At 38.4% G+C, this 122,501-nt stretch overlaps 4 protein-coding genes across 4 annotated transcripts; 1 reads left to right on the forward strand and 3 right to left on the reverse strand.

Moving 5' to 3' along the window:
- Nucleotides 1-2,428: 2,428 nt before the first annotated feature.
- LOC308606761 (ATPase family AAA domain-containing protein 5-like) lies at nt 2,429-9,699 on the reverse strand. The gene is made up of 3 exons (XM_081218060.1): nt 9,327-9,699; nt 8,527-8,623; nt 2,429-4,077 (listed from the first exon to the last, which is right to left on the reverse strand). Exon 3 carries the CDS (start codon nt 3,832-3,834, stop codon nt 2,557-2,559), a length of 1,278 nt encoding a protein of 425 aa, XP_081074186.1. The 5' UTR covers nt 3,835-4,077; nt 8,527-8,623; nt 9,327-9,699; the 3' UTR covers nt 2,429-2,556.
- On the reverse strand, nt 9,699-21,777 carry LOC308606760 (ATPase family AAA domain-containing protein 5-like). Its single transcript, XM_081218059.1, has 5 exons — nt 21,409-21,777; nt 20,624-21,153; nt 16,477-18,383; nt 15,677-15,773; nt 9,699-11,229 (listed from the first exon to the last, which is right to left on the reverse strand). The coding sequence occupies exons 2-5, from the start codon at nt 20,687-20,689 to the stop codon at nt 9,709-9,711; spliced, it is 3,591 nt and encodes a 1,196-aa protein (XP_081074185.1). The 5' UTR covers nt 20,690-21,153; nt 21,409-21,777; the 3' UTR covers nt 9,699-9,708.
- Nucleotides 21,778-28,138: 6,361 nt separating this feature from the next.
- CRLF3 (cytokine receptor like factor 3) lies at nt 28,139-64,962 on the forward strand. The gene is made up of 8 exons (XM_081220544.1): nt 28,139-28,324; nt 40,703-40,910; nt 44,072-44,159; nt 45,070-45,247; nt 47,135-47,357; nt 48,049-48,181; nt 62,463-62,575; nt 63,452-64,962. Exons 1-8 carry the CDS (start codon nt 28,208-28,210, stop codon nt 63,706-63,708), a joined length of 1,317 nt encoding a protein of 438 aa, XP_081076670.1. The 5' UTR covers nt 28,139-28,207; the 3' UTR covers nt 63,709-64,962.
- A 5,832-nt stretch (nt 64,963-70,794) lies between these two features.
- SUZ12 (SUZ12 polycomb repressive complex 2 subunit) lies at nt 70,795-111,410 on the reverse strand. The gene is made up of 16 exons (XM_081220543.1): nt 110,879-111,410; nt 108,516-108,562; nt 108,367-108,431; nt 103,530-103,598; nt 93,914-93,963; nt 90,398-90,483; nt 88,410-88,641; nt 87,196-87,289; nt 82,379-82,484; nt 78,781-78,958; nt 77,190-77,281; nt 76,823-76,966; nt 76,184-76,341; nt 75,603-75,801; nt 74,815-74,894; nt 70,795-73,184 (listed from the first exon to the last, which is right to left on the reverse strand). Exons 1-16 carry the CDS (start codon nt 111,150-111,152, stop codon nt 72,839-72,841), a joined length of 2,220 nt encoding a protein of 739 aa, XP_081076669.1. The 5' UTR covers nt 111,153-111,410; the 3' UTR covers nt 70,795-72,838.
- Between the last annotated feature and the right edge of the window lie 11,091 nt (nt 111,411-122,501).

Here is a 122,501-nt window from a genome sequence, read left to right on the forward strand (position 1 = left end):
GATAAGTTAGAATTCAAAATAATCCAGCTAAATTTAAATTAACGACTCAATCATTGAAACAGTTAAGAAAGACATGTTTTAGTGAATGTGTGAAAAAAACATCCACATGCATTTTGGCATGCAGTTCTGCTATTACCTGAAATCTGGTTTTTTTTTCCTAATAGTTATTTTTCTGATAAAAGTTTTAAAAAGTTCATGTTTATAGAAAAACAAAAAACAGAAAAATGAAGAAAATCAAAATCAACCATAATCCTATCATCTCAAAAACCAGTCATTTCCAACACCCTCCTTTCTGACCTAGCTGCCTGTCCTCCCAGCTCACACTTGGTTACTCCTGACTAAAACAGGAACTTCCGTCCTGACAGCTCTCTACTTTCTCCTTATTTATCAGCCCCTGGTATCCCTTTTCCCCATCCCCAGCTTAAATTCCATCATATATCATGTCAACTCTCAAAAATGTTTTCACCTCCTTTGGCGCCACTGTCCTTCAAAACAGGGTTAAATATTTACTTTATGAGATTAATGATAAGAGTACCAAGCATAGTACCTAGAGTGAGATAAGAAGCACCCCCCCAGGCGGAAAAAAAAGAGAGTTGTTAAATAAAAACAAAAGAGATACCAACTTTCTGTGGCAGTGGCTTTCACCCAAGGATTCCATCAGAACCACCCTGGTGGCTTTTTCAACACACACACACACACACACACACACACACACACGTGTACCTACTCACCCAGGAGAGAATCCAATTCTCTCATCATGAGGGATAAGCAGTTTACTCTACAAAATCAGCTAAACGATTCTTGTATATACAACCTCTCCCTTTAGGACAGTGGTTTTCAACTGGGGGTGATTTTTCCCTCCAGGGGATATTTAGCAATGACGGGAGGTAGTTTGGTTGTCATAGCTAGGGCAGTTGGGGTGCCACTGGCATCTCACGGGTAGAGGCCACGATTACTGCTAAACATCCTGTCATGTACAAGACAGTTCCCCACAACAAAGAAGTATCCAGCACACAATGCCAACAGTACCAGGGTTGAGAGACCCCACTTGTTAATGTATAGAAAAAATTCAGTCACACCTATTTCCATAAGCAGCCTTAGGGAAAAAGACTGGAATATAACTGTCACTAAGAAAACTTTTTCTAGGTAAACGATACTGTCTTTATCAATTGCTTTCATCTCACAATAAGATATGTTGAGCTCTTAATAAGCTAACGAGAGGAATGAAATAGCAAAAAATAATACAGGGTTATAGTTAACATAACCAATCTATGAAGTATGTGCATCTTCTTTTGGCGTATCACTTCCAATAGTAATAGTTATCGTTTTACAGAACAGAATACTACTTACAGGACACCCTAATATTTCAATTACCTTGCTAGTCGGAGACTCAAAATCTTCATCAGCTGCTTCAGATTCCTTAGACCTTTTCTTAGATTTTTTGGGAGTACTAATTCTGGTGAATTTCACTCTGAAAAAATACCAAAAAGGTATTCACAAACATTCATATGATTATAACGTGTAAGAATTTCAATTAAATACAGAAAGGAACCAGCTAAGGCTCTAATTTCTCGACCGCTCTGAAACAGAAAACGAGAAAAGACACCCCCCATTAGTTTCAAATTACTGATTCAAAAGTAAGCCAAACTCATTGTTAAACTCTTAGAAAATATAAAGTTTCATTTTATAAATCATAAGCTTTCTAGAAAATTAGCCCCTAAGAGTAGCCAGAACCAACATGCAAGTATATGTTGAGTTGGCCAAAAAGTTCATTCGGGTTTCCCGTAGCATCTTATGGAAAAACCTGAACAAACTTTCTGGCCAAACCTCACAGTATATGGCTCAACTTACCTAAAAAAGCTCTATGATTTATTTTTAATCTTATGTTTGTTAAATGCACAGAATTCATATTTGGAGGATATTTCTCCAGGAATTAACAACTATGATAAATAAGAGTTTAAAACTCATCTAAAATACATCTACAATTCCTCTGAAATCATGCCTGACTTTAAATTAAATATGGAAAATAAGCAACATTTTTGAAACCCTGTTTTCTTTTTCTTATAAATCAGCTGTGTTCTAGAAAAAACATTCTTCAGTGCTTGACATATTTTCCTTCACATCTAATAATACATGCAGAATATTTACAACTTGAGAACAAAACAAAACTTTACCTAATAGGACTCTCTGAATCAGAGGATACTGTTATTAATTCCGCCGTATATAAGCTACGCTTCCCTGATAAGTTCGCTGCTTTTGGAGTGGAAGCTTTTACTGGACTATCGTCTTGTGCGTCTTCAGAATCAGTACCTCTAACGATGACTGTAGCAGGTGTGCTGCTGCTTTGTTTCCGTGTAGAAACATACACCGAGCTGTCTTCAGTCTCAGCTTTAGAGTGTATAACCTTATCCTTAACTGGTATGCCAGTTTTTCTTGGAGACTCATTGCTACACGGAGAGGAAATTTTTGGAGGGTCATCATCGGCTGCACCTTCACAAACAAGGTTTTTGCTGTTAAGTAATGTGCCGTTTTTGAAAACGTCTGTTTTCTTTTGTCTTAAACTCCTTCTAAGCCTTTTTTGATTTTGTTTCTCTTTAAAGGAAAAAGTTGATTCTTTCTCTTGACTATTTCTCTATTTTCACCTGGAATAGCACCAGTATCTAAGATTTTTTTATTCTTTTTCTTCAGCTTTTTACTTTTCTCCTTAGGAAAACCTCCTTTATCAGCATGTGTCTGTGATTTGCCATTATTTGAAAGCATTTGGATATTAGGATTTTCCATGATGTTTTTAGAATTATTGTCTCTTCCTTCCTCATTTAAAGATTTTTCATTGAGCTCTTTCTGCTTATCAGAAGACTTTTTGACTCCATGTTTAAGTGCATCTGATGTTGGCTGCCTAAATGCTTTCATAAACTGCTGTCTTTCTTCTAGAGTGCATCTTGGTTTCACAGCTTCAGAACCTCCAGCTTCCAACACTGCCAATTCTAGTTCTTCCTCATATATAACGACATTACATCTTCTTTTCTGAATCGTCTGTTCATTCTTAGGATGAGACAGACTATTTTCCATTTCCACCTGCTTTTGTTTCAAGAAAGTTGAGGGTATTTTCCCTGTCTTTTCTTGGGGGATGGGGTGAACTTGTGCAACAACAGTGACTGTCTTAAAGCGGACCTGTTGGGAAATCTCATAGGTTTCTGGGTCAGTCATACAACCACTTTTGGCTGCATCGTCAACAGTTTCAGAAGGAATACAAATAGACACTGTAGAGTCTGGTGCCTGTTCTACTTTACTTTCGTTGTGACTTTTTAAAAATTCCTCATATGAGACAGTTATTGTACTATCATTTAACTGGGCTGTTTTAGTTATATTATCTCTAGATTCTGCATCATTTGCAGTATTTTCAATTTCATTAGTTAGGGAAGGCATTATCTGTTTACTATCATTACCATCTCTTTTAAGGAGATTTAGTTCCTCTGCTAAGGGTAAACTTTCAGATAGATCTATTATCTCTCTGTGCTTCCTTTTCCTCAGTTTTCTGCGATCAGTTTTTGAGGGCTCTTGTTTAGGACTTACTTTCTTAGAACTTTCTTTGGAGGTCATAGTGCTTGATTGTTTTTTGGTATCTTGAATACTTCCTGCAAGTACCTCGACATGTTTCTTATAGAGTAAAGCAGAAGTACTACTTTCCACAGAATTGTTACTTAAACTGGAGTCTTCCTTGCTATCATCACTGTTGATTTCAATTGCAGATTCATTTTCAGTTTTAATATGACTTAGTTGATGAGATAAATTAAGTCTCTTTCCTCTCTTCTTATTCTCTGTATTTGAGGACATTTCCAAAGCTGTTTTACAGTCTTTGTCACTGTCAGCAGGCAATGGTGTGGATGACTTTATCTTGTACTTTTTTGCTGTCTGAGGTTTCTCATTTGTGGGTAAAGTCTTTCTAAAATAATCCAGAATATTACTGGATTTTGGTGGAGAGAAAACCCTGTCTCCAGTCTTCCCCGTTGGTGATAAATATTTGGTGATTGTTTTGCAAGAAGTCCTGTCATCGACTGTCCTTCGCTTCTTGCTTGCCTATCAATTTAAAAGAAGAAAGCAAGCACTTATTTCAAGCAACATAAATTCTAAACATGGATCTATTATTTTATGTAATGCGATAAAAAAAGGAAGGCTCCCTTAGTTGATAAACATTACATATTAGGAAGAAAAAGAGCTTTAAAGTTAAACCTACATTCAAATCTCAATGTCACATCAAGTTATACAATTATAATTTGTGTACTTTATATATTATGCGTCAATAAAAAGTTTCAAGGCCCCCTATGCTTGTGTACAAATGTGTTAATTACTGTTGGCCTCTGTTTACTCTATAACCTTTGAATAGTACCACCCACCCCACAGAATTTGTAATGAACATATTACACACAAACGTGAAGTCTGATGCATGCTCAGAACTCTATAAATATTATTTCCATTCCCTTTATCCTGTTTTAGTTAAAAATAAAGAAATTATTCTAACTATTTCCAAGAAACAGGTACGTGGTGAACAAGCCTAGGATCCCAAAATTTACTAATTAAGTAAAAATTATAGTGGACATTTACTACAAATAAAACAAATAAGACTTTTCAGTGTTTTAGTGTGCTATTAAGAGTTACTCGGGTTCGTGCCCCTGTCTGGGAAGATCCCACATGCCGCGGAGCGGCTGGGCCCGTGAGCCATTGCCGCTGAGCCTGCACATCCGGAGCCTGTGCTCCACAACGGGAGAGGCCACAACAGTGAGAGGCCCGCGTACCGCAAAAAAACAAACAAAGAAACAAAAAAAACAAGAGTTACCGCCTGCCTCTTATACTATTTAGTACCCTTAAAAAAAAGCTCCATCAACTTTATTTTTAACTTCCTCAGTTCATCTGTTAGAAAAAACTTGCCAGAACAACAAGAAAACCTTTTCTTTTGAAGATAAGTAGCAAAGGAATTATACGTCTAGAAAATTAAAATGGATTATAAGGCTATCGTGATTAAAAGCATAGCACTGATGCATGAATAGGCAGGCAACTTAATAGAACCGATTAGAAAACCAGAAAGAGACATAAGTGTGTATTTAAGAATTTGGTATATGGTAATAGTAGCACTCAAGTTAGTGGGCAAAGAAGTAGTTAATAAATAGTACTGGGACAAATTCTAACCCTCTGGATAAATATGAGACAAAATAAATTACAGACAGATTAAAATTTTACATCTTAAAATGAAATGATAAATGTACTAGAAGAAAATGTTAATGAGTTGTTAGTATTATTATCATGAGCTCGTATCAGAGGCACAATAGCCAAAACAAACAAACAAACAAATAGATGTCTGTACAGATTAGAATTATTGGCTATTTCCCCATTATCTTCATGGCATCTATTCTTTGATTTTAGTCACTTTTAGGCTGAATCCTTTGGAGAGAGGCTGAAAAGGTAGTAGGTATGGAAAAGAGCACTGATAAGAATAAAGTCTGGCCTTCAGGCCTGGCTCTACCACTGATGTACTAAGGGATCTTGTGCATTTAAATATTATCTTCCAGATAATGTATTTGCCATATTCTGAGTTCTACAGGTTTTTACATTTGGATTAAAAACACATAGCAAGCAAGCTGCAAAAGAGTTCACATTATATGATCCCTTTTAAAAATGACATATAAATATTTAAGGAGAGGAAAGTCTGGACAAATGAACTTGTAACTATTAAAAGAGGGTTCCCCCTGGGGACCTCCCTGGTGGCACAGTGCTTAAGAATCCACCTGCTAATGCAGGGGACACGGGTTCAATCTCTGGTACGGGAAGATCCCACATGCCATGGAGCAACTAAGCCCATGCGCCGCAACTACTGAGCCTGTGCTCTAGAGCCTGTGTGCCACAAAATTACTGAAGCTGGAACACCTAGAGCCTGTGCTCTGCAACAAGAGAAGCCACCGCAATGAGAAGCCCGCACACTGCAATGAAGAGTAGACCCCGCTCGCCACAACTAGAGAAAGCCCATGCACAGCAATGAAGACCCAAGGCAGTCAAATAAGCAAACAAACAAACAAACAAAATTAAATCCAAATACATAAATAATATAAGCAGCATTTAAAAGTTCAGTAGAATCTTTCTAAAAAGTAAGAGATAGCAATTAAGAAAAAAAAGTGGGTTCCCCCTAAACAGGAAAGAGAAACTTTTAAAAGTTTTCACTTTTAAATTTATATACTACTGTGTCTTTTTTTTGTTTGTTTGCGGTACGCAGGCCTCTCACTGTTGTGGCCTCTCCCGTTGCGGAGCACAGGCTCCGGACGCGCAGGCTCAGCGGCCATGGCTCACGGGCCCAGCCGCTCCAGGCATGTGGGATCTTCCCGGACCGGGGCACAAACCCGTGTCCCCTGCATCGGCAGGTGGACTCTCAACCACTGCGCCACCAGGGAAGCCCTACTACTGTGTCTTTTAAACAAATGTTTGCTGTTTTTAAAAACTTAAAAAAAAATTTTTTTCGACTGCGCCTTGTGACACGCAGGATCTTAGTTCCCACACCAGGGATCGAACCTGTGCCCCCGCAGTGGAAGCGCGGAGTCCTAACCACTGGACCCGCAGGGAATTCCAAAAACTTTTTAAATGTTTTTTAAAAACATTAAAAAGAATAGGTACGGAAAAAATTTTTTTTTAATTAAAAATAAAAATAAAAACAAGAATAGGCATGGATATTCAGAACATACATAAGGAGGTTAGGAATGTTAAGGACCTGCTTTATAGTAGTAGAGTGACAGATTTTTGTTGTTGTGTTAGCAAAAATTTTTTTCTTTTTCATAAACTTATTTGATTGATTGATTTTGGGCTGGGTTGGATCTTCATTGCAGTGCGCGGGCTTCTCATTGTGGTGGCTTCCCTTGTTGCACAGCACAGGCTCTAGGTATGTGGTCTCAGTAGTTGGGGTGCGTGGGCTCAGTAGTTGTGGCTTGCGGGCTCTAGAGCGCAGGCTCTGTAGTTGTGGCGCACGGGCTTAGTTGCTCCGCGGCATGTGGGATCTTCCCGGACCAGGGCTCGAACCCGTGTCTCCTGCATTGGCAGGTGGATTCTTAACCACTGTGCCACCAGGGAAGTCCCCAGCAAAATTTCTGACAGGCTGATGAACCTTAGGATAAGTTAGAATTCAAAATAATCCAGCTAAATTTAAATTAACGACTCAATCATTGAAACAGTTAAGAAAGACATGTTTTAGTGAATGTGTGAAAAAAACATCCACATGCATTTTGGCATGCAGTTCTGCTATTACCTGAAATCTGGTTTTTTTTTCCTAATAGTTATTTTTCTGATAAAAGTTTTAAAAAGTTCATGTTTATAGAAAAACAAAAAACAGAAAAATGAAGAAAATCAAAATCAACCATAATCCTATCATCTCAAAAACCAGTCATTTCCAACACCCTCCTTTCTGACCTAGCTGCCTGTCCTCCCAGCTCACACTTGGTTACTCCTGACTAAAACAGGAACTTCCGTCCTGACAGCTCTCTACTTTCTCCTTATTTATCAGCCCCTGGTATCCCTTTTCCCCATCCCCAGCTTAAATTCCATCATATATCATGTCAACTCTCAAAAATGTTTTCACCTCCTTTGGCGCCACTGTCCTTCAAAACAGGGTTAAATATTTACTTTATGAGATTAATGATAAGAGTACCAAGCATAGTACCTAGAGTGAGATAAGAAGCACCCCCCCAGGCGGAAAAAAAAGAGAGTTGTTAAATAAAAACAAAAGAGATACCAACTTTCTGTGGCAGTGGCTTTCACCCAAGGATTCCATCGGAACCACCCTGGTGGCTTTTTCAACACACACACACACACACACACACACACACACACACACACGTGTACCTACTCACCCAGGAGAGAATCCAATTCTCTCATCATGAGGGATAAGCAGTTTACTCTACAAAATCAGCTAAACGATTCTTGTATATACAACCTCTCCCTTTAGGACAGTGGTTTTCAACTGGGGGTGATTTTTCCCTCCAGGGGATATTTAGCAATGACGGGAGGTAGTTTGGTTGTCATAGCTAGGGCAGTTGGGGTGCCACTGGCATCTCACGGGTAGAGGCCACGATTACTGCTAAACATCCTGTCATGTACAAGACAGTTCCCCACAACAAAGAAGTATCCAGCACACAATGCCAACAGTACCAGGGTTGAGAGACCCCACTTGTTAATGTATAGAAAAAATTCAGTCACACCTATTTCCATAAGCAGCCTTAGGGAAAAAGACTGGAATATAACTGTCACTAAGAAAACTTTTTCTAGGTAAACGATACTGTCTTTATCAATTGCTTTCATCTCACAATAAGATATGTTGAGCTCTTAATAAGCTAACGAGAGGAATGAAATAGCAAAAAATAATACAGGGTTATAGTTAACATAACCAATCTATGAAGTATGTGCATCTTCTTTTGGCGTATCACTTCCAATAGTAATAGTTATCGTTTTACAGAACAGAATACTACTTACAGGACACCCTAATATTTCAATTACCTTGCTAGTCGGAGACTCAAAATCTTCATCAGCTGCTTCAGATTCCTTAGACCTTTTCTTAGATTTTTTGGGAGTACTAATTCTGGTGAATTTCACTCTGAAAAAATACCAAAAAGGTATTCACAAACATTCATATGATTATAACGTGTAAGAATTTCAATTAAATACAGAAAGGAACCAGCTAAGGCTCTAATTTCTCGACCGCTCTGAAACAGAAAACGAGAAAAGACACCCCCCATTAGTTTCAAATTACTGATTCAAAAGTAAGCCAAACTCATTGTTAAACTCTTAGAAAATATAAAGTTTCATTTTATAAATCATAAGCTTTCTAGAAAATTAGCCCCTAAGAGTAGCCAGAACCAACATGCAAGTATATGTTGAGTTGGCCAAAAAGTTCATTCGGGTTTCCCGTAGCATCTTATGGAAAAACCTGAACAAACTTTCTGGCCAAACCTCACAGTATATGGCTCAACTTACCTAAAAAAGCTCTATGATTTATTTTTAATCTTATGTTTGTTAAATGCACAGAATTCATATTTGGAGGATATTTCTCCAGGAATTAACAACTATGATAAATAAGAGTTTAAAACTCATCTAAAATACATCTACAATTCCTCTGAAATCATGCCTGACTTTAAATTAAATATGGAAAATAAGCAACATTTTTGAAACCCTGTTTTCTTTTTCTTATAAATCAGCTGTGTTCTAGAAAAAACATTCTTCAGTGCTTGACATATTTTCCTTCACATCTAATAATACATGCAGAATATTTACAACTTGAGAACAAAACAAAACTTTACCTAATAGGACTCTCTGAATCAGAGGATACTGTTATTAATTCCGCCGTATATAAGCTACGCTTCCCTGATAAGTTCGCTGCTTTTGGAGTGGAAGCTTTTACTGGACTATCGTCTTGTGCGTCTTCAGAATCAGTACCTCTAACGATGACTGTAGCAGGTGTGCTGCTGCTTTGTTTCCGTGTAGAAACATACACCGAGCTGTCTTCAGTCTCAGCTTTAGAGTGTATAACCTTATCCTTAACTGGTATGCCAGTTTTTCTTGGAGACTCATTGCTACACGGAGAGGAAATTTTTGGAGGGTCATCATCGGCTGCACCTTCACAAACAAGGTTTTTGCTGTTAAGTAATGTGCCGTTTTTGAAAACGTCTGTTTTCTTTTGTCTTAAACTCCTTCTAAGCCTTTTTTGATTTTGTTTCTCTTTAAAGGAAAAAGTTGATTCTTTCTCTTGACTATTTCTCTATTTTCACCTGGAATAGCACCAGTATCTAAGATTTTTTTATTCTTTTTCTTCAGCTTTTTACTTTTCTCCTTAGGAAAACCTCCTTTATCAGCATGTGTCTGTGATTTGCCATTATTTGAAAGCATTTGGATATTAGGATTTTCCATGATGTTTTTAGAATTATTGTCTCTTCCTTCCTCATTTAAAGATTTTTCATTGAGCTCTTTCTGCTTATCAGAAGACTTTTTGACTCCATGTTTAAGTGCATCTGATGTTGGCTGCCTAAATGCTTTCATAAACTGCTGTCTTTCTTCTAGAGTGCATCTTGGTTTCACAGCTTCAGAACCTCCAGCTTCCAACACTGCCAATTCTAGTTCTTCCTCATATATAACGACATTACATCTTCTTTTCTGAATCGTCTGTTCATTCTTAGGATGAGACAGACTATTTTCCATTTCCACCTGCTTTTGTTTCAAGAAAGTTGAGGGTATTTTCCCTGTCTTTTCTTGGGGGATGGGGTGAACTTGTGCAACAACAGTGACTGTCTTAAAGCGGACCTGTTGGGAAATCTCATAGGTTTCTGGGTCAGTCATACAACCACTTTTGGCTGCATCGTCAACAGTTTCAGAAGGAATACAAATAGACACTGTAGAGTCTGGTGCCTGTTCTACTTTACTTTCGTTGTGACTTTTTAAAAATTCCTCATATGAGACAGTTATTGTACTATCATTTAACTGGGCTGTTTTAGTTATATTATCTCTAGATTCTGCATCATTTGCAGTATTTTCAATTTCATTAGTTAGGGAAGGCATTATCTGTTTACTATCATTACCATCTCTTTTAAGGAGATTTAGTTCCTCTGCTAAGGGTAAACTTTCAGATAGATCTATTATCTCTCTGTGCTTCCTTTTCCTCAGTTTTCTGCGATCAGTTTTTGAGGGCTCTTGTTTAGGACTTACTTTCTTAGAACTTTCTTTGGAGGTCATAGTGCTTGATTGTTTTTTGGTATCTTGAATACTTCCTGCAAGTACCTCGACATGTTTCTTATAGAGTAAAGCAGAAGTACTACTTTCCACAGAATTGTTACTTAAACTGGAGTCTTCCTTGCTATCATCACTGTTGATTTCAATTGCAGATTCATTTTCAGTTTTAATATGACTTAGTTGATGAGATAAATTAAGTCTCTTTCCTCTCTTCTTATTCTCTGTATTTGAGGACATTTCCAAAGCTGTTTTACAGTCTTTGTCACTGTCAGCAGGCAATGGTGTGGATGACTTTATCTTGTACTTTTTTGCTGTCTGAGGTTTCTCATTTGTGGGTAAAGTCTTTCTAAAATAATCCAGAATATTACTGGATTTTGGTGGAGAGAAAACCCTGTCTCCAGTCTTCCCCGTTGGTGATAAATATTTGGTGATTGTTTTGCAAGAAGTCCTGTCATCGACTGTCCTTCGCTTCTTGCTTGCCTATCAATTTAAAAGAAGAAAGCAAGCACTTATTTCAAGCAACATAAATTCTAAACATGGATCTATTATTTTATGTAATGCGATAAAAAAAGGAAGGCTCCCTTAGTTGATAAACATTACATATTAGGAAGAAAAAGAGCTTTAAAGTTAAACCTACATTCAAATCTCAATGTCACATCAAGTTATACAATTATAATTTGTGTACTTTATATATTATGCGTCAATAAAAAGTTTCAAGGCCCCCTATGCTTGTGTACAAATGTGTTAATTACTGTTGGCCTCTGTTTACTCTATAACCTTTGAATAGTACCACCCACCCCACAGAATTTGTAATGAACATATTACACACAAACGTGAAGTCTGATGCATGCTCAGAACTCTATAAATATTATTTCCATTCCCTTTATCCTGTTTTAGTTAAAAATAAAGAAATTATTCTAACTATTTCCAAGAAACAGGTACGTGGTGAACAAGCCTAGGATCCCAAAATTTACTAATTAAGTAAAAATTATAGTGGACATTTACTACAAATAAAACAAATAAGACTTTTCAGTGTTTTAGTGTGCTATTAAGAGTTACTCGGGTTCGTGCCCCTGTCTGGGAAGATCCCACATGCCGCGGAGCGGCTGGGCCCGTGAGCCATTGCCGCTGAGCCTGCACATCCGGAGCCTGTGCTCCACAACGGGAGAGGCCACAACAGTGAGAGGCCCGCGTACCGCAAAAAAACAAACAAAGAAACAAAAAAAACAAGAGTTACCGCCTGCCTCTTATACTATTTAGTACCCTTAAAAAAAAGCTCCATCAACTTTATTTTTAACTTCCTCAGTTCATCTGTTAGAAAAAACTTGCCAGAACAACAAGAAAACCTTTTCTTTTGAAGATAAGTAGCAAAGGAATTATACGTCTAGAAAATTAAAATGGATTATAAGGCTATCGTGATTAAAAGCATAGCACTGATGCATGAATAGGCAGGCAACTTAATAGAACCGATTAGAAAACCAGAAAGAGACATAAGTGTGTATTTAAGAATTTGGTATATGGTAATAGTAGCACTCAAGTTAGTGGGCAAAGAAGTAGTTAATAAATAGTACTGGGACAAATTCTAACCCTCTGGATAAATATGAGACAAAATAAATTACAGACAGATTAAAATTTTACATCTTAAAATGAAATGATAAATGTACTAGAAGAAAATGTTAATGAGTTGTTAGTATTATTATCGTGAGCTCGTATCAGAGGCACAATAGCCAAAACAAACAAACAAACAAATAGATGTCTGTACAGATTAGAATTATTGGCTATTTCCCCATTATCTTCATGGCATCTATTCTTTGATTTTAGTCACTTTTAGGCTGAATCCTTTGGAGAGAGGCTGAAAAGGTAGTAGGTATGGAAAAGAGCACTGATAAGAATAAAGTCTGGCCTTCAGGCCTGGCTCTACCACTGATGTACTAAGGGATCTTGTGCATTTAAATATTATCTTCCAGATAATGTATTTGCCATATTCTGAGTTCTACAGGTTTTTACATTTGGATTAAAAACACATAGCAAGCAAGCTGCAAAAGAGTTCACATTATATGATCCCTTTTAAAAATGACATATAAATATTTAAGGAGAGGAAAGTCTGGACAAATGAACTTGTAACTATTAAAAGAGGGTTCCCCCTGGGGACCTCCCTGGTGGCACAGTGCTTAAGAATCCACCTGCTAATGCAGGGGACACGGGTTCAATCTCTGGTACGGGAAGATCCCACATGCCATGGAGCAACTAAGCCCATGCGCCGCAACTACTGAGCCTGTGCTCTAGAGCCTGTGTGCCACAAAATTACTGAAGCTGGAACACCTAGAGCCTGTGCTCTGCAACAAGAGAAGCCACCGCAATGAGAAGCCCGCACACTGCAATGAAGAGTAGACCCCGCTCGCCACAACTAGAGAAAGCCCATGCACAGCAATGAAGACCCAAGGCAGTCAAATAAGCAAACAAACAAACAAACAAAATTAAATCCAAATACATAAATAATATAAGCAGCATTTAAAAGTTCAGTAGAATCTTTCTAAAAAGTAAGAGATAGCAATTAAGAAAAAAAAGTGGGTTCCCCCTAAACAGGAAAGAGAAACTTTTAAAAGTTTTCACTTTTAAATTTATATACTACTGTGTCTTTTTTTTGTTTGTTTGCGGTACGCAGGCCTCTCACTGTTGTGGCCTCTCCCGTTGCGGAGCACAGGCTCCGGACGCGCAGGCTCAGCGGCCATGGCTCACGGGCCCAGCCGCTCCAGGCATGTGGGATCTTCCCGGACCGGGGCACAAACCCGTGTCCCCTGCATCGGCAGGTGGACTCTCAACCACTGCGCCACCAGGGAAGCCCTACTACTGTGTCTTTTAAACAAATGTTTGCTGTTTTTAAAAACTTAAAAAAAAATTTTTTTCGACTGCGCCTTGTGACACGCAGGATCTTAGTTCCCACACCAGGGATCGAACCTGTGCCCCCGCAGTGGAAGCGCGGAGTCCTAACCACTGGACCCGCAGGGAATTCCAAAAACTTTTTAAATGTTTTTTAAAAACATTAAAAAGAATAGGTACGGAAAAAATTTTTTTTTAATTAAAAATAAAAATAAAAACAAGAATAGGCATGGATATTCAGAACATACATAAGGAGGTTAGGAATGTTAAGGACCTGCTTTATAGTAGTAGAGTGACAGATTTTTGTTGTTGTGTTAGCAAAAATTTTTTTCTTTTTCATAAACTTATTTGATTGATTGATTTTGGGCTGGGTTGGATCTTCATTGCAGTGCGCGGGCTTCTCATTGTGGTGGCTTCCCTTGTTGCACAGCACAGGCTCTAGGTATGTGGTCTCAGTAGTTGGGGTGCGTGGGCTCAGTAGTTGTGGCTTGCGGGCTCTAGAGCGCAGGCTCTGTAGTTGTGGCGCACGGGCTTAGTTGCTCCGCGGCATGTGGGATCTTCCCGGACCAGGGCTCGAACCCGTGTCTCCTGCATTGGCAGGTGGATTCTTAACCACTGTGCCACCAGGGAAGTCCCCAGCAAAATTTCTGACAGGCTGATGAACCTTAGGATAAGTTAGAATTCAAAATAATCCAGCTAAATTTAAATTAACGACTCAATCATTGAAACAGTTAAGAAAGACATGTTTTAGTGAATGTGTGAAAAAAACATCCACATGCATTTTGGCATGCAGTTCTGCTATTACCTGAAATCTGGTTTTTTTTTCCTAATAGTTATTTTTCTGATAAAAGTTTTAAAAAGTTCATGTTTATAGAAAAACAAAAAACAGAAAAATGAAGAAAATCAAAATCAACCATAATCCTATCATCTCAAAAACCAGTCATTTCCAACACCCTCCTTTCTGACCTAGCTGCCTGTCCTCCCAGCTCACACTTGGTTACTCCTGACTAAAACAGGAACTTCCGTCCTGACAGCTCTCTACTTTCTCCTTATTTATCAGCCCCTGGTATCCCTTTTCCCCATCCCCAGCTTAAATTCCATCATATATCATGTCAACTCTCAAAAATGTTTTCACCTCCTTTGGCGCCACTGTCCTTCAAAACAGGGTTAAATATTTACTTTATGAGATTAATGATAAGAGTACCAAGCATAGTACCTAGAGTGAGATAAGAAGCACCCCCCCAGGCGGAAAAAAAAGAGAGTTGTTAAATAAAAACAAAAGAGATACCAACTTTCTGTGGCAGTGGCTTTCACCCAAGGATTCCATCGGAACCACCCTGGTGGCTTTTTCAACACACACACACACACACACACACACACACACACACACGTGTACCTACTCACCCAGGAGAGAATCCAATTCTCTCATCATGAGGGATAAGCAGTTTACTCTACAAAATCAGCTAAACGATTCTTGTATATACAACCTCTCCCTTTAGGACAGTGGTTTTCAACTGGGGGTGATTTTTCCCTCCAGGGGATATTTAGCAATGACGGGAGGTAGTTTGGTTGTCATAGCTAGGGCAGTTGGGGTGCCACTGGCATCTCACGGGTAGAGGCCACGATTACTGCTAAACATCCTGTCATGTACAAGACAGTTCCCCACAACAAAGAAGTATCCAGCACACAATGCCAACAGTACCAGGGTTGAGAGACCCCACTTGTTAATGTATAGAAAAAATTCAGTCACACCTATTTCCATAAGCAGCCTTAGGGAAAAAGACTGGAATATAACTGTCACTAAGAAAACTTTTTCTAGGTAAACGATACTGTCTTTATCAATTGCTTTCATCTCACAATAAGATATGTTGAGCTCTTAATAAGCTAACGAGAGGAATGAAATAGCAAAAAATAATACAGGGTTATAGTTAACATAACCAATCTATGAAGTATGTGCATCTTCTTTTGGCGTATCACTTCCAATAGTAATAGTTATCGTTTTACAGAACAGAATACTACTTACAGGACACCCTAATATTTCAATTACCTTGCTAGTCGGAGACTCAAAATCTTCATCAGCTGCTTCAGATTCCTTAGACCTTTTCTTAGATTTTTTGGGAGTACTAATTCTGGTGAATTTCACTCTGAAAAAATACCAAAAAGGTATTCACAAACATTCATATGATTATAACGTGTAAGAATTTCAATTAAATACAGAAAGGAACCAGCTAAGGCTCTAATTTCTCGACCGCTCTGAAACAGAAAACGAGAAAAGACACCCCCCATTAGTTTCAAATTACTGATTCAAAAGTAAGCCAAACTCATTGTTAAACTCTTAGAAAATATAAAGTTTCATTTTATAAATCATAAGCTTTCTAGAAAATTAGCCCCTAAGAGTAGCCAGAACCAACATGCAAGTATATGTTGAGTTGGCCAAAAAGTTCATTCGGGTTTCCCGTAGCATCTTATGGAAAAACCTGAACAAACTTTCTGGCCAAACCTCACAGTATATGGCTCAACTTACCTAAAAAAGCTCTATGATTTATTTTTAATCTTATGTTTGTTAAATGCACAGAATTCATATTTGGAGGATATTTCTCCAGGAATTAACAACTATGATAAATAAGAGTTTAAAACTCATCTAAAATACATCTACAATTCCTCTGAAATCATGCCTGACTTTAAATTAAATATGGAAAATAAGCAACATTTTTGAAACCCTGTTTTCTTTTTCTTATAAATCAGCTGTGTTCTAGAAAAAACATTCTTCAGTGCTTGACATATTTTCCTTCACATCTAATAATACATGCAGAATATTTACAACTTGAGAACAAAACAAAACTTTACCTAATAGGACTCTCTGAATCAGAGGATACTGTTATTAATTCCGCCGTATATAAGCTACGCTTCCCTGATAAGTTCGCTGCTTTTGGAGTGGAAGCTTTTACTGGACTATCGTCTTGTGCGTCTTCAGAATCAGTACCTCTAACGATGACTGTAGCAGGTGTGCTGCTGCTTTGTTTCCGTGTAGAAACATACACCGAGCTGTCTTCAGTCTCAGCTTTAGAGTGTATAACCTTATCCTTAACTGGTATGCCAGTTTTTCTTGGAGACTCATTGCTACACGGAGAGGAAATTTTTGGAGGGTCATCATCGGCTGCACCTTCACAAACAAGGTTTTTGCTGTTAAGTAATGTGCCGTTTTTGAAAACGTCTGTTTTCATTGGTCTTAAAATCCTTCTAAGCCATTTTTGATTTTGTTTCTCTTTAAAGGAAAAAGTTGATTCTTTCTCTTGACTATTTCTCTCTCTATTTTCACCTGGAATAGCACCAGTATCTAAGATTTTTTTATTCTTTTTCTTCAGCTTTTTACTTCTCTCCTTAGGAAAACCTCCTTTATCAGCATGTGTCTGTGATTTGCCATTATTTGAAACCATTTGGAAATTAGGATTTTCCATGATGTTTTTAGAATTATTGTCTCTTCCTTCCTCATTTAAAGATTTTTCATTGAGCTCTTTCTGCTTATCAGAAGACTTTTTGACTCCATGTTTAAGTGCATCTGATGTTGGCTGCCTAAATGCTTTCATAAACTGCTGTCTTTCTTCTAGAGTGCATTTTGGTTTCACAGCTTCAGAACCTCCAGCTTCCAACACTGCCAATTCTAGTTCTTCCTCATATATAACGACATTAGATTTTCTTTTCTGAATCGTCTGTTCATTCTTAGGATGAGACAGACTATTTTCCATTTCCACCTGCTTTTGTTTCAAGAAAGTTGAGGGTATTTTCCCTGTCTTTTCTTGGGGGATGGGGTGAACTTGTGCAACAACAGTGACTGTCTTAAAGCGGACCTGTTGGGAAATCTCATAGGTTTCTGGGTCAGTCATACAACCACTTTTGGCTGCATCGTCAACAGTTTCAGAAGGAATACAAATAGACACTGTAGAGTCTGGTGCCTGTTCTACTTTACTTTCGTTGTGACTTTTTAAAAATTCCTCATATGAGACAGTTATTGTACTATCATTTAACTGGGCTGTTTTAGTTATATTATCTCTAGATTCTGCATCATTTGCAGTATTTTCAATTTCATTAGTTAGGGAAGGCATTATCTGTTTACTATCATTACCATCTCTTTTAAGGAGATTTAGTTCCTCTGCTAAGGGTAAACTTTCAGATAGATCTATTATCTCTCTGTGCTTCCTTTTCCTCAGTTTTCTGCGATCAGTTTTTGAGGGCTCTTGTTTAGGACTTACTTTCTTAGAACTTTCTTTGGAGGTCATAGTGCTTGATTGTTTTTTGGTATCTTGAATACTTTCTGCAAGTACCTCGACATGTTTCTTATAGAGTAAAGGAGAAGTACTACTTTCCACAAGATTGTTACTTAAACTGGAGTCTTCCTTGCTATCATCACTGTTAAGTTCAATTGCAGATTCATTTTCAGTTTTAATATGACTTAGTTGATGAGATAAATTAAGTCTCTTTCCTCTCTTCTTATTCTCTGTATTTGAGGACATTTCCAAAGCTGTTTTACAGTCTTTGTCACTGTCAGCAGGCAATGGTGTGGATGACTTTATCTTGTACTTTTTTGCTGTCTGAGGTTTCTCATTTGTGGGTAAAGTCTTTCTAAAATAATCCAGAATATTACTGGATTTTGGTGGAGAGAAAACCCTGTCTCCAGTCTTCCCCATTGGTGATAAATATTTGGGGATTGTTTTCCAAGAAGTCCTGTCATCGACTGTCCCTCGATTCTTGCTTGCCTATCAATTTAAAAGAAGAAAGCAAGCACTTATTTCAAGCAACATAAATTCTAAACATGGATCTATTATTTTATGTAATGCGATAAAAAAAGGAAGGCTCCCTTAGTTGATAAACATTACATATTAGGAAGAAAAAGAGCTTTAAAGTTAAACCTACATTCAAATCTCAATGTCACATCAAGTTATACAATTATAATTTGTGTACTTTATATATTATGCGTCAATAAGAAGTTTCAAGGCCCCCTATGCTTGTGTACAAATGTGTTAATTACTGTTGGCCTCTGTTTACTCTATAACCTTTGAATAGTACCACCCACCCCACAGAATTTGTAATGAACATATTACATACAAACATGTGAAGTCTGATGCATGCTCGGAACTCTATAAGTATTATTTCCATGCCCTTTATCCTGTTTTAGTTAAAAATAAAGAAATTATTCTAACTATTTCCAAGAAACAGGTACATGGTGAACAAGCCTAGGATCCCAAAATTTACTAATTAAGTAAAAATTATCGTGGACATTTACTACAAATAAAACAAATAAGACTTTTCAGTGTTTTAGTGTGCTATTAAGAGTTACCGCCTGCCTCTTATACTATTTAGTACCCTTAAAAAAAAGCTCCATCAACTTTATTTTTAACTTCCTCAGTTCATTTGTTAGAAAAAACTTGCCAGAACAACAAGAAAACCTTTTCTTTTGAAGATAAGTAGCAAAGGAATTATACGTCTAGAAAATTAAAATGGATTATAAGGCTATCGTGATTAAAAGCATAGCACTGATGCATGAATAGGCAGGCAACTTAATAGAACCGATTAGAAAACCAGAAAGAGACATAAGTGTGTATTTAAGAATTTGGTATATGGTAATAGTAGCACTCAAGTTAGTGGGCAAAGAAGTAGTTAATAAATAGTACTGGGACAAATTCTAACCCTCTGGATAAATATGAGACAAAATAAATTACAGACAGATTAAAATTTTACATCTTAAAATGAAACGATAAATGTACTAGAAGAAAATGTTAATGAGTTGTTAGTATTATTATCGTGAGCTCGTATCAGAGGCACAATACCATAGGCTCTGGAGTCAAGCAGATCTAAGTTCAAGTGCTGGCTCTGACATCTACTAGTGTGGGACCTTGAGCAAATTACTGTTAATTTTCTAACTTATTTTTCTAACCTAACTTACTTTTAATTACTTCTTAACCTTCTCTCTTCTGTAGAATACAGATAATAACACCTCATCACAGGGTTGATATTAAGTAAAATAATGTGTATAAGGTCCTTACCCTTAAAATACTAAACAGTAAGTATCATTACTGTGAAATAGCCCTCTAAGCAGGACACCAAAAGCAGAAAGTGTAATGAAAAGACTGGAAAACTGAGCAAACAAAAAGCAAGAACGGTGTAATTCAAGCATCAAAAGTCCTTCTTCACACCTGAGACAAGCAGAGCAACTGCCTTTTCAGCAAAGAAGTATCAGCATAACATCTATTAGCAAGCAGACAAAAGTACTCAATTCTAAAAAGTAAGAAAGAGTCCCAGCGAGATAAGTGAATATACATTTTGGCTCACTTCGAAGACATCTGTTTGCATACTTCAGTTAGGATGCGAGCTTGAAATGAAAAGGTGTAAAAATATAGCAACCGTCTACTTTTAGATGCTACTCCACTACTTCATGGCATTAGAATCTCTTAACAACAACTGCTTAGTACATTTCACTGAAACTTGATGAACACTGGAGAATAACAGCATGCCAAGCTGGGACTTCTAACTGCAGTATCTTAAGCCCTAGAACAATGAGATAGTGATTTTTAAATGACGTACCTTTTTTGATTCCTGTAGTGACAATCTAAGCGGTATTCCCAGAGCAGGCGATTCGGTGGACAGGTAGAACTTAAAGATTCTTTTCAACGCTAAAGTTCTATGATTCCTTATCATGAACCCCTGACTTGACCCTGGGATCCTCCATAACATTTCACAAGACTAAAACATCAAGTTCCAGAAACATTTCAGGATCTGGGAACTAGTCCTTTACTAGGCATCTTAAGGTCCCCGCAAACATCTCACAATCCCAATGTTTCTAGGAACCTATCACGTCTTTAAGCAACGACACACCCCAGCAATTGTTCCACACAATGTCAGACTCTGGGGCCTCACCAGATCCCTCCTTTCCCCTCACAGATCCTAAGTCGGGATCACCTTTCACCCACACCCAACATTCGGAGATATTCAAACTCACCTCATTCCCGTAGTCTTTCACCGGAGGGGGAGCAGCTGCCGCCGCCATGGCCAAGACCCCCACCATGCTCCCTGCTTCCCGGAATCCCGGTTCCTAGGACCTTCCGCGGCCCGGCCCGGCCTGTCGGGAGGCCATGGAGGCGGCCGGCTCCAGCAGGAGCGAGGAGCTGGGCCGCGGGGTCCGCCTCGGACTCCCCCGCGCCCACTGCCCGGGGTGGTCGCAGAGGCTGGGCCCAGCTCAGCCAAGAAGAACGCGGGAAGAGGCGGTGAGAAAGCGCGGGCAGCGAAGACCCTCGGGCTCGGTCGGTGAGCGCGGGGTGCCCCTGAGGCCGGCGCTCCAGTTCTGAGTGATCGGGACTGGGGCTCCCGTGGGGAAAGCAGGCCGAACACAGAACCTACCCGCGGGCTTCGGAAGGAGTTCTTGTCAATTGTGATTCCGCGCCGTCCAGAGTGCAGGGGGCGGAGTTTAGATTGCTTCCGGAGGCTGCGCGGACAGTGAGCCGAGAGGGCCAAAATGCTTCTTCGGCAAGCCTGCGGGAAGGCGGGATTGTTTTACCGTGAATCTAAAAGCAGCGGGGACTTCGGAGATTCAAACTTCTAAAGCCCAGTTTCACTGATGAGGATATGATTTGACTAAGTCCGTTGGTGGCAGAATTCAAACCCCATACTTTTGACGCCCCAGACTAGCCCCTATTTAAAAGTGGAAATTCGAAGAATACAGAAAAGGGAATAACAATTGATTACACTCCCACACGGAATAAAATGTTATTTTGCCAAGCGTCCTACCTAGAGATACGCCCACTTGGGGTCCGAGATTTCGACTTTTTACCCCTAATTGAGCTCAGGAGGCATTTCTTCCCGTGGATTTCGTCCTCGCGAGCAGCTAGGAGCCCAAGGTCGTCGCCTCAGCTGGCTGGCGTGTGTTCGAGTTGTTGCTGGGTACCAGTAGTTTGCTAGTTTGTAGTGAAGATAATCTCATACATCATTTGCATTGTTTTCATGGATATGTTTAGCTTTACTTTTTTTTTTACATTGCACTTGCAATATAGAGAGTGTGTTTATTTTGTCTGAGTGCTAGTTTTAACTACACGGTGTGGAAGAGCTGAAACAAGTCATGTAAATACACCTGTCAAATAGTAACGGGAAGCCACCTCGTTCGGTCGGGTTATGCAAACTGATACTAACTGTTGACGTAATAAAGATAGATCTTTATGGTATTTGCTATTGTCTGGACAACATAAAGGGTACAAGTTTCTCCAATGAAATTAGTGGTAATTACTTTCTCCTTGAAAATTATTAACCCCGGATAAGGTTTTTCAGGAAGGGAGACTGCACTTCTAAATATAAACTGTTTTGTTGTTTTGGTTTCGTTTGTATATAACTCACGTAGTGTAAGAACGCTGCGCAAGGAGAATGACGGCGAAGAGGAGGAGAAATCAATTAGAAGATTACAGAAAAAACTGAAAGTCTGTTTGACTTTCACCCCCTAACTCGGTCTCTTCCTCTTAGCCCCAAAGCCAGCCAGTATTACCTATTTGGTGGATAGCATTGCAGCCTTTCTTAATACTTTTACATACATATACGTATCCGTAGAAAAATCTTTAGCTTTGTTTTTCTTTACATAAAAGGTAACAATGTAAATATCACTCAGCAAATTGTTTCTTTCATCATTGTCTTCAAGAGCTATGCAGGTCGATCTGATTCGTTCCCTTTCATTCCTGAGCATTCCACCCGATTATGCACAACATTTTATTTATCCATTTCCTTAGTGATGATCATTTAAATTGTCTTCAATTTTCTGTTAGTCAAACAATGAGTCAGCGAACGTTCTTGTCTCCTTGAACACAAATGGTGCTTTTCCAGGATACACACCTAAACGTGGAATTGCTGGGTTGTAGGGTATGTCTCTAGTGCTTTTTATTCTTCTAAAAAGCTAAGCATTTAAAATGTGGTGGCGCAGTGGTTGAGAATCTGCCTGCCAATACAAGGGACACGGGTTCGACCCCTGGTCTTCTAGCACTATAAATATCTGCTTATCTTTAAATATTTCAATATCTTTACACAGCTATTTTTAAAAATAAATTTATTTATTTTATTTATTTAGTTTGGGCTGTGTTGGGTCTTCCTCGCTGCGCACCGGCTTCCTCTAATTGCGGGGAGCGGGGGCTACTCTTAGTTGCGGTGCGTGGGCTTCTCATTCTCGTGGCTTCTCTTATTGTGGAGCACTGGCTCTAGGCACGTGGGCTTCAGTAGTTGCAGCACGCGGGCTCAGTAGTTGTGGCTCCTGGGCTCTAGAGCACAGGCTCAGTAGTTGTGGTTCACGGGCTTAGTTGCTCCGCGGCATGTGGGATCTACCCGGACCAGGGCTTGAACCCGTGTCCCCTGCACTGGCAGGCGGATTCTCAACCACTGCTCCACCAGGGAAGCCCTAAACAGCTATTTCTTGATCTAACAATTTTAAACAGTATTCATTAAAGTCCTGTTATGGTGGTTCATTCTCTTGTAACACCGCCCTCCATACTTTCTCTCCTCCCACATTCCCAATATAGTTATATTATAAAGACTTGTACACTTGTACACAAATGTTGATAGCAGCTTTATTTGTAATAGTAAAAAACTTGGAACAACTTATCAACAGGTACATTAACAAACACATCCATACCATGGAATACTACTCAGCAATAAAAAGAAATGAACTATCAATACATGAAACAACATGGATGAAAAAAGAGTACATACTGCATGATTCCATTTATTTAAAATTTGAGAAAAATGCAAATTAATCTCTAATTACAGAAAGCAGATCATCATTGCCTGTGTTCAGGGGTTGAAGGAGGGATAGATTACAAAGGAATAGGTTACATGGAAACTTTGGGGAGTGATGGAAATGTTCATTATCTTGGTTATGGTGATGGTTCCACAGGTATCTACTGATGAATAAGTTCATCACGTCATATACTCTAAATATATGCAGTTTATTGCAAATCAGTTATACTCAATAAAGCTGTTTAAAAAATGGTTCAAGCTGATTGAAGGTTTTTAGCATAGGTGGGACTCACTCGTGGGTTCTACTGTAGGATCATCAGGAGATTTTCATTGGGGAACTTCCTAATGTTTATAGGTGGAGGTCTTTTCTCTGGACCTCTTGGTTTCTCCTCCAATCTATTCAGGGGCAGAGGTGTTTATAGCTCATGCAGTTTTGTGGAAGCAATAGGGAGGCGTCACCTAAATGCATGGAATAGGGCAAGGGACCTAAAATATCTAACTCTAATATTAACTGACGTCTCCCCTTTTCAGTCCCATGCCTCATTCTCATGTGCTGTGTTATTCATCCTTCCATCCATTCCATAAATACAAATGAATGCCTGACATGTGCCAGCTATGAACAAAACAGACAAAAATGCCTATCCTTTTAGAATTTATATTCTGGTTGGAAGAGACATGTAATAAAAATGATCCATAAGTGAAGTATATGGTAAGACAGGGCTAAATGCTGAGGAGAAAATAATGCAGGAAGTAGGATAAGGAAAGGAATGTCAGAATAGGGGTTGTGATTTTTTTTTAAGTGACTAAAATTTTTAAAAGGATATATACCATGAGTTTCTCAGGAGCCTTTGGGGAGAGTTAGCCCAATTCTGAATGGTTCATCCTCTTCAGTTTAGATCGTAACTTCCTGCAGTTTTCTTGGGCAATTACTACTACTCCACTTTCCATCTTCCAAAAATTTATGGAACTCTCTAGTGCTCTTTTGTGTTCTCTACTGTTCCATTTGTCCCTAATCCATTTGTTTTTCCTAATCCAGTTTTAAATCCCTTAATTGTTATTTTGATGGGGTTTTGGAAGGGAAAGGAGAAAAGCCTTAAGACTCAGTTTAGGGTTTACCTTGTTCAAGAAACTTTTCCTGATACCTTCTTCCTTCCACTTTACCTTAGGCTGGATTAGGTGGCCGTCTCTGTGCTTCTACTCATTGCACTCAATATATTAGAATATAAATTCCTGCTTATGTGTGAGTGATCCCCCTACTGGACTATGAAGGCAAGTCCTAGGTCTCATTCCTGATTTGATTCCCAGCATCTAAGCACAGAGCCAGACACATACCTTGTACTCTTTAAATATTTTGTAAGTAAATGTGTGCTTCTACCTGGCCATACTATTCAGCCTTTGCATGAGTCCTGTGAGGAAGACATTTACATTATTGTCGATTTAGAGAAATGTAGCTCACACGAGTTACAATGTTTAGCCAAGTCTCCAAACTTAAACTTCAGTGCTTTTTTTAAAATTTATTTATTTATTTATTTATTTTTGGCTGCGTTGGGTCTTTGTTGCTGCGTTCAGGCTTTCTTTAGTTGTGGTGAGTTGGGGCTACTCTTCGTTGCGGTGCGCAGGCTTCTCATTACGGTGGCTTCTCTTGCTGTGGAGCATGGGCTCTAGGTGCGCAGGCTTCGGTAGTTGTGGCACGTGGGCTCAGTAGTTGTGGCTCACGGGCTCTAGAGTGCAGGCTCAGGAGTTGTGGCGCACGGGCTTAGTTGCTCCGCAGCATGTGGGATCTTCCCGGACCAGGGCTCAAACCCGTGTCCCCTGCATTGGCAGGCGGATTCCCAACCACTGTACCACCAGGGAAGCCCGTCAATTATATTCTTATTGTAAATAAATCAATTATCAAGTCCTTTGTTTCTTGTAGCATGAGGAGTCTGTGCCTCTGAATCTGCTCACCTCTGGGTACTCTTGAAAAGTCAGTGTCAGACTAATGTGGTGACACAGAGATTAAAAACTCTGTAAAGCCCTGTCTGATGGCCTGCTGGCTTCTGTCATCACCACCTCTAGATCAATCTTCCTCTCTATTATTGACCAGAGCATTTATTTTTCAGAAACTTGTGCTCTAAAGTTAAAAAAAATAAAAAAATTTCGAGCCTGGGGGTGCAGTTTTACAGCTTTTCTTCAGTTTTCTTCATGTTATTTTTGTGGGTAGTGTGGATATATTAGATACACATTTTCTGCCTCCCATCAGTTAGTAGGTCAAGGAAATAAAATTGAATGGGACTAAGATTGGTAGCTTGTCTTTATGGAAGTTTTCCTTTTAATTTTTTTTAAAATTTCACTTAGTAAAGCTTTCTGGAGTGGGAGCCAATTCTGTTCAATTAGCTTTAGAGAGCACACAGAACATACCATGTTCAAGAACAATTAATAAATCCTGTTTTTTACTGACTCAATGTGTGTCCAAACTCTCCTGTTCCCTTGAACCATTTGCCTATCTTTCCCCCTGCTTTCACTGTCAAAACCCCATACAAGGGCTTCCCTGGTGGCACAGTGATTAAGAATCTGCCTGCCAATGCAGGGGACACGGGTTCGAGCCCTGGTCCGGGAAGATCCCACATGTCGCGGAGCAACTAAGCCCGTGCGCCACAACTACTGAGCCTGCGCTCTAGAGCCTGCAAGCCACAACTACTGAGCCCGCGTGCCACAACTACTGAAGCCCGGGTGCCTAGAGCCCGTGCTCCGCAACAAGAGAAGCCACCGCAATGAGAAGCCCATGCGCCGCAACGAAGAGTAGTCCGCACTCACTGCAACTAGAGAAAGCCGGCACGCAGCGACGAACTCAACACAGCCAAAAATAAATTAATTAAAAAAAAACAAAAACCCAAAACTCCGTAAAAGCCAACATCCTAATTCGTCTCCATCATATCATAACTAGACTAACGCCATTTAGTTTTGCCTATTTACTCCCCTCTAGTTATCTCATGCATATTCATTTCACTGAACAAATATTTATTGAGAATTTACAGTATGCCAGCCCCTGCCTTACCTTAAGACAAACCCAAGTCCCACCTCTCTATCATTTATCTTCCTAAAACATTGTTTTGCAAATGTCATGGCACATGCAAAAACCTTTAATGTCTATTCATTAAAGTCAAAGCTTCTTAACCTGAACTCCAGGGCCCTTACTTTTCTCTTAACTTCATCTCCCAATATATTATTCAGTCCTTCCTCTCCAGTCAGAGTGGTCTGATCCTCCTTCCTTATACAATCCATTTATATTCCTGTCTGCAAGTCCTTATACCCTTTCCTTAGTTTTATCTTACCTGGGATGCCTTTACTTACCCCTTTTTGTTTAGTTAATGCCTTGATTCATTCCACAGGTATTTGTTGAGAATCTACTGAGTGCCTTGCTACTTCAGGACAAAGATAATCTCCCATTTTCTCCAGAAGAGCCTTCATTTTCTAAACTTCTCTAATTTCAAGTGTCATTTACTTAGCACCAAACAATGTGGTAGAAGGAGCTTTAGTCTGGCCCAGGAAAACTGGAATCTAGCCTCTAGCACAGATTCATTGTGCAACCTTGAGACAATCACTGTTCTGTTTTTGTTACCTGGGGAGGCAACTGTACCATCCTCGGCCAGGGGTCAGCAAACTATGGCCAGAGGGGAGAAAGGGGGAGGCATAAACTGGGAGATTGGGATTGACATATACACACTACGATATATAAAACAGATAACTAGTAAGGACCTACTGGATAGCACAGGGAACTCTACTCAATACACTGTAATGGACTATATGGAAAAGAATCTAAAAAAGAGTGCATATAGGTATATGTATAACTGATTCACTTTGCTGTACACCTGAAACTAACACAACATTGTAAATCAACTATATTTCAGTAAAAACTTTAAAAAAACAAATAACAAAAAACTATGGCCAGGGCCACATCTGACCCACCACCTGTATGGCCCCTGAACGAAGAATGGTTTTCACCTTTTTAAGTGGTTGAAAAAAGATGCAAAGAATATTTTGTGACGTGTGACAATTATGTGACATTCAAATTTGTGTCCATAAGTTTTATTAGCAGACGGTCACGCCCATTTACTCACTATATTGCAACAGAGGCCTTATGGCCCGCCGAGCACCACATTTTCAATTACCTGGCCCACACGGGAAAGTTTGATAACATCCGCCTTGCAGTTCTACCAGGGTTGAGGTACCTACCGCTGGCCCACGCTTAGGCCTCTTTCTTGGCTCCCTTATTAGACTATGTGCTTCTGGGTGATGCGGCCTTTGTCTGATTCCTGTGAGCGTGGTGCCTGATTCACAGTAACCTCCTAAAACACTAGCCACTGCAGGGATGCTCGTTTACTAGGGAGGTAGGACAATGATGATTCAAGACCCATCCGGGTTAAAATCCCAACGGCTTGAAATCCCGACGGCTTGAGAAAGTTGATTCTCCTCTCTGTCCCCCAGTTTTCTCCTCTGTGGGATAGAGGTGCAAGGAGGCCCGGTAGTGAGGCCAGAATAAGGTGCGGGAAGCGCTTCGTGAGGTGTAGTCATTAATCTTTCCCTGGCTCCATGCGTGCCCCGAGGAAGCATCACTGGCAGGTGCTGCTTGGGAGCTGAGCTGAGACCAGCTGGGCCTGCAGCGCGGGAGGCGCAGGACCCGGACGCTTGTCGAGCGCTGCTGTCAATCAACGCCGCCGTGGGGCGGGGCGGGGCGGTGCTTCCGCCTGCGCGTGGCCGCTCGGGGCCGCTCGGCGGCACCCGGGACAGTCGGGAACCGCGCCCGCAGCCGCCGGCCGCGCGGCCGGACGAGGGGACGATGGAGCTGGAGCCCGAGCTGCTGCTGCAGGAGGCCCGCGAGAGCGTGGAAGCGGCGCAGAGCTACCGGCGGGAGCTAGGCCAGAGGCTGCAGGGGCTGCGGGAGGCGCGGAGGCAGGTCGGAGGGCCGCGCCCGCAGGGGCGCTGTGGGCCCCGGGGAGGGCGCGGGTGCCCGAAGATGGGCGAGGGCACGGAGGGCTGCGAGGGGCGGGAGTGTCCGGAAACTCTAAAGGGAGGAGGGAAGCGTCTCTGAAGGTTCGGGAGACCTGGCAGGGTCTGGGAATGGGGAGGTGGGTTCTGCGGGGCGGTGGGAGGTGGGGGAGGGGGACGGGGGTCTTAAGAGGAAGGGGCAAATTTGGGGGATCGAGGGAGAGTGTGAGGGGCGTTCCCTAAGCTGTGTGGGGCGGTGTCGGGGATGCGATGGGGTCCGAGGTTGGGGGGAGTGAGGGACCAGAGCAAAAACCGAGGGCGTCACAGAGGGTCGTGAAGATTGAGAGAGTTGGGGGAGGTGGAGATTCTTTGGAAAACCTACCTTGTGGATGGAGAGCGATTTTAGAGAGCGTGAGGAAAATGTGTAGCAGTGACTTGGGGAGAGCTCAAAGTGGAGGCGGAATGGACAGTGGAAGGGATGGACTAAGGAGAGACAGGAGCGCAGGAGTAGTAACGTTAACACTAAATGAATGGAATTGGTGTCCAAGTAGTACTTAGTATCTCATATGATCTTGAAAGCATTAAAAAATCACGTAGCGGGATCCCATTCTAGAGTTTGGATTTTAAGGTGAAGCTATGTTGGAAGGGCAAAAGGAGAAAAATGAAGCCCCTAGGGGATGGGATACAAAAGTGTAGGGAAATGGAAAAACAGATTTAAAGAGAGAAGTGTTGAAAGGAGAAGCTAAATATACTTTCAAGTCACGGCAGTTTTCTGCTCCATGGGGACCTGGTTATCAAAGATAGAGGAACGCCACATGGTTTCTCTACACCCTGGAACATATACCGAAAAAGATAGAACCCACTGCCAATGTGCAGGAGGACAGATAATCCTCAAGCTACTATTAATTCAGGTGCTTAGTTAGTGCTTTTTGAGTCAGTGGGATTCCGTCTGAGTGGAATCATTTGAGTGAGTGGGATTTTTCAACATCACATTTGTTATTAATATATATTGTCATCCTAGTAACTCCCATGCTGCATAGAATCTGAAAATTACAACTGGTAGAATAGTGCTGTGATAACAGTGCCTTTGGATATTCTCACCCTTAAGGATACTCAACATGCTTTAGGTTTTATGCATTTAAAAATTCTTGTAGATTTTAAATGTAGGCCAGGCATCTTGTGTAGTTTAGCAGCGAATCTGGGAGCAAGATCTAGATAGGGTGATCCTGATTTGACGAATGCTTTTTAAGGCCTTCCAATATATTCATTTTGATTTCCACTTGAAATCATCCACATTATTCCTTCTGCTGTTTTGAAATAGAGGTTCTAAATCTAGGGCATATTTAAAAAGATTAAAGTATCTCTTATTATATGATTAATGTTGCAGCCAATTAAGATGTCATATGTGAGTGAGACTATTGTTTAACTGCATCAAGGATTAAGAAACACAGGTGATACTAAATGAATGAGCTTAGCACCTGGGAGAAGTACTTATTACTTTTTCCTGTGATATTGAACACATTAAAACAATTTAGTATGATCTCATCCTGAATGGTTTAGTATTGTTTCCAAACCTACATTCTTTTAAATTCTATGTCCAAAAATTTAAAGACAGAACATACTGTCCTATAACCTAGTGGAGTTTGGTATGGGGTTTTGTTTTGTTTTTGAGGACCATTGTCTTGTGCTTGAAACAGAAGACACTAAGAGAACATCCATTAGCTTAGGTTCTTAATGACATTGCCTTCGGACTAGCCTGAGCAATGTCATACTGTTGTGAACTGAAACGTGTTTTGTGCCGGTGCCAGTTACAACAGCTTCTAGTTCTAAAAGCTTTAATTCTTCCTCAAAGCTAATTCCAGTGGGTTGTACACGTTTGGGTTTGTAGAATAAGTCCTCTGTCAACTTGCATTTTAAGGAAGGTCAGTGTTACAAAAATGTTATCAAAATAAGCAGCTGCTTTTGTTTAGTGGTTAGGATATTTTTAGGGTTCCAGTCATTTTCAGAATAACTACATAAAATATATGGCTTTTCAGTCAAAGATTTTGTATCAGGGAAGGATGAGAGAGCAGAGAGGAAAGATGCTCCCTCTGTGTATATTTTTTACTTGCCGATTTTGTTTCCTTTTTGCATAGGATTTTTTAAAAAATTGATATGTAATTTACATACCATAAAATTCATACCTTAAAGTGTACAATTCGGCAGTTTTAGTGTATTTTCAAAGTTGTGCAGCCATCACCACTAATTCCAGAACATTTTCATCACCCCAAAAGAAATCCCATACCTGTTAGCTGTCACTCTTCCAGCCCCTGATAACCACGAAACTACTTTCTGTCTCTATTTGGATTTGCCTATTTTGGACACATCATATAAATGGAACCATACTGTCTGTGGCCCCTTGTGGCTGGCTTCTTTGACTTAGGCATAATGTTTTCAAGGTTCATCCATGAGGTAGCATGTAGCTGTACTTTAGTCCTTTTTGTGGCTGCATAATATTTGTTGTGTGGATATACCACATTTTATTTATCCATTCATCAGCTGATAGATATTTGGGTTATTTTCACTTTTTGGCTCTTATGAATAATCTTGGTGTGAACATTCATGTACAAGTTTTCGTGTAGACATGTTTTCAGTTCTTTTAGTATATACTTAGGAATTGCTGGGTCGTGTGGTAACTCTTTGTTTAACCTTTTCAAGAACTCTTGGCATACTTTTTATCTTTGCTTTTGCTTCTTACCGTTTAAAAATCTTACCCTTTAAAAATTTGCCTCCTGTTAGGAAATCATGGCTACGAAAATTTAGAAGGAACAAGAGTAACAGTATTTTACTGTCAATCTTTTAGTGTGAAAAACAACTGCCAGCATGTAGCAGTTTCTCTTCTGTGGTTAAGTTTAAGCCCTACCCTCTGTCTTCAGAGAAAAGGAAGTTCTGTGTAGGAATGAAGGGTAGTCTGTAACACTCTTACTGTTTGAATAAGTTAAAGACTAGAGAGATGTTCGTTGTCTTCAGGAAATCAGATAATATTTACAGTCAGCCTGGAGTAACTGATGTTGAAATCATTAAGAATAGTTCTGTATAGCTCCCTGGAATCCTTGGTATTAAGAGGTAAATACCTCAAAGAAATTAACTTCAACCCTCCTTAAATACTCATGTGTTCATTTACTCAGTAGATATGCACTGGGTGCATTCTGTGGGTCGGAGATACTTCTAGGTCCTAGAAATACTGTGGGTAGGGAAACAGAGCATTGCTCTCACAGATATACTCTTTCCTTTGGTGGCTAGTCATTAGACTCTTCCGCCTAAAAACAAAACAAATAGGAAAAATCTAAATTCTTGTGTATTCATTTTTAGATTTCAGTTCCACTGTGTTGTTCACCCCTTGTTGATTTCTACAGGTTGACTTTCCTGCTTGTTGTAAGTAGAGATAGCTGATCAGGATGTCACATAGTGATGTCAGCTGGCCAGTCAGATATGCCTCAAAGAGTGACACTAGTTTGACGACATTGCCACTGCCCAGGACCTAGTCTTTAAGCTTTGCAGGTCCAGGAACTCCACGTTTGTACATTATCAAAGGGGGATTAGTTTGAGGTACTGGAGGTGCCAGCAGTGAGAAATACCAATATTCTAGTCTGTGTACAGTTATAATTTACTCTAAAATGAACGGTTGGCCTTCATGTGCCTTTAATTAGTGTGATTCAGTGTCTGTAGGGGCGTTGACAAGAGCAAGTCTCTGCCCTTTCAGAGTAAAGGGCCAGATCCTGGTGCCTAATTAAGACACTGGTGAGGACCCTGCCCAGCTCTGGGCAGTTGTGTCCCTTTGATCGTTGCTACTACAAGTAGCATCCTGACCTGAGAGCTTGTGAAGAATGCAGCAATCAGGCCCCCCTTAGACCTGGTGAATCATCATCAGGTGTGATGTGTATGCACATTAAAAATAGAGGCACAGTGCCTGGGAGGATACCATTAACTCTTCATCAGCTCTCTACCGATTTCTGTAGTTTATCCTGAACCATAGGTGTGTTGTTGTAAACGGCTGTGGTTTATCCTCAAGATTAAAACGCTGTTTGAAATAACATGGGTTTAGATAATTATGCAGTGACAGACAAGTGAATAATTGACGATCTCAAGCCAATACTTGTCCTAGCGTGTCTTAACATCCGTATTGTGACCATTTGTCTCTCATAGTATTTTTTTAAATTTATTTATTTTATTTATTTTTATTTGTGGCTGCGTTGAGTCTTTGTTGCTGCACCTGGGCTTTCTCTAGTTGCAGCGAGCGGGGGCTACCCTTCATTGCGGTGCGTGGGCTTCTCATTGTGGTGGCTCTCTTATTGCGGAGCACGGGCTCTAGGCACGCGGGCCTCAGTAGTTGTGGCTCGCAGGCTCTAGAGCGCAGGCTCAGTAGTTGTGGTACATGGGCTTAGTTGCTCTGCAGCATGTGGGATCTTCTCAGACCAGGGCTTGAACCCGTGTCCCCTGCCTTGGCAGGTGGATTCTCAACCACTGTGCCACCAGGGAAGCCCTCTCATAGTATTTTGTTTTTAATTTTTTAATAGATGATTTCAGACAATTTTTTGAAGATCTTATTAGGAACTTCGATATTCCTAACGTACAATACCAGGTTCTCCATAGATCATTATTCTCACAGGATTTGAAAACACGTAGCATACTAGTTAAAGACTGGAACAGATAGAGAACTCAGTGGGGGGAAAAAGTTATTTCAGAAAACCAGGGCAGGAAGTCTTAGTAGCTCAGCGAAGAAAAGAAAGCTGTTATTGCTTCTTTTATCTCCCACTTCCCCTTCTGTTACCCGTTTTCAAAACAGTCCAAAAAATCTGTTTGAAAATAATCTGTTACTGCAGTAGTACTTAAAATGCCCCTATTATAGTGTCCGAAGAAAAGGTTAAATCTGGAGCTGGGGAAAACCAAGAAAAGATGAAATAATCTGAAAATCACCCATAATTCTACTCCTTACAGACAACCACTGTTAACATTTTGGTGTATCCTTCTAGACATTTTATTTTGCCAAATTGAAGGACTGCTGTATATGCAACTTTATATTTGTTGTTTTCTTTTGGTTAGCATTATATCATAAGCATTATGAAAAATTTCCCACGTACAGTCTAATTTTTAATGCAAAGGTGAATAGTCTATTACATAGGTACTTATGGAGCATTTGTTGGTGGTAGGCTGAAAATGTATTGATTCAAATATGCCAAAATACTGGAAGCAAAGCTCTAGAAGCAACACTAAATAATCAACTACCAAGGGGAAAAAGAAGCTGCACATATATTTGTGTGCAAAAACCACATATTTACATTGGCTTTTCAGTCATCCTTTTTTAAGTCTTTTCACAAATTGTCTTTAAACACGACACTCTGAAAGCTGCTTGTTGAGTCCAAACCTCACTTGAAATGTAGGATATAAATGAGAATTTAAACAAGCATTCAGAGTCTGTAATGTTAACCTCAAAAAGTGCGTGTCACAGAGGAGTCCAGTTTCTCTCTGTGTAGAATTTTTTTTTAATATAGAGTGTAATGTAAATTTAAATTTGATAGAGAAGAACTGTTCTTATTACTAGAAACCTGGTAAATAATATGGCTAATTTGTGACCTAAAGCCAAACAAATGTAGGACAGACTTTTTTTTAATTTTTATTTTTAATTGTTTTTGGCCACACTGCCTGACTTGTGGGATCTTAGTTCCCCAACCAGGGATCAAACCCGGGCCCCTGGGCCCTGGCAGTGAAAATGCCGAGTCCTAACCACTGGACCACCAGGGAATTCCTGGGACAGGCTTTTATTTTTGAGGGGTATCCATGAATCATTTATATTTGCAGTTATTTTACTTTTTTTGCATTTGCCCTTACTAGGTGTGAGGCCTTGAGAAATTTAACTTTCCTGACGCCTCACTTCCCTATCTGTACAATGTAGATAAGGATAGTACCTACTTTACTTGGCCAGTGTGGGAATTAAAATGAGAAATGTATGTAAAACGTTTAGCACGATGCCTGGGACATATGAACTGCTTAATAAATATTAGCCATAGAAATCATACCACCAAATATTATTCTTATTCAAGGTGACCTCCCCTACTTCTCCAACTGGTAACTTATTCTTTACATGTCTCCACACTCTTTCCCGGCAGAATGACCTTTTTGAGCTCTGATGGCAGCTTGTGGCTCTCACGTACAGAAGGACTTAATACTTTTTACTATAGTTACGTGTGCATACAACTGTCTCCTTTACTAGAATGATAGTTTTTTGAGGTCAGGATCATGCCTTATTCATCTTTATAACCCCATTCCTGGCACGAGACCTCAATAAATATAGAATGGATGCCTTTATGAATGTCGTGGGTGTGATTTTGCAGACATTCTTTTTAGGTTGTTCGTAGTCTTGACTATAGGCACCCTATTCACTAATGCAGATAATCAAGAATTAAACATTTGTTTTATCATGATTTGGTTATTTGTCACTACATAATAAACTATGCCAAAGCATAATGGCTTAAAAGGCAACCATTTGCTTAGTATTCGGGGGATTAACCAGGGCTCAGTTGGGCAGTTCTGATTTTGCTGGCAGCTCTCATGTAATTGCAGTCAGATGGCAGCTGAGGCTGGATTGTTCAAGATAGAACATTTACTTACCTGTTCGGAGCCTTAAGTAGTAGCAGGACTCAGCTGGAATGCTGGCATGGCGGAGCCTGGATGCCAAGCTCTCTCTCTCCCTCCCACACTCTTCCTCCCACTCCTCTCACTCTCCTTCCCCTTCCACTTGTTCTCTCAAGAAAGATAGCCATGCTTCTTTTTTTTTTTTAGATTAATTAATTTACTTTTGGCTGTGTTGGGTCTTTGTTGCTGCGCGCGGGTTTTCTCTAGTTGTGTTGAGTGGGAGCTACTCTTCGTTGCGGTGCGCGGGCTTCTCGTTGCGGTGGCTTCTCTCGTGGCGGAGCATAGGCTCTAGGCACACGGGCTTCAGTAGTTGTGGCTCGCGGGCTCTAGAGCACAGGCTCAATACTTGTGGTGCACGGGCTTTGTTGCTCCACGGCATGTGGGATCTTCCTGGACCAGGGCTTGAACCCGTGTCCCCTGCATTGGCAGGCGGATTCTTAACCACTGCGCCACCAGGGAAGCCCCGATAGCCATGCTTCTTACGCAGTGGCTCAGGAACCCCCGCAGTGCAGAAGCAGAAGTTGCCAGGTAGTCTTGAGGCTGAGGCCTGGAGTTGGCACAGCTCAGTTCCACTCTATAACGATGCACATGTGACTGCATTGCTAGTCACCAGGCCAGCCTCCTGTCCAGGGGAGAGGTCTGCATGAGGATATGAGTACCACAAGGCATGGTTCCTGGTTCATTGGGGCCACTAATGTAACAGACTACCAACTGATATAATCAGGATTTTCTTTTTGAAAGTTTTAATAAGCATGTTTTAAAAAAACGTAACTGTAGGGACTTCCTTGGTGGTCCAGTGGTTAAGACTCCACGCTGCCAATGCAGGGGCCTGGTTTTGATCCCTGGTCAGGGAACTAGATCCTGCATACTGCAACTAAGACCCAGCACAGTCAAATAAATAAATGAATATTTTTTTTAAAAAACAAAAAGCCTAACTGTAAGAGACAAGAAGGAAATGTAGCAGCACATATGAGTCCATACACGAAGCAGACAGTTCAGATTTCCTGCCACTTGACTAGCTTTTCACTGGGTTGTGGTAGAATTTAAGTGAGACCATGGGTATAAGTACCTGGTACACAGTAGGTGTTCAGTAGGTGGGAGCTGCTGTTGTATTGTTATTATTGCCATTATTATTTTTAATGACTAATATCTTGGTGTCAGTGTGAAGACACATAGCTAATGCAGTACATTTCATATGAACTGAGAAGAAACATTTTGGTTAGCTTCTTCAATTTCAGTTGACTATTTTTTATCTTTGACTTTTATTTTTGATCCCTATGTTCTTGTTAGCTAATAGCGTTTAAAGCCAGTCTCTAATTTTAAAATAGTTTTAGTTTCCTGTAAGCAAAACAATTGGGAAAATAAATTCTGAGATTACACTTGGAGGATAAAAATTCTTTTCTTCTATAAAGTCATGAAAATGCATGTTTCAGAGGAGGTAGAGGAGATTCCAGTTACTTAATTTCCTGAAACACACACGTTATGTTGTGTTATATTATAGATAGAGCAACTGTATATTGCCAGTTAAGACCAGGTGTCTTAAATCAGATTCTAGGTAGGTTTTATGACATTTTAGTAGCTAAACTCTAGAGGAAAGTATCAGTCACTGTTGTCTTGGAGGGCTGTGAAGTATATATTTACTAGGCTTTTGCATGGCTTAGTATTGATGTATAAGCTTGATGACTTTTTGGCATTTTGAGAACTTATCCTAATGTTAAAACTTTAAAAATACAGTTGCTTTGGAATTAGAGTCAACTGCAGTAGAATCTTTGTAAATAAGATTTAATGGTCTGTTACAGGAGAGGTTTTAGTGGAAAATTCGTTCTGAATATTGTTAATCAACATAAACAGTGTATATTACAGTTTCCTTTTTGAGACCTTGAGTTGTGTATCATTTGTATTTTTCTTAAATTTACTTTGTTACAAACCATCACAGTTGTTTTGCCCTGAGTGGTTGTCTACTACATTTTTTTTTCAACATCTTTATTGGAGTATAATTGCTTTACAATGTTGTGTTAGTTTCTGCTATATAACAAAGTGTATCAGCTACATGTATACATATATCCCCATATTCCCTCCCTCTTGCATCTCCCTCCCTTGTACTGTTGGTGGGAATGTAAATTGATACAGCCACTATGGAGAGCAGTATGGAGGTTCCTTAAAAAACTAAAAATAGAACTACCATATGACCCAGCAGTCCCACTACTGGGCATATACCCTGAGAAAATTCATAATTCAGAAAGACACATGCACCCCAATGTTCACTGCAGCACTATTTACAATAGCCAAGACATGGAAGCAACCTAAGTGTCCATCGACAGATGAATGGATAAAGAAAATGTGGCACATATATACAATGGAATATTATTTAGCCATAAAAAGAAATGAAATTGAGTTATTTGTAGTGAGGTGGATGGTCCTAGAGTCTGTCATACAGAGTGAAGTAAGTCAGAAAGAAAGACAAATACCATACATATGCTGACACATATATATGGAATCTACCACATGATTCTTTATGCAAGGACAAGAAATACACGTTGCAGCAGGAAATGTCTTCAGCCAATACATAATTTACTGGTGTACAGGAATGCTTTAAAATGGGGTCTGTAAGCACTAACCAGCTTGGTGTAATGGACAGACCATGGTCCTTGGAGTCACACTGTTTCTGGCACTGGGAAGCCGTGGGGAAGTTATTTGACTTCCTTGAGCTTTACTTTCGTCAGCGTAGACAATACAGACCTACCTCTCAGAGTTGTTGGGAAGATTGAATGAGCTAACAGTGACCACACTGGACCATGGTACCACATCAAATATGAAGAAATTCACTCAGCAGCGAAGTTCGCATTTTATAATTAGTTTTATTAAAAGCCGAGCGAATGAACTTGATTAGTTACATGATTCGATTAAAGGTGGCTGTGGCTTTGAATTATGAACTATTTCAGGGAGAAGAAAATGATGCCAAGGTAGTGTCAAGCTTGAAACAGCAATGGTCGGAATCTATGAACAAAAAGGAGTCAAATTTACAATGAAATTGCGGGAGGTGGATTTGGAAATGGATTCTCCCTTCGCTGGCCCTCTCACTGCTTTGTGCTCACACACTTCCTTTTTTTCTGAGGTTCTGAAACAAAAACAAAACGTAGTGGAGCTCTGCAGCATTTGAAGGAGCTTTTGAATTCTTCCTAAAGAGGAAATTGACTTTACCTAACCAGTGCACTTCCTGTGTGTGCGGTGTCCGTTGAAGAGGGAGATAGGACCTCACTGGTACAGCGCTTGACTGCAGAATTTCCTCCCGGTGGTGAGGGTGCTCCAACACGTTGTCTTCATTTATTCTGGTATCTGTAAGGTCTGTATGAATCACCTGGGGATCTTGTTACCAATGCAGCTTCTGATCCAGTAATTCTGGGTGGGGCCTGAGATTTTGCATTTCTAACAATATTCCAGGTGAGATGTATCAGAATCATAAGGCATTCTTTTCCTGGTTCTTTTTAAAAGGTCTTAAAAACATACACGATTAATTTAATTTCATTGAACATTTATTTGCTAGGTGCTATGTATGTTAGGGCCTGATTCTCAAGGATCCTACAGTTGGTGATGCACCAACTCAAGGACATTTTGAATATACCCGCCCCCTGATTTTTTTAAACTTTGACTTGGGTTTAGAAGTTCTCTAGTAACTTTACAGAGATTAGTTAACAATTAAACTTAAATTAGGATTTCTCTTTTTCTTTATGATTTAAGAAATTCTTTCACTTACCGCACAAATACCATCATAACTTACATTAATGTCAAAAGGGGAAAAAATTGTTTCTGTGATCTCCTCACCCCAGCCAATCAAACCCATTTTTTTTTTCCTGTGTTTCTTTGTAGTCCTTAGACATGGGCATCTTTTGTTTTTACATGGTTGTGAACATTTTTGGACAACAGTTTTGTATTCTTTTTAATTTTAGTGTTAGAGAATAAATAGAAAGTTTTCTAAATTTCTCTATTAACTGTTGAAATATTGTACTTTATCCATATTTTGATATGTTCTTTTCTTGGTGTATTTTTCTTGGACGTCAAATGCTCTTGCTAAGATCAAGTTAGCAAAGGGTTAGGGTAGTAAACATAACATGTCTTAGGAAACTAATATGATAATATCTGCAAAGTAAAGTATGAGTTTGCTTTAATTCAACTGAGTGTTTGGCTTATAGTTTGAATTTTCCTGTTAAGTGAGAAAAAGTGAATTGTGTGTTATCTGTATTCTTAAAAAAAAAAAATCCGGTGTCTATATAGCCAACTGACTTGTTTTCAAAATATCTGTGAGATGTAAAGATTTTCCTGTCATATCTCCTCGAACAGCAGTTCTTAATCTGGGCTCTGTGGACCTAGGGTAGTGTTTCTCAAAATTTGGGCTGCAGAGTCACAGGTGTGCTTGTGAAAAAGAACTCTGCCCATACGCTCCCCCAGCCCCGTCTCCAAGCTGGTTCTGGGATGGAGCCCTGCCATCTAAACTATAACAGGATGCAATTGTATGATACGTGATTCTTCTGCAAAGCAAGTTTCAGAATTACTGCTCTGAGCAAGCCATGGTTGGGATCTGAGGGAATTGGTAATCTCTGAAATTGAATAAATTTCTTTTGGGTAGGGTTTATTCATTTTTCTGGGAAGAAGGCTTATAAACCTCTTATTGAGATTCACAAAGAGGACCATGACTCAAAAAGGGTGAAGTCATTGTCCCAGATGTGTGTTTTTCCTGAACATCTGTCTTCTGCCTCCTCTGAACCTTTTGGATTATGAATAAATTCTTAGTTTTCTTTTACCATAAGGAGGGCATGTTGTCCATGAAGTGATTTTTTTGTATTGTGTTTTTTTAAATAGCTATTCTTCTTTTTTCTAATATAAATTTATTTATTTATTTGGCTGTGTTCGGTGTGCAGTGTGCAGTCTTCTCATCGCGGTGGCTTCTCTAGTTGCAGAGCACAGGCTCTAGGCACGTGGGCTTCAGTAGCTGTGGTATGTGGGCTCAGTAGTTGTGGCTCGTGGGCTCTAGAGTGCAGGCTCACTAGCTGTGGTGCACGGGCTTAGTTGCTCCGCAGCATGTGGGATCTTCCTAGACCAGGGCTCGAACCTGTGTCCCCTGCTTTGGCAGGCAGATTCCTAACCCCTGCGCCACCAGGGAAGTCCCTGTATTGTGGTTTTTTAATCTACCGTTTCTTTATTGCTTTTCAGTAAAATGAATTTTAATCTCCTCTTAATTTAATTTTTTTTGGTACTGAAATGTATTATTTCCAAGAACTACTTTGTGCAGATAATATTTATTTCTAACGTTTATTTATTGAGAACAAGTGTGCCCATTATTTTACCAAGTGCGGTACATAGACTATTTTTATTTAATCCTTGCAGTAACTCCATGAAGCAAGCATTGTTATACTCATTTGATAAATAAGGGAATTGAGGCATGGTGTGTTTAATTAACTTAGCCAGATTGACATAGTTGCGAATGATGGGACCATTCTGTCTCACCTGAAGGCCAACTCTATGGAATTCTGCAGGTTTGCACAAATGAATCACATTTGGTTTATCATTGAATGGAAGGTGCTGGTTGTGTAGTGCCTTGAGATTATTAGGGGTGATGCCTGTGGATTAGCCTCTTCTAGAGATTCTGATTCTGAGTTTTTATGTTATTTCTTTTCAGATCAAAGAGAGTGCATCCCAGACGAGAGATGTCCTCAAACAGCATTTTAATGATTTGAAAGGAACCCTTGGGAAGCTCCTGGATGAGCGATTGGTGACCCTTTTGCAAGAGGTGGACACCATTGAACAGGAGACCATTAAACCACTAGATGACTGCCAGAAGCTGATAGAGCACGGAGTTAACACTGCAGCGGACTTAGTCCAAGAAGGTGGGGAGTCCAGGGAGCCCATTAAATGCAGCACATTCAGATTGACACTGCTGGTATCTCAGGGTTCTAGCAGGCTTCCTGCCATCTGTGGGGTGCTGAGGCTATTCGTACCTTGGGACAGTTTGTGATATAGGATGACAGGTGTACAGTGAGGTATCCCAGGGTAAGTGCAATTAATGTACTAATTATAATCATTTACAAAATAAGGACTAAATGATTTTTCTCATGGTTCTGTTAACACAGTGATTTTACCGTCATTTTGAGTCTGTTCACATATTTTTCAGAGTGTCAGTGGTTTATAGGATTTCCTGCCATCTTCCTTTTTAGAGATTAAGGAGTAGGATTGGCGTTTACTCCTGAAATGGCAGTGGTTCTATCCCTAACTTTAGTCCGTTATTTTGGTTAAAGCATGCTCGGGTCTTGCCTTGCTGCCTTCCTGTCTCCGCATCTACCTACCTCCCCTCCTTCCCTCCTGTAGGTCTTTGTCAGGTACATTCAATAAAAAGGCAATAAGTTCTGCCCTTTGGGGTTCACAGCCCAGTGAGAGAAGCACACACGATGAGAGAGATCTAAGACCTCACGGGAGCACAGAAGGGGAAACGCTTACCTCTGGAAGAGTGTAGGGTGGCTTTCTATAGGAGGAGTTCCACCGAGGCTTGAAGAAATTCGTCAAGCAGGCAAAGGAAGAAAAGGAGGTCACAGCACGATGGAAAGCAGAAGTAACGTCAAGAGTAAAGTGAATGGCATATCTGGGAGGTATTGAATGCGGTATTTTAGGCAGCAGAGTTACACAGTCAGATTTGCACTTTCAAAACACGACACCGCCCACCGTTTGGAGACTGCGTTCGAGGCTGTAAGGAAGTAAGAGTGACTGATGAGGCAGTCATGGCAGCAGTCAGATAGGTAGCGATGGAGACGGTGACAGGCGAAGATGAGGCGGGGCAGGGTTTAAGATGTTTCGGGGGGGCTTCCCCGGTGGCGCAGGGGTTAATCCGCCTGCCACCGCGGGGGACACGGGTTCCATCCCTGGTCCGGGAAGGTCCCACGTGCCGCGGAGCAATGAAGCCCGTGTGCCACAACGACTGAGCCTGCACTCTAGACCCCGTGAGCCACAACTACAGAGCCCACGCGCCCCAGCGACTGAAGCCCGTGCACCTAGAACCCGTGCTCTGCAACAAGAGAAGCCACCACAATGAGAAGCCTGTGCACTGCAATGAAGAGTAGCCCCTCATTCACCGCCACTAGAGAAAACCCACGCGCAGCCACAAAGACCCAACGCAGCCAAAAATGAATGAATGAATGAATAAATAAACATAAAATTAAAAAAAAAGATATTTTGGAGATAGAATTAATGGTGATCTTACTGAGCTGTAAGTGTTGATTATTGGTGATTGCCTGGTTATAGGATGAAGGAGAAAGAGAAGAATTTAGGATGACCCAACTCAGCGTGATTTTAAACGACCGGTAAATTGTGCCGTTGACTGACACAGAATATGAAGGGGGAGGGTGGGTAGTTAGACAGTTGGTTTGGGGTATGTTAGTTCAAGGTGCCAGAGATGCCAGGAGTTGGGAATGTGGGTGTGATGCTTAGGAGGGAGATCATACCTGGAGATGTCAATGTGGCAGTGAATGGTGTGTATGTCACCTCTGAATCCATGGGAATAAGTAAAACCATCAAGAGATAGTGTACAGTATGAAAAGAGAAGGCTACAGAAGGTGGGACTCTGAGGGACGTTGGTATTTAAAGGGCAGTTGAGGAAAAAGGATCCAGGGAAGGAGACTGAATACCATTGGTTCTTCGATGAGTGCTGTGAGTGGCATAGGATAAAAAGTGTGCTTGGCTGGCTCCCAGATCTGTCACTCCAGCTGGAAGTTAGTCTCCTTTTTGGTCACACTTAGAATATAGTACTATGTTATCTTTACACACTAATTACATTTTTGTCTTATCTTCAAGGAGAAGTGTTTATTTGCCACTGACAATATCAGTGCCTTTGAGAGAATTCTTTTTAGCAGGACTTCAGAATGTCTTTCCCTGGGCGCTTAGCATTTGGAAACAAACTCAGCAGCAGTTCAGCACAGGTCAGGAGTGTATACCAATCACCACGAGGCTTGACCAATGTTTTTATTTTAGAAAATAAATCCTTTGAGACACATACATGCTTGTTGCAGCATCTGATTTTTTTTTATATACTTCAGAAATGTTTTAAATTGCAAACTTTTTCCTCCCCTCCCTTCCCGAGGGATTAAAAACTTATTTATGAAATTTTTAGGATTTTGAGGCAGTGTTCAGCGTGTCTGTTTTCCTTTTGGTAAGGGTGGAAGGTCACCTCATACGGTCTCAAAACACTTGAGTAACTCCAGGGTGTACTGAGATGGAAAACAGTTCTAGTAGTGTTCTTTAGGGCTGTGGAAGGACAGAGATGTTGATCATTTTCTTATGACTTTATATAATACTTCCTTTATATGACCCTTCACCCTATTGCTGATGTCAGGATAATATTTGCACTGACTCCTATTGGAGTTGATAAAGATTCTGTAGGGGAGATGGGAAGAGGTCCCTGGGACTTATGCCTTGCATAAAATTGGTTGACAAACCAAGTTTCCATTTGTAGAGCAGAATCTTTCATCTCTGGCAGAATGTTGTCATTGTGTACCCCCTTCCTCTTGCGTTTAACCTTAAAGTCGTTTCTAAAATAGTTTCTTATTTATTTGTTTATTTTTTGCTGCACTGGGTCTTCGTTGCTGCGCGCGGGCTTTCTCTAGTTGCGACGAGTGAGGGCTACTCTTTGTTGTGGTGTGCAGGCCTCTCATTGCGGTGGCTTCTCTTTGTTGCGGAGCATGGACTCTAGGCGTGCGGGCACAGTAGTTGTGGCACGCAGGCTCAGTAGTTGTGCCTCACAGGCTTAGTTCCTCCACGACATGTGGGATCTTCCCAGGCAGGGGCTTGAACCCGTGTCCCCTGTATTGGTAGGCGGATTCTTAACCACTGCACCACCAGGGAAGTTCGTAAAATAGTTTCTACATTTACTTTTGGGGAATTTGTGACAACACTTAAGAATTGTTTTCAAGAGAACCAGAGACCCACTTAGACACGGGTTGTGTTGATTAGTTTATAATGTGACCATTTTCCCCTGTACTAGTTCTCTTATTCCTGATTGTAGGTGAGATCGCCATTCTGGGTGGTGTAGGAGAACAGAATGAAAAACTGTGGAGCTTTACCAAAAAGGCCTCACACATCCAGTTGGACAGGTAAAAGAGTTAGTGTCTCTTGGGCTTAAGCTGTCCGCTTTTCTTTTTTTCTTTTCCCCTGTTAAAAATTCTGATTCAGGGATATAGAAAATGTATTTCTCAAGTTTTCACTGCCCATTACCAGTTATTACTAGTATGAAATAGTTGTGATTGTAATCTCTGGTATAGAATTACTACCGATTTTCTGCAATCCTAATGTGTAAGAGAATTGTTAGTTTAAAAAAATCTGAACAAAGTCATAGCTCAGACAACAAAGTCCTACTGTATAGCACAGGGAACTATATTCAATATCCTGTGATAAACCATAATGGAAAAGAATATAAAAAAGAATGTATATGTATATAACTGAATTACTTTGCTGTACAGCAGAAATGAACACAACATTGTAAATCAACTACACTTCAATTAAAACAAACAAAACTGAGTCATAGCTCAGTAAACCAGATCTTTTGCTATAAACTTGACAGTTGTGATCCTACCCATTTTCTCTCGTTCCTTTTATTTATTTGGGAAGAGAATTTTAATGTAATATCTTGCAAAACCCCCACTGCCATTAGCATTATTTACTGGGGGCTTCTGCACTGTCACAGTATGTGACTGATCTACAGTATTTTTTGTTGGGGAATTCCGTGGTAGTCCAGTGGTTAGGACTCCACGCCTTCACTGCTGAGGGCCTGGGTTTGATCCCTGGTCTGAGAACTAAGATCCCACAAGTTGTGCAGTGCGGCCAAAAATAAATAAATAAAATATTCCTTGTTATTTTTTTAAAAATTGAGATATAGTTGATTTACAGTGTTGTATACATTTCAGGTGTACAGCATAGTGATTTGCAGTTTTTCAAGGCTATACTCCCTTGTATTTTTAACTCTCAGTTAAAAGCCTTATAAACACATGAGCTTTGTTTCCTCAGCTTACCAGAGGTGCCTTTACTGGTTGATGTGCCTTGCTTATCTGCTCAGTTGGATGACTCAATTCTTAACATAGTGAAAGACCATATTTTCAAGCATGGAACAGTAGCATCTCGCCCACCAGTACAGATAGAAGAATTGATAGAGAAACCCGGAGGCATCATCGTACGATGGTGTAAGGTACGTAATTCAGGATTGTAGAAATGGCTTCAGCATGATGGATTTGAGATTTGGGGGCCTTTACGATTTTTTTTTTATTAGTTGCCTTTGAATATTTTCTTCTCTTCATGAACAAAAGTGCCCTTTGCTTTACAACTAAGGTCACAGGGAACTTGAACTGAGGTAGCTCTTCCAGTTGGGATAAACAGTTTTGAAGGTACTTTATAAAATCTCTGTGTCGAAATGTTGTTTCCCATCATATATTTCCCAAACTTAACTCTTGGTGAGTTGAAGATCGCTCAGAATTAGAAAAGGCAGAAGGTGATAGTGAATATTGGGTGTTGGATATTTTTCTGTTCAACACTGAACTAATACCTCTGAAATAAAGTCTTAAAGTATCGTTTTTTCACACTCTCAGCATTGCCAAGAATTTTGTGTATTAAATCATATTATGCGTGTGAATTACCATATTTTAGATAAAAACCATGTCCAGATGAGTCATGATGTCTTGGCTGTTGACAGATAACATCATTCAGAGGTGGGTGGTCAGCTTCTGGAAACTATTTTCTTAAATGGGATTTTAATTTTTATTTTTTCCAATTTTTTGGTTTTTTAATTAATTTTTTGTTGTTTTTAATGTGATTTTAAAAATTGACAACTTTGTATAGAAGAAAGAAGTAGAGATGCTTTTGTTGGTTCTAAATAAAGACTCTTATTCCATTTCTATTCTTTTGCCTATCTGTGGACCTACAGTTTCCAGTTTTTTTGCTGTAACCATTATTATTCATATTTCCTTGTGTACACATTTAAGATTTTTTTCTGAAGCATATACCTAGCCATAAAATTATGAGGTCTTAAGAGTATTGGATCTATACTCTACTAGGAAATACCAAACTCTTTCCAAAGTGACTGTCCCAGAGTATACTTCTACCAGTAGTGTATGTGTTCCTCTTACTCTGCATCCTGACCAATACTTGGCATTGTCAGACTTTATATTTTTGCCAATATGGTATCTCATTGTGGGTTTTGATTGTATTTACCATACTACAAATTAGGTTAAATATTTTTATATATTTTTGGCTGCTTCCATTTCTTATTCTCTAGAATGCTTATTCATGTCTTTTGCCCATTTCCCTTATTGGGTGGTTTGTCTTCTATTAATTTTTTAAAAAATTTATTTATTTTACTGTTTTACTTTATTTATTTGGCTGCGTTGGGTCTTCATTGCTGTTTGCAGGCTCTTCTCTGGTTGCAGTGAGTGGGGGCTACTCTTCATTGCGGTGCACAGACTTCTCATTGTGGTGGCTTCTCTTGTTGCGGAGCACGGGCTCTAGGCTCATGGGCTTCAGTAGTTGTGGCATGTAGGCTCAGTAGTTGTGGTTTGTGGGCTCTAGAGTGCAGGCTCAGTAGTTGTGGCGCACAGGCTTCGTTGCTCCGCAGCATGTGGGATCTTCCCGGACCAGGGCTTGAACCTGTGTCCCTGCATTGGCAGGCAGATTCTTAACCACTGTGCCACCAGGGAAGCCCTGTCTTCTATTAATTTTAAGGAGTCCTTTATATATTTCAGATATGAGCTCTCTCTTGGTTATATGAATAATGTAGTTTTGGGATACTTGTCTTTGAATTTTGAATGTCTTATCTTTGGCATTAATTGTTTAAAAGACATGCCATTACTTCAGAGGAAGCAGATTTTTTTCATATCAGACTGGGGTTATAAAACACATGGTTCAATAAGGACAAGAAGGGAAATAATAATGGCACGTTTCCTCTGACCTTCCTGAGAAGAGCCCATATTGAGCATGTGGGCCTGTATGCTTGGCCCCAAATGCCCCCATTCAAAGTTCCTAGTAGTGATGCTGAGAGGAGTTATTCTCTGACTTTTACCTAACGTAAAGCCTTTCTCCTCAGGTGGATGACGACTTTACCGCCCAAGATTACAGGCTCCAGTTCCGTAAATGTACTTCCAGTCATTTTGAGGACGTGTATGTAGGCTCTGAAACTGAATTCATAGTATTGCACATAGACCCCAATGTTGATTATCAGTTCAGAGTCTGCGCCCGAGGAGATGGCCGACAGGAGTGGAGTCCTTGGAGTGTCCCCCAGATAGGTCATTCCACGCTGGTGCCTCATGGTATGCTGTTGCCTTCCCACTCCTGAAGCTTAGCTGTGCATGAGTACACGTATCCTGTGCTAAAGGCAGCACACTGACAACCCGTTTTCCTAAGGATAAACCCTGAATTGATGGAGAATAACATGGAATATGTCTTTTACTTCCTGCTCAAATTACTTCATGTGAATTTTGAGAAATTTTCATTTGTTCTTATCTCCAGAGTCCCCGAATAGTGCCAGGCAGGATTATAAGCATCCCTAAAACCAAAGATTTTAAATATTGCATTAGAAGACTGCAATATTTGACCCAAACCTTCAACATATATCTTGATAGAGGCTTTTTCTTAGAAGTCTTAGGATCCAAAATTGACCTCTCCTATATAACTTTTTTAAAAGATTTAGAAGAAAAAAAAAGATTTAGACTCGGTTAATTACTTCTTAATCAGGTTGGAATAAGCTCAAACGTGATTTTATTAGGTAAGAGGTAACACTTATTTGATCTTCCTTGCCAGAAATGTGTAGGAAGAGACTAAAATCTTTCTTGTGATTTGTAGAATTGACCATGACACCCTGTCACTGAATTTTTCCTTTCATTGAACTGCCCATGAACCCTAAGTAGCGTCTTCCACTTCCAAGTTTTATTTAATGTGTCTGTGTTGAAGATATTCCCCAAAAGATTCTAACAATTTACAATATCTTTGCTTTTTAAAAAGAGTGGACAGCTGGCTTTGAGGGGTACAGTCTGAGCAGTCGAAGAAACATAGCGCTTCGGAATGATGCTGAATCGTCCGGTGTTCTCTACTCCAGCGCTCCCACTTACTTCTGTGGGCAGACATTAACATTCAGGCAAGTGGATATTAAAAGATCTGTCTGTCATGCCTTAGGCAGTAAGTGAAGTGCACAGAGCATCCATGAGCTTCGGATCAAAACAGTCCTGAGTTTATTCCGTCATTTCTAGGTAGTGTTACTTTGGAGCAATTTCCTTATTTCTCTTTGCTTCACTTTTCTCGTATGTATTCACAGGGTTATTATGAGCATGAACTGAGATAATGGGTATAAAATGCCTTGCTTCCGCCTGATACATAGTGTGTGTTCACTGTGTTTACATCTTCTTTCTTCTTGGTAAATAGAATACCTCTCAAAAATCAATCTTAAGCGTTCAGAGGTCCCCAGTTTTTTTTTTTTTTCTTTGTAAATCAGTAAGAGCAAGTATCTGTGAGAGACAACCTATCAGAGTAAATATACTATATATATAGTCTCTATAAAATAAAGTTGAAAGCATGCCTCTCCTGCCGCCAATTAATTTTCTATTTCTTTTTTTTTTTTTTTTTTTTTTTTTTGCGGTAGGCGGGCCTCTCACTGTTGTGGCCTCTCCCCTTGCGGAGCACAGGCTCCGGACGCGCAGGCTCAGCAGCCATGGCTCACGGGCCTAGCCGCTCTGCGGCATGTGGGATCTTCCCAGACCGGGGCACGAACCCGTGTCCCCTGCACCGGCAGGCGGACTCTCAACCACTGCGCCACCAGGGAAGCCCTAATTTTCTATTTCTTCATCCATTTCTTCCTGTATTAGAAAAATTTTCTTGTTTTCATGTTGTCTGAGATGTATTCTCTGTGGTCCTATTTCTAAACAGCTTTTCCTAAAAACCAAAGCCCAAACTTTGATTTAGAAAAGTGAAGCTTGTCTGATGTTCACCATACACACCTCAGTGTAGCAAACTCTCCTCTAAGTTTTAAGTTGTGAGATCATAGGATTTTATTGTGAATGCTTGTTCCAAGTTCCTCTTGGTCCCAGTCCCTTGTTGTATAAGGCATGGAGTGTATCTGAAAGTTTTATCTAAACTAGTGTTGCCATGTTCTCCACCAGCCAAGTCATTTGAACTGGCAGCATGATCAGAATGCACTAGTTTATGCTTTGTCTCTCTTTTTTTTTTTTTTTGCGGTACGCGGGCCTCTCACTGCTGTGGCCTCTCCCGTTGCGGAGCACAGGCTCCGGACGCGCAGGCTCAGCGGCCCAGCCACTCCGCGGCATGTGGGATCTTCCCGGACCAGGGCACGAACCCATGTCCCCTGCATTGGCAGGCGGACTCTCAACCACTGCGCCACCAGGGAAGCCCTAGGCGCTTCTTCTTGTGTTTCCTCTTCTCCTCTTCTGGAGAGGGATGAAGGAGATCCTTTGCAAGAGGCATGTTCTCGTGGGGAGGTCGTCACCATCGGAAACCTTGTCTCATTTTTGACAACTCCTCTCACCCCTTACGTTATGAAAAAAGAATAACTTAATAACCAGAAAAAACTAACAGAGGAATGAGGAGTCTGGTACCTAACATCTATTTAATTATTCCCCAGGTAATCAGGAGTTTTCTGTACTAACAAACCTCTTCTCTGCTGATGTCCCTTGTTTATAGAAATACTCCCATTAGTGAGTCTGCTGAGAACAGGGTACTTCTGTATAATGATAGGACTTCCTGAGTTAACAGATTCAGGCCAGATACCTCAGATCATAATAAGAATAATAATCATAGTATTACTAATTGCAGTTAATATTTAAGTTGCATTTACTATGTGCCAGGTACTGTTCTAAGCACTTTACTTATATTAACTCATTTGATTCTTACAATAACCCAATGAAATAGGTGTAGTTACCCATTTTAGGGATGAAGATACTGAGGCACAGAGAAGTGAAGTCATTTACCCAGTGTCACATAACTAGTAAGTGGCAAAGCTAGGATTTAAACCCAGTCTGGCTCCAGTAATTTTAACCACTGGTCTGTATTGCTTCTCATTTGTCTTTTTTCATGGGAGAGTAAACATGATTTGAGTTAGTGTGGAAATGTATAGTTTCTCCGCTACTGTATCCTCAGCTCTTTTCCTTTTCTCTCTTCTATGATTTTTATCCCTGGGTGATGGTGATCTGATGCTCTTTTTACTTTTAGCTTCTCCCTCTGTGAACACAGGGGAAGGGCCGATAGATGACCTACTTAGGTTTGTTTCTTAAGTCATTCAATAAATGTTTATAGGTTTGTTTCTTAAGTCATTCAATAAATGTTTATAGATTATGACATTGGAAATTACACGCATTGATTTAAACCCACGTACTGTCTGTGGACTGTGGCCTGACACTTAGTCGGCCTCAATAAACCATTAGTTCCTCCCTCCTCCTCCAAAGGGGTCCCCCTTGGTAGGGTGATTAACTGAAACTTATTTAAGCTCAGTATTATCTTAGCCAGACCGTTGCATTTTTGTCATTTTTCCTTTGAATGTGGATTGAAAATGTTTTCTCTCCTTGTTTAAAGGAATTTCAGGCATTGGCAGTTAAGGCAGAGGATGTGAATGGTGTGTTTGTATGGGGCACCTTCATGCACGGGGTTGGGGGCAGATAGGCCTGCTTGAATCAAGGTAAACTTTATTCAGCTTTTTGAGGGCCTCATAGTCAGAAGGGAGATTATACTCCTGCAGGCCCTGCCCTGTTGCTCAGCCCAGTCGATCCCTGCTGAAGTTTCTGGAAAGCTTAGAACTGCTGACACCAAAGGAACCTGTTATTGGCCGGCTTTTAACAGTCTCTAGAGCCCAGTCTCATGTGGTGCCCGGGTCTGCTAGCAACCTCCCCCTTCCAGGCCTCTCCCTGATTTCCTGTCTTGAACATTCCTGCTTTCCCTTGCTTCTAAGATTTCCCAATTTTACTATTTTTTAAACCATATTTTTCTCTCTGTTTATGAGTCTGTTTCTGTTTTGTAGATAGGCTCATTTGTACCGTATTTTAGATTCCACATATAAGTGGTATCATATTAAACCCTAGCTTTTAGTTTGTAGAGGGAGGATTGCATGAAGTCAGGGAGACATATCTGCTTTGGGATGTTCACATATAATAGCTATTCCTCCTAGATAACCTAAGGAATATTCCTTAGACTTTTTTTTTCCTGTCCATATCCTTCTGTCTTAAACTGCTTTTCTAAAATGTAAGGACAGTTCTGCTCGCCTGTGGTCTGTGTGAATGATGCTGATTGTTTCATACAGCCCTATTCCATTCAGATGGTACTTACAGTACTTGGTATCGTTGGGAATGCAAAGTTTAAGAAAAAGAGAACACTAGAATCTTATCTAACCATAGAATAGGCAGTTTATAAATTATAAAGTATAAGAAAGATCCTGACTGCTGTGGAATATAGAAGAAGGAAGAGTTACTTCTAGATGAGGGGTTGGTGAAGGCTTTATCTCAGGTAGGGCTGAAAAGGAAAGTTCAGGTAGAGAAACAAAGCAAGAACCAAAGATGTGGAGGAGAAAAAAATATAAAGAACAGGAAGTAATGAGTGTGAATGGGTTTTATAGAGATGGGAGTATAGTCAGAACCCCAGAAAAGTACGACATTCTTGTGGACAGTCTGTGTATATGTTTATTTCTTTTTCAATTTCTCAAAGACTTGCCCCATCGGAGCTCACTTGTGCCCATTTATAAGGAGGACCTTTGATACCACATACAGAGGTCTTTTTCTTTTTTCCTTTTTCCAACAAAAGTCTTCACCAAGTAAAACCAAGTCAGGTTCACATTTCATAGTCTTGGGAGTCATGCTCTGCATTTGACTTTTCATGAATTCACGAGTTGAGCTAGGCTACAAAACCAGCTCACATTTGTCGAACCCTACTGTGTGTTACTTCTTAAGTATTGAGTTAATGTCTATAAATCCTCATTACATGCTCAGGAGGTAGACACATTTTATAGATGAGGAAACTGAGATGTAAAAAGATTAAACCACCTGCCTGAGGTTGTACAGATTCTCTTTTTTTTTTTTTTTTTGCGGTACGCGGGCCTCTCACTGCCGTGGCCCCTCCCGTTGCAGAGCACAGGCTCCGGACGCGCAGGCCCAGCGGCCATGGCTTACAGGCCCAGCCGCTCCGCGGCATGTGGCATCTTCCCGGACCAGGGCACGAACCCGTGTCCCCTGCATTGGCAGGCGGACTCTCAACCACTGCGCCACCAGGGAAGCCCCAGATTCTTAATAGTAATGCTGAGATTCAAATCCTAGCAGTCTAGCCCTGTAGGACTCTGCTTGGTCTTAGAGTGAGTTGGAAGGCCATTGGAGGACATTGAGCAAATGAATGATGTGATCTGACATATGTTTTACAAGTCATTTTGGCTGCTGGGTGGAAAATAGTCTGTACAGCGGTACAGGCTGGAAGGAGACCATTTAGGAGGCTGGAGAGGAGAAGCCAAAATATTACCAGAAATGAAGGGAAAGTTGTATTCAGAATTCCAGTATTAATCTTGGTGATGGCTAATGGTGGCTTGGACCAGGATGGAGCAGTTGAGGTAATGATAAGTGGTCAGAATCTGGATTTATTTTGAAGGAAGAATTGACGGGATTTATTGACAGGTTGGTTGTGATGTATGAAAAAGGAGTCAAGTGTAACCTCAGGATCTTTGGACTAAGTAACTTAGGGTAGAATTGTCATTTACTGAGGTAGGTAAGGCCTTATGAGGAGCCTATTTATGGGTGAATATCAGTTCTTTCACAGATTAATTTGAGTTCCTTATTAGACATATAAGTGAAAATGTGGGGTAGACAGTCAGATATACAAATCGGGAGTTCAGTGGAAAAGACCAGACTGGAGATATTAATTTGAGAGTTTTTAACGTACAGATGTGTGTTTAGAGCTGTGAGACTGCATGAGATTAGCCAGGGAATGAGTATAGGGAGAGGACACTGGAGAACTCTTAACATTTAGCTTTTGGGGAGGAAAGAACCAGCAAAGGATTCTGAGGAGGAGTAGCAAGTGAGGTAGATGGAAAAGTGGGAAAATGTGGTGTCCTTGAAGCCAAGCAAAGGAAGTGTTTCCAAGAGGAAGTAGCGATCAATTATGTCAAATGTTGCTGACCCAACAGATAAGAAAAGGACTGAGAATTGACCTTTGGGTTTGCAGCGTGGACATGGATTGGTGACCCTGACATGAACAGTTTCAGGGGAGCTGTGGTGGAGGGAAGCTTGATTAGAGTGGGTTCAAAAGAGAGATGGGATCTTTGGGGACCAGTAGATGCATAGTTGCACCATAGTTCTGAATTTTTCCACTACTGGAAACTTTTTGGAGAAATAAAGAGGTGGGGAGTAGGGACCCATAAGTACTTTTTCAACAGAACTAAGAAATACAGAAAACTCAAATTCCAAATCAGCTGTAAAGGCCCCCTAAGACACATCTAGGCTGGAAATCATGAGTTTGCTGGCCAGTCTCAGAAATCTCCAAATATTCAGTCCCAGAAGGAGAAGACTCTACCCTAAGGCTATAAACAGGGCCAGGACTGAACAGTGCTTGAGTGTTCTTGAGGAAGCAGAGAAAAAAGGTGGGAAAAATGTCCAGGGGAGTCACAGTGCATCATCTTAGGAAGCAAGGGACTGTGTCCCTTGGTGACAGTGGAGAGTAGTTTATAAGCAGCCTTTGAAGAGAACTGAGGTCTGGCAATAGAAGCTCTTTTGAACCAGATTAGGTTTTGAGTGTCAAAGGAGATGTGGCTTCACAGAAGAGCCATATTATAAGGCAGTACCTTCCTATAGCAATGGGGGACAGGCTGTAGAGCTGTAAATCTGAAAGTCACCCTTCATTTAGTTTTTTTTTTTTTTTTTTTTCTGGCCACACTGAGTGGCATGTGGGATCTTGGTTCCACAACCAGGGATCAAGCCCAGGCCCACAGCAGTGAAAGCACTGAGTCCTAACCATTGGACTTGCAGGGAATTGCCATCTTCATTTAGTTTTTTAAAAAATGGCTTCCATCAGTGTTTTGCAATTTTTTTCTTGTCTTATTACACTGGCTAGGAAGTATAATTTTGAATAGCAGTGTTGAAAGCAGACCTCCTTGTCTTATTCCAGATCTTAGCCGGAATATATTCAGTCTTTCACATTAAGTATGATGCTAGCTGTAGGGTGTTTTTGTAGACACCCTCTATCAGGCTAAGGAAGTTCCCTTCTATTCTTAGTTTGCTGAGAGTTTTATCTATAAATGGATGTTTAATTTTGTCAACTTATTTTTATATATCAAGATAATCATATGGTTTTTCTTCTGTTGATATGGCTACAATGATAGATTTTTAAACATTGGATCAGCTTTGCATTCCCATGAGAAACCCCACTTGACCATGTATTATTCTTTATATATGTTGCTAAATTTAACTTTTATATTTTTTTTGAGGATTTTTATGTCTCTTCAGAAGAGAGATATCTGTCTGTTTTTTCTTATGATGTCTTTGGTATCAGGGTAATTGCTAGCCTCATAAAGTGAGGTGGGAAGTATTTCTTCCTCTTATATTTCTCAGAACTGTTTGTGAGAATTGGTATTATTTCTTAAATGTTTGGTAGAGTTCACCAATGAATTCGCTATCCTATAATTTTTTTTGTTGGAAGATTTTCAATTTTATAATAGATATAAGACTATCAGTTTCATTTTAAGAGAGGATAAAAGCTATTTTAGGATTTGTATAGTAAGGAGTATATTTCTATATCAAAAATCCTTGTTTACTCTGACTTGATAAGGCATCCCTTCCTTCTCTTTCTTTTTCCTGACAAATCAAGCTGTGCTATGACTCTCTTTTTTGACATATGGCTTATTCTTTATTCCTTGGGCTAGTTTCCTGTTAGTGACACAGGCCAACTAGCTGTGTTCCTGGAAGCACTTGCAGTCTTCCCAGCAGTGTGTGAGGGTCCTGACTGATGTCATTGCATCCTTGTCAGTATTAAGTATTACTGTTTTTACCTAATTTGTAGCTGTAGGACATAATAACATTTTCATTTTCTTTCTTATATTTATCATAAAGTTGGATATTTTTCATAATATATTATGATATATTAGCCAAGCAACTGAGTTTTTGGATCTTTGCTCCAGGTGTTCATTGTGAGAAGAAGGAAGTTTGAGATTATATGAGAATTTGCCACTTAAATCCAGTCAGTTAGCCAAAGTGCCAGAGTAGTAGGAATAGATTAGCTTTCTTTCTGCCATCGAAATTTTTCCTTTTTGTTCTGAACCATGTTCTTTCTCAGAATACTTTACCTTTGAGAAAAATTATCACCTAGAACTTTCTACATGACTATGCAATGGATGCGTTCCTACCAACTTGTGCATAAATTGATCTTTTTAATTAATTGTATCTCCGAGGTCACTGTACCCTACTATGAATTATTTTGTATACCATTTTTCTTTTTTTATATACTTTTTATATTTGGATGATTTATGGCAGAGTTTCTTATAGGACTTGTTTATGTGAGAGAACCACTTGAGTAGTTTTTTAGGAAATAATGTCCTGACTACTTGTCTTGCAATTTAAAAATTCAAAGATTTTAGGGACTTACCTGGTGGGAAGTCCAGTGGTTAGGACTTGAAGCTTTCGCTGCCGGGTCCCCAGGTTCAGTCCCTGGTCAGGGAATTAAGATCCCACAAGCCATGCAGTGTGGCCAAAGGGGGGAAAAAATTCAAAGATTTTAAACTTCCATTCTATTTCTTAATGAGCTGTGAAAATACTTCTGTGTTAAGGCAAATTAGCTCTTCACTTTCGTGGTTCATTTTATATTCAGAGAAACTTTTATAAGCTTTTAATGCCAGGCTTGTCTTATTTATCAAATGCTGTCTTCAAGTAAGATGATTTTAGGAACAATTTTGTGATTTATTCAAATAAGGAGTTTTTTCCCCTTCTTCCCAGGATTTTAGTTAATTTCAAGAAATTTTACTTGCATTAATTATTTATTTAAAAAGTTTAATCACAGAAAAAAACGTGTACTTGCAATGAGCTAGCCAAACTCAAGGTTGAGAGCACAGTCCTCCAAAAGATTGCCCTCAGTTCAGATACCAGCTGCAAGTTCAGGGGTCCCCAGGGTCAACGCTCAGGTTTTATAATTTGCTAGGATGACTCACAGAACTTAAGAAAGCACTTCACTGGACTTCCCTGGTGGTCGGGTGGTTAAGACTCTGCTCTCCAATGCAGGAGGCTCGGGTTTGATCCCTGGTCAGGGAACTAAGAGCCCGCATGCTGCAACTAAAAGAGCCCGCCTGCTGCAACTGAGACCTGGCTCAGCTAAATAAATAAATATTAAAAAGAAAGGGGCTTCCCTGGTGACACAGTGGTTGAGAGTCCGCCTGCCGATGCAGGGGACACAGGTTCGTGCCCCAGTCCGGGAAGATCCCACATGCCGCGGAGTGGCTGGGCCCGTGAGCCATGGCCGCTGAGCCTGCACGTCTGGAGCCTGTGCTCTGCAACGGGAGAGGCCGCAACAGTGAGAGGCCGGCGTACCGCAAAAAAAAAAAAAGAAAGAAAGAAAGCACTTCACTTATTTTTATTATTATTATTTTTTTACATCTTTATTGGAGTATAATTGCTTTACAATGGTGTGTTAGTTTCTGCTTTATAACAAAGTGAATCAGTTATACATATACATATGTTCCCATAAGCACTTCACTTATGATTACAGTTTTATTATAGCAGAAGGATATATAAATAAGGATATATAAATCAGAACCTGCCAAAGGGAGTGTGAGATCTGGGAGGATTCCAAAGACAAAGCACACATCTCGGGGATGCAAGGCCTTTTGGCATGACAGTACTCAGAGTATTATGAACCAGGAAAGCTCACTCAAGCTTTGGTGTCCAGAGTTTTTATTGGGATTTTATTGTGGAGGCATGGTTGATGAAATCATTCCCCACTTAACTCAATATCCACCTCCCCTGCCCTCCTAGGAGAATGGGCTGACATCATGTAGCTCAAAGCCTCAACCCTGTAATCATATGATTGGTCTTTCTGGGGTGATCTCTTCCCATCCTGAGTCATCTTGTTAGCATGAACTATCTAGGGGCCCACCTTGAGCACCTCATTAGCATAAACTATCAAATGTGGTCTGAGGGACCCACCATGAATAACAAAGACACTCCTATCACTTGGGAAATGGCAGTGGTTTAAAGGTTACCTCCCAGGATCAAGCCAAATTTTTCATTACACAATACTAAAACAAGTAACTGCTGTCCTCCATCTATAATTAATAATATTAGCAGGTTTTTGTTTTTTAGGAAACAACATTAGGGATGTTAGGGATAAAATTCAGGTATCTTGTGTTTCCCACATCTCTCTCTCTATGTATATATTTATCCATTAGTATTTTGTGTATTTTTAATGTCTTTATAAACATGATTTCAGACTTACAGAAGAATTGCAAGAATAGTACAGATAATTCCCAAATACCTTTCACCCAGATGCCTCAATATTTGCTTCATCATTTTTCTCGCTACCTTTTTTTTTTTTCTTTTGACTGCACCACGTGGCATGCGGGATCTTCCCCAACCAGGGATTGAACCCATGCCCCCTGCAGTGGAAGCATGGATTCTTAGCCACTGGACCACCAGGGAAGTCCTCTACTTTTTCTTCCCAAATCATTTTCAGTGAGTGTTTTGTAAAAAGAGATTATCAAAATCAGAAAATTAACATTGATATACTATTATCTAACCTACAGACCTTACCAGATTTAGTTGTCCCAATTAATGTCCTTTCCAGAAAAAAAAGATCTTGGATCATGTGTTATATTCATTTGTTATGTCTCTTTTAATCTGGAACAGTTTCTCTGTCTCTTTTAAATTTTATGATATTGGCATTTTTTAAGAGTACAGGTCTGGTATTTTATAGAATATCCCTCAATTTGGGTTTGTCTGTTTCCTGGTGGTTAGATTCAGGTTATGCATCTTCAGCAGAAATGTTATAGAAGTAATATCGTGTTCTTTTCAGTGCCTTGAATTCTTTTGTATATATACCCAGAAGTGGGATTGCTGGATCGTGTGGTGGTTCTCTGTTTAAGTTTGTGAAGGACCTCCATACTGTTTTACATGGTGGCTGAACAAATTTACATTCTCACCAACAGTGCTGGTGCTTCGTTTAGGATTTTTACATCTATTGTCAGCAGAGTTGTTGGCCTGTAGTTGTGTTTTCTTGTAGTGTCTTTCTCTGACTTCGGTTTCAGGATAATGTTAGCCTCATAAAAGAAGTTTGGAAGTATTCCCTCCTCTTTAGTTTTTTTTGAAGAGTTTGAGAAGGTTTGTTATTTATTCTTCTTTAATCATTTGGTAGAATTCACCAGTGAGGCCCCTTGGTCCTGGGCTGTTTACTGATGGTCCTGGGATGTTGTTGATTACTGATCCAATCTACTTTCTAGTTGTAAGTCTGTTTAGATTTGCTGTTTCTATATGATTCAGTCTTGGTAGGTTGTATATTCATAGAAATTTATCCATTTCTTCTAGATTATCCAATTTCCTAGTGTATATTATTCATAAGCCTCTTATAATCCTTTTTATTTCTCTGGCATTGGTTGTAATGTATCCTCTTTCATTTCTGACTTTATTTGTATGTTATCTTTCTTTTTCTTAGTTAATCTAGCTAAGTCTATCAATTTTGTTGCTCATTTCAAAAAACCAACGTAGTTTGGTTGATTTTTTTCTTTTTTCTTTTTTTAAAATAAATTATTTATTTATTTATTTACTTATGGCTGCACTGGGCCTTCGTTGCTGTGCGCAGGCTTTCTCTAGTTGTGGCGAGTGGGGGCTACTCTTCGTTGTGGTGCCCAGACTTCTCGTTGCAGTGGCTTCTCTTGTTGCAGAGCACGGGCTCTAGGCACGTGGGCTTCAGTAGTTGTGGTGCGTGGGCTCAGTAGTTGTGGCTCGCAGGCTCTAGAGTGCAGGCTCAGTAGTTATGGTGCACGGGCTTAGTTGCTCCGTGGCATGTGGGATCTTCCTGGACCAGGGCTCGAACCCGTCTCCTGCATTGGCGGGCAGATTCTTAACCACTGCACCACCAGGGAAGCCCATGTTTCACTGATTTTTTCATAATGATGTGCTTTGATTCCTTTCTCGTGTTCTTTAGTGTATCTTCTCTGAGTATTTTCTTTGTAGTTATCCTAGGGCTTACATAAAACATCTTGTAGTTATAACAATCTATTTTAAGCTGACAGCAACTTAGCATCAATTGAATACATATACTCGACACTTTTACTTCTTCCTCCTCCACACTTATTATTGATGTCACAAATTACATAGTTTTTATATTATGTATTCATTGACATATTTTTATAGTTATATTTTTTACACTTTTGTCTTTTAATTTCTACACCAAAATTAAAAGCGATTTATGTACCACTGTTAAAGTATTACAGTATTTATTTGCCTATATATTTACTTTTACCAGTGAGCTTTATATTTTCACATACTTTCATGTTGTGTTTAGTGTCTTGTTGTTTTAGAAGAACTCCTTCTAGCGTTTCTTATAAGGCAGGTTTAGTGGTGTGAACTCCCTCAGCTATTGTTTATGTAGGAATGTGTTTATTTTTTCCTCATTTTTAAAGGACAGTTTTGCTGAATATTGTATTTTTGGTTGGTAGGTTTTTTTCTTTAAGGACTTTGAATATATCATCTCACTCCTTTCTGGCCTGTAAGATTTCTCCTTAGAAATACACTGTTAGTCTTATGTGAGTTCCATTGTACATGACAAGTCACTTTTCTCTTGCTGTTTTCAAAATTCTCAGTCTTTGACTTTTGACAATTTGATTGTAATGAGTTTCAGTGTGATTCCTTTCTTCCAAAGAGGTTCATCCTCTTTTAGGCTTCTTGAATCTGAAAGTCCATTTCCTTCCCCAAATTAGGGGAATTTTTAGCCATTATTTCTTTAAACATTCTGCCCCTTTTCCTCTCTCTTCTCTCCTAAGTCTCTTAGAATTTCTTCACTCTCATTCTTTTTTCCTTTTGTTCTTCTGATTGGGTTATTTCAAACGACCTGTCTTCAAGTTTGATGTTTCTTTCTTCTGCTTAAGTGTGATATTGAATTCCTCTCATGAACTTTTCAGTTATTATATTCTTCAGTTCCAAAATGTGTTTAGTTATTTTAAAAATTTTCTGTCTCTGTAGGTTTTCTAACTTTGTTCATGCCTCATTTTCTTGAGCCTGTAGAGCATCTTTATGATGGATATTTTGAATTGTCTGTCAGATAATTCATATACCTCTATTTCATTAGGATAATTTTCTGAAGATCTTTTCCTTTTTTTGTGTGTGTGTCTGAGCCAGGTTTCCCTGTTTCTTCATGTTTCATAATTTTGTGTTGGGATCTGCACATATGGAAAAACAGCCACCTCTCCAAATCTTTATGGCCTTGCTTCATACAGGAGAAGACCCTCACACATGAGCCCAGCTAAAGATCCGGGGGGCCTCTGAAACCTTTTCTGGCGGGATGTGACTTCTCTGGGCTTGTGTGTGCAATTTCTCAATTAGAGAGGCTTGATGGTTTTTTAGAGGCTCATAATCTTTTGCTCCCTCTGGTGCCTGTTTGTGGCACTGCAAGTTCTCTGGTGCTACAGCAGCAGGGTGCCTTTGCTCTCTCTTGGAATCAGGGGCCACCAGGCATCCAGAGTATGCTGGCTCCCCATGAGGTGAGACAGATACCATTCCCTTGAGCAGCCCTGTGAAAAGCTAGCACACCAGAAGCAAATTTTCCTCTTCTCCTTCCCTCCCATGCCAAATTGCACTGCCTGCAGGATGCCACCCCTCACTTTTCTTTGGTCTTTGCAGCATTCAGGCAGGCATCCATGCTATGCCAGTTCTGTCAGTGCTCCAAATGAGGCATGTCAGAAACCCGTCCTTGAGGCAACCTTCCAAAGAGCTAGAATGCTGGAGGCACACTCCACTCCTGTGATTCCTTTCTGAAGGAAAAGTCAGGAGTTGGGCTGTTCTTGCCTGGCACCAAACTATGGTAGCTTGGAAGAGGGGTTGACGTGGGGCAAGTGAAATTGCTCTTCTTATCCATTTCAGTGCAGCTGTTTTCAGCTTTGTGCTCCTTTGGGACTTTTTAACTGGATTCTGGAAACCTCATAAAGGTATTTTGGTCTGTATATCGTTTTGAAAGTGGTGTTTCTGTGGTAGAATGAGTCCTAGGACATACAGTTCTGCTGTATTTGCTGACATCATTCTCCTCCTCCCCGTACTTCTTTATGCTGCTGGTTTAGAAGTGAAATGACTTAAGAAACCCACCCACATGTTTATTATGAACCTGTATGTTTGCCACTTTACAAAGAAAAATATTTTGAGGCCACGTTGAGTATAAATAATTTCATCTTCCCTTGATAAATCTACATTCTGCTCCTCACTAATTTTTCTTTTCCTGTCCTTGCAAAGTCTGGCTTTCTGGAATGCAGGGAAAGATGACCCTGGTAATAGGGATGTAGATTGACCTTTATATCTAAGTTTCCCATTTCTAGAGTACGTGATGATGTTGTTTTTTGTTTTTTGTTTTTTTTTGCGGTACGCGGGCCTCTCACTGTTGGGGCCTCTCCCATTGTGGAGCACAGGCTCCGGACGTGCAGGCTCAGCGGCCATGGCTCACGGGCCCAGCCGCTCCGCAACATGTGGGATCCTCTTGGACCGGGGCATGAACCCGTGTCCCCTGCATCGGCAGGTGGGACTCTCAACCACTGCGCCACCAGGGAAGCCCGATGATGTATTATTTGAGACTAAAACACAAAAGGAAATGCTTCAACTTTCTATGTATGAAGTTCTGCAACCAAAATATATCCATAACTATATTATCCTCTTTTTAAAAAGATGATAATGTCTGTTTTTAAATTCTTGATAAATGGTAATCTAATCATTGCATAGACTCTCATACTGAAGGTTTAGGTGATGGCAGTAATGGTCACATTCATTATAATGGCAAATATGACACATTTTCTATACGTCTAGAGCCAGAATATAGAATAGAAATGTGCTCTCATAGTTACAGTTAATGTAGACTCTGCAGTCAGAATGCCTGAGTTCATGTCCTAGTTCCACCACTCAGCTAGGTGATCAGCATCAGTTTATTTTACCTTATTTTTTCTTTTGTGCCTCAGTTTCCTCAGGTATAAACTGGGTATGATACTACTAGCACCTACATCATGGGTTGTTATGTGAATTGAATGAGATGATTTATAGATAGATAAATAGACACAACGTTTTTAGAACAGTGCCTGGAATTTAGGAAGTCCTGCCTGAATCACTGTTAGCTATTCTTAAGAGTAATTGTGATGAGATAGCTCTTTTTAAGCATTAGATATCACGTTAAGTAAAAAAGATTAAATGACCTTTCTACCTCATTGACAGAGTTGAAACTGTGGGACAGCCAGACAGAAGAGACAGTATAGGAGTGTGTGCAGAAAAACAGAACGGTTATGACTCCCTGCAGCGGGATCAAGCAGTTTGCATTAGTACAAATGGTAAGAGGGAAATTACTGCTATTCTCTTTGAAATCTGTGATTCACTGTAGTAAGATTTGAATCAGTTTCAGTATCACACATTTATAGCAGAAGATGAAAAAGTTTAGGTCTTAATGGCATATCTATGTGGCTGCTATGTACCAGGCATTGTTCTATACCCTTTAAAAATAATACATTATTTAATCCTTTTAACAGCTTTTTGAAGTGAGGAGTAGTATTATATGCATTTTGTAGTTGATAAAAACAGCCACGGAGAGGTGAAGTAGCTGGCTTAAACTCACAAAGCTTGGAGGTGATTGAGCTGGGATTTTCACCAGGCGGTTTACCCCTGGATTCGGTGTGCCTGGGTGATCTGAATTCAACATAGATTAGACAACATAAATTCGGCATAGATTAGGGAAACGGGGAGAGGGTTTACATCTGTAGTGTTCTTTGGTCCCTTACTTTGCAGTAATCACACTTTTAAAAATCACTACCAAGATGTATTAATGTTTTACTGTGTGGGTCAAACAGTAGGTAGCACAAGATTCTTGTTTATTCCATGTGAAACAATCTTGTTGTTCCACAGGATGTAATTTTATAAAGGAGTCAAGTTTCTTTTGATGCCATCCATATGGGAAACTCATGGTCTGTATTTCAAAAGAGTGGAACCCTGGACCAGAAATCTAAAATGTTATTAAAGCTTTAACTTCTTCTTCTGCCTTGGGGATGGGGGTTAATTAACATATTTAACTGCATTATCTTTGACCAGTTGGCATTCCAAAATGTTTTCTTTATCTGAATTAGGAAATTAGCTGTATTACCAATAATCTAGAATCTTGTTTCCGTTCTTAGTTATTGCTCACATAAGAATGACTCTTTACCTTAACATTTTAGGTGCAGTTTTTGTAAATGGAAAAGAAATGACTAATCAGTTGCCCGCAGTTACTTCTGGGTCCACTGTCACATTTGACATTGAAGCTGTGACTCTAGGATCCAGCAATAATAACGAAGGCGGAAACATCAAGCTTCGAGTAACTATTAGCTCAAATAACAGAGAAGTGGTGTTTGATTGGTTGCTCGATCAGTCTTGTGGTTCTCTTTACTTTGGATGCTCGTTTTTCTATCCTGGGTGGAAAGTGTTGGTATTCTAGATTTTCAGATGATTGGCTTTGGGTTTGCAGGGGTTTCACATAGCTTTCCTCAGCCCAGTTCAGTTGTCATTGGTTTAAAAAATGGTTAGATTCATCTCTCAGTTAAGTCATTGGAAACAAATTATTTACTGGATTTATTTTCCAGTATCTTAGCAATAAGAGGCGTGAATATTGTGGACAAAACAGTAATGCAGTCCATTTTATTTTTAGCATAGTGTTAATTGGAATATCACATCACAATAAAAATCAAATTGGCTTTTAAAAGTATGAGGTGATACAGACAGCCCTATGTACCTTTCCACTGTACTTCTTTTTAAAGTTGGCTGTAAGAACACAAAAATGTAACGTTAACTTTTTTTTTTATTAAATCTTTATCTTTTAAAGATCCAAGGCCATCCAAGACTTTAGAATGAATAGGCAAGAATAGACCAGGTAGAATGTGCCACCATGTATGCTGTAATATACACTCTCTTGTGTGTTCTCCACAGGAGTGTTGAATATGCTCTTCATATTCAGGGATTTGTAAGCAGTATTGAATTTTATCTCATGTTCAGTAATCTTTAAGTCCCCAAAGCATGATAATTTTTGCATTTTTAAAAATTACTGAGCAAATGTCTACAACAGGCAAGGTGTTTTCTTTTGTTCTTTCCTTGCAGTTCAATTCACGATAGGTTAGAGGGTTTTTACAGGGTAAAACTACTTATGGAAGTAGTATGCACAGCAGTGTTAGCCATGTCCCATGTTTGAAATATGCACAGGTGCATATCCAGCCTCAGTGACGTGCACGTTGTTCTTCCTAGGGTCTGAGCTGCAGTCCAGTTTCATGTCAGCTTCATAAATGGTCTTTTAGTGGACCAAACAAATGTAGGGTAAATACTTGACCTATTTTTTGGAAAACTTAAATTTGTTTAAAATATTTATTTGAAGGACTTAGGATGTAAAAATGATTATCTTGCTATATAACAGCTTAAGATCTTTTTTCTTTAATGTGAATTTTTTTTTCATTTTTAACAGAAAAGTGGAAAAGCAAGTTTGATATTTGTGTGAGGTAATTTATTCGGGGATTCCAGTTCCCTAGTAGACAATCATGACCTTTTCCCCTTGCCTTTTTATAAGTAAGCTGTTTTTCACTTGCTTAGTGGCTGTTAAGAAGATGTGCTAGAATGTAGATGCCTCTCGTCCAACTGTCTGAAACAGAATAAAAAACTAAAAGGTATATGTGTGTATTTTTTTCTTTCATGAGATTTAATTCAGATTTAATTTTTTAAGTAGAGGGAGAAAAGTCATCTTCACTTTTAAGTGGGAGGATCCATATATATATAAAATGAATAAGTTATATATACATATATAACATACATATTGGCAAGACTGTACTCCCTCCAAAGGGTCTAGGGGAGAATCCTTGTCTCTGGAAGCTTCTGGTGGCCGCAGGCATTCCCTGACTTGTTGCTGCGTAGCTCCAGTCTCTGTCTTCCCATGGCCTTTGGGCTCTGTTTTTAGCTGGGCCGCACAGCTTGTGGGATCTTAGTTCCCCGACCAGGGACTGAACCTTTGGCCGCAGCAGTCCTAACTAATCCCTGGACCACCGGGGAATTCCCTCCTTTGGTCTCTTAAAAGGACATTTCTCTTAGATTTAGGACCCAGTCAGATAATCCAGGATGATCTCATCTCAAGGTCCTCAGTTTATATCTTCAAAGACCCTTTTTCCAAATAAAATCACTATCACAGGTTCTGGTGTGGACATGTCTTTTTGTGGGCCACCATCATTCAACCCTGACGATGGTGTTTGGCTGGAGTGGAGTGGTGGTTGGCCGTAAGTTTGTCTTGCTAGGCTGCCCCTTTCCTGGTCCTTTGGCTACAGAGAGCAGGCTTTTGTTGGGGCTTTTTTGTCTGTGTCTGTTGGTATTTCCATGTTGCTGGCTTCTTCAGCCCCAAGTCTGAGATACATAAGACAACAGAACCCTAGGAATGCACAGTACTGAGTTCCTTGAGTTTTGAGGTCCCTCGGCCATCTGTCAGAATCTTCTTATGTTTGTTTTATATTTTTTCCAGGGTTTTTAGTTGTACTTAGCAGGAGGAATAGGGAAATTATGCTATTCCATCTTCTCAGAAGCATGAATTCTGAAGCTATATAATAGATTTTAATATCAAAACAAAAATAAAAGTAGAGATGAAAGGTAAATACATCTCTTATGAGGGGTTTTCCTGCAGAGGGAGCAGAGTGAGCATCTAGCTCCTGTGTTAAATATGAAGGATTTAGTTCAAGAAGTGAGATTTATTCAATTATTGAGAACTATTGTGACAACTGTGATTGGCGGTCACACACTCATTTAGGTATCTCCTAAACTGGTTCAGAACTTTCCATACGTATGTAAATCAACCAGTGTCAGAATGGATAGTTTGCTCAGCTCAAATCTACTGCTGCATTACTTGTTCCCTGTGTCCCATGTCTTCCTCCTTCTTGGATTATTCCTTTATTTTAGTGGAGCACTTCCTCCATTTCCCGAGAAAGGGTGCCCAAGAGGTAAATATTTTGAAAGGTAGAGGTCTGAGAATCTCTTTATCCTACATTTGACTGTGACTCATTAAGAATTCTAGGTTGGAGATCATTTCCCCTCAGAATTTGAATGCATTGCTCTGTTGTCACCTAGGATACAACCAAAAGTTGATGCCGTTCTGGTGCCCATTCGTTTGTAGGTTGTATGTTTTTTCTCTTTGGAAGACTGTGGTATCTTCTCTTTATTCTGTCTTCCTAGGTTGGTATAACACTCAGCTACATAGCTCATTTAAGTCCTGACCCTATGGGTAGATGAATTTCTGACACCTGCTTTAAACCCACTAGATTATAAATTCCTTGAGCTTTTGTATCTTCTGTAGCAATTATTCTCAATCCTGCTTGCATGTTAGAATTTCCTGGAGGGCTTTTAAAAATAGCAAAAATTCTGATTTAATTGGTACTAGTGGCACTCACTTTTTTTTTTTTAAGAAATGAAATTATTCTATTATGAAGGCAGATTTGGGAGTAACTGCTCCAAAGTAACCAAAAGTCCAGTCTCCGTAGTAATTTTTTTTGTAAATCTAGATTTTATTTGAAAGACTCTCCTTTATTCTGAAATTATCCTTCTTGCTCTTTTTGTACTGTGTCCTTCTATAACATGAAAGTGACAGTAGGTGTCAGGTTTGCTTGTTTTGTTCATAAATCTCATCTGACAAAAAGTCGAAAATTTTTTGAATGTATATTACTGGTCTATGAAATCCAAAAGTCTGGGATCTACTTATTACCCTACATTTCCTGATATATGGGCATCTGATAAATACTTTTGAACTAAAACCAGTACTTTTCTTTTTAAAAAACAAAAACCATATTCAAAATAAAACTAATCTCTCATGGAATTTCATGTTGATTAAATGAAAAGTGACCTTTCTATGTCACTTCTATTCATTAGTCTTACATAAGGCAATGTAATTGCAGTTTTGTAGAGAATTAGACTTTGTTAATGTAATCTCAGGAGACTTCTCCATGTTCTTAAAACAGCTTGTGGAAGAGGGAGCAAGCATATGGTTTTTCTTTAGAGGTGAGAGCTGAGGATTGAAGTTGGCAAAACCGTGTGGCCACAGGGAAGGAAACAATGATGCTAACCAAGAGCAGGCTACTGTGCTAGATCCCTTGTTGAAGGGGGCATTTTAATCCCATTTTACAGTTGAAGAAACAAACTCAGTGTCGTTAAGTAGCTACGAGTTTTGAAGCTGCAAAGGCACCAAGGCTATCGACTATCATCAGTTCTTCTACCACAATAACCCTCTGCCCACACTACCCAGTGTCTCAGGGCACCAGTTGGAGATTAGACACTTGGAAATATGGCTTACTAAAACATGAGTGAATGTCTCCCTCTCTGGAATTTAAGATTCATGAGGACAGGAACAACGTCTGGCTTATTCATCTTTTGGTCCTCATGCTTAGCTTAAGGCAAAGGCCATAGTAGGCGCCCAGGAAGTATTGAACGAATAAGTAAGGCTCCTTAAGGCTAATTACCCACATGGCAACCTTGGTCCGACCTTTCCCTACAGGGCTGCACAGAAGAACCAGCCCCCAAAATGAGGATTAGGGATAGACAGAATCCATTCAGAAGAAAATCTTAGTTGAATTAGTGAAGAAGCTAAGATTTATTGGACCCCTGTTACGTTCTAGGTACTTGTATTACGTGATTCATAAATTTGTCTCAAAATATACAAAGGTTTCATTCTGCTATCTGTGTAACTTCACCCCTTCTCTGGAGTAATGAGCAATAAATCTAACAGAGAGGTATATGATTGTTTAGGGACAGGAGGAGAAAGAAGTGACTGTAGTTTTGATCCATGGGGACTGGGAGAATCCTTGAAACAGGATCTGAGTCTTATTCAACTTCTCACTCCCGGTGCTTAGGACAAGTGCTGGCACACATTCACAGATGATTGACAGAACGGCTGCTAGTGGTAGCATGCTACAAGAGCAGGTGGAAGCTATTTGGGTTCTGAAAAAGAATGGGGTAGCATGGACAGAAATATGATTCCAGGAGATGGTGCACCTGCAGGTAGCCCCTGGTTGAAGCTTTGCCATGTGGATAGGATGGTAGTCAGAAATGGGAAAAGAGAACAGATGAAATATAGTAGTCCAGGAGATAGCCACCCTGTTCTCTAGAACCAACTTTATAACGTGATTCATCCATGTGACACTTAAGTAGCAATCTTGTTTGCCTAAGAAGGTACTTGAGTGAATTTTTACCTCTGTATAAAAATCAACCTTACACTTGTACAAATAGTACATAGGAATAGAATATGCTCCAGAAACTGGATCGTAGACTATGTACGGAGAACACCCGAATGCATGGTGTGTACCGTGCTGTACTCTGGTATCTCACCTGGTTGGAGGGGAGACTGCATACATGAGAGAGAAGACTGAAAACATAGTGAATTCAGATCAGGGAGGACGAATATGATTTTTACGCTGTCAACAACTGGGAACCATCAATGATCCGTTTTAATATGGTACTTGGTATAGTTAATAAAACCTCATGTATTTCCCCTTTTCTAAGATCAGCATACTACTTAGATTAACAAACAAAATATAAATTGAATGTTTAGAAACTATTTCTTCACAGTGAACTTCCCGTTTTACTTAATACAAATTTACTATGTTCCAGTTCTGTGCTAACCACTTATCCATTTTACCTGGTTCCCAGTGAGAAATCATCCCTCTTCTTGAACTCCCTTATCTATTTTTTTAGATTTTTAAAATATAAGAACTACAGAAAATAGGCAGTACATTTAGATTTCAGAAATGGCAGTGAAAAGCCGCCTTCATACCTGTCCTTTCATCCAGCCATCTTCTCTGAAAGCAGTTGCTTTTGCGTATCCTTCGTCATATTCTATAACCCAAGCAAATATGGGCATATATTAATTTTTCAAATTTAAAAAAAATGGAACTTATATCTTGGCATTTGTTCCACATTGGTTGAAAACAAACCTTCCCGATCCCCTTTTTATGGCTGAATATTTCCACTTATATGGATTATAACTTACTTAACCAGTCTCCTGATGACTTGTGTCTAATCTGCTCTTTTCAACAGTGGTCACAGTTTGTCAGTTTACATGTGTTCCAGTTTATCTGTAGGATTAAATTCCTGAAGATGAAATTGTTGGGGCAAAGGTTAAACGCATTGTGATTTTAATGGGAAGTACCAAATTGCTCTCTCCAGAGATTGTACTAATTTATTTTCCCACCAGAAATGTCCTGAGTACCCACTTCCCCATTTTTTAGCAACAGTATTATTAGCAAGCTAAATCCATCTGTGTTCTTGATCTCCTTTTTCTGGTAACTTGCATCTTTGGTCTTCTCTGTGTCTTCCTCAGTATACTTGCTCAACCTTCCCATCCACTCTCCCCGGTCTCTTCCTTTGCCTGTTTCCTTCTTCCTATGGCCCCGTTTTTCACATCTTCATGATGAACTTCTCCAACTCATTTTCCATTTACTAAGCTCATTAAACCTGTTTTCTATCACTAAACTCCCTTGAAGGTGATATCATACTCATTTTCTGTTACAGCACTACTGTTGCCTTTTTGAAACTCTCCTCCCTTGGCTTTGTCACTGCGTTATTAGTTCATTTTCATTCCTTCACACCGAAACAAACACCACTCAGTGATTACTTCTTGGGCACTTACTTCACGACAGGCAGTGTTCTAGTAGTTGGATATTTCACCTGGAGGACTACAACAGCATCCTAGGGATTCTCCCTCTGTAGAGCTTCTCCCCTCCCAAGTTACTTGTAACCATGGCTCACCTATAACACAAATGGGTTTGTGTCATGTCTGTGCAGTAAATCTCCAAATACTTCCTACTGCCTGAAATCCAGTCACTTAGCATGGCACGTAAAGCCTTCAGTTCATGTGGCAAATGTCTGAACACCAACTAAGATCATGAGGCAGTACTAAGGCCAGTGAGACTGACTTGGCAGTCTAATGAAAAGGAAACAGGTGCTTAAAAGAAACACACACAAACACAGTGAGCTTTGGAAGCAGAGGGGTGCTCAGCTCAAAGAATACAAAGCAACATGTTTACAGGCAAGCTAGTACTTGTAAATAAAGCAAGCACAGTGGAATTGTCAACACTTCTGTAAGGTTTCCCTCAACTCTTCTAAGTTAATTTCAACAAACTATTGACCTCACTGGATGTAGTATACAATTTTATTATATAATATATTGTTATACGTTGTCATTTGTATCCCACTCTTAATCTATGGGCTTTTTGAAGGCCAAGATAAAGTCTTTTTCATTCAAAAGAAAATGAAAAAAACCAAAGATGGATTAACATTAGGTTAACTAATATTGACATTACTCTGGACCATAAATTTTAAAATATTTATGTAATACCATAAATAACATACTAGTTGCAACTGATGTTACTAGAACTGAAAGCAGGATTTCACATTAATTTTTCTCTTAATTTCTTATTAGCTCTGACGGGTGTAATTTTTTTGGATCCTTACTATCTTAGCCGAGCCCAAATTTTTGTGCATGTATTGACAATGCATAATAATAAAAAACAAAAACAAAACAGAATACAGCTTTTATATTATTGAACTTTATGTACAAAATCATTTGATTTCAAATAAACATTTAATGTAAAAACAAACGTTCTTTTAAACTGATTTTTTTTTTTTACATCTACTGTACCATTCAAATGCTTTATCATCTTACATGATTTCTTCAAAATCTCTTAACAAGGGTACATATAGAAAAGAATTTTTTTTTTTTATAAATAGAAACAAAGGGATTTTTTCAGCTTTTATTATAAGATGACATAAAAAGTTTACTCAACAGAAGTAATTTCATTACTATTTGGGGGAGGGAATCACCAACTTTTTGTGCAAACAATGCTAGCCTTCTTTTAAGCATTTAAGAGCATAACTGCTTAAGAAATGACATAAGCAATAATTCTACACCTACATCTCCCCTAAAATAATCTATTTTTTTTCTTTTTACATATGTGCACAGCTTTATTAGCAAATTAAAGCCCGAGAAAAATGCTCGAAATCCACTATCCAGAGGCATAATCAGAGTTTACTGTAACTCAGCATTTGGAGAGCTTACCAATCAAGGAGTCTGTAATGAAAGCTGCAGTTTCCCTCTTTCCTATTTTTTTTTTTTAACACAAAAATCAATGACTAAGAACTTAATACTGGATGACAAATCACATCCACACTATTAGTTAAATAGCCTCACAGTTAAACACATCTCAAAGACCAATCAAATCAGTATTTACATTTTATAAATTTCTGAAGACACCATTAGAAAGCTTATATATCCCTTCATTAAACAAAATAGGGAACTGCATCTGATGGTGGTGGAATGAAATAAAAAAATTAAAAATACCTGTATTTACAGCAGCATTGATCCTTTATAAATAAAGAATATGAAAATGCATTTATCTTTAAGGATAATAAAAAATTGAGGTGATGTCACTCAACCACAGTGCTTGGAGTTGGACCAAAAACTCTATTGGTGCTTGTTAATGTGCCAGTAGTGAAACCACTTTCTGTTGGAGAAAATCCAACTGCAAATATGTGCATAAGACACATATAACACAGGGCAAAATTGCTCAAAACGATTCAAGTCAGCTTATTTGTATTGGATATTCTAATCGTGAAATACATTACGAAGACATCCTTGTGAAGAAAAAAAAAAGTTGTATCATTTTCTGATTCATTTTTATAGAACATTTCCTCCCTCAAAAGTGGCATCTTAAAAACCTCGAACTCATTCTTCCCTTGGTTTACAATCCTAATGAAGAGATATGGACAGCTGAATTTTCCATGTGATTACCTAATTGGGAAAGAAAAACAAGAAACAAAAAAAGCCAGCAAAATGTTCAAGTTTAAAAAAATATACTGGGTGAGCAATGCACCAAAATTATCCACATAAAAACAAATGGATGGTCAGTAACCTTATAAGCCAACACATTTCACCATCGACAATGTGAAAAATTAACATGCTCTCAAACAGGCGTAAGATGAAGAAGTGCTATTTTTAAATTGTAAAATGAACTTACATCATGTAAAATATCTTATGTCGTAATTTTTCATTCCAAATTGATAAATGATTTCAAATCAAGGATCAAGGTTTGACTGCAAATAGTAATGCAACATAATTTCACAAAAATCTTCAATTTCTAAAAAAGGGAATCACATTCCAATTTTCCCTCCCCAAGAAAATGTCTCACAATTACAAAGTAGAAAAACAGCCAGTCACAACTGCAAAAAACCATAATTTAAATATATGAAATAATTTCTCGATTATCAAGTCAATATATTTCATAAGACAATTGTTGAAGTTAAAAATACTTTCTTTGAAGTATTGCTTTTCATGCTCAAACTTGAGAATGTTTTAATGACATCAATAAAACTGATATACATGTAATGCTGCATAATGAAGTGAAATAGAACCCTGATAAAAATATCCTTGTTGAAATCATTTACTTCATCTGACAGTGCCTGTTTGGAACTTATGATTAAAAACAAAAACAAGACTCTTCCTAGAGGCTGAATTCCCTAGAATGAAATTTCAGTGTTTGTCCATAACATGGGGTTAGGCCTTTTCAGAGTTTTTGTTTTTTGCTCTGTTTTGAAACCCCTGAGACACCATCTGTTTCCAAAGCTTTCTCTTTTGAGTTAATTTCACTAAAGCCATTTGCTGTCCCATTTTGTTCTTCAGTGATTTCTTCATTTGCAGGGGAAGCAGATTCTCCTTTTTCTAATTTTTGTTGCATTTCACGGAGCTTGGTAACAGCTTTATCTATTGACATTATGCTAATAAGGTTAAAGTCATGCATGCTGACTAGATGAAGCATGAAGTTTCGACATAAATTCTTCTTAATTATTTTCTGTCCATAGTTTTCTACAAACAGCATACAGGCATGATTCATTTGATTGTCAGCAATAAACCTATTTAATAAAAAACAACACAAAACATCAATAGCAATACAAAGCATTTCTGTCAAATGCCAGTGATAACCATTATAGAACATTAAGACTATATCCAAATCCAGTTAAGTGATGACTTAACAGGTAGTAAAACTATACTGAATCTGAGATTCAATCACCTGAATGAGCTTACAGTTTTAGAAATTTAAACAAATTTAACCAGAGCTTAAATAGATGTCATTTCTGTTGTTCCTAACAAAATAGGAACTCAGCAGTTAAAAGTATAAAACATTTTCTCTTGCCAGCACCACTTCCATTAACTATATAATACTAACTATTCTCTCAGTTTCCTATTTCAGAAGCAGTGTTTCCTCTACATTTTCAGTTCATGGTAAACCTCTGAAAAGACGAAGATGTCACAACAAATGTGGTACAGTGTGATTGTTTTGGTGGAAAGCAATGAATAAAATTTGAGAAGCAAATTAAAATAGGAGAAGGCTGCTCAGTTACCGACTGAAACTGAGACTCTAACAGAGCCTGTAAAAGCCTGCCTGCAGATCTGATAAAATCCAAATAGTTTACCAAATACCTGCCAGTCCGTAATGCCAGTGTATCATGAACCCAGTAGTTGTTATGCTAACAGATTTGGATCAGGAATTAAAACAGAACTCAATTAAGTAATCTGACTAAAATTCTATCTTGAAACTGGCATATCAGGACAAAAGGAAAAACAGATTTCAGGCAAGCCTTCATATACATACTTTACTCATAACTGAGTTTTAGTGACTAGACCAGGGATCAGGCAAACATTTTCTGTAAAAGGGTAGATAGTAAATATTTTAGGTTTTGCAAGCCATATATGATCTCTGTTGTCTTCCTCTTTTTAATTTTTTACAACCCACTAAAAATGTGAAGAATACTCTTAGCTCAAGGCAGTTTACAAAAAAAAAGGCTATAGGCCATGCACCCAGACATCTGGACTAGAAGTTATGTACCAACTCCTCTTCACTCCCCAAGAGTAAGGAAACAAAAGTGCCCCCTCCCACTTATTTAACTATAAATGAAAAAACCTTACATGCTTGTGCTATACAAGAAAGCCTTATATGAGGATCTAATACTAATGAAGGTAGAGAAGAAAAATATTTGTACTGACAGGTAAATAGTTCACAAAGGGAAGGAAGCAGATCTGCAGGAAAAACAATGCTTCAGCCACAAAGGCACAAGAAATAAGGACTGTTCTACCTTGAGCTTTATGAAATGGTAATAAGAAATCAGAAAAGCTGCTTATATTTTATTCTGAATAATTAAGCAATTTTTTAAAATTGTGGCAATAAGTGTGATAGTTTCCAGGAATTCCAGGTGTGTAGCACATGGCGTATTATTTATGTATCCCCTAGCAATAAAAGGAATAAAAATTGGATTATCATTTAAAAAAAAAAGGACATTAAATAAAAACCTGTTAGATGGAGCTAGCACCTTCCTTAAACATTCTTGGAGGATAACCATTTTTCTTTATAATACTTGAATTAGGATATTTAGGACAAATTATATCTAAACAGAATTTTAAGTAAGGGTCTAACAGATTTATAGAATGTGAAGCAACAAAAAGAACGTAAAGGAAGTGGAATATTTGAATTTAGAAATACCCTACCCATGCTTCATGACATGGAGATTCCAGAGTTTCATCACTTCTTTCTCTCCTTCATTAACATCAGAAAATTCCTCAATTTGCTTTCAAAAGAAAAAAGAGAAAAAGAAGAAATATCTATTAGATACAGAATAAGTATAATTGGTATTTCTAAGAAAAAATTGTGTCAAAAATAGAATTTTTTGGGGCCTCCCTGGTGGCACAGTGGTTGAGAGTCCGCCTGCCGATGCAGGGGATACGGGTTCGTGCCCCGGTCTGGGAGGATCCCATATGCCGTGGAGCGGCTGGGCCCGTGAGCCATGGCCTCTGGGCCTGCGCGTCCGGAGCCTGTGCTCCGCAACGGGAGAGGCCACAACAGTGAGAGGCCCGCATACCGCAAAAAGAAAAAAAAAAAAAAAAAAAAAAAATTTTTTGCAACTAAAAATACCACAACTTACTTATATAGCAAAGTGGCAATGTTTCTTAAAATCATCTATTTAGGTAGTAACTTTAAAAGGGAAATTCTATGTTATGACAATAGTTACCTTTAAATAAAATGAAAAAACACAATACAGAATCACAAGAAGAAAATCTATTATTTCCTTTAGTTGGTTACTGTTAAAATGACACAATTATAAAAATTGTAGATTCCTGAATTCCTTAATTTAGAAAAAGCTCCTTTACACTAAATCAAAATGTAATTCATATTAAACATTAGTTTTCAAACAAAAATCATTTAATCATAAAATTCTAAAGTCACTGTCAACAATAATGATGATAACAGCAACAACAACAACAATAATAATAATTACAGTAATGGTTTTTTCTCTTAGCCATTCAGGATCTTTTTCATCTTCACTATCTACTTCCATTTCTTGTGGACGGAGAGGTAAACAAGTATCACTATGGAAATACAGGCGATTGTGTCCACTACTGTATGTTCGTTGCTGTTCCACTTCTCCATCTTCGGATTCAAGAAATTCAGACATGCTTGCTTTTGTTCGTTTTGGCCTAATGAAAAGCAATGTTGATGTAATGTTAAGTAACACAGAGAAGGCTCACACCCCCCAAATAGAGTACATTCCATTCCTACAGGTTTCTACCTAGGTATGCACACACAAACTTCCACTGGGAGACACTTGAATCCCCCTATAACCACTAGGGCAGTAGCAACATTAACAACACAGGAAAAAGCTGTAAGGAGGAAGTGAGAAAACCTCTGTAGAAACAGGAGTCGTGGGAGGGTTACACAGCACTATACCACCCCAGAGGCTTAGCTAATACTGAAATAAGGATTCCCACCTAAATGTAGCTTTGTCTGGCTTCCCTTTGTTCCTCCAACATCATCAATAGAAGTCAGAATAAATTTTTGTTGTATGACTTTTTTACCTACCTGCACACAAGAATGTGTGTGATAGGTGTTCTCTTTACTGGTCCATTGCGACTAAAAGCAAATCCAGGTTGGCGATGAATATCCTGAGGATTTCCTGCATAGGAGCCATCATAACACTCGTTGATAGAAACATCTATCCTAGCACCTTTTGGATGATACTGTAACAAAAATGGCAAGGTGTTTAGGAAAAGAAAATATTAATTACCCTAACTTAAGTACCTATCCTTCCAACTTAATTAACTAAAAAGTACTTGTGGGTTCTTAATGTTTCAAAAACTAAAATATGCTAGGCATACCAGCATGGTGAACAGGAAGTCAGAAGACCTGGAGTCAAAAAGATCGATGTTAAAATCCTGGCTGTGCCATTTATTGGCTTGGTAACTTCGTACAAATGATTTCTTGACTGAGCAAGGATAAGGAAATTACCACTTAATTCAGAGCTGGTGTGAGGATTATGTGAGTCATTATAGGTGTACTGTGCAAATATACATAAACTCTGAATCATTCACTGTTAATTCATGCATAAGCAATCCATCAGTGTAGAGATTTTGGTATTTTGCATAAAGTACAATTTCTGAAAGTCAAATTGTATTATAATGTACAATATATTATGAGTAAGAAAAGATGAAAGTCACTCACCACATAGTTGAAGATAAACCTGCTATGGCAGAGTTTAAGATGTTTGAGCAAGCTGTAGAGTTTGCGGCAGTTCAGAGTGCACCAAGGGCAATGCAGGTCATCTCTTGCTTCAGTTTGCTGTCTTGTATTGTTGTTATAAAGGAACTTTAAAAATAACAGAAAACAAAAAGAAGAACAGCAAATCTCCACTTACATATCTCAAGATATTTTGTTTCATTATTACCTTTAAAAATAGTTAAAACAATTTAAAAGGAAAATCAAGTCAGAGGCATTCTTTTTATTTAAATATGCCAAAATATTTCAGATACAACATGCAAAACAAAGGCATCTCGTGATTACTTAAAAAAGAAGGGTAAGCTTTGTTTACCTGATAAAATATTCTTAATTTCTGTCGGTTTTCATTTGAAGTATCTTTTTCTTTTCTTGTTTGCAGATCTGTAGTCAACGATTCTTTAACAGCTGAAAACACATACTTTTATATTTAATGAAAATAGTTGCTTCTTAAAAGTGAAGTAATGCATCTTGTGAAAATAATTAAACAATAAAGGTTTCACAAAATTCTTCTTGTGGTATTTAATACAATGTTTGTTCTCACCCTCAACTGATGTTCAGGGGAACAATCCCCTTAATCAGCAACCCTAATCAGATAGTAAGGTCTTTATTGGCAGGAGCCATTTTTTTTTCCTTTAAAAACCACCTATAATGTCCTAAAACATTCTAAAAATAACCCCAAGTAATTATATGTAGTCACTGTAATGCTTTCAGCACTTTGAGGTCAGAGTATGGTTTTGATTGGACTTTGTATTCCCAGTGCACAGCAGTGAGCAGATATCCACTAAATGTTGGTTTAACAGAAATTAAAGTGATTGCACTAATATCATTCCAAATCCAAAAGGTAATCATTTGTTAATAATTCCGGTATATTACTTCACTGACTTAAAAATAAAAATTTTTATTTCCCCTGACATAAGTAATCATTTCATATGTACAATTTTGTATAAAACTCTTCTTCTCAGTTTCTTTGAAACTCTTTTATCTACTTGGCCACAGAATTCTTTGAGAAGTGCCCAGACCACAATTTACTTGGGAAATCTTTCCTCTGACATGGGTCATTTCTTTTATCTCTTGAATCTGACTCTTACAGTGACCTGCACACAATTAATGGACATGAGTGGTATATGTCAAAGACAGCTGTCTTAAGCCTTCTGCCTTCTTAAACAGTCTTAGATAAAAACATACAGATGCTCTCAGGTCAAGGACAGTGTTTTTATCAGGCAGATAAACAAAATGAAAGAATACTGCAACCTGGGCCTTAACTAAGCAGAGCTAACTGCTACAATGTGTAAATGTTTTTCCTCTTAAAAATTTACTGCAAAATTTAACCTGGTAAAATTCAGGTTATGATGATCCTTTTCCAGCCCTAAAATTGTACAAACACTCTGAAATAATGAAGTCAGTTCCATAACATAAACAAATTTTTATATGAATTTTTAAAAGCATACAGTTCCAAAGCCCTTTAAAGCTGCAATTCCAACATCTAAAAAGCTCTGAAAAACAATCATTTTCTCATGAGTTTATTTATTTAATTTATTTAATGGAGACAAATTTATTTAATTTATTTAATGGAGACAAATTTATTTAATGGAAAAACCCTAAACTGACATAAGGCTATCTATAAACCTAATTTGGAGGTGTTATATAGTATACAGCATATATCCTATATACTATACCACACTTATAAAATTAAAGAAACCAAAAAACCCCCAAAATTCCCACATACGTTTGGCACAAAGGTTTTGAGTAAAGGACTAATAATAGGAGAACCCTAATTTACTCATAATATGCCTAATAAGTCAAATAATATTTCCAAAGATGACTGGAGCAAAACACAAATTAATTAATCTAAAGCCTAAGTCCTAACTCTGCAAAGCATTATTTTGACAGCAAAGTTTTCGTACCAATAGTTTGAGTAGGTTTAACTGAACCAGGCTTGTTTTCTTGATGGAGACTCTCTGAATTTCTAGTGGCAAGAGGTTTGGCGATAGGAGCTGTAGATTTATCATTGGTCTCTCCTGTCCAACGAAGAGTGAACTGCAACGTAGGTCCCTGAGAAAATGTTTCAAATGGAGGCAGTCTCTTAAAAAGAAAAAACATGAAAACAGTGAAGATTCCAAATAATGAACTGAAAGAAATTGTAGGAGTAAAAAGAAAATATTTATTATGACATGTTAATGTGAATTTGACTTAACAGATTTTTCCTTAAAAACCCCAAATGCCTACATGGATGGCCAGGCAAATAAAATAAATGTATAGTGTAGTAGAGCCTGTAGTACCGGAGGGCTCAGATTGTCTACAAGAGTGACTACTTATTGGCAATTGCTGAATTGTCGCCCCATACAAACAATGGCCCAACACAACCAGATTTTCAGATCTTTTTCCAAGTTTCCAAGAGAAATATTCCAATTTTTATTTGTTGGTAATTAAAAAATTAAAGCAAAAAACAAAAAAACTATGATACCCAAAGCCTACTGGTCTGCAACCTCTCTTAGATGACCAATTACTTTTTCTGTGTAAACTGAATGATTATTAAAACAATTAGTAATTTTCCTTGACTTCTCTCAGCTTCACTGACGACTGCCCTTACTTCTCTTCTTTGGATTTTAGGACACTGAACTATCTTGGCTTTCCTCCTCCACCTCTAGTCACTTATAAAACCACTCTTCTCTTGGCCTCCTTAATTCCTAGGTAACATTTAGCCATATGCCCGAGTCTCTCACCCATCCTCAAGGATTTACCCATTAGAGAGATGATCCCAAATTGGTTCTCCATTCTTTATACTTGAGCTCTAAACACTGCCACTTGGGTATCAAGGTCACCCTGAACTAAAATATGTTTTTAGATGTGAATGTATTATCTTTTCTTTCCTCCTCAGGTACAATTATTTTTGTTCCAAGCATTATCAGTCTACTAGTGACCCTAAACTAAAAATTTCAGAATTACATTTGACCCCTATTCTTGCTTCTGCTTTTCTTACATAATCATCAAGTATAGATCCTTACTATCTTATCAGTACAGTATCTTAGCTGCTCTCCCAGCTTCTAATTTTTACTTCCCAATCCATATCCAGGAGACCAAATAATCTTCTCAAAGACTGCTTTCATGCTATTCCCTTTTACAGAAACCTTCAATGGGCTCCTATTTATTTTTACTGCCACACAAGTCTAATCTCCCTCTACATCTTTATTACAAATAATCCTCTTAAAACTATAATTTTAGACTGGAATGAAGTGAAAGTGTAATCATATAAACCAATTTTGACACAGTTGAGTCCATATCTAGGAATTTATCTTATAAAAATACTTGCAATGCAAAAAGATACATGTATGGGTTGGCCAGAAAGTTTGTTTGGGTTTTTTAAGATCTTACAGAAAAACCTGAACGAACTTTTGGTCAACCCAATACAAGTATACTCACTACAATATTTTTGAAAATGTAAAAAAAATTAAAATAATCAAATTATCCATTGAAGTGACACTGGTTTAGTAAATTACGGGACATTATTTAAAAGAATAACACAGAGCTGTTAAAAAGAAGCAAATCTATATGACCTGACTTAAAAGGATACCCATTTCATATTGCCTCAATTTCTTGGGAAAACCCAACAACTCATATAATAATCCTTATTTTCCCATGGATAAACGTAACAAACTTTAAAAAAGAAATTTAAAACAGCAAGATAATAAATACCTGCAGAAAATTCAAGCACTGTAGATACATATAAAGAAATAAAAATTATTTAAAATCCCATCACCTAGAGGTAACCACTATTATGATTAATTTTATAAAAGGTGGATGTATTATTATATAAAAATTAAATATCATGGAAATCTTCTTGTCAAAGTATTGTTCTTTCAATGTATCTTTCTAGAGTTAAGGTGTTTCCAATTTTTCACTATTTAAAATTTTCAGGCAAGACTTGTAATCTACATCTTTTCAGTTAAACAGTTACTACCTTGTGACAAAACTGTAGAATGAAAATTAACTGTTACATAAAACTGTTAATAATTATATACACAATCAAAATTTTTATTCGTATCGCCAGTCTGCCCTCCAATAAGGTTATACCAACTTATTCTTACATTAAAGCATTATTTGAGAGCATGTGTCCTCACGTCTCCAACTAGAAACTGTCAACCCTTTTTAACTGTTGTTAAACTAGTAGTCAAAAGTAGTATCTCTGATTTTGTTTGCGTATCTTTGAATACTAGTAAGGTTGAATATCTTTTTAAAAGCTTACTGGTCATCTATATTTGTTGCTTTAAAAACTGTCAGACTGTTCTTTATCCATTTTTTTCTAATTAGATTGCTTATGTTTTTATTAACTGCATATTCATATTAGCCTTTTGTTATGTTACAAATATTAGCCCCAGTCCATCATTTGCTTTTTAACTATAGCTTTGTGCAGTATATGATTCACTTTAGTCATTTTCATTTTATGCTTTCTAGCTTTTGTAGCATACCTAGAAGGGCTTTCCTCATAGCAAGATTACATTAATATTCACCTATATTTTTTTCTGAAGTTATATAGTGTGAATTTTCACATTTATGAGCCTTCTGGAATTTATTAGGTCTAAGTTTATTTCCAGATGGCTAGAGACCAATTCTGTCACATGGATAACGAACAGTTTATCTTTCCCACACAGATCTAACACCTATTTTATCACAGATTAAATTCAAGATATACAGAAAACTATTTCAAGACTACGCTTCAGTGATGTGCTTATCTATTGCTAAGATTTTACCATAAATTTAAGTTCTTTTAACTTTATACTATGTTCTATTATTAAGTAAAGGTTAGTAAGTAAAGGTTCTCAGAAAACTTTTCCATAATTTTCCTTAGTATTATTACATATTGTTCCAGGTTAACTTGAGACTAATTTTTTAAGGCCTAAAAATCAGGATTTTGCTTGTGCTGGTACACTGATCTAATATATTTAGAAATAAATGACGTTAGTATTCTGCTGAGTCTGCCTATCCAAGAAATGTATGTATGCCTATTTATTTTTTTAAGTCTCTTAGAAGAGTTATTTTAAGCCTGCTTCATCTAAGATTTGAAGATTTCTTGATAAATTTATTAGTCATATGTTACCTGCTGTTACTATGAATGGAATTTAAAATATCAGTTAACATTTATTGAGCACTTATTTTATGCCAGGCACGGTGCTAAGCATCTTTAATCATTTCATTTAACCCATCAATTCTATGCCTCGTTTCACAAATGAGAAAACCGAGGCACACAGGGGATTAAGTAATTTGCCAGATGCCACACAGCTAGGAGTGGAGATTTGAAGCTGGCAGTCTGGTTCCAAGGATGATGCCTTCCATTAAATACTCTGACTAGATAATTTTGACTTGTGTTTTTCAAAGTATAAAAAAAAGGACTCTTCCTTCCAACATGAATTCCTTCCAATGTGAATTTGCATTTGGGGAAGAAAACATCAATCAAAAATGGGAGTTCATAACTATAACGTGCTCAGTCTTCTAAGTAGTCCATACCTTCCCATCAAGAATAGTCTCCCATGTTGCTCTTTTCTTGCTTATTGGACATTCTTCCATTTCCTGCATGGCTACTTCATATTCCCCATCTAAAAGCTGTAAGCGCCTGTTAGACAAACACATACACTTTAAAGTAACCTGAGTATTATTGTAAGTACACAAATTCTACATCTTTAGATTTATACTAAAAAGCATTTATTAAATTTATAAACTAGCTTACATACCCAACAAGACTTAAAAATATACCTACACTCCATTCCTGACAAAAGAAATTTTAATGATTTGTACTGATAATTATTACTAGAGAATTATTTCATTACTGTAGCTACTCAGATATAACTTTAAACATTTAAAGTATAATATGCCTAAGGTCTTAAAACTTGCTAAGTTTTAAACGTTAAGTATAAAGCATGTGTGCAGGCTTTATACTTTTAAAATCAAGGTTAACAATGGTGTTATAATACTTGCCTTAGGGAACCGCTAAGAATTATGTCTCTGTTATCTTTAACTACTGTAAGTACTTGAACTAGAATTCTTGACTTTTATACTTGACCAGTAAACTAATTAACTGTAAGATCCTGGGGGGCACCTGGCACATATAGGTGCTCAATAAACATTTCATAGGTGAATGAATAAATGGAATACTGGTTGAATCGAAGAATCGATTAAATTCTACCCATACTCACAGTATAGTTTTAATGTGTGTGTACATATCTGTGTGTGTATACATAGTTTATGTTATTTTTTCCATACAATTAAACACTACTAACCTAAATACCATTCTTCAACCATACTCAATAATTAATTGTATATCAAGAATCTGGCATCTCTTCATCAGTCTTAGAGAAATTCTGTTAGGTAGTATTAGCTGACATTTATTGAGTGCTTACTATGTGCCAGGCACTATTTTAAAGACTTTACAGAGTTCATTTAATCGTCCCAACACCTCTATGAAGTAGATGCTTTTACTCCATTGTGCAGAAGAAGAAACTGAGGCATAGAGAGGGTTAAATAACTTGCCTTACGATGACACAGTAAGTAGCCAGAGCTAGCAACAGAATCTAGGTAATCTGCCTCCAAAGTCTGACTCTTAACACCAAATGATTTTGAGCCTTAAGAATTTTTGTCTTTATGCTGTGCTACTGAATTTATTCTACTTCAATAATATATCAACAAGGCTGTTCAACTTAATATTTTTAGAAGCTAATTTTATTTACTAATTTGAATAGGTAATACATTAGTATCCTTCTAAAATGGAGGGCTTCCCTGGTGGCGCAGTGGTTGAGAATCTGCCTGCCAATGCAGGGGACACGGGTTCGAGCCCTGGTCTGGGAAGATCCCACATGCCGCGGAGCAAGTAGGCCCGTGAGCCACAACTACTGAGCCTGCGCGTCTGGAGCCTGTGCTCCGCAACAAGAGAGGCCGCGATGGTGAGAGGCCCGCGCACCGTGATGAAGAGTGGCCCCCGCTTGCCACAACTAGAGAAAGCCCTCACACAGAAACGAAGACCCAACACAGCCCTAAATAAATAAATAAATAAATAAATTTTAAAATGGAAAGGACTTTTCCTCCTGCATGTTTACATGACTACATAATATTCTATTTTATGGCTGAACACGTGATAGCTACAATCCAATGTACTCTCCTACCTGTAGTGTATGAAGAGGCCCTTTTCCCCCACAGCCTCATCAACAGTGCTTTATCAAGTTTTTTGATATCTGTCAAACTGGTAAGTGAAAAAATGACATCTCAGTGTACTTTTATATTCAGATGTTTTACCTTTTAGTTGTTTAAAAACCATATATATTTTCTTTTCTTGTAAACATTTTCACGATATCCCTTCCTCATTCCTCTATTGGCCTGTGGTGTTTTTTTTACTTAGTATAACCTTTTTATATTAAAGGAATGAGGCATCTATCTATATATTATGAGTTGAAATTAATTTTCTCCTGACTTGTCATCTTTATTTTGACTTGGCTTATGATGGTGTTTTTGTTTTCAGAAGTTTTTTTTATTTCACTCTATATTTCATACTCTTTCAATATGGCTTTTGAATTTTGGTCATTCTTTAAGGAGACTTTAGCTTCTCAGAGATTATAAAAAGAATTTTTAAAACATCTAACTCCTCAGATCTTGGTTGGCAAATACTTCTCCTCTACTGAAAGGAACTAAGACCCTTTGAAGAAATAGCCAATTCCAGAGCAGAGGTAGGAAAAGGAGAATGTAAAGCCTGGAACATCTAGAATATTCCAGAAAACAAGGAAATAAATAAATAAAAACAAGTCAAAGGGACTTAGGAGCCTGCTTGGAGGGGCTCCTCCTGACCAAATTTGGGACAATTTGAGCATTAAAATAGCAACATCAATAGATTAAAACAGACTGAATAAAAGTGGAACTCGTTAATCCATACTGATTAAAAAAAAAGTTTGAGAGAAGGAACGCTCTTCTTCACAGAAAAATGCCAACAAACCAAACATGGAAGAACTGATAGAAAGTTACCATGTGGCCACCGCCACAGAATAATTTATTCAAGTAAGAATCATCAATGGATGCTAAACTATTGCGTTAAAAAAAAAAGACTATTGGGAGAAAAAGGACATTTATCCAGTTTCATGTATTAATTATTACAGAGGTTGCAAATTAATTAATTAAAGTGAAAAGGGACCGTTACAATGGAGAAATATGGTAAATACCACTTTAGCCAAGCGATCAAACCTAGTATCGGGTTCCCTGGTGGCGCAGTGGTTGGGAGTCCGCCTGCCGACGCAGGGGACGCGGGTTTGTGCCCCGGTCCGGGAGGATCCCGCATGTCGCGGAGCGGCTGGGCCCGTGAGCCATGGTTGCTGAGCCTGCGCGTCCGGAGCCTGTGCTCCGCGACGGGAGAGGCCACAACAGTGAGAGGCCCGCGTACCGCAAAAAAAAAAAAAAAAAAAACAACCTAGTATCAGCTGTGTCTGTGACGTGCACAAAGAACACATCACCAATTAGTGTTCCTGCCCAAAATGTTTAACCTGAATCTAAACATAAAGGAACAATCACAAAAGTCCAAATTGAAAGACATTCTGCCAAACTACAGGCCTGTATTTAAAGTGTTGTTATAAAAGGCAAAAAAAAAGGCTGGAAAACTGTTCCAAATCGAAGGAGACTGAATAGATATGGCAACTGACAGATCGCAATCCTTGACTGGGATGAGTAGGGAACAGAAAAGGACATTATTGAGGAAACTGGGGAGAGAGTATTGTATTTTTTGTATCATGTTAAATTTCCTGAATATGATAGGCGTACTGTGATTATGGAGGGAAATGTCCTTGCTCTTAGGAGATACACTCTGAATGAAGTGTTTATGAATAAGGAACGAAATCCAGTGTCATGATCTAACCCTCAAATGTTTTGTCACAAAAATACACTCACAAATAAAGCAAATGTGGTAAAATGTTAACAACTGATGAATCTAGGTGAAGGGTACATGGGTATTAATTACTACCTGTATTGTTCTTTCAACTTTTTTATAGGTTTGGAAATTTTCAGAAGAAGTTGGGAGAAAATTCTCCCATGATTTCCTCTTGGTACTTTTTTAAAAAGCAGTTTTTTTGTTTTAACATACAAGGAGTATGTTAATATAAGGTAGAAAGAATTCTTAAAAGAATATAATATACCCCTCCCCTCACGTTGCCTAAAATATATAGAACATCTACCAACACTGATGAAGCCCAGTGTGCAACAGCAGCCTAATTGCTTCTCCCACAGACACAACCCCTATCTCCTAGCATATATATTTCTGTTGTTCTCCATTTAAATTTCTGATCCACATTCAAATTTCTGACTTAAAAAAAACCACTATATTGGTTTCTGCCAGTAACATTAAACGACATTAAGTGGTATATTCTAAGACAATATGGTAGCAAAATCCATGGCATTATTCCTAATCACCTTTGCTTTCCCATTAAAAGCCCTATAACCTTTCTTTACCCTAGTGGCTAATAAGTGGATTACATTAAAGCAACAATTTACTTTTTAAAGAGCAGGAGAAACACACTAATTGCTTTTCTTGGCTCTTTCTCCTATACCTGACCGTGAACTGTGTTAACTACCAGTGAGCAGCCTAGGACAAGAAATCATGACATATTATAGGTTTCATCCTCCAACCCTATCAAAAAAGAATGCTGTATTTGCTTCCCAGAGGTTCTTTTACTGGCACTAAGATGCTTCATTCCCAAATGAAAACTGTAGAGATGATTATAAATCCAAGTGTCCTTGCTACCCTGTGCTAGATGCACACAGAGCCACACAATGATGATTACACACACTTTTCTTCCTTAACTCTAGTAAATACATAATCTCAAGATTTGCATGGGGCCCACTTTATTCGGGTCTCTGCTCAAATATGACCTTTTCTCAGAGGCTTTCTCTACAAAACCACCATTTATTCTCTTTATTTTTCTTCACAGCATTCCCACTAAGTGACATTAGTTGATACAATTTTGGGGGGTGGTGTCTGTTTCCTCCACTAGAAGTTAAGCTCCATGAGGGCAGGGGTTTTGTTGCCTTCTCACCGCCTAAAACAATGTCTGACAAAGAAGAGACACTCAGAAAATACTTGCTGAATAAACAATCTTAACTGAGCCATTCAAATAGTTCCTCATCTGTGTTTATTGCTTTCTATGTGATAAAGAGAAAAGTTCAGTATTTGCAAATTTGTTTTTTCATCCATAAGAATAAAGAGAAACAAAGGCAAAGAAATAGTATCACCACTATATTCTGCTTCAAAATAAAAACATTTCTAAAACATGGGAGCCTTGCTTGTCCATCAACATTACCTGTTTTTATCAAATACTGTCATTTGTGCAACAAATGTTTTTTCCCCATCTTCACGATTTCGTTTTCTTCTAGCTGGAAGTTCTTCATTGACATCTGAATTTGACAAACATTTCTCATGAATCAAATATTCAAGCAAAAACATATTTATGATATATAGTCCCTTCACATAACATACTACATTAATCCCAAATGAGGTACAAATAAACTTGTTACAATATAATAATATCCAAACACTCTTCAACTTTATGTCTCAACCTTATGTCCTTACTTTTTGATATGGACAATATTAACCCCACATTTTTGCAAATATTATTTTCTGTTCAGAATGATCTTTATTTCTAGGCAAGGAGAAAAAAACCCTCCTCATTCATGGTTACTTTCCAGGAACTTCAAAGGATACTTCAAGACTCAAAGATTATTTCTTCCAAGGTGCTTCTCCCCTGAACTTCACAAATACCTCTATTATACCACATATCATTTAGCTGCAATTATATTTTATGTTTATCTCCATACTCTAGGTTATGAGCCTTTGGAAGATGGGACTGGATTTTTTAATCATCTTTGTGTCCCCAGCACCTATATGTTGTTTGAATGATTACCTCAAAGGTGGATTCAGAACTGTTGGGAGGATACAAGGATAGATGTATGGTAAGTATAATAAAATGTTAACTGTAGACTCTAAGTGGTGGGTAGATAGGTGTTCACTACCAAATTCTTTTGTCTGTTCTGTATGTATGAAAATTTTCACAATAAAATGTTGAGGGGGGAATGAATTCATTGTTTGCTGAGAGACTAATTTAAATACCAGTCTTTTCCATCCAGTGTTCTATATATATATATATATATATATATATATATATTTTTTTTTTTTTGCTGCATGAAATGTTTCATCATACAATGAGAATTTTACAGATTAAATACCTAGTACAACACAATAGCCAAAAGCCTAAGAGCAAGGCCTATCTACCATAAAATTAATTATCTCATTAGACTATAAGAGATTTGCAAATAAATAAAGGCCATGCTATTAGAACACATGCGTTTATTTCTAGTTCTGCACCATTTTTCCTCTAATTATGAAAATAACTAAAACAAGGAATATTCTGTACACAATTATGAATACTACGAAGATGTATTAGTTCAATCATTTTCACTGATCACCTTAATAATCTCCAACAACAAAATCTAGTAAAATTATTAAAATAAAAATTACCAATATTTTCATTGGTTTCTCCATTAATCATTCCATTAAACTCTCTTCTTCCTGGACGAGTCACTCTAAATAGCAATGAGTAAGACTTCACCATATGGCTGTTACTAGGTTCAAATTCATTACTGGAAACTGCAAGGGACGGGAAATTTCCAGGTTTTGTTTGATTGAGGTCAGGATTCAAAGGCACCTGCTTTTTACCTGTAGGAACTTGCCTTATTGGACAACTTACATCCTGCAAAGGCAAAGATTATTATATTTATTTATGCATATGCAATTGTAAGAATTACCGTAAAACCTCTAATCACAGCTATAGGAAATATGGTATAGGCCATGATTTCCAAATGGCATGCTAAAATTCTAACCGTACGTCTGAAAATTGTGATGAAGCAAAAAGAAAATTTGGATCAGCTATCTTTCAAATATTAGCACAATTGAGGATATCCTCAATATAATGAAAATAATGATATAATAGTATATCTAATATTTAGCTGATGGTCATCTGAAAGTTTTAAGTTAGAAATATAGAACTAAAACCATGCTTAAAATATTACAACTCATGTAAATTAATCTTTTCCCCTTAAATATTCTATTTTAATAAAATGACTGATAGGACTATTAGAAATGAAAAAGATTATTACAATAACCCCATTGTCAACAACACTGAGAAATAGTAAATCCATATATTTAAATATATTGTTTATAAGAAGTAACATTAATCATCTTATGAGTACTGTTCTGTAATTCTATAACTAGAGTTATGCTGAAAGAGCAAAGTTGAAAAATTGCAAGATGCAGAAGACCTTTTTAACAAAAAATATAGTACATATTTTAGGTAAATTCTTTTTAAAAACAAACAGAATACATGCTTATGGTCTTAAAATTCTGCTCTACAAGAATATAAAATGAGAAAAATAAAAGTCTCCTCCACCCCCCAGGTCTTATACTCCAGAGAAGACTGATATTAGCAATTGGTTGTATATATCCTTTGAAGGAAACATTTACGCCTATTATTTTTTTTAACACAATAAGGGTCGTACTATAGTTACAGGCACATATTATCTTGAATTTTCACATCACTACTTGCTGTGTATGGGGGTTGGGTGGGAGCGTGGAGTATTATTAACTAACTTTATAGAGTTTTTGATACGTACTTACACTGCTGTCTCCCATCACCTTGGTCTATTACATACCAATGCTCTAGCACAGTTTTCACCATGGCACCTTACTGTGATTGATTTTGGAAAAGCATGAGCAATCAGAACCTCTACACGGGTCATTCCTTTTTTTTTTTTTTTGGTCTCACCACATGGCTTGTGGGCTTTTACTTCCCCAACCAGGGATCGAGCCCAGGCCCTCTGCAGTGGGAGCATGAAGTCCTAACCACTGGACCGCCAGGGAATTCCCTCCCATTCTTAAAATACCCAAGGACTTAAGGCTACTAAAAGTATATCTGTTGGCTTTGGTGGGTTGCCCAGGAAATTTAACCACCATAATACTTGTTTCTATGGTGAAATGATTTCATCTTATAAATAAAAATTTGAAGCAATATATTTATAAGTTAATGGCTGATAATGCTAGAAACAGAAATTTCTTTGCCTGAGAGTAGTGTTACAAGATAATCCTTTTGGGAAAAACTCTCTCTTAGCCCTTATTTAAAACATTAATGTGTACAAATAGCTAAAACAAATAAGCTAAGAGACTGGAGTGGCAGGAAGCAAATGAATTTATGTCCTAAGGTGCTAAAAGACAGCTTCTTCCCTTCACTGTCATACTCCTGTAACAGAAAGTTTTATGCAGATACCTACAGCCAGATTAGAAAAAACATGAAGATATGGGAGGTTGGCAAAAGACGTTATCAGTTTTACAATTCAGCCATCAACATATTTAAAAGCTTTTAAGGTTTATATGCATAAACAATATATATGCATAAACATATTCAATGAAAAAAATTATTCCATTTCATCTACCAGTATAATCCTATACATTACCTTTCTTTTTTTGTGGCAAACTTTCACAAGCAGGACTTCCAGGGTAACAGAATTTTGTTCATTTTCTGAATTTTGTGATGGCTTATCTAAATAGAAAATCAATACTTTAAAATCGATTTTACACTTGATCTTAGCCAAAAGGCCGAGAAGTGATTAAAATCTATTTAAAAAAAATAGTATTCATTTTCCTAAGAAGTCTGAGAATTTACAAAAAAGACTTCCTATAATGAAGTCTTCTCAGAAGTTTACTCATCCCTTTTTCCCAAAATCAGTTTCAAATTTGACAAATACAGTTAAGGCTTCTTAGTAGAAAGCACAAATGAAATAGTTCAGGAGAGGTAACACACAAAATAAACATTAAATTTTTTTTCCTTCTTCTAAAATCTATTAGAAAAATTATTTAGTTTAAGATACATTTAAATTGAACTGGTTACTATTTTACATATTTCATTTCATTTTGAATGCTCAGATATTTAAACTAAAAGGCTCTTTTTGTTGTTGTTGTCTTGTTTTTTTTGTTTTTGCGGTACGCGGGCCTCTCACTGTTGTGGCCTCTCCCGTTGCGAGGCACAGGCTCCGGACGCGCAGGCCCAGCGGCCATGGTTCACAGGCCCATGGAAGTTGGAAAGAACTCGCAGCATGTGGAATCTTCCCGGACCGGGGCACGAACCCGTGTCCCTGCATCGGCAGGCGGACTCTCAACCACTGTGCCACCAGGGAAGCCCACTAAAAGGCTCTTTGATTTGATCAAAACTTATAACCAAAGGGATTAAAAAAAGTTTTCAAAAAATATTAAACATAAAAGTTACATGCCTAAATGGGATAGCAAAAATCAAGATATTATTTACTACCTAGGGAAATCTCTTGGTTTATAATGTTTAGGAAATTTAATTTTAAAGTAATAGTCTATATTCTCTATATCAATGAACTAACAAAGGCTTCTGCAAATTAAGGTTCCAGAATACTTCCCTACAGCTTGTCTTTAATCCCAAAGGCATTAACAGTCCAAAAAACTTAAATATTTAAGCATTCATTCATCATTAAGTTCCTAATATATCAAACTACTATGTACTTCTATATAGTTCTCTATATATTATAAATAAATCCATAAACATATACAGAAATAAAATAATTTTTGTTCTGAGATTTTGGACAATACTTCTTTCTACTTGAAAACATTCTTCTTACTCAGGGTGTATACATAAAATACATTTCAATCAGTCTCTTGAAAGTTGCATCCAGGATAAAAATAATTTAATATACCAAAAAATAACCGAATATCTAAAATGCAGTAACAAAAATACTCTGAACAATACTCACCATGAAAATAGTACCCTAATAATCTTTGTGTATTCATTCTAAGCAGTCTCAAGTAGTAATTGCTAAACAAAAGTCTTCATTTAAAAACAAAAGAAAAAACAATCATATTTTAGGGATTGTGATGTTGCTTTTCTATCCTGATTTCTTAAAAATATTATATCTTAAAAAAAAACTACGAATATACCTTGAATAGACAAGGGAGGCAATATATCTGCTTCTTTCCAACTTCCACTAATTTCAAAGTTATAATGGGAAATTATTTTCTGGAAATAGAAGTATCAACAGAGTTTACTTTCTCATTTACTTCAGTAATATCAAGAAAATAAAGTTCAAGTGAATTTGTGCAATTTTTGAACTTTTTTGTCATGTAGATGGGAAAAAAGTTTATCGTACCATGTTCCAGTTCATTTCAACTAATTAATTCAAGTAAATTCAATTACTATTAATTAATCAAATAATATTAATTACTAAGTATTATTCTATTAATATCCATCAATGATTTCAGTGATGAATAATTTATATGTTTTACAGAAGTCCCTGAGAACAAAGGGCTAACAAACCTATAAAATTCAAATTATAAGCTTCTAAAGTATTAGAGCTCATGTACTTTTTAAGTATCACAGAAGACCAAGTATGATGAATGATTAGAAATATGAACTCTACAAGATGATTATAAATGATTTAGGAGGAAAAAAAACATGAAAATGCTACTGAGGTTACTTCTATATAAAAAAATAGACCAGATATAAGGCAAAACTAGAAGTAAAGTGACATTAGCTGCTAATACATATATGACCAGACTTCAAATTTCTTACATTGAAAACCTGACTAGTTATCAAACTGTCCTAATATAACCATTCTGCTTATTATTAAACTGTTTCTTACTAAACAATACCAAGGATGACCAACTTAACCTGTTTCTTATAAAGGTTTTATTCCATTACATGATTATTAAAGGATACACACACAAACTTAAGATGGACAAGCCTAGAGGCATTTTATCCATTCTGAAACCAACTGAAACTTTACCCAGCATGCTTTCACCTCTTTTAATGAATTAACATTTAAGACTATACAATTTTCTTTATATAATATCTAACACATTGATATATCCCATTGGTAGCAGTGGTTGTTTCAGTTGTCTTATTATTGTATTAAAAAAATACTCAAAATGCATATGCAGAAAAGGGTCCTACTCAGGAGACTCTTCACCTATTCCAGGCTCTAAGGCAATTAATTACAATTCTCATCATAAGTCTTTATAATTTAAAGTTCGAAAAACGTTGGAAATAAAAAATCTACGAAATTTACTTTCATTACAAGTCCTTCCCATTAGTTTCCACTTACGATCTTTGGAAAGATGATGGCTCTAAGTTGGGTAAGATAATGTTACACAGCATTTTTTAAACTGCAATACTTAGAGCCCTAAAAGGTACGGTCGAGCGGTAAGAGCTGGAATTTCATCTATTTAGATATGAGCCAGATGAAGCTAACGTTTACCTTCAAGAATGATCCCACAAAGCACTGATTATTTTAACAATTAAAAAATCTACTTAAAACTTAAATAGACAGCAAGACAGCAATAAGAAAACCAGGCGATGAACACAACCTTATGTGTAAAGTCTACCTACAATTTTTAAAAACTTTTAAGGCAGAGTTTCTTATTTATTTTTATTGAAGTGTAGTTGATTTACAACGTTGTGCCAACCTCTGCTGTGCAGCAAAGTGACTCAGTTACACACATATATATTGACATTCTTTTTTTTTTTTCTCACATTCTTTTTTTAAAGCCAGAGTTTCTTAAAACTTGCTCCTCAGACAACCAACTTCTGAATTACCTTGGTGCTTTATTAAAATGCAGACTCCTAAGCTCCACCAAAACCCTGCAAGATCTGAGTCCCTGTAGGGTCCAGGTATATGTATTTCAAACAAACTGTCAAAATGTTTCTACACACACTAAAATTTAAGAACTACTACTTTTAAAGTTTAATGAGTTGCAAGTTACCTCCTCCATATCCCACCATTGACCAAATAAAGCAATAATTGAAACTGTTGGAGAAATCCACTAAAGAGAAATTAAATTATCAACATCAACATCTTTTCCATTAAATATAATTTTATGAATTTACATGCAATTTTATTTTTCAGTCACAAAGGTGTTTTGTTGTTAGAATGCCAATATGTTTAAGTACATACCATTTTTGTGGAAGAAACCAGTAAATGTAAGCTGCAGATGAGCTGACAAGCTAAACAGAACAAAAAAATTTTATCACTTTAATATTCTGTAATAAAAATAACCTAAAATTTAAAATATAACACTGAAATCAAAGCTACTTCAGCTAATTTATAAACATTTGGCTGTCTAATTCTTAACTCTGTTCAAGCCCATGACTCCATGCTCTCCCTGTTAAGTATGACACCCAAAACTGTGTTTATACACATTAAAAACACACACATACGTACACACACACACACACACACAAATAAAAACAAAAACACCAAAGAAGCAAGGCAGAAAAAAACAGACCTCCAAATAAGAGGCAAGATAATTTACTGTGCTTTAGTGTTCTACCTATAAAATGGGGACAGGTTTCCCTTCCCACCCGTCAAAACGGTAGCTGAATCCAGGCAAAAGTGTTTGAGTATTTTCAAGCTACGGAATTTCAGCCTCCTAACAAATGATGCAGAACCATCACTTTCTACTTCAATTAGGGATGAAATACACAATCACAAATCTGCTATAGATTTGTAATTTACTGTTTCAACTTGTCATTTTCACTTTTAGTTTTAGAAGCAATGAAAAGGAAGCATAAACTATAATGATCCTTTTGTTTTGAAAAATAATCACTACCAATGGAAAAACTATTAAGTTGGGATAGAATAAGCAAAAACATCAACAGGCTTTTGTAGTACCTTTAAACTGGAAAAAGAGCAATCTATCTCGTGATCAGGAGCCATTCATAACTTTCCAGAACAGATGTTGGGAAAAGGGAAGCAGTACTTTTACTCAAGAAATTTACTATAGAATCAAAGTAAATAGCAGTAAAAGGGCAATAGGGATCAATAGAGGGTACTTTTTTTTTTTTAATGATGGTGACAATCTACGCATTCTTATAATCAGAGGGGAAGAGTTATGTAAAGATTTTGAGGCAAGAGAGCATTAAGGAACAAGTAATGACTGGAAATGAGGACATATTATAAAGAGGTTAGCTTTGTAACTTTGCCCAGGACTCTTCTTCTTCTTAGAGAAACAGGAGGTAAGTGAGATATTTCAACAGAAGATGTGAGGATGCCTCTATTTTCTTAGTGAGGTAATCTATGAAAGTATATGCTAAAAAAACTACAGGGTGGGGGTCCTGAAGGGCATTTCTAGAACGATACTAAGAAAAGTATGCTAGGATATCAGTAGAGAGCAAAATGACTATGGTGGAGTAAAAAGGTAAGGGTTCAAGCAGAGTTAGAAAGCATAAACATAGAAAGGAAAAACTAAGAATAGCAACTATAACTTAAGTATCAAGAAAATAAAATGGGGGGCTTCCCTGGTGGCGCAGTGGTTGAGAATCTGCCTGCTAATGCAGGGGACACGGGTTCGAACCCTGTTCTGGGAGGATCCTACACGCCGTGGAGCAACTAGGTCCGTGAGCCACAACTACTGAGGCTGCGCGTCTGGAGCCTGTGCTCCACAACAACAGAGGCCATGATAGTGAGAGGCCCGCGCACCGCGATTAAGAGTGGCCCCTACTTGCCACAACTAGAGAAAGCCCTCGCACAGAAATGAAGACCCAACACAGCAAAAATAAATAAATTAATTAATAAACTCCTACCCCCAACATTTAAAAAAAAAAAAGAAAAAGAAAAGAAAATGGGATTCTTGAAAACAGGTAATTCGTGTATATTACTTTCTGACACATATCAGATACATTTCAAAAAAAAAAACACAGCAGCGCCAGTGGCGAGTTGACTATAAACAGGGCATGAGGGAATCTGTAGGGTTTATCTTAATTGTAGTGGTTGTTACCTGACTGAATGCATCAGAACTATACACCAAAGAGTGAATTGGACTGCATATAATTCATACCTCAAAAAAAAAAAAAAGTACAGGGCTTCCCTGGTGGTGCAGTGGTTGAGAGTCCGCCTGCCGATGCAGGGGACACGGGTTCGTGCCCCGGTCCGGGAGGATCCCACATGCTGCAGAGCGGCTGGGCCCGTGAACCATGGCCGCTGAGCCTGCGCATCCGGAGCCTGTGCTCCGCAACGGGAGAGGCCGCAACAGTGAGAGGCCCATGTACCACAAAAAAGAAAAAAAAAAAAAAAAAAAGTACATTAAGGGGATCAACTGTAAAGGAGCTCAAAGGACTTTTTCAAGGTAATGAAAATGTTCTATATCTTAATTGTGGTTATGCTTGTGCGAATGCATACATTTGTCAAAACTCAAACAATATACTTAGGGTGAGTGTACTTTATTGAATGTTAATTATACCCAAAGTTGATTTTTAAAAAGTATATCTACCATCTATGAAATCTACATGCCATTTTACTAAAAGATAATTGGCATTTTCCTATCAAAACTGTTCCATAAATGTAATCTACAATGCAGAATTGGGGAAACTCCAAAACAAAACTGAAAGAAATATTCTACAGTTTCCATGTTAGAAGATAATCCATTAGTCACAACCAGTCTATCCGATTCTTTTTTTTTTTTTTTGCGGTACGCGGGCCTCTCACTGTTGTGGCCTCTCCTGTTGCGGAGCACAGGCTCCAGATGCGCAGGCTCAGCGGCCATGGCTCATGGGCCCAGCCGCTCCACAGCATGTGGGATCTTCCCGGACCAGGGCACAAACCCATGTCCCCTGCATCGGCAGGCAGACTCTCAACCACTGCGCCACCAGGGAAGCCCAGTCTATCCTATTCTTAGTTGCTTCAGTTAAACCTACATACTAAGGCCAGGTAAATTTTCTTAAAGTGATTTTGTATGAATCATTCCTTTCTCCAATTTTCTAATGGGTCCCCAACTGCGAAATCTTTTGTCTAACTGCTGTCTGTAATATGGTTCCCATTCCTTTTTACCTCTACTAAAGCCATATACAGGAAAGTAGAATAGGATGACAAAATCCAAGCTTGAATTCTGGCTCCAGTTATTAGCTGTGACCTGATATCTATAAAATGAGATAACCTTTCTCAAGATTGTGAGGCTTGGATAAAATACTAAACAATCCATCAAAATACCCTCTCCCTCTTCTACAAAGACCCATCCCCAAACATCCCAGAGCTTAATTTCCTTTAAAAGCACTTGTATTTACCACTTTTTTGTCACAATTTTTTCACACACATTCTCTTTTGACATATCAGTGTCCTTAGCACCTAGCAGTCTCTTACAGAAAGGCACTCAACAAATGATTTTCAAAAGGATAATGATGTCCTCCCTAGAGTAATAAGATTTTTAAGGTTAGGGATCAGGACCCATTATACTGTAGTACTTATAATATTATTTACATTGTTTTTATAGGGAATGCGATTCTAAGTTCCAACTGTGAAATGACAGAAATACTTTGCATTGATCTACCCCAGAAAATATTTTAAATTAGTGTTATTCAATACGTGGTCTGCAAACTGAGGTCATTCGGGAAACTGTTACCATTCCACAAGGCAAGTTGAGAATAAGACTTTAACCACTTTCATAAAAACGTAACATTGCCATAACATCCAAGTATGTGATCAGTACATTTACAAAAGTATCCATCTACAAAAGACTGGAAATTAAAAACAAACAAAAAGGTCGCCAAAGGATGGTCTGAGACACAGTTTTAATTGCTACATAAGTTAAATAAGATGGCAAGCACATTCAGCCACCATTATGTTTCTTTGAGAAAAGGAATTCCAAATTTCAATTTACCAACTTAAAAAACAAACGGGAATGTGATTTGCTATGCACAATTTCCCCTCCTCCTTCCCTTCCTAAAAGTAAACACTCTTGATATGTACCTAGAATAAAATGTAACAATGAGGCCTAATTGATGGCTGAGTCCAAGGAAAAAGAGCAGTTTTCTTTCCCTTTCTGATTTACCCTCTTCCCTCTCTTGTGGCTACTGTGTCCACATCTTAATTGGTTAAACTGGATGAGAAGAAGGGAATGAGAAGAAGGGAAGAAAGAAACATGGTCAGGCCTATTTAGTTTTAGGCAGCAAAGGATCTAGCTTAGATGATCAAGATAAGATATCAGATAAGGATTTGGTTCATCTTTGTGATGTGTTCCCTATCCGTATCTTAGGAAGCAAGCAATATGGCAATAGGAAACTAGAGGGGGAATGTGAAATTTGGGGATAAGATTCTAAACACAAGTACCTGACAATTCTAAAGAAGTCTGCAGAACAAGGTTAAGTAAATTTAAATTCATAAGGGACTAACATTTTGAGATGAGAGGAAACTCAAATTTTAAGAACAGCCAGATCCCACAGAAGGACCAACATTTTTATGCAGGAAAGAAACCAAGATTTGTACCTTGAATTTGTACACATTAATCTCATAGTGGCAGGTGTAAGGCTTCATTTCTAGGGTCATGGCTGTATCACCTCAAAATAGCCCAAGTGTGATGATAAGCTATTTGGCATCTACACTGTTACATTCATGCTATGATGTATTATAAAGCTGAGGAATTGGTGACTGCATCAAGCCCATTATTCTGGAATCCAATGTCTCTTTCCAGGTTCAGACCTAAGGATGAGAACACTTTGTAGTGAGAAGATAAAGTTGAATGAGGGGTGGGAGTCCATTACATATAAATGAATCACCTCCCAGAAGTATCCTAGACAGAACATAAAGGGATTATTGTAAAGCCAAAGATTATACAAGAAGGAACATTTAAAAAATTTGTTCCTATCTGGGCTCATTATATCTGGCCTCATTATATAGTGTATATATGTATACATATACATAATATATATGAAAACTGTAAATGTTAAGATGACTAGTGTTCTTACTAGTATATTGCTTCACACTGAAGACTATGTATCGAGCTGTTACTAAAAGTTGTTTATTTTCTTTAAGAGTGAAAAAACAGCCACCGCATTCAGGAAAAAAGAAAGTCAATAGAGATATGATTGTTTTGGGGAAAAAAATTTGTTCTTAAATACTTAGATTTTAAGAATCCTATACGTTCAGTGGTGAATGATAAGGCATCTTCAGGAGTAGGTATGTACAAAGAAATCTATGGCCCAGATTCTGAAAAACGAACAAAACTTAAGTTTGAAAAAATGCTGATTTGAAAACAACTTCAAAACTTACAATCAAGACGGAACTGTTAAAAAAAAAAAAAGAGAAAGGGGAGGAAGACATCAGATCTTATTATGGTGGAAAAGACAATCAACTTAAGAAGCAGCTTGAAGTTTTAAAAATGCAGCTATATCTGCAAAAGAGGTGGCTAGGGAAACACCATAAATGCAATATATCTATTTAAAATAATTTATGGCTTTCTTAGGATAAAGACCAGCATCCTTAAATAGCCTACGAAGCTCTGCATTATCTGGTCATGGCCATCTGCTCTAGCCTCATCAAATGTCACTCTCCCTACTCTCTCTAGTCAGCGACTCTGGCCTCAAATGAGGTTATGTATAATATTCCCTTTAACGAGAATCACCTATCTGCTCACCCTCTATCCCCATTTTACTCCTATATTCATGTTTCAAATCTCAGCTCATTTCTTCAGGGAAGCCCTCACTGAACATCACTGTTCCCAAATCCAACTTTCAAACAAGAGCTGATTCTCCTGCTTCATACACCCATAGTTTCCCTATGTGCATTTTTCTTTCCCAGCACTTATTTTATAATTATATTTATTATACAATTATGTCTTTTTCTCCTAAATGCCGATAAGTTCCATACAGGCAAGGTCTTCATCTGTTTTGCTCATCATTATATCCCCTAGGACTTAGTATAGTGTCTGGGTCATGGTACACTAAGGAAATGGGAATCCCAAAAAAAAATCCCAAACTTTGTTACAGTACAAAAAGATGATAAAAGGAAGATTACTAATTCAAAAGTTTAGGTTGTAATAACAACAACAAAAAGTGATGAAAGGTACTTTACCTTATCAACCTACTAAAAACATAGGTTTGAAAATATATCTAGTAGATGTTCTAGTTCAGTTACCTTTGGAGGGGATTTCTCCAGCTACTAACAGTGGACCAGGAACAGAAAATGATTAAGTGGAAATGCTTCTAATTTGACCACAGGAAATACTTCTGGAAGCAATTCCAATTTGGGAATCTTTTCATGATACCTTTCAGTCAGTGGAGATGCACTTAGAAGACAAGAGATATGACTAGAGAATTCCAAAATTGGTAGGATTAATAGCCCAAGAGACCCCCTGGGATCCTGCTAGAACAGAAAACTACACAAAGATCAGAGATTTATACCAATAAACCATGGTGCTTGGTCAAAACTCAAAATAAATTCAAAACCCACAATATACTGGCATGCCAGAAACAAGAGACGGAGAAGATAGAATATAAGGCATTATATCAGAAATCCTAAAAAGAAAATAAAGATATTTTAAATATACATAACCACACCAAAAGAGCAAGAAGAAAGATTAGGAAAAACCTGGAGACTAAAGGTTTGGTCACTAGACTATGTGAAAAACCTGGTCAAATAGTGTGACCACTATGAATTTCTAAAATTTGCTAATTGTTGTGGAGTTTCAGAAGCCACTGTTCAAGAAAAGAAACAATCTTCATAGTTGGTGGGTGTTATGGTTGAGTTTTAAGGTTACAAATGCAATTCTGGTCTATTGTCACAATTGGCTACCTTAAAGAAGTGAAAACCATAAAATGTCCCATGTTTCTTTCTTCTCTCGGCTCCTTCCCCTAATAAATTTCTGCCATTATCTGCGACAAGCAAGACAAATATAGATCTAGAGTATAAAACACAAAAAAGATCCTGGGACACCAACTTTATTTTGCACAGACAATGCCAGGAATTTGGTTTTGTTTATAAGTCACTACAACTGTCATAAACAGGTCAGGCATTTGACTGTTCTAAGCTTTGGGCTGTAGTACTATAGTAATTTGGGGTAGCTTGATATTCTCCTGGAACTTTGAGAATGAAATACATTGGGTTTGAGAGTGGAGACATTAAAACTGTGGAAGTACTGAAAGAACATGAGTTCCAGTGGAAGACATCCAGATAGTAGCTACTGAACAGACCCAGGATCCAATTAAACTGAACAAGATCTCTATGTTTGAGATGGTAAAGAATAAAAATATAGATGGAAATACCTTTTTGTATATGATTTAAGATTTTAACATCTACTAATTAACGACACGGAACAACAAAGGTTTATTTTGTTCTCTCAGAGAATTTGCCCATAGATTTTACAAGTAAAGTTTTACAATGCTGGCATTATATACTGGTGTCTAGAGAACTTCTTACAATCCTATGTGATAAGTTTAGTAGACCTATTGGTCTACTAAACCAACTGTGCCTAATTTGAGATGAGAAATACACTGAAGAAATTTAATAATATAGGGCCTTGGGGGTAAACTTAAAATGAAGCAATTTCTCAATTAATTTTAGTGACTCGGGGAGCAACAATGAGACATTCATAAAGATGGGGGCCAGGGGGGTGGTTGAAGCACCTAGTACAGTAACTCAGTACCTCCTGGGCCTAAAGTGCCTCACTGGGTATTAAATAAGCATGGTCAGCTCCAAAAGAGTTAGGTATGTTTCAAAAAAAAAAAAAAAAAAAAGATCTTGGGTGTTGAAATGACCAGCTTACTGGTCCCAGCTAGATCCTAAAGAATGAAAAAGTTGTTTTTCAAAATTACAAGCAGGAATTCGATGTAACCCTCTGATGTTTCTGTGAGTTGGTTAACAATACCCCTCTTATAGTACTGGCCTAGCTACTGAACCCACTGGGTCGAAAGAAATAAAATTATTGGGTGAGTGATTATTCAGAGAGAACTGACCAGTATAATCTATCTTCCTCACAACACACATTATAAAGGAAGTTCTGTAATATTTATCAAAGCCAGTGTCACAAGGAGATAGTAGTAAGGTTTAGCAGGGACGAAGGTGGAACCCTGATGGGAAAGATGAAGAAAAGGGTCAAGTTTTCTTCTTCTTGGTTCATTCTTCCTTCTCACATGAGCCCTGAAAGACCTGGAGGGCAAACTATTAAGGTGTTTAGGAGAAAAGAAGTGAGGATGTCAGATCAGGCTCTGACTATAGCTTTATACTTTAAGTTAAAAAGGCCCTGAGGATCCCAAAAGCTCTGTCCAGGGTAGGTGAACAGTCAATGATCTGGAATAGAAATTCAAGCAAAGAATAGAGAGTGCATAGCTGGGAATATTCTCAGTCTTTATAAACCTGTATTGTAAGGTATTCCTTGGGCAATAATAGATTAGGTAAAGATTTGGGAATGGACTATCAAAGTTTATTTACAAATCAAGATTGCCTAGATATGGAAATAGAAATTACACTTCAGTCCTACAAGACTGCGAGATACTGATACAAAAATTTTTAAATGCAATAAAGAAATTCCAGTAACAAAATAATCTAATTGAAAAGGCGAACTTAAAATAAAAGCAATTGAAAAATGACATCTTATACTAGTCACAAAAATGAGAAAGCATAAATGAAGCATCATTAAGTCAGTGTACATCCTATCTAAATTGGTAAGATATGATTTAAAACTTCAAGAGAAAAAGAAAAATCCATGTGGCAATTTCCCCAATTCCATTTTTTTTGATATCTAGTATTTTTAGTTCTACATTCTTCCTAAAAGTAGTCAATGAATAAACAAATACCACCCAAGTCCCTGTTTCTCTTTAGAATAATATTCAACTTTCTTTAGTTTACATATGAAAGAATAAATAGAAGCATACTGTCGAGGAATGGAAGCATACTGTGTAGCCTAGGCAGACATTAGGCTGGTCAGAAAGAACATTTAGGGATTAGTTCTGGGTAACACATGTGAAAACAGACAATAAGATTCCATCCAAAGGGCCAGGTTTCTGAAACTATCATGTGATAAACATATTTCAAATATAAACTAAAGTTAAGAATATTTTGCCTGAAAGATGTAAATAAGAGCAAGGACAAGATGGGAAAAAAAAAGAGAGAGCCTCTCTCAGAATTGTAGATGATTACTTAGAAGAGATGTGATGTTGTGAAGCACCTGGCACAGCACCTAGTGTATACATTGAGTACCATAAAAAATGAGTCTCTGGGGCTTCCGTGGTGGCGCAGTGGTTGAGAGTCTGCCTGCCAAAGCAGGGGACACGGGTTCGTGGCCTGGTCTGGGAAGATCCCACATGCCGCGGAGCGGCTAGGCCCGTGAGCCATGGCCGCTGAGCCTGCGCGTCCGGAGCCTGTGCTCCGCAACGGGAGAGGCCACAACAGTGAGAGGCCCGCACACCACAGAAAAATAAATAAATAAATAAAAATAAAAATAAATGAGTCTCCATCATTCTTTAGATGAGGTAGTAGGATTAATACTAACTACAGAAGTTACAAAAACTTTGATTCAGAATGCAAGAAATTGGTAGTAGAGAAAAACAATAATGAACAGAACTGCCTTAGAAAACAGTGAGTTCCCAGCATCAGAGATATTCAAGATGAGGCTTAAGAACTGATTCTCTGCCAGGGATGCTACAGAAGAAGTAATCCCTGATTTGTGAATGAGTTTGGACCAACTGACATCTAAGGTTCATTCTAACTCCTTACAATATTGAGGTGAGCACTAGGAAAATGATCACTATACTTTTTCCTCTTTCCTGAAGTATGTCACTTAATGTAAACTTATAGGTTATCTTACCTATGAGATTCTTGCTCTCCTTTCATTTTCTCTACTTTTGATAACATATCATCAACTTTAAATGTTTTCCTGGAAGAAACAGATAAACAAAATAATCACTTCTCAACTGGGAAAAACAAACAAATTACACTTTATTGTCACTATAATAGGCAAGTTGGAGATCTGATTTTATTTATAATAAGATAAATTATGGGATGGTTAGCCATAACAATGAATACTATCCAGACAGTGTATGTTGTAATACAGCAAACAAGCCTTCAAGTCCCATCTCAAATGCTAACTTTTCCACGAAACCTTTTGTAATTATTCCCAAACCAGAGTGATTTTTCCCTACCTATGGCACTTGGTTTACATTTATTTTGACATTTAGTCTCCTAAATGTGAAACTTGCATCAATATTTTATTTCTACTAGATTATTAGCTCCTGAAGGGCAGAGATTTGTCTTCTTCAAGGAAAGCCACATAGTGCTTGGCATATTGCCTTATACTTGGTAGGTGTTCAAGCATTTGTTGGACTGAGCCAAACAAATGCAAATTATGTATATTTTGAAACACTCATATTTCCATTAAGTAACCTGACAAATATGGATATTCCATAAAACAAATATGAAGTTAGTAAAACACCCTCAAAGATTAGCAGCAATGGCTAAAGTTTAGTATGTCATTTTAAAGAGATGGTTGTCGCCATCATGAAAAAAATTTGAAGTTTAAAGGACATACCCATCAAATCATAACAGAATTATCAGCTTTTCACTTAACAACTTAAGAGCAAAAAGTAATTTCCAATAATATAGAAGCTTATATTAAGAATAACCACATCCCTAGCAAGCATTTTAAGAATGAATGGATTCTAGAACAAGCCTCATCTTAGTTCTGAAGGTGCTCTACTACATACATTTTCTAGAGGCTGGAAAACCAGACCCATGTATGTTAACTGGAAACAAATATTTCTATTTATACTCATATATTTTCTTCAAATTTAGAACTTGGAAAGATTCATGTATTCTTGTAAAATTTGAATTCAGATATTAGAAATTACTAATATGCTCATTCCTCAAAAACAGCTATTGTACTCAATTACTATAATAAAAATTATCAGTAGAGAAATGTTAATGTAAATATATTGTAGTAAAACACTGATAGGAAGAGCAGAATTGATACGATCTATATTTCAGGTGAATCAACAGCCTCCATTAACAAAAGATTTTTATAAAAAAGCTTCTCTCTTTACCTTCAGAGTTACTGAAAACCTCAATATTAAAGTTTCACCCAATAAAGCATAGTAAGGAGTACTTTATGAAGGATGGCAGGCAATACATTTTCAATCTCCATAGATAAGAGAGAAGAAGAAAAATGTAGGATTCTTTTAGGCTAGTTACAAAGATCTTTTCGGTATAAATACTGAAATGTACTACTGAGGAGGGTTGTAAAGTTACTGAAAACTTTTTAGAATAATATGTTTATCTTTGTGTAAGGATTAAGAAGAAACCCTGTCTATAGGAAGAAAACTTAAGACTGTAGGTCACAAGGTTCACCTCTTCCAACTTTATGGAGTTGTACATAGGAAAACTGAATATTAACAACCATTTGAATAGATCATACAGGTAACCCAGCATTCCTCAGGAAAAACAAAACAAACTGTATAGGCAACTATACAGAAGCAGCCCCACCTCCCAACACCAAGTATTTCTGTTTCTTTAGAAAGGTACTGCTACTATAGCTCAGGTTTAACAAGGGAAATACTTATCAAAAGGTCATCATAAAGGAGAATATTCTTAAAATTCAAGAAATTTTTTGGGGAGTATTCAGAAACAGCTTACATAAAACCTACTAAAATGGATTCAATAAAAGATGCCGTTGTCCTCACCAGTATTTCCACTGTGCCAGTGTAGTGTCAGCCTACAGAATCTGAATACCTCTATGAAGTGCAACTAAAGTAAAAGGCAAGTTTAACAAATATATCAGATTTAATGTTACACCTGCTTGTACAACTTCAAAAGGAGTGATGTGTACTCCAACAATGAATATTATGTTGTTGTCTAACAGTACAAAAGGAGTTCCAAAAACATTCTGAGCAAAGGGATTGTACTAAAAGCAATTCTGTAAAAGCAGTTCCAAAAACATTTGGAACAAAGACCACAATCACTGGGCTGAATTCATCACCTTCCAAAGTCACCAACTACTTTGAAAAGGACAGTGCTCATTTGAAGATATTAAGTTGTAGTATAATTTGTTAAAAATCAGTCTTATTGGGCCTCCCTGGTGGCGCAGTGGTTGAGAGTCCGCCTGCCGATGCAGGGGATACGGGTTCGTGCCCCGGTCTGGGAGGATCCCATATGCCGCGGAGCGGCTGGGCCCGTGAGCCATGGCCTCTGGGCCTGCGCGTCTGGAGCCTGTGCTCCGCAACGGGAGAGGCCACAACAGTGAGAGGCCCGCATACCGCAAAAAGAAAAAAAAAAAAAAAAAAAAATCAGTCTTATTGTCTTATGTACGCCAGGCATACAACAAAAGAATTAAGTGATTCCTAATGCATTTTTACACGGAAGTAAACTAAATGGAATGTATATGTTTCTTGGCTGGCAAACTGCTTCGAAACTGTCCAAAAGGACAATTTTTTACCTAAGGGGTACTAAATTAAGAAAGTTCATTTCTACTGCCATGCTTTTAAAATTGCCTCCACTCATTAGCAGCCAACAGAAATGTATCCCACAACGAGGCAGTCAAATAGTCTAATAAACAAATATGATGTATATTTTTTAATCCACTTATGGATTAAACTCAAATTTATTTTGAAAACACTTTATCACTTTAAAATTAAAATCGGGGGCTTCCCTGGTGGCGCAGTGGTTGAGAGTCCACCTGCCGATGCAGGAGACACGGGTTCGTGCCCCGGTCCGGGAAGATCCCACATGCTGCGGAGCGGCTGGGCCCGTGAGCCATGGCCGCTGAGCCTGTGCGTCCGGAGCCTGTGCTCCGCAACGGGAGAGGCCACAACAGTGAGAGGCCCGTGTACCGCAAAAAAAAAAAAAAAAAAAAAAAAAAAATCAGGCAGCATTCTAGATGATAACTGCAGTACTTAAAAAACATTTTTTTTTGGCCGCACCTCAGCATGTAGGATCTGAGTTCCCTGACCACGGATCGAACCTGCGCCCCCTGCAGTGGAAGCACAGAGTCTTAACCACTTGACTGCCAGGGAAGCCCTCTAGATGGTAACTGATCTTCCATATTAAAAATACTAAAAGAAAAAGTTTACTACTTAATCAAATTCTCCTAGTTTTATAGAGTAAATCAAGGGTCAACAAATTATGGACCATTGGCCAAATCCAGCCTACTGTCTGTTTCTGCACAGCCCATGACCTAAGAATGGTTTTTACAGATAAAACATTTGCAAGTGATTTGATAACAGAGAATACTAACTCTAAATCCCAATTAGGCTAAATGTTATCCCTCCCACCCCTCCCCACAAAAATAAAAGAATCCCACATTTCTCACTAGTAGGCACATATTATAAAACACTGTACTCCCTGGCTCCAGTGGTTAGGACTTGGCACTCTCACTGCCAGGGCCGAGGTTCAATCCCTGGTCAGGGAACTAAGTTCCCGAAAGCCGTGCAGCAACCCCCCCCCCACCCCCCCAAAAAAAGAAAAGGAAAAAAAAACCCCACTGCACTCAATTATTATGTTTTGAATTTCATCAATAAAAAAATTTGTTGATATTCATTTTCTCTTTTTGTATAAGTACCTACATACTACCTAATATCCTCAATTCCGTTTCCTGGACCACAAAGCCTAAAATATTTACTATCTGGTCCTTTAGAGAAAAAGTGTCCTGAATCCCGGCATAGAGTAGACAGGTAAAGAGCTGACATAATTCTGCTGCCTAATCCATCACCTTCTTCCTAGTTATTTAGGCACCTGGCAGGTTTCACCCGTTAAATGCAATGCGCTCGCTCTCGCTCTCGCTCTCGCTCTCTCGATTCAGACCGATTACCAGATGACAAATAGTTTTAACGTTTCAATCTTTCAAAATACATCTAGATATATCTACAAAGCTAAACTATGTCTCGCTGTAAAAAACGCGGTGCTCATTTAATAACCAGTAGGAGTCTCCAAAGGAGTTTAGTTTCAAAGTTTATTGAAAAGCTTAATGGTTTTACTAAGTCAAGACTATAACAATACCAAATGCTTAGTAGAGGTTCTCTCCTTTAAAGTTGTTCACTTGATATGCTCAGTAAATAATCATAGGTGCAGAACAAGAAACTACCATTCTATAATTATATATGGTTAAATGTTACAAAGCAAAAACCAGCTGACACCTTCAGATTCCACTTTAAGACTAGGTGATTAAGATTAAGAAGTTTTTAAAGACATTCCTCCTACTGACTTCAAAAGTATTTCCCTTTTAATAAGACAACCACCAAAGATATAAAATGAGACTTTCTGAACCTATCATCATAGAAGTGAATTCTTTATTGTTAGAACATTTAAGAAATATTCAGACATTAACTGTTAAATTTATGTATCAAAGATAATTCCCATGAGCCCTTTAGTAAATATTTAAATCCTCAACTTCTACCAAACTTGAAAATAACTATTAGCACAGAGTAAAAAACATTAGTCAGTAAAATCACTTCATTTACTCCACTACCAAATCATTTTTGTTAGGAAAAAACTGGCAATCAATTGGGATTTACAAAAATGATACTATTAAAAATCACGTTGCAACCAATTCACTCTTTCACCTCAGTTTTCATATTTAATCTTTCATTAGAAATCATACTTTAAAACAAAATTTTAACATGGTTTGAACAACTTGAAATAAGATTCATAAAATGTACCTTTTGATGTTTGTTCTGGAGTTTCGATGAGACATGTAAGTAAGAGTTCTATGCAAAAATATTGGCTATAAAAAAAGTTAAAATATTAAAATTAAATAGGTGAAATTCTAGGAAAAAAATAATATCAGTAAATTTTGTTGATTACTTACCGCTATAAGATTTCGCGTTCGAAGAAACCTATAGATCTGCGTTGGTTCTAGGTAACAGAAACAAAATCCAAAGTTATCTAAATTTACTCATTACTTAAGTTGTTAAGAAAATACCAACCCAGCCCATGTAATAACCAATATAAACCAATAACCTATTATGGAAACTATGTAGTGAATATTTACATCAAGAAAATAAGTATGCACAATTAGATCAAAAGACATTCAATCTATAGCATACATTCACAAAATGCATCTACATTTACTTTAAGTTTCTCTACAATCTAGTTCTTAAACCTTGCATTTCTAAGGTAGCTATTTTTAAACCAGTCTGTATGCAGAACTGAAAAGTAGTTACATTCATTTAACTTAGTTAATTTAAACTATTTATAACCTATCGCCTTCTAAAAAGTAGCTAAAATGAGGTAGTTGGATTCAGTAAAAGAACTCTTTATTGAAGCCAAATAACAAAATAAAATGTTCACTTTTTAATTGGTCTTTTCAAAAATCTGTATAGTCATCCGAAATGGAATAAAACCGTTACCTAGATAGATGTCCTAATACAGATATAATCAAAGTGAAATCCAAGACATAAGTTAGCTAAAATTTTCGATGAATATTGCTAGTTATAGTTCAAGTTTCTATTTTGCTCAGTGTAACTATTACCTCAGTATGTAAATACTACCTCAACACATATTTTTAAAATAATAGACTCCCAAAGTGTTTTTAATGCTGTTTAGTTAAAATCTGTTATAAAGGACTTAGGTTACAGATAGAAAATATTTTACATACAAGTACCATAATACCAGTTACATTAATGACCTGTTAGTATTATGTTTCTTTAAATAAAGCAGTACAAAAATGACCTAATATGACTAACTATATTAGTAAATACATCAAAGCATATAAACTTCTCAGAAACTAAGATCAATATCAGAGAAGAATCAAGTTGTTTTGTGACCATATCTAACTCTTAATGACAGTTCATCTCTCTAAAGTAGACTCATCAAAAAAGCAAAGCAGCTAAAACTTTCTTGCAGGATTTGTCTTCTCACATTTAGAAAGAATTTTTTAAATTTCCACTTAATCTTCAGTTTAGTTTAGTTTTAGTTTCAAATAAACTAAAAGGAGATGAGATGTTTTAGAAAGGCTGCAAACACGTATGTTTACTGTCATCACTGTGCTTTAGTTCTCCACCATATTTCCAACTGAAAGCCTCTCCAGATTTCTGAAAGTATATTGAGCAAACGCTAGAATAATGTGAATCTTTCTCAAGCAGGTTCAATACTAATTTCAATAAAAACCGAAATTCCTTGTATTAAATTCCAATTAGAATTTCATGAAGCACTAATGAGAGAGAATGAAAGAAGGGTATTAAACAACATAATACATCTTTCCAAGAACAGCTGATACCATGCCCTTAACATATGTCACAAAAAAATTGTAAATAAAGACGTTGAGTGGTAGAGCTGAGTTTATTCAAGTCTCTGTAAGATATCTAGCTGTTAAAGATCATCCAAATTACAACATCCATACAAAAGCCAAGAGGAAAACAATCAGGATGCAGTATTCATTAAAGAACAGTTCAAATTACTCATAGTCATGACATTTCTTATATATTCTATTGTTTCTTTCCAGACACCTTGCCCCCCTTCCCAAATTAAGTCGTAGCTTTGCCCTCGAAACAGACCTTAAAAACAGAAACTGACATCAGAAAATGTCCCGAAATTAAGACAACTACAAACGGGCAGAATTCCGAAATCGTCTAGAGAGAAATAAGATGCTTAAACACTGCCTGTCTCAGTTTACGTACCCATGAAACGGGTGGAAAGATGTGAAAGATGTAGAGCATCAAAAGGTGCCATGTTAATGCACCAAGTTAGTGCGAAGGCATTTCAGACTAATGACAATTGGGTCGATTTTACTGCACTCCTCTCTTCACAGGCTTAATTTCGCTCCTCTAAACCTACAACCGACAGCCTTGTACTTCTATAGTACGGAAGGCATGAAAGAAAGCAAGAACTAGTCCTGAGATCTGACGGTAGATCCAACTGTACAGTCCAACTGTGACCTCCCCACCTAAAAAGCAGCCTGCTCTCAACGCGGGGCCCCATGCCTCAGCTCGCGTGTAAATCTTCGGGGAGGCATGAACCTCACCTGGACCCTAGTCCACCTCCTCCAAAGGCCCTAGACTTCGGGCCCCCTCGAGCCGTAACCCCGGAAGGCGGAACGGCCCCCTCAATTTCGCCCTCCACTCCCGAATCAAACCGACTCCCGGTGAGGAAAGGGGTCCCAGCACGAGTGTCCCGGCCCCCTAACGCTGCAAGAGTGGGGATTCCTGCCCTCAAAGCCTTCATCACACTCACTCTCAAAGGCCTGGAGGAAAAGCTCGTGGTCAGCCTGGACGTGCTCCATTTTCGGCTTCTTCACCGGTAACACCGCGGCCCCCGCCGCTGCCGCCACGGAGGAGGAGGAGGAGGCCGAGTAACTGCCGCCGCCTCCACAGCCCCCGCCGCTGGATTTGCCGCCCGACGCCGTCGCCGCCGCCACCGCCGCCGAACCCCCGAAGCCGCCTCCCCCGGACCCCGCGCTGGGCCCCGAGCCGCCCCCTCCCCCACCGCCGTGCTTCTGAGGCGCCATCGCGGTTCCTGCCTCCTCCCCCCGCCAGCTACCCGCCGGGCGGCCCCGGAGAGTAAGCGCCGGCAATACCAACCGCTCGCCCCAGCAGGCTCCGGCGGACCGAGGGGGGAAGGAGGAGAGAGGGGAGGAGAGGGGAAGGGAAGGGAGGAGGAGAGGAGGGAAGGAGGGAGGAAAAAAAAGTGTCTCCTCCTGAGAGCCCCGCTCCGCTCGGGAGACCGCTCACCCTAGCCTGGCCTTGCTCCGCCCACTTCCCCCGCCCGGCGCTCTGATTGGCCGGCGGGAGCGCGCGCCGCCCGGCCGCCCAGCCTGTTGGCCCGCGGATTCCCCCGTCAGTCACGCGGAGGCGCTTCTCGCGGAGGCGCGGCTTGGTTGGCCCGTGCGCGCTGCCGATCGCGGGCCCGGCCGCCTCTTTGAACTGAATTCGCGGGAAAATTAGGGGTCGGAGCGGCCTTCCTGCTGGCCCCGGTGCATTGTGGGGAGAGAGGGACCCAGCGAGCGGCTTAGGGAGCCGTTTCTCGCCTTCTGAGCGTCGTCAGTCGCCGACCCCGGGGGATACAGGACCCCTGAGGAGAGGCGGGCCTCTGAGGAACGGGGGGGCGGGTGCTGGGGGGGGGGGTCGAGGGGCTTGTTAAATGAACTGAGATCCATGCCGGATCATCGAGTCTCTAACTTCACAGGAAGGGGCCTGCCTGGGGGTTGGTCGGGTCGCTTCTGGTCTGAGGGGCTCGCAGGGCGAGGATCTCTTCCCCGGTCCCCTCGTCACCACGTGCCTCAAGCCACCCTTGGCCGAATCCCACCCAGCGAGCCCTGGAGAGGACTGGGGGCAGCCAAGGGGTTGCGGCTGCTGCTCCACCAAAGGGAGCGATTTCTAGGGAGCAGGAATGTCCTATCAAATGAGGAAAAGGATTTTCTGTAGGTGCGGTGAGGCATCAGGATCGTTACTGAGAGCGGTTGTGGCTTCTCAACGTGTTGGAAGCGAAACTTAGATTTTTGACTCCCAGACACCACAGGAGTGACCAGAGGGACAAACTGGATGATTTCTTAGAAGTACCTACACCCATCTTGAGGACCTGCTCATCTTGCGCTCAAAAACTGGAGAGGGGATCCGGTGTTTAGCCGGTCTCGCTTAAAAAGAGAGATGCATAGGCCCGGACGGGTTTGGAGTTGAGCTAATACTCTTCAAGATTTGAATTTCAGGTCGGACAAGATGATCTCTAAGGATGTTCTTCCAGATCAACTCCTGTAATCTTGTGTTACATTAAAATGAAACATTATCTTCAAAAATTCCAATCCGTAAACAGAGCCGTTTCATACTTTCAATAATATTTTTTAAATGCCTGCTTTGAGCCCTTTATAGTTCACTTCAAAACGCCGTTTACAAAGCAAGCATCTTTGGAATGGCTGTTTAAATAACCAAAGTGCTGACTTTACAATGCATTTGCTACATAAGAAAGTGAGCTCTACGAATGATGCCAGTAGTATAAAATTTGGCATTTCAGGAACACATCTGAAATTAGGTATACCTGTTGCTGATTTTTAAGTACAGTTTATATTTTTAGTCAGACAAAAAGTTCAGAATGCTCTCTTGTTTTACTGTTCCGTACTCAGTATTTTTTTAAAAAAATCCCCCCCTACCAAGAAAAAAAAAAGAGGTTTTGTTTTGGTCTTTAGATTTCTCAAATAAGCCTTCTCTGATTAGTGCCACCCCTAGAGGCTTGTGGCGTTTTAGATCTTGCTAAGCTGCTCATCTTTAGCTTTACAGGGTTAGAAAATGAAGTTTCATCAATACAGTCAAGGTCTGGAGAACTAAAGCTCACTAAGCAAATCACAAGATATGAAATTATAAACCAGAATGCTAATTTATTAATTAACAGTAAATGTAACTGGCAGAATTACCAGTCTTCGTCATTTATACAGGGCTCTTCTTTGGGGTGAAGGGAGGGTGGAGATACAGGTACAGTCAAAGAAAAAGACCGAGTCACAGGTCATCAAAAATCTTTAATGAACAGAAAAATGGAGCCAAAGGAGTTGGGATGTTCTTAAAGGGTATTTCCTTTAGGAGTGCCATGGTGGCGTTCTAGGCTTCAGCATGGACATGGTTTTAACGTACAGTCGCTTACCAGTACTGGTCATGAGAATCAAACCCATCCATTCTATGGGAGGGACATAGTAACAAATTCTCCCTTTTTGTATTCTCCTTTGTGGAGAATGTATGTAGAACACTAAAAAAAATCCTTATACCCTCGGACAAATTAGAATGAATCGAGGGGTTTTCTTGGTTACATTACAGTATTCTTAATCAGACTGTCCTACAGGTAAAATGTCTGTATATCACCTCAGTATTGGTCACTTCTGTGGCCAGCTTATTTATTTTGTGTTGTTGTTTTTAAGTTTGGTGTGGCAACAGTTTCTGACACTTTCAATGCCAATTCACTGTCCAAGACAGGTGTGTGTTTAGCCCCCTAACTCACACCGAATTTGAATTGCTTTCCAGGGTTTTGTTTGTTTCTGCCTTCATGCATATTTGGAATTGGTGAACTCCTAAAAAGCAAAGGCCACTGTTCATTTCTTTTATATTTCCTAGCACAGGACTAGACATACGTGCAAGGAAAGAAGAAGAGCAATCGTTTTGACCTTTATAGTTGTGAGTATGCTTTTATATATATTACCTCACTTTGTCATAATGATCCTGTGAAATTGGCACTATTTTCATTTTACAGAAGAGAAAATAGTCTCAGAGAGGTTACGTGATTTGCTCATTTAGTGGCAGAGCTGTGAGTTGGACCCAGTTTTTTTTTTTTTTTTTTTTTGGTTTTGGCTGCACCATGCAGCATACGGGATCTTAGTTCCCTGACCAGGGATCGAATCCGTGCCCCCTGCATTGGGAGCACGGAGTCTTAACGACTTCCCTGGAGGGAGGTCCCTGGACCCAGGTTTTTAAAATTCACTTTCTATGCACTTTTGCAATCAGAATAAAGTTATCCTCAGTACCTCAAGTTGACTGTTAAGTATGTTTTAAAAACTGAGGACCACTTAGCTTCTCTTATCAAAAAAAAAAATCATTTTATACTCCTTCCTACTGTGCCCTTTTTCATCAGTGTCCCCACTTGGCCTTACACAGACTTCTGTGCTGGGATTTTTAACCTTTCTTGTGCCATGGACCCCTTTGGCAGTCTGATGAAGCCTATGAAAACTTCTTTTGTAAATGCACAAATATAAAATGTATTGGATTATAAGGGAGACCAAAAAAGTTGTGATGTGTTAATATAGGTGCTTCTTTTTAAATTTACTGCATAAGATCTAGCAGCAGGTCAGTCTTAGGACGATCATAATTTCAAAGCAGTGATGAGGGCAAATAATATTTTGAGATAACTGCAAGAAGTGTAATGTGATATGAAAATATCTGTAACTTCTCTTGGAAACAAAGCCGCAGGCATTGCTAACACTATTGTGATTTGTCACCTATATTAGTAGTTGAAGGAAATGCTAAATTTCAGTTAGGGGTTAATGTACATAAAGATGTAATTTATTTTCTCCTCTGAATTCGGAGACTCCCTGAATTTGATACAGATTTACAACTTGGAGTCACAGCATCAAGTCTTTTTCTTTCTACTTGGCTGTAAACTCTTGGGGGCAGGGATGATGGGTGATTTGTTTTAGCAACTGAGGTGTCTGTCACTGTGCCTGGCATAGAATAGGGGCTCATCCAATGAGTTTTGATGAATAAGAATGGACACCAGTGCATAAATATAAATACTGATAATAATAATTAAGTACTTACTAATGTACCAGGCAGTATTTTAAGCTTTTAACAATTCCAACCCATTCAGACCTCCCACCAACCCTCTGATGTTGGTAACTATTATTTTTCCCATTTTATAGATGAAGAAACAAAGGCAAGCCTTGTTAAGTAACTTGCACAAGATAAGTAATGGAGCTGGTATTCTAACCCAAACAATCTGCTTCCAGAGCCCTCACTCTTGACCATCATGCCATGAAATTGGAGAGCTTTAGAGATATAAAATATTGCACGTGTCATTTCTAGGTCAAGAAGGATTAGTAAATATTGCCTCTGATGCACTGGAATGAATGATCATCAGTATCGAATGCATTTGCTGAAAAATAACCTAGGTATCAGTTTTCCTTTTTACTTGTATAGTGTCTTTCTATCCTCCATCCACTCCCATCACCTTAAGATTAAGCACTGAGTCTAAGCCAACAAAAGCTATATCAGAAAAAAAAATATGTTTAAGTCTTGCTTTGAGGGAACTGAAGTTATATTTGCTGATAAATTCTTGGAGAGATAGAATCAAATTTGATTTTTCAAAAGGAACAGCCTCCAAAGTAAAAATACTAATAACCTACTGATAAAAGTTAGTGTGAAAGAACAATTTTAACAGTTCTATTTGACATTTAAAATAAATAGCTTGCACATTTTTGTTTCCTTTGTCTAGAAAAGAAAAACATGAGAACCATGGAACGTTCACTGTGTATTATGGGGTTTTCATAATAAACCCCTGATTTGTGTGTGTGTGTGTGTGTTTATCTAGGTTTAACTAGATATAATAAGGGTGCTAGTAAGGCATAGTTAGAACCCCTGAGACAAAAAGAAACTTGACACTAATAACTTGAGGGAGGAAAAACCACCTGAGACAAATTGGAAATATCTAAACCTGGATTTTGGGAGGCCTACATCTGCAGATAGCTGCTATGCCCATTTTTAAAACTATAGGACAGGTGGTTTTATCTTTAATTTTAAACAAAGGCAGGAGTGAATTGATATTTACTGAGCATTCTATCCATACAATAATCATAAACAGTTATGTTATTTACTATTGTTAGCCTCTCACACACGAGTAACTGAAGTAACTCTCTCCCCATCTCACAGCGTTTAAGTGGGTGAGCTGAGATTTGAACCCAGTTACAGGGGACTCAAAACCCCAGGTGTTTTCCAGTATAACAAAGGTATCTAGGAAGCATTTTGGAAGCCCCAGAGTTTCAAAAAGCTACCTCAAAGGAAACAGTGTGGACTCTGCTTCCCCTTTTGTTCATCTTCAATCAGAGCTGTTCTGCTTTTATGTGTTGTATAATTTGTTTGAAGATAATGGATCTACTTGCTGAAAAAATATTTTTTGAAAACCATCGCATTACACTCAGCCACCTTCCCAAGCCTGATCATGAGAAACAACGAGCTAAAATGACACTAATAATGTATTCTGGGCTATACTCACCTCAAAATTTGACACCATTAAAAACAAGAGTATGCTAAGAGTAATGAAGATTACTTTAATAGTAATGAAATAGAGATGAAAAAAATCTGTGTATATCTCACGCACGCCCTGCCCAGAAAAAAAAAAATTCAGCCTTGCTGTTGTTACCCCTTATCTTTGTGTGAACTGATTGTTTCCAAACTAAATGTTTCCTTCATTTTCTGAGGAAAAAAGAACATTACTATGTCACCATTCTTCATAAATAATATCAACAAAACTAGGTATTATACCATTTCCATAATAATAATATAGTCTGGATTTCCATTTAGAGTTTATAAGTTCACCTTCATTTTACAATTGCTGATTACTACTTTTAATCAGAACAAATTAAGAGATACAGGTCTTTATTTTTTAGCTAGTTGTCGTTTTACAAATATTGTTCTTCTTTCCATGATATGGTTTTTGTTTGAAGGATACATTTAGCAATTACTGTTTATAAATTAATTTATTATATGAAAACAAATTTTATAGCTAGAGGAAACTTAGATAGTATCTAGCTTAAGCCTCTTTTTATACACCTGAGGAAACTGAGTTCCACAGTTTAATCTGCCAAGATCACACAGGAGGTTTAAGTATATGCTGAGAGAGAATCTATAGGGCTAAATATTTGTGAAAAAGCTGCCTCTTAGCTTATACATTCAGTATTCTTTAGGATGTTTTTTATGTACTTCATAAAAAAAAGTCCTCATCCACCTTACTCTACTCAGAATTTTATTTCTGCTTGCACACTATTCAGTGGAACTAGACCCTGGGGAAACATTGCTATTCCTGGTGGAACTACTTTTTTTCTTTATACTCATGGCTTCCTACAATAACTTATTCACGTGACTAATTTGAGAAGTTGCCACCCTCATGGTTGAGCTGAATAAGAAAGGTGTACTGAGGAGACCACAGAGTGCTTTAGCAGCTGTTTTTGATAGAACAACACAGACCTTACATGTTGCCACTGGGATAGTTAGTACCCTATGTGCCTGGAAAAAATTCCTTGAGATCATAAAAGCATTTGACAATAGATTTCAGAATTCTGTAACCATTTTCTATCACAGAGGCATTGTAAGTGAGGAGAGAGAGTGACTGGGGGAGTAGGACTTCAACTTCATATCAAGATAAATTGTTTCTGTACTTTTAGTGTATCAGAATCAAAATTAACATGCAGAGGCGAATTTTAATTTGGTTGGGCTTTCTTCAGAGAGTATTCTTTGAAGAGAGTTTTCTTAATAGGAGAGAAATGCTTCCGGCTCTATTTCTATTTTTAAAATCTATTTTTTTCCTCAAGTTCCACTTTGCAACAAACTTAGGAGAAAGAACATTATACTATCAATCAAGACTTGACTTGGTCATTATTTCACAGTGCGAGTTTGAGAAAGTTATTTAAGTTCTCTGGTCTTTCTTTTCTCAAATATAAAATTAAGGATTGATTTAGACCAGTGATTTTTGTCCATAACAGAATCCCTGGAAGTTGAAGGTAGATCATGTGTAATGTGGAAAATCACGTGCAACATTATAATTTTATTTTTGGAAAGCAAAAACAAAGCTATCTGCAGTTTTTACCCTATAATCAGTGAAAATAAAGTTCTTTATCAGTGGGTACATGAAGAGATAGACAGTTTTCCATATATCAGTGTTCTTAAGGCACATCTCCCTAGAAAGATAGACATGGGTTACAGGGGTAGGGGAATAGGAATTTTTTAAAAATCAAATTAGATATCGAGGGAAAAAAATCAAGAAACACTGATATAGGTTATTGTTAAAGTTATCCCCGTTCTTTAATTCTAAGAAAATCACAGAAATCACCTTCTAGTGTGCTATACCAAAGTTAAATTCCAAAAAAAAGAAAAAAGTTAAATTCATCCTAATGTTCCTTTTCTGTAAAAATCATAAAACTTGGGTTCTATTTTTGGTTCCTGAATGATGAATAAACAAAAGGCAAATAGTGTTATCTTTTCTCCAATGGAGCAAAAAAGGGTTACAAATTCAGCTCAGAACATGTCAAATGATGTAGAAGAGTGCCCGGTAAGAAGGTGAACTGCACAATATTTAGAATGGGAAATGAAAAAGGAAAATTTATATTGTACTTATCATGCAAGAATATAAAAATCCTCTTTCACAGATTAAGACAAAAATATCTGAAAAAATGCTGAGAATACAGAAGGATCTGAGCAGTCTGAATTGCCCACAGACAGGAATGTTAAAAAATAAGTCGTTAGGCATTTTTTAAAATATTCAATAATTTATTCAACCAATCTTCTATTAATTCTGTGTTACACTATGGTAAGAAGAAAAAAAAGGCCTGTATAAATTGCTTTTGGGAATTTGTTCAGTCTTTTTGTTTTTAATTACCTTTACTTCTTTTTATTTTTTAATTAATTAATTAATTTTTTGTCTGTGTTAGGTCTTTGTTGCTGCGCACAAGCTTTCTCTAGTTGTGGCGAGCGGGGGCTACTCTTCGTTGCAGTGCACAGGCTTCTCATTGCAGTGGCTTCTCTTGTTGCAGAGCATGGGCTCCAGGCGCACGGGCTTCAGTAGCTGCAGCACACAGGCCTTAGTAGTTGCAGTACACGAGCTCAGTAGTTGCGGCACGTGGGCTCTAGGGCACGCGGGCTTAGTTGTCCCTTGATGGCATGTGCGATCTTCCCGGACCAGGGATGGAACACATGCCTGCATTGGCAGGCAAATTCTTAACCACTGTGCCACCAGGGAAGTCCCCAGTCTTTTTTTCAGGGCCCCAAATGGTCAATTATTTTTAATGTTCCATGGATGTTTCAATAATATGGATATTTTCTGTTGTGTCCAAAGTTAATCATCTAGGGAATTCCCTGGCTGTCCAGTGGTTAGGACTCAACGCTTTAACGGCAGGGCCCTGGGTTCAATCCCTGGTCAGGGAACTAAGATCCCCGCGAGCCACTCGTGGCAAAAAAAAAAAAAGAAAGAAAGAAAAGAAAGAAAGAAAAAGAAAAGAAAACACACACAAATAAAGTTAATCATCTGTGTCTGTCTACCTATCAATCCATCTATCATCATCCAAGATACCACATTACTTTTGGTCCTCATGCTCCTTAGTCTCCTCTGGTCTGTGGCCTGTGACAGCTCTCAGACTTTCCTTGTTTTTGATGACCTTGACAGTTTTAAAGAGTACTGGTATTTTGTATAATGTTCCTCAGTTTGGATTTGTCTGATGTTTTTCTAATAGAGTGGGGTTATGGGTCTTGGGGAGGAAGATCCCAGAGATGAAGTGCCATTTTCATCACTTCATATCCAGGGTACCTGCTATCAACATGATTGTCATTGATGATGTTAACCTTAGCCACCAGACCAACTAAGTATTTCACAGTCTTCTCCACTCTACTCTTTGGAAGCAAGTCCCCACGTGAAGCCCACACTCAGGTGTGGTGATAGAGGTTGTGGTGGTGAATTAAGCTCCACTTCCTTGATGGGGGAGTAGCTTTATAAGTTATTTACAATTCCTCTGTATAGAAGACTTTTCTCCCTCATTTCTGTATTTATTCAATCATTTATTTATGGATATTTACTTGGATACTTTGGGCTATATTCAGTACTACATCATTTAATTTGTTGTTCAGATCGTTGCTGCTTTGGCCATTGGGGAGATCTGCCCCTTTGACATAGCACCATCATTTGTGTTTTGCTTTTAGCAATTTCTTACTTTCTTGTACTATGACAAGTGACAGCCTCATCTTGTATATTCCCTACCCCGGTCCTAGAGCAGCCATTTCTCCAAGGAGCTCTGGTTCCTTTCATTATGATAAAATGATGGAGAAACCAAGATGTGGGTGCTGGATGTGCTCATAGCTTCTGAGGTGTCGTTTCTTCTAGGCCCTCTCAGTGGATAGGATATATGTGTATGTATTCTAGCACGTGCATACACACAAATCTGTAATTATTTCTGCCTGTCATGTCTATTACATGAAGCTTGAGTTTGTACTGATGTCTCTGACTCTATTTCTTTTATTTTAATGTTTGCTTTTCAATAGTAGTAGTCATGTTGTTTTCAATCTCTCTCCCTTTCCTGAGCACTTACCCCAAGAAGCCCCAGATGGTGCTGTTAATATAATTACTTATGTGTTTAACAGGTGTTACCACCTTTTTGTTTTTTGCAACATGCAGGTTTTAATTTATTTTTAATTGAGATATAATTGACATATAACATTATATTCATTTTTTAATAGATCTTTATTGGAGTATAATTGCTTCACAATACTGTGTTAGTTTCTGTTGCACAACAAAAGGAATCAGCCATATGCTCGAGAAAGAACTAATTTCATTTTCCCAGGAAACTTGAAATGTTACAGAGGAGAGAGATGACAACCAAATCCCCCAGTAAAAGGAAGGGTGGCACAGCTCATTGCCCTTCCCAGCAAACACTGAGAGAAAGAGGCAGTGCGGACAGCAAACTAGTTGAAGGTATACTTCTCAGTTATCCTTCCTCTTTCCTGGCAGAGCTCACTCTCCAGACTGGGGGCTTCCTCTTCACTTTAACGTGAGTCCCCATCATAAGGGGCATGTTTCAGGTTTCTCACGTTAAGAGCTCCTGGAAAATTGTAGTATCAGTTATATCTTTCTGATTCTAATTATGTTTCTTATATACTCAATTATATACTCAAGAGTTCCTTTTTTTCTCATTAGAAGCTAGTTTTCATTTCTTGGAAATCTTAAAATTTTACTGAAGTGTCTGAGCAGAAGAAGGGAGAACAGAATATGTCTTGAACAGAGGGAACTTCACCATGAAACCCCAAACAGAGTTGGGGAACTTATTTTATTCTGGGATAAATGTTTCCTGACACTGTGAATTCAAGAGTATCTCAGTGAGGAGTATGGTAGTCTGGAAGTAGTCTGGAAGGTCATGAGTCTTGAAGACTTTTTCAAGTGCCCAAGCTACTGAATCCTGCTTCAAACAACACTATGACAGAGCCTTTTGCAAAGTTAATAAATATCCCTAATTTCTCAGGAAAACGGCTTGCAAAATCAGAGTCCTTCTGAGACAGGCTGGGACCTGGGACCCTTTGCTGCAGTGCTGCAGTGCTTGCACATGGACACACCTTGAGCAATAAAATACAAAGAAACTGTATGGGACTGCATGCAGGCACAGCTGGGGCAAATTCTGGATCCAAAAGATGCAAAGAGACCAAAAAACCCAACTACCACTTTTGAAGAGCCTGGAGCAAAAACAGGTTTGGAAGCAAAAGCCAGGTACTATGCGTGCCCTCTGCACACAACACCACTTAAGGGGTGAGCAAAACACCTAAGCCACCCCTCTGGCCCGACTCCTGGACACACCCCTACCCTCACCCTGTATAAGGAACAAGCTTGCCCCCCCTCCAGGGAGCCAGCAAGCAAGGGAACCTGTTACTTGTTTTCACTCCCCCCTGGTGCAGCTGGGGCCCCAATAAAGCCTTGCCTGATTTCTTGTCTGGCCTCTGGTCAATTTCTGTTGATTGGGGTAGGCCAAGAACCCTGGTCTGTAACACTTCCTACTTTCACATTTCATCTCTTCCTATTCCTGGCTATACTGCCTGCTCTCCAGTCATACTGGTTTCAGCATTATTCCATGAGCACTTCTATACTTTCTTACTATGCTTGGAATGCCTTCCCCCCTTCCCTCATCAAAGTTCTGCACATTTATCATTTTCACTTAGATGAAATGAAAATACTGACATGAAAATACTGCCTAATCTTGCCAGATAGAATAAATTACCCATAGTGTATGTGCTTGTCTACCCTATTAGCTAACATCTAATTCATCTGTGTATCTTTAAAGCCTATTGCCGAAAAGGCATTCAATAAATGTTTGTTGAACTAATTAACAAAAAATGAATATATCTACATAAAGTTGCTTCAGCGTTGCTTGGTGGACATCAGGGCTTGCCCCTAGGTAAATATTGAAAGTATTTAAAGGGAAAGACACACTGAAGTGGGAGCCAAGTCACCTAGCTTCTCTGATCCTAGCTCAGCCAACATCTACATAGCCTTAGAAAAGTCGCTTCAACTTTCTGGGCCTATTTCTTTACACAATTAGAAGATTCCGCTGGATCAGTTATTCTCAGTCTGGAATGAGATCATA

This window comes from Mesoplodon bidens (genome assembly GCF_964165515.1).
Source record: "Mesoplodon bidens genome assembly, chromosome: 19".
In the NCBI taxonomy this organism is placed as follows: domain Eukaryota; kingdom Metazoa; phylum Chordata; class Mammalia; order Artiodactyla; family Ziphiidae; genus Mesoplodon; species Mesoplodon bidens.

Coding starts and splice junctions, on each gene's coding strand:
- LOC308606761 (XM_081218060.1), bottom strand. CDS start 3,834: ATGTCCTCAAATACAGAGAATAAGAAGAGAGGAAAGAGACTTAATTTA.
- LOC308606760 (XM_081218059.1), bottom strand. CDS start 20,689: ATGGTGGGGGTCTTGGCCATGGCGGCGGCAGCTGCTCCCCCTCCGGTG. Junction 15,774..16,476: donor GATTCAGAGAGTCCTATTAG/GTAAAGTTTTGT, acceptor GTATTTTTTCAG/AGTGAAATTCACCAGAATTA. Junction 11,230..15,676: donor TTGAGTCTCCGACTAGCAAG/GTAATTGAAATA, acceptor TTAAATTGATAG/GCAAGCAAGAAGCGAAGGAC.
- CRLF3 (XM_081220544.1), top strand. CDS start 28,208: ATGGAGCTGGAGCCCGAGCTGCTGCTGCAGGAGGCCCGCGAGAGCGTG. Junction 28,325..40,702: donor TGCGGGAGGCGCGGAGGCAG/GTCGGAGGGCCG, acceptor ATTTCTTTTCAG/ATCAAAGAGAGTGCATCCCA. Junction 48,182..62,462: donor GGGCAGACATTAACATTCAG/GCAAGTGGATAT, acceptor CCTCATTGACAG/AGTTGAAACTGTGGGACAGC.
- SUZ12 (XM_081220543.1), bottom strand. CDS start 111,152: ATGGCGCCTCAGAAGCACGGCGGTGGGGGAGGGGGCGGCTCGGGGCCC. Junction 108,563..110,878: donor TTTCCTCCAGGCCTTTGAGA/GTGAGTGTGATG, acceptor TCTGTTACCTAG/AACCAACGCAGATCTATAGG. Junction 74,895..75,602: donor TAAGAGAAAAAACCATTACT/GTAATTATTATT, acceptor TTCTTTTGAAAG/CAAATTGAGGAATTTTCTGA.